Here is a 116099-nt window from a genome sequence, read left to right as displayed (position 1 = left end):
TTAGCAAGTTTTCAGTATGTGCTGTGATGTAAAGTAGAATTTAAAAGCATATTTCTTGGGGCGCCTGGGTGGCTCAGTCGGTTAAGCGTCCGACTTCAGCTCAGGTCACGATCTCGCGGTCCGTGAGTTGGAGCCCCGCGTCGGGCTCTGGGCGGATGGCCCAGAGCCCGGAGCCTGCTTCCGATTCTGTGTCTCCCTCTCTCTCTGCTCCTCCCCCGTTCATGCTCTGTCTCTCTCTGTCTCAAAAATAAATAAACTTAAAAAAAAACAACATTTTTTTTAACGCTTATTTTGAGAGTGTGTACTTGCACACGTGCGTGCAGTGGACAGGAAGAGAGAGTGGGAGAGAGAGCGTCCCAAGCAGAGCCTCTAACAGCGCAGAGCCTGAAACGGGGCTCGATCCCACGATCCATGAGATCATGACCTGCGCTGAAGTCGAGAGTTGGACGCTTAACCAACTGAGCCACCCAGGCGCCCCCAAAAGCCTCTTTTTTTTTTTTCAACGTTTTTATTTTTTTTTATTTTTGGGACAGAGAGAGTCAGAGCATGAACGGGGGAGGGGCAGAGAGAGAGGGAGACACAGAATCGGAAACAGGCTCCAGGCTCCGAGCCATCAGTCCGGAGCCTGACGCGGGGCTCGAACTCACGGACCGCGAGATTGTGACCTGGCTGAAGTCGGACACTTAACCGACTGCGCCACCCAGGCGCCCCCAAAAGCCTCTTTCTTTAAAGGAAAAGAATGTGTGCCAAAGGAAAGTGTGAAGAAGATAATAGTTCAGGAGACTGCAAAATTCCTGGGGGCAGTGTTGGGTTAAGTCAACCAGCCCCCAGCCCGTAGGAGCTTGGCGTGGAAGAATTTGTCTCTTCAACCAGGGCCTGGCTTATCCCTGATTTCCGGTCACACTGCAGGAGAAGGGACTGGAGAGCCAGGTGGCTTCTTGTCCCTGTTGCTTTGCATTTGGTTCGGACTTTGCTCCCTCTTTCTCTTAGACTGTTCTGGTCTCCTCCACCCTGTCTGAGCCGCGCTGAACAAGGGGATTCAGAGGTTTGTGAGGCTCCTTCTGCCCCCTACAGTCTAGGGAGAGGATAGTAAAGCTTAGATTCCAGTGGGGCCACAGAAGAAGGGGGTGTGCCCAGGAGATTTTAGTAGAGTAGAGGGGGTGTGGGAGGAGGAGGTCCTTGAAGATGGGTGATAGGAGGAAATTTTGTGAGACACAGGAGTTTGGGAACTATGTGGGAGGGGGGCCTACCCTCTGTCAGGCTGGGCTACTGGATTTCTTCTCTGGGCCTGGAATTCTCAGCCTGAGTCAGAATCACCAGGAAGATTTAAGCAGCTAGGAGGGTGTGGCAGATGAGATATTCCCCCAGAGCTTGATGACCTGTAGAGAAGGGGTAAAGAGAACTTTCCCTTTGTAAGCCCAGAGAGAGCTTGATGGCTGGATGGAAACTTCTGCGAGATCCAGCAAAGCACTTCAAAGTTCCAGAGACACTGGGGAGGGAGGTGCTGTGGGGAAAGGGAGCCTGAGGCCTCTAAATACTCTCCTGGGCTCTGGCCTCTTCCCAAGCCAATGTGGTTTCCTCATGACACATCCTCTAACAGCCCTTGAAAACCTGTTTCTGGACAGAGTCAAGCCTTCAGGACAAAGGAATACAGGGGTAGGCCGAAAGGGGCCCCAGTTAAGGGACTCTCCTGGCCTGTGACTAATTTCTTCCATCATGTTTGGATTCTTGCTTTTTCATTCACTCAAGAAACATCCGTGATTCGGGCCCCTGGGTGGTTCAGTCGGTTGAGCATCTGATTCTTGATTTCGGCCTGTCATGATCTCTCCGTCCAATGGGATCCAGCCCCTCGTCGGGCTCCGAGCTGACAGCACAGAGCCTGCTTGGGCTTCTCTCTCTGTCCCTCCCTCTCTCTTTCTCTCTCAAAATAAATAAATAAACTCAAAAATTAAAAAAAAAAAGAAACATCTGTGAGCACATGCTAAGTCCTCAGCCACATGTTTTGGGTTTTGGTTAATGGGTTCAGTGAGAGGAACGTAGGCCACGAGCTCTGCACCCAGGAGCTCCCAGTGTGGTAGGGAGACAGGCCAGACAGAGGCCACAGATATTCTTGGTGCAGGATGATACTTGCTTAGGGAGACAGCATTTTGCACAGCAGTTCTGCCTGGCCTGACCAGTATCCTGGCCCTCCTAGCCTAGCTAATTCCTCTATATTCTAGGAAACAGAACTTTCTCGCTGCCTCTGCGCCAGCTCTGATTACAGAAAGCTGGGAATGAGTAGGTCCAGGTGGGGAGGTGGGGAGATACTCTCCTGCTAGACTTGGAGAGCTGGTGGAGTATCCAATAGGTGCCTAAAGCAAATTCGTCGCGGTAATGAATGAATAACAGCTGCGCGTGTGCGCTTGCGCGCGGCGGGGGCGTGGCCCGGGGCAGGGGCGTGGCCCGTGGCGGGAGGGGACGAGGCGGGAGCCGGTCCCTGCGCGCGCAGGCGTTACTGGTCGCGCCGAGTCACGTGAGCGCGCAGGCGCAGCGCCGCGCAGCCCGTACCCTCACACAAAGCCCAGACGCGGAGAAAATGGCGGCAGGGGTCGAAGCGGCGGCCGAGGTGGCGGCGACGGAACCTAAAATGGAGGAGGAGAGCGGCACGCCCGGCGTGCCAAGTGGCAACGGGGCCCCGGGCCCGAAGGGGTGAGTATTCCACGGCTCCTTGTCCCGGGCCGGTCATCTTCGCGGCGGCCGGCGGCGGCTCCGTTAGGTCTGTTGGCGGCCTCCCACCGGCGCGGCCTCGGCCCGGGCCTTCCGAGGGTGGGGGCGGCCGAGGCCGTGAGGAGTGAAGCCGGGCGACCCCGTGGACGCCTCAAGGGTCGCACCCTCCTCGCAGGCCTCGGTCCTCCACTCCGCGGGTCCCTCTAGGCCGGGCCCGACGCCGAGGCCTGCGGCCGGGGCCCTGCGCACGGGGATGATGGCGCGGCCCGGGGAGTCGCAGAGTCCGCGGCCCGCTCGCCTGTCGGGTGACCTTGGGTTGAGTGGTTTCCCAACCCGCCCTCCCCCACCGTCCGTGGTCTCAGTTTCCCGATCCGTGAAGTGGGGGGAGGGGAGGGAGTGCGCGCGCAGGGTTTCGCGCGCGGCGAGCCTCGGTAAACGGCAGCCGAGGCGGGTAGATTTCATTCGGCCGGGACCGCGAGGCCGGTTCGGGGCGCCTCCTCTTCCTTTTCCCCTTCCCCCGCCCCGCGGGAAGTGCCTCGGCCAGAACCGCGCTAGCCCTGCGCTGTGGCTCCGGCCCGAGTCCCTCGTCGCGTCCTTCGCTCCTCCCCAGGTGCGCAGTACGTATTTGTAGAGAGTTCGGACCTTGCTGCTCGGTGTTCACCCTTAGAGACAAGAAAGGGTAGCGGAAAAGAAAGAAACTTCTTCCGTGTTCCAGGGGAAGCTTTTCCATCATCAGGCGGGCTCACCACTTGCAAACTTCGTCACCTTTTAAACCCAGCGTGGGGCTCTGTGCCGGGTCCTTGGTTTTTCAAGTTTAATTAAAGCTTCGAAGTGTTATCCTGTGTCCCCCCTGAAACCCACCCATTCTGATTACAGTCACCTGAAAGACGTCGTGGCTATGACCAACAGCTGTCCGGCCAGGAGGGGGGAAGTCTGGGCACACTTTTGATTTTAACACAAGTTAAAAAAACAAAAAATGTGGTAACGTGCATAACATAAAATTTACAGTTCTAGCCATTTTTGAATGTGCGATTCAGTGGCATTAAGCGCATTCACCGTGTTGTGCAGCTATCAGCCCTTGTCCATGTGCAGAACGTTCATCTTCCCAAACAAACTGGAGCCTTTATACAGTAACTTATTCTCTATTCTCTCCCTTTCCCCAGGTTCTGGTTACTTGTATATACTTTTCTCTCTATGAATTTGCCTTCCCAGAAATTTTTAATATGCGTAACTAGAGTTTGATAGTGAATGTAGTGAAATTGCTTTGTTAATGAGCATTCAGTCAACACTAGCTTTGTTAAACTTTCTCTTCTTAGGTGGAGAGGAACAAAATACCATGGTTACTGGTCCTGAGAAATCACAACAGAAAAGGCATCCTGGAAGTTTTTCCAATACTTTACTGTTGAAAACTGGAAAGAGAGATGTTCACTTGGACTTTTTTCATCATCTATTTAGGGAGCTTTGTAGGATTTTTGAGGGCCATAGTTGGGGGCATTTAAGATACATATTTTTCCCGTATTTTATCTTCTAAAGCATTTATCACAGGGTGAAGTGTTGCTGGAACCATGTTAGGTGAGAAGTTGGATAAATTATAAATTAGTTTTCAAATTTCCCATTTTCCTGTGCATTTTCAAGTGGTCATTTTGTGATTGATTCATTTAAGATGTGGACTATTAGGAAGAACCTGAAGGCTTTTAGAGAGAAAATACCCCTCGTTGGAAAGAATCCAGAGTTTAGGACTGCTTAATAGAGGATATATTAATTAGCAACATTTAGATCGGTTTCGTGTGGCTGGTGGAAAACTTTTTTTTTTTTTTTTTTGGTGGTGTGAGGAAGCTTAGGAAACCGAGCTCTTTGGAATAAAGTCTTTGCCCAGAAGAGGAGGCAATTTACATTTCTGTAGTAGGGTAATTACGTTGTGAGAAGTAAAAGGAATTTTCCGGCTGGGAGCTTGGAGGGGCCACCCTCCCTCCAACCTAACCTGCCCCCAGGGAGCTGTTGGAGGTGGATGTGAGAAGATGAATGGGGAGGGGCTGGGAGGAGAGTGTCTAAAGACTAGGGATTTTAGGTGTTTGCTTTGCTATTTGTAAGGAACTGAAGCTGCTTTAGCATTTTATGCTAAAATATTGGGGGCCAGCTGGTGGGCAATGAGTTCCAGGCTAAGGAATCCAGATTTTTATCTTGAAAGCCTTTTTAGGGATGGGAATTGAGTGAAGCGGTTCTTCTGACCTGTCTGTAGCAGGAGTGGAGTGTGCTGGACAGCAAAAAAGCAATGAGCAAGCAAGCTTGGTTGAGGACCCCGGATAGGAAAGCTTGTTTTCCAGTTCCTTTTCTCCTGGGTGTGGGAGGACTTGTTTTATTTTGATGAGAAATTTTCATCTAAAGGCAATCAAGATTCAGAGTTAGAGTATATTTAGTATGTTTTGTTGGGGAAAAAGCATTCATTTTAGAGGACTACGTGTGGGTTTAGGTGTCCCGCCCCCAGTTAAGTAAAGGTTGCACCATATATTTAAAATCAGTGACTTAACCTATTCTTTTTCTAGATTAATCTTGTGGCTGAATCAGAAAATTGAGAGATGGACTGGTCATTTCAAAAATAAGAAACTGTATTTAGTATAGCTTCCCAGGGAGGTAACGTTAACTCTGTTGTAGAACTGAGAAAAAGATTTTTTTTTTTTTTTTAAACAATTGAGAAAACTCATTAAGGAACTTGACCCAGAGACCAGGGTGGCCATCTTGATTCCAAGGGCCTTGTTGCTTCCACAGTGCTACCCCGGTAACCTCTCTAAACATAGTCAGTGGAAGTGTTTTATTTAAACCAAATTCTCTGCTTTGCAATGATTTGACTGTTTGCTGTACTTTAAAAAGTGTATACTTGATAAAAAGGATTTTTGAGGCACATTACATTGTGAGCTCAACTTTAGAATGGGGGCCCCAGATGATTTGAATGCATGCTGCCAGCTCCTTGCTTTTACTTTTTTCTTTGATTTTATTCATGGCTAGGCAAAGAGATCCTCTGCAAAGATTAGGTTGTTTCTTTTTGGGGTTCTCAGATGGGCTCTTCCATTACCATGTTTTACAGTCAGAGTTGAAAGCTGAATTGCTCCTCCCGTAGACTGTAGCGGCTGTGCCTAGGTGGCCTCAGCATCACTATGTAACAGCAGAAGGCTAGGACTGAATCCATCCCCGTCAAAATTGTTACAGAAATCTGTCAGTGCCACTGTTACTGTGTGCTGAGTCTCCTTCAGACCTGTAAGTGTGGCTAGTAAGGAACTGAAGCCTAGCAAGGAGATGGTGACGTTGGGGTTCAGACCTGGATATGTGATGCTTAGTTACCTGTCCTGCTCCTTTGCATATTGTGCTTAACATTTACCAAGCTGCTTTTTGTTCGATTGTTTGTTGATTCTCACGGCATCCCCGTGAGCTACCTTGGGTACAGGTTATGCTGGTTTTGTGACTAAAAAACCAGCCAGGTAGAGAGCTGGAGTCATGAGTAGTGCTGTGAACAGTAAATACATTAGAGGAGCTGAGGACCTAATGTGAGCAGGGATTGGGGGAGGAGGGAATCTTTCCCTCAGGAGATATGATCAGGTTTTCAGGGTGTTGGGGTTGCCATTCAAACTACACTCTTTGTTGAAAAACTAAAAGCAATGAGAGCATTGAATAAGAGAAAGAGAGGGTAGGGATTCAGCAAATGTAGCAGTTTTTTGTGGCGCAGGCACTGTCTTTTTAGTTGTGGTCTTTAGGTACAGTATAATTCTAGCACGGTAGGGCAGTGACATGAAAAATGATGAGCTCAAAGAATGCAGTCAGTGAAACAATTCCATAAGCCATAGGAAACATACTTCATCTTAATGACTTGGAAGGTATTTAACAGGTATCTTACGCTTGGTTTTTGTTGTATCATGAAATAGATTGATGGAATGTTAGAAAAAAATTTTATGTTGCATCTGTTTAGAACTTAGGGTGAGTGATCGGGTGCCAGAGTAGACAATGTTCATTGGGAGTTGAGAGCCAGTTAGCAAGCAGAGTATGGGTAAGACGTTTAGCTGGTCTAGGTATATCTCTTATTGTGGCTTCAGTCTCTGAAAGATTACTTTAAAGTCTACTTTATGTTGGGGCACCTGCGTGGCTCAGTGGGTTAAGTGTCCAACTTCAGCTCAGGTCATGATCTTGTGGTTCGTGGGTTCGAGCCCCGCGTCGGGCTCTGTGCTGACAGCTCGGAGCCTGGAGCCTGTTTCGGATTCTGTGTCTCCCTCTCTCTGCTCCTCCCCTGCTTGCACTCTGTCTGTCTGTCTGTCTCTCTCTCAAAAGTAAATAAACATTAAAAAAATTAAAATCTACTTTAGGTTGGACTTACAAATCAAGTTATTAGAGTTAGTTTGAAATTCCACAAGCAGAAGTAGAAACTTTATAAAAAATCTGTATTGCTGAGGTGCGTGGGTGGCTCAGTTAAGCGTCTGACTCTTGTTTGACTCTTGATTTCGGCTCAGGTCATGATCTCACAGCTTGTGGGATCAAGCCTCGAAATGGGCTCTGTGCGGAGCCTGCTTGGGATTCTCTCTTTCCCTCTCTCACTGCCCTTCCCGTTTGTGCACACGTGCTCTCTCTCAAAATAAATAAAAATAAACCTCAGAAACTGTATTGGCGTTATTGGCACAATAAGCACACGTATTGGAAACGTGCAGCTTGGTGTCAGTATTATGAATCCCTCACTGAATCGGTGTAATAAATATGTCTATGACGCCCACAAGTTTTTTCTCTCCTCTGTAATCTTTGGAGTTCTCTCCCCCTACCCCCAACCATAGATCTGCTTTCCTTCAGTATGCATCAGTGGTTCTCAACATAGTTGACTTTTTTCCTCTCCGGGGTACATTTAGAAGTGTCTTGGAGACATTTTTGTTTTTCACCTGTAAGACTGAGGGATGGGGTTGCTACTGGAACCTCTTGGGTAGAGGTCAGGGATGCCCGTAGTGCTGAGGCTGAGAAACCTTGGTGTGGATTAGCTTGCCAGATTAGATTTTCTCAAATACAGACTTTTATATGATGGAATCCTATGTTATACTCCTTGTTTTGGTCTGGTTTGTTCGAGTAGGATTGTGTTGAGATTCCCTTTTGTTGTGTATAGTTTTTTACTTTTTGTTGCTGAGTAGCATTTCAGCTTATGGTTCTACTACAATTTGGTTTTTCATTTACCTGTTTAGTAGACAGATTTCCAGTTTTAGGGTATTATAAATGTTGCTGTGAATATTTAGGTACAAGTTTTTGTATGAATATATGCTTTATTTTCTCTTGGATAAGTAGCTGTGAATGATTGGGTCATATGGTAGGTGTGTGTTTAATATTTTTAAGGTCTGTAATCTAAATTTGGGGTATCTGGGAGTAAGCAGTTTATCAATTTCAAAATATAATCCACTTATAAAAATTTACTTTTTTTTCTTTAAAATTTTTTAATGTTTATTTTTTGAGAGAGAGATAGTGTGAGTTGGGTAAGGGCAAAGAGAGAGGGAGGCAGCGACTCTGAAGCAGGCTCCAGGTTCTGAGCTGTCCTGATGCTGGGCTCAAACTCCTCAACTGCGAGATCATGACCTGGGACGAAGTTGGCCGCTTGACGGACTGAACCACCCAGGTGCCCCTAAAAACTTATTTCTAAAAGGTTTTCGGAATTAAATGTTATAAATATCTTAGGGCTATAGAAGAATATTCCCCCAATTTTATCCTGAAGATAAGTGAGAAAATCAAATTGGGCATTCAGGATACCACTTTTTTTTTTAAGTTTATTTATTTTGAGAGCACAGTCGAGGGAGGAACAGGGAGAGAGAGAATCCCACTTAGGCTCTGCACTGTCAGCACAGAGTGTGATGCAGGCTTGAACTCATGAACCACGAGATCGTGACCTGAACCGAAATCAAGAGTTGGGATGCTGAACCGAATGAACCACCCAGGCACCCCGAGGATACCACTCTTAAAACCCTCACATTCTCAATAGTTGAATGTGTATTTTGAGTGGGATTTCTTTGAGGGTGGTCTGCAATTCTGTCAAGAGGGGTTGGTCGTGTAGATATTACTTAAGACAAAAGAAAAGTTTACGAAGGGGCAGGCACCTGGCTGTTTCAGTCCGTAGAACATGTGACTTTTGATCTCGGGGTTGTGAGTGCAAGCCTCATGTTGGAGGTAGAGATTATGAAAAGCATTTTTTAAAAAGAAGAATTGGTAGTGATCTTTGGGTTTACGAAAAGGTCAGTTTTTTGGGAAGCTGGAAGTGATGATAGTTCTGACCCCTTTTACTTAGGATGAAACTTCTCCGTGGAAATGATGAGCCAGAGAAGGATTGGGGTACAGAGTGCTGTGCTCGCATCTTGGGCATAATCCATATGAGCTGCTTGCTTGATGGTGAGCCGTGTGATAGGGATTAACCCCAAACCAAATACCCAGCTTCTGTGGTTAGATTGGGTAGCTAGTTTATTCTCAGCCATAATGATCTGCAGAATGTAGGCTAGACACTTTGTTACCTGCTTTGGCTGTAATTAGTTGTTTATACATTTTGTAACTAGTAGATGAACTGAGCAGGTCTGTGAAAACACAGATGCAACTATTACTGTGTCATGGACTTTGTGTCAGGATGATGTTTTTTAACATAAATCATAGAGTATTTAGGTTTTAAAAGAAACTAGATATTGAAATACTTTTTTATGCACAGACCCTCCCTGTAGGTCTATGAAGGTAGGTTGATCTACATTTTATTGATTTTTACTAACACTTTCCTCCTATCTGCCAGGAACAAGAGACACTTTGGCAGATGCGCTCTTCGGCAGACTTTGGCGTGGGACTTTCGTATGGCATAGACAGGTGGTCTCTGGTGGTTGAGGGATTCCTTTGAGATCTGCTTGTGGTGTGCAGTCAGCCTGAGAAGGCTCTCGTGTGAACCTGGGTAGACCGTAGAATTCTAGGAATTTAGAGACTAGAGTGGCCATACCCCTCCACATCTGCCAGCCTCTGTGAAGGAAGTCTATTTATTGCATGTTGGTGTAGTTAAAATCATGGAGGAAGCTGCTTTCCTTACTTTTGCCTAGGAGGATACTTTCACTGGGTTACCACTTGGCACCCTTGTGTTTGGATATGAGGGACCAGCAGAAGAAACTCTGGGGTTTATAAAAAAGTTGCTAAGTTGATAACATTAAAATTTTCCAAGTGGGGTGGCTGGGTGGCTCAGTTGGTACGGCTTGTGACTCTTGATCTCAGGGTCATGAGTTAAAGCCTCATGGGGGGCATATAGATTACTTGAAAAATTTTTTGGGGGGTGCCTGGGTGGCTCGGTCAGTTAATCGTCCGACTTCGGCTCAGGTCATGATCTCATGGTCCGTGAGTTCGAGCCCCGCATCAGGCTCTGTGCCAACAGCTCAGAACCTGGAACCTGCTTCTGATTCTGTGTCTCCCTCTCTCTCTGACCCTCCCCCGTCTATGCGCTGTTTCTCTCTGTCTCAAAAATAAATAAACATTTAAAACCCCCCCCCCCAAGTAAATACTTCTCTAAGCTATCATCTGGTATTTGAACACTACTTTTCCTATGCAAGGAAGACGTATCCTAGAGTAAAGGTCAGCCCTTTAATTAAACGAAGGTGGGTTTGTAAATCAGTAATAGACAATCTTGGCTTTTTGTTTTTTCCGTTTTAGTCATGGATCACAAAGTCTGCTAAAATCTGTGGTTTGGGAGTTTTCTGCATTTTCACTGGGGGAAAGCATAGGGCTTGGTAAGCAGAAAGTGCAGGACCCAGTGTAGGAAGCGAGAGAACTTCCTGTGTCTGTTGGATCCCCATTTGTTCCTGATCACCTCTTACCGGTGTCTGCCTGTAGTCACAGGGGGCTGAACAAGAGTGGGCAGGCAGCTCACGGAGTAGCTTCACTTGGCCTGTGTGTGGGCCCTGCCCTGGCCGCACACACTGGCCTGTTTCTCTGTGCTGTCGCCTAAGTTTCCAGCCTAATGTCTGATTCTGTGCTTTGGAGGTTTGCTTGTGAAACCTTCTAAGCTGAATTTGTATCTGTAGAGCTTAGAAACGAAGTGTTATGGCATGGAGACTCCTGACACAGAAAGGTAAAGAGTATTATAGGAAAAGCCTCGCCAGAAGAACATTCACCCTTTGCTGAAGGTGGGATCGTTGGCTGCATATTGTCTTTTACCTACCTGGGTTGCTCAGACTTTGGTTTTCCTAGGGTTGTATAGAGAATGACTTCTTTACTGTTAAAAAAAAAATTGTGGTAAAATGTACGTAAAATATGCCGTTTTAACCATGTTAAGTGTATAGTTCAGGGGGATTAAATACAATGTTGAGCATATACCACTGTCCATTTTCAGAACTTTCTTTCTCATCCCAAACAGAAACTCTCATCCATTAAACAATAACCCCTTTCCCAACTCCCTCCAGCTTCGGGAAACCTCTATTCTGTCTTCCTTATCTGTCTGACTTATTTTGCGTAGTATAATGTTTTCAAACTTCATCTGTGTTGCAGCATGTATCAGCATTCCGTGCCTTTTTATGGCTGAAGAATCTCTTTATGGCTGTACCACATTTCTTTATTCCATTCATCTGTTGGTGGACCCTTGGGTTGTTTCCACCTCTTGGCTATTACGAATAATGCTATTTGGTGTACAAGTATTTCCTCCTTCCTGTCACTTCTTTTGGATCTGTACCCAGGAGTAGAATTGTTGGGTCATATGGTAATTACGTGTTTTAACTTTTTGAGTGACTGCCAAGCTTTTCTGTAGTGGCTGTACCATTTTATATTCCAGCTTAAAAAACATTTTCCCCCCCTCAAAATAAAAAGGTAGTTTTATTTGTGAAGTTAAAGTTGATTGGGCCTATGTGCACCAGCTCATTTCTGTTCCATGAAATCTTGCAAATCTTCCCTTCTTTTTTCCTGTTTCTGGCATGAAATGAAAACACCTTGGGCAGGGAGTTGGCTCCTGGCTCCTATCTCTATTATATCCCCTAGGAATGTGTGAAGGCAGAGGAGAGCACAGTTTATTGGGAATGGCTTCTTGATATGTGGGTTTTAAGGAGTGTGCTACTTTACCTTTCTGCTCTAGGAGCACTGAAGTTTGAATGTCTCAGAACAAAGTCAAGATTAGTCTTGTGATGGATGTAACTATGTGGAATTCTAAATCTGGCAAATCGAATACTGTCTTTCATGTTGTGCTAACATATGGACCCTTTTTTTTCCCTTCGAATTCAGTGAAGGAGAGCGACCTACTCAGAATGAGAAGAGGAAGGAGAAAAACATAAAAAGAGGAGGCAATCGCTTTGAGCCATATGCCAATCCAACTAAAAGATACAGAGCCTTCATTACAAACATACCTTTTGATGTGAAATGGCAGTCACTTAAAGACCTGGTTAAAGAAAAAGGTAATGGTACTGGTGGTCGAGTAGGGTAAGAAGGTTGATGTGTCATCTTTTCTGTGGCTAATTCCTTGGTTATTTTTTGTCAGTGGAAGTTGATCTGGGTAGAGCATTGTGTTCTGTCCAGGCTTGAGAGTTAAGCCGCTTTACCCACCCTACTTTTTTGTGTGGTCATGCACCTGTGTGTCAAACAGGGTGGTTTGTATGGTCCTTTGGCCTACAAATGATTTCACTGGCTTAATATGGTTAATAGGACTTTGATTAAGCTTGAGGGGAACCTCTTTGTGTTAAGGAAATTTTTTGATTTCTTCATATTAGGTGGGAGAGGTTTTTCCTTTAAAAATTTTTTTTAGCTTTTTAATTCTGGAGGGAAGGTAGTTTGTTTAAATTTTGTGGATGTCTTCCTGGGATCAAAATTTGGTAGTTGGAACTTGCGCTGCTCAGCTTCTAAATTCTAAAACATGAGCTTGTATTTAAACTTGGGCTTTTTCCACCCTGGGAAGAAACACGGGTTAGATTGGCAATTGGAGAGCTCAAAATAAGGCATCTGCCGGGCAATGCCGTTCTTGCCGGCAAACATCAGTAGCGGCCTGGTGTCCCGGGCCAGGGCAGGGGGAGCAGCCGAAGCTCTGCTGCCACCAGGAGGTCCTAGGAGGCCGGTTGTCCCTGTGGTCCTCTGCCTCACCCCCTGTGCACACCATACGGATCCTCTTCCTTTTCACATTCTTGTTCTGCTTTTGTCTTCTTTCTTTCCTGATTCTTGGCCCTGCTGGTGGCACTCAGGGCTGAAGAGATTGCTCAGCCCTGGTTGAGACAAAACTATTGATAGAGAACAATTTGTCTGATGCCTTGAGGTCTCCCCCAAGGGAAACTAGAATCAAATTACCCTTAAATGGAGTCTTTTTGAAGGACTGAAAGTTACTGGTTTTCTGGAGCATTCATAACGAAAAGAGATGCAAGTTTGAATTGTCCAATGATTAACATTTCAGTGGCAGAGATGCCACTTGGATAGGCCATTCTGGTATGTGTACTGGTGCTCCCAGCATCGGGTTTTGAAATTATGACTGGCCCACTGCCGTCATTGTCCCATCCATGACGCCAGAAGCACTAGGCACCGTGAACTTCTCTGTACAGTCACGTAGGCTGCTCCCGTGTAGTAGTTCTCCAGAGAACACGGATGGAGAAATGTTTCGGTGTGAGATTTGTTTTCCTGCCTCGATCAGCCAAATCATTCCTGCCAATGCTCCTAGGGCAAGAGTGAAGTTTCTTCTTTTTGTCTGAAGGGCGTGTCCTGTGGCATCCCAGATGCAGTGTTCTTGGTTTTTGGGACTGCTGCTTCAATACAAGCTTAGAATTTCTGTACAGTACAGTTGGGTCTCATTCGAATTAGTTTTTGGAATAACTCCCAAATTTGTGTTTTTGTGATTTGGTTGAACCGCTGAATTGCTACTTCCATTGATAATAAGGTATAGTAGTTCCAAGAACCAGGAATGTGGCTTTGAAAACGCAATTGTTAGAATTTTGTAAGAGATTGCAGGCCAAATTATTTTTTATTTTTAGGAGTGTGTGAACCAGTTTTGGGACATGATGGATAAAGTAGGTGACATTTTTACTGCTTTACCATTCAGTAATTCAGTTTTGGAAGCCTTAAAGCTGGTAGCAGCAGCAGCCATGACGTTTCTGGATGTAGAAGCAGTTCACCTCAATTTCCTATTTTGCACTGTATTAAGTGTGGGGCCAGCCTGGTGGTTTATTCGGATACTTCCAAACTGGTTCTCATATTCCCCTGGCATACTGCTATGAATGCCCTGGCTCAGCCCTTTCAGTGTATTTTTTTGGTGGTGTAACTTAGAATTACAGGTGTGCAGTAAATCAGTTATTTTAAACAAATCTTAAAATGTTCTTGTTTAGAGCTCCCCTGTATAGGTTAAATTAATTATTTTTCTGTTTCAGTTATTTGCAGTATTGTATTGTGGGTAAAGGGAATTCATAAGAGAAAGGTAATTTTTTATGGTAATGCTTCTGTTCAGCATGGGAAGTCTGAAGTTTACTGTTCACGTACATAGGCCTCCTTAAAAATGTTCTTATTTTCATTATGAGATTTAAAATTACAGTTTTATTCGTTTCTTGGTATGCTGAAAACATGTGTAGGTGGTTATTTGAAATCTGTAGTATTTACTTGAAACCTGTTGCAAGTAAGTTTTTATTTTTTGAAGGCCTGTTGCCGCAGCTAGGGACAGTTAGCACCCTAAAAGCGTCAGTCTCCAGGTAATCTCCAGAGTGGACCAGCTGCAGAGACCTGGCTTGTTATAACCCAGACGCTTTTTATTGGTCTGCCTCTTAAGAGTTTTGCTGTTTCAGGAAACCAGTGGAATAAGCTTCATGAGTTGTCTTCAACTGAAAGGTCTGGGAAATGTCCTGTCACTGCAACACTGTCTAATTGCCGCCTCTCAGAACTAAACTAGATGCTTTAAAGTGGCATGACCAGAGCTTTTCTAAGGCTAATCATGCCTGAGATTGCCTCTTGTACCCCTCCGTGATTCCTGATCTTTACCCCCTTACATGGCCACCGGGCGTATGTTGTCCGTCTTAAGTTTTAGCATTTGGCAACATTCTAGGACATCCTATGAATGACACGTGTATTCTGTGAATTGGTCACTTTGCCTTTTTCCCCTGGATGGGGTCACAAAGCTTGTTTGGTGCCCAGCTGTTTGGTGACACGATCATGAAATCAGCATCACTGAGTTTAAAGAGAAAATGCTGCATGGAAAGCTTGTTTTGTCCTGAGTCGGGCTGCCTTTTTGCTCACTACCCACCCATCCCCATCCCCATCCCCATCCCCATCCCCCTATATTGGTCAGGGATGTGGCTTCAACAGTTTTCACAGCCCATAGAATTGAACGCTGAACTTTCCTCTTCCTGTTCTAAGTGTCCTGATGGAACAAAGGAAAGGTTTCTATTGTCCTTTCTCTTGACCGTGTTTATTTTTAACAGAGATATTACATGGAACAAATAAATGGCTGCTGTGAACACCAAAGAGTTGCTGGATTGAAACCAAATTGAGAGTCAGGGTAATAGGAAATTTGAATTGGCGATTGTCACACCAGGTCCCAGTCACCCAGTTTTCACCCCTTGACAGATTGGAATCACATTGCAGGTGTTTGACCTTAAGGACTGGGTGAAAAACGGTGCTCTTGGGAATTTACACTTGGTGTTGTGCTACGTTACTGGGAAGTCCTGTGTGGATGAATAAAGCTCCTTATTGGTTATTGGGCTGCTTGTTCTTGTTCTCCTGGCCTGACCAGGTAGTTGGCACAACGAGGTGGGGCGGTTGTAACCAGACAGGCCTGAGTTGGACCTGCCCTGAGTAAACAGCACAGTTGGAGGAATAAAGGAAAGTCCATGATGGAGTTTACTCTCAATCAATCCCAAGTTTATCAGCAGTCAGGTTGACCTGTGTAAGCAAGGATTTCTTTAAGCACTTAATCCTGTCCTCATTTAATGTATCACTCTGAGTAAATTTCAGATTCCAGCTGACAGAAAACTGAGGCCCAGAGGGCAAGGGTAGTCCAGAAGAAAGTCTCCCTTGGCCCTTGAAGACAACCTGTGTTGTGGATTTATGGAGCCGAACTTTATTTTCACTTTAAGTAAAAATCCATATCCAGTCCTTTTGTTCCTTTGTGTTTTCCTGTTTTGGAAATTCAGCCTGCATTTTTTAAAGAATTATGCTAAAGCATCTCTATCTGGGGGTACTCGGGTTGAACCTGGACAGTGTAGCCTGCCTTAGCTTACTTGGTAGGTTTTGGTTTAGTTAGAGAAGTAGTGGTCTTCAGCTTTTGCTATGAAAGTAGCAAGAACGGGCTCCATAAGTATCCAGTTTGTCCATTAAATTAAGTAGACATTGTGTAGAATAATTAGTTTGCCACGTTGCATGTTGTCTGTGTATTAAAGATACAAGCTTTCCAGTTAAAATACTCATTTGTTCCGTGCACCCCTCTGTGAGAGCAGCCCGCTGAGAGTTGAATGTGTTGAGGGGAATGCGTTTGATAACATGCCCTACTTTTGAGCCTTCCCCCTCCAACCCCATCTTTTAAATTATAGGCCTTTTCACATGTGAATTCTCTTCAGTGAAGTTTTGGCCTCCATACGTCATCTTTTTTTGGAGGGGGGGGGTCAGTTTCAGAGTAAATGAGAACACAGAAACAAATACTCCTGGTGATAAAAATATGTGCGGGAGTGTTAAATCACAGTAGCTCCTAGGGACTTCCTGACTTCATTTTGGGTTGCGTGTTCACTCTTCTTATCTTCATGATGTGTTTTATTCTTGAGGCAATGTTTTTAATAATCCGTGTAAATGTTGGTTAAAGGTGACTTGGAGCATTTTAAACTAAAGGTAGGTGATAACGTTTGTCAGATTTTTCGAAGTCTTAGTTTTTTCATATAGATGTTTTGATGTTTAAAGCTCAGAAGGATTTCCTAGCACCTCCTCTTGAGATTCCATGGATTCCATCCATGTTCAGGAAGGGAGAGCAACAACTGTATTTTTCATCAGTACCTGCGAGTTCCATTTCAGAGAGACTTGCTACTTACTGCCAATTTGTTACCTCTGCCTCTCAGTCCTAGCTCCTCTGCTGTGGTGGATTTGCTTTCTTAAACGTAGTTTCATTGGCTGCGAGCAGACTATGCATGGTTGGCAGATTTTACCTTCAGAGTTTTGTTGCTAGTTGTTCTGACTGAACAGGTTTTTGTTTTAATCCTGTAGAACTGAAAAGGGAGGTGGTCTTCGTTAGATCTTCCTCTAGGGAAGTACGAACTAGCACCTGTTGCATATCTTGTATACTGATTTGCTTACATCTCTGAATTAAGGCAGTCTCTCAGGGGAGACATTGGGAATTGACGAGGGACACGGTTATTATTAACGGTCCTCAGGAACAGCACTACTCGTGCTAGAGCCACAATGACTTCCTAATCTATGGCTAAACGGATAGAGTGGAGGGTTTTTTTAATGTAATTTTTTGTTTTTACTGAACAACTATACCATTTGGGGGGAAAAATAAGAAAGGACATTTTAAACAAAGTTTTGGTGCTAAGGATTGAAGTTGGATGTGTGCCATCACTAGAATGTGAAGTGGGCAAAGCCCTAATTTCTGAACCTGGCTTTTTGGAAAAAAGTTTGGTTTGGACTTGGTTTCTAGGATGCAGTGACAGTTTTGATAAAGTGTCTTTATGGACACGGACTAGAAACTTATCAAACGCAACAGTATTTGGATTCTGACAACATAGTTGTCTTGAGTTAGAGATTGTGATTATTTATTTTTAAGGTCACTAGGTGGTAGTCCCCGCTTGTAGAAAATAAATTTGAGGTCTCTTCACCGTCTTGACACTATTTGGCATTTTCATCAAAGTGGAGATAAAGGCTGTTGGTCCTCAAATGGCTGCTGCTGTTGAAATGAATGGCTGTTTAAAAACATGGCCTCAGGAATATGGCCACAATTTTTTTGTAATTGCTTTCCTTTGTAAGGGTGAAATAAAGCCAATTTGTATGACTGTCCCTTGGCTGATCATTTTCAGTTTGCCCCACAGGAGTACATACTCCAAAAGTTAAATTACACCAGCCCCTATTTCCACTCTTCGTTCTTTGCACTGATTCTCCTTCCTGTTTTGTGCACAGTGCTGGTCTGGTTCTGTAACGTACCAAAAAAAGACAAGGGGAGGTGACTTTGAACACTTGGCCTTCTTGTTGTCAACTGCCATGCAAGTATATTGCTAATAAATACTCCCTTCAAATTGTTAATTTTTAGAAGTAATTTTATCCTACTTTACATTCACATCATTCCTTGATGTATTTTAAATTCCTTATAATTTTAATTTCCTTTGGACAAATGAATTAGAATAGGCAGGACTTGTCAAGGCCATTAAGAGGCTTACGTTTACCCTTGTACTGTTAAACCAAACTTGAACACTGAATTGGAGAAGGCTTTACTATCATAAAGATAATCCTTTTTCAAAAAGGATATTCCTGAGTACAGAACCGCTTGCTTGACTTTGGAGAGCCTGCTGAGAGGTGTTTTCTCCAAGTTAACACTTCAAATTTCTGTTGTTCTTGTGCCATCTTCAAGTTCAGCAGCCATTTTGGTGGTTGTCGTCTTGATGGGTTCTAACATCTGGTCATGGTGGTCATGAATTGGCAATCCAAACCTTGAGGAAAATCTGTGGAACCTTTTGAAATGCTTCATTTTTAACCCCTTCCCCACCTTTGTGTAGATTAGAATCCTGTGTCTTAACTGTCAGTTGCAAACTGAGCTCTGGATTCGCATTTATCTTTGTCTTTCAATGGGAAGGTTGAAAAAGCAGGAGGAATAAAAGCCTGCCTTAACTCACCGAAGAGAATCCAGATGCTGCTCTGGTTTTGCGGTCGGATACTCGAACATCCTCCTTCTGACCATTATGGAGCCTAGTGCTGTGCGCAGGACCAGCTACAGATTTTGTGGGGCCCCGTGCAAAATGAAAACGCGAGGTGCCTCGTTAAAAAACTAAGAATTTTGTGATAACAGCAGCATTAAACTATGCACGTGGCCCTCTTGAACGCAGGGCTTTGTGCACTCCTGTAGCCGCCCCTTTGGGCATGTGTGCGTGCACATCCTTGGATTTAGCAGTTGAGCTCAGTTCAGTGGCATTGCGGCCTGTGTGCTGTTTACCTGCTTTCACCAGTAAGAGTGTACGTGCAAAACTGTTTTCCTCCTTTCCCCAAAAAAGTGAATCACGCAGACTCCTTTCCTATAGATTTGGATTGCCTCTAGTCATGAATGAGTATTTCAGACAGGGAAATTGATACGGAAATCTGTGGAAATAGCTTGTTTGTGGTGGGAGGAAAATCAAGGACATAATTGTTAACGAGTCTCACCTACTTTTACTGCACACCTGTAATGCCTAGTTTGGTGGTTTAGAGAATATGGAGTGTTTCTGGGCTTTCTTATAAGGCAGAGGCTCCATACAAGGTTGCTGATGATTGTTCTAAATTCCCATTGTTTTCTTGGCTTTTCTCCCTTGGTTTATGTGTCGTCTGGAAACTGATTTGTAGTTGGTGAGGTAACATACGTGGAGCTCTTAATGGACGCTGAAGGAAAGTCAAGGGTAAGTGTCTGAGAGAATTTCTTCTGTGGATTTACTACTTGAAAAATGTAACTGTATGGTGGCGTGGAATCGAATGAAATCAGGAAGGCAGTGAGTGCTCATGTTATAGTAGCTATGTTTGATTTTTGCCAAACATTTGAGTGGGGTGGGAGGGGATTTGCAAACGGGAGTCCCGCTTTTCCAAATGGCTGGCCAAAGAGCTTTTTGGTATTCTGTTTGGATGCCCAATTTGGATAACTGGGGACCAATAGCAGCATTGTCTCTTTGTTAACAGAGGAATTGGCTGTGTGTGAATTATGCATGGAATTTTAGCGGTGGTATATTAATGTAAAACGTGTGTTCTTGTCTAGAAAATGTTACTCTTGGTCGTTTGCTGAATTTGAAAGTTGTGTGAACCAAAGATTCCGAAAAGTTGCCTTTGTGCCAGTAAATTGTAAAACAATTATTAAAACCTGAATGTTTAAAATTGGCCTAGTTTAAAGAGAAAATTAAATTATTTTGTCGCGCAATAGAATGGCTTAGAATAATCAAAAGGATGAGCTTTAATTTACGGAAGGGATGGATTTAGGAGGAGTATGATAAGGAATTGATTTGAGTACAGAGAGAAGCAGATCTAAAGTTTGTGTGATTTCTTGGAGAACCTGAATTTAGGTCTGCTTATTACAACTTCAGCAGCTATAGTGCAATGCTGGTAATGTGCAGGCAGAGGAGGTAACAAGGAGCACAGCTTTTAATAAGGAAGGCTAGGCGAGTCATTCCTGTGAGCTTCCCCTTAGAAGGGTTGATATAAAAACTAACCTTGTTATATAAATCGTATTTTTAATTTATATAACTGTCACTGGTATTTACTATGTTTTTCTTTTTTTCTCCTCTTTCCTTGCTCTTCTGACTGGTCTGTGGCTTCCTCCAAAGGGATGTGCGTAAGTATTGTCTAGTTACTTATTGGCAATTGAGCCTTCTCAGTCGTAGGACCGGTTTCACTCATCTCCTTTTGGCTCTTCATAGCGTTGTTGAATTCAAGATGGAAGAAAGCATGAAAAAAGCTGCGGAAGTTCTAAACAAGCATAGTCTGAGTGGAAGACCACTGAAAGTCAAAGAAGTAAGCTCTTGAAACAATGTGGATATCATTTATAATTGTCGAGTTGTCCCCGTTTGGAGTTAGGAAAAGACAAAAATAATCCTTGACTACATTTTACGGAGCAGACCAACCTGTTGTTTTTAATGAAGAGGGCCAGTCACAGGCTTCAGCAGTCAACTCCTGTAGGAACTTGGAATAATGATGGAGCACGTCCTGAGCAACTGCTGTCTTCCCGATGTCTGTGATTTGTCTTAGACCAGCCTACCTTGTTTTATTGATCAGGGGCACTTGGACTGAGCCCCTGGTTGGTGTATGTGTTTGTGGGTGTGTATGTGTGTGTGTTAAGGGATTCTACACCTGAAGTTTTACCCAGCCTGAACCCTATTTCTTAGCCCACCTTTTTTCTTTTTAAAAATTTTTTTTTTTTCAACGTTTATTTATTTTTGGGACAGAGAGAAACAGAGCATGAACGGGGGAGGGGCAGAGAGAGAGGGAGACACAGAATGGGAAACAGGCTCCAGGCTCTGAGCCATCAGCCCAGAGCCTGACGCGGGGCTCGAACTCACGGACCGCGAGATCGTGACCTGGCTGAAGTCGGACGCTCAACCGACTGCGCCACCCAGGCGCCCCCTTTTTTCTTTTTTAAAGCAAGTTTATCATTACTCAGATCCACTTTGGTATTTAATCCAAACCAGATACCTTCTCTCCCTTGAGAAAGCGGGAAGTTTTTATGATTAAATCCCTCCCTTATTTTTACCTTTCCTTCTTAGAGGAAGATTAATATATTCAGAGCTCAGAGAGTAGAGCACAGTAGGGGCTAAGGTTTCTTTGGGCTGAAGAGACACATGAAAGGGCAAAGAGTTCAAGACTAGTGTCAATGCCAGAGTCATACACCTGTCCAGACCTTACACGAGTCAGACGCCTGCATAACATGAAGGATGGAGTACCTCGGTGATCTAGAACTGCGTTTTCAAACTTTTGGAACAATCACTGATGGGGTTAACAGAAATTAACAGAACCCCATTGGAAATTAGTGAGATTCAACTATACCAAGCCTGTGAAGATCTTATTTCAGTCTGGAAGTGTTCTGTGTTCTATCAACTAATCTTGTCATCTGCCACTCAGTTCAATTGATAGCTAAATTTGACACCTTTCCTTTTGGCCTCGTTCCTTTGGCTGGAATTCTTCTAACCTGATGGTTGAGTTCGTTTGAATTTCTTGTTATAGATTTCAAGAAATACTTTTCCAAACAACCTCTCAATCTCTGGAGTTTTGGGAATATCACTTTTTGTGAGATCATGGTCTTAGTTGTCACTGGGTCAGTTAAATGTAACACTTTTGTGCTTGTTTTAGGATCCTGATGGTGAACATGCCAGGAGAGCAATGCAAAAGGTGATGGCTACGACTGGTGGGATGGGTATGGGACCAGGTGGCCCAGGAATGATTAATATCCCACCCAGTATCCTAAATAATCCTAACATCCCAAATGAGATTATCCATGCATTACAGGCTGGAAGACTTGGAAGCACAGTATTTGTAGCAAATGTAAGTAAACGGAAACATTGTCTAAGGTGGAAAAGTCAGAACTTTATGATAGTTTTGTTAATATGTTATAAAAGTAGTTCTGATATTTGAGAAGAACAATTGAAAAGAGGGTTATGCTGTCTTCTTCTTCTTCTGTTTAAAAAACAAACAACTTTGAAGTTGGGCTTTGTCCCACAGTGACCCTGTAGTGATCAGTCACAGGCTTGACCATGGTCCCACTGGGGTCATGTTCACTGGCTTTTGCTGATTATAAAAGTGGCAGCTGAGTCTGCATTCCCTGCGGGTGCAGGCCAAAAAAGTATATGAACCAAGCTGACATTCCATCCCTCCTCTTGTGTTTGGGATGAAAGATAATGCCTTTGCCATTGGCAAAGGGAAATATTTTTAAAGAAAAATGCATTGGGAAGGATGATGGTAAACTTTAGCTGGGGAACAAAAAATTTTTTTTTTTTTTTTGGGGGGGGGTTCAGAGTAAGCATTAATTTGAAAGGCATGAGGTGACTTAACCTGTTCTTCCGGAGAAAAGAGACAGTGACTAGCAGTTAAGGCCAGGCTTCATAATTGTATCTGAAAAATTCTACTGTGGTGGGATAAGTCCTTGTGACATTATATTTATTTATTTATTTATTGTATTTAATTAATTATTTATTTTTGAGAGAGAGAGAGAGAGAGAGAGAGAGAGTGTGAGCGAGCACGAGCAGGGGAGAGGGGCAGAAGGACAGAGAATCTCAAACAGGCTCCATGCTCAGCAAAGGGGCTCGATCCCATGATCGTGGGGATCATGACCTGAGCCGATATCAAGAGTCGACCCTCAACTGACTGAGCCACCCAGGCGCTCCTGTGACATTATTTAAAATAAAATAATAAAATAAAATAATTTTTTTTAGATGTTTTTACTTTCGAAGGAGAGAGGGAGACAGAGCATGAGGGGGGGGAGGAGCGGAGAGAGAGGGAGACACAGAATTTGAAGCAGGCTCCAGGCTCTAAGCTGTCAGCACAGAGTCCGATGTGGGGCTCGAACTCACAAACTATGAGATCATGACCTGAGCTGAAGTTGGACGCTTAACTGACTGAGCCACCCAGGCACCCCTGTGACGTTATTTTTAAATGTTTGTTTCCAACCAGAGCATATTGTGCTCAATATGTTAGTGTTCAAAATGTTTTTTCTTGAGATGTCTACATTGAGATTTTTCTCTCCTTTCTCTTGATTAGCTGGATTATAAAGTTGGCTGGAAGAAGCTGAAGGAAGTTTTTAGTATGGCTGGTGTGGTGGTCCGAGCAGACATTCTTGAGGATAAAGATGGAAAAAGTCGTGGAATAGGCACTGTTACTTTTGAACAGTCCATTGAAGCTGTGCAAGCTATATGTATCCTTTTATCAGAATTCAACTCTTGGTGAACAGTTTGGCCTTAAATATTGCATGAATAACACAGGTTTTTGGGGAGAAAGTGGTAACTGTGTGTGTATTTCCCAAATGACCATAGGGATTGCATTACTGTGGAATGTAAAAGTTGTCTGTGATGGAATTGATTCAGTACTGCATAAATAGAAAATAGGCACATGCCCGTGAGTGGTCTTTTCCAGTGTTCTCTTTTTAGAGTCTGGTTTGAAGGGAGAAGTCTAAAGAATACGCCACTGGAGAGAAATTCGGTTGTTATTTCACGTATAAGTCCTTGGCTGTATTTCTCCAATGGATTGACATCATTCTAGAAATACTTCTCTCTCTGATCCTAAGCTGGTTACCCTGGAGTTTTATCTTTGTAGTCACAGCGGAGAATGCCACACATGAACACAGTCATTAAACTTGGACAAGACTTTTACTGTGTATCTTACCCAGAAAACGTGGTACTTAAAAAAATATATGGTACTTGGCCCATTGGACTCATACAAAAAACTGATGCCAGGACCGAAGAGGATGGTTTAGTGAGAAGTGTGGGGTTATGTGAGTGGAGCTCTACACCTAAGGAGTAAGCTGACACTTACTTCCCCGTCCCTTGAGCTTTATTTATTGTTGCTTTTATGGTTAATGTAGAAACAAAGATTTTAAAAGTTTAATGAAGAACCAAAATTGCTCATAAATTCACTACTTAGAGGGGCTGGTAGCAGTTGGAGCATTTTTCTCTTCTGTATTTCTCTCCTGTGCATGTTTTTAGAATTGCGAGAAATAGCCTTAATTGGAATATCAGCTATGTTTAATGGTCAACTGCTATTTGATAGACCAATGCACGTGAAAATGGTAAGTTAATAGGATCTCTTTCTCCATGATATATTCAAATAAGTCTAGCAATAACATGGGAATATTAAGAGTGTATATAGCTATTATACTATATTTATGGATCAGTCTAAGTTAAAAAAGTTGCAGTATGTTGAGCAAATTTATGGCAGAAACATAGCTCTTCAGATATATTTCCCTTTTGCACAGTTGCCTGTTAACTGACATGGTCAGGAGATCAGTTGAGTATCCTGCTCAAGCAAGTGATCAAGTTCAAAGATCGGTTATGTACATGGGGTTCTACTCTTCAGGGTGTCTCATTATAATGTTTAGCATTTTATCTGTTGTGACTGTAAGTCTTTGATTCACACAGCCTTTCAGGTTCTGTTGAAGCGCTTCATTATAAACATTATCCCTGCTTTGGCCGTGCCAGGATAATAGTGAATTAATACAAGCACGACTAGAATATGCTGAGGGCAATCTGGTGAGGGCTCAGATTCAAGAAGAAAATAAAGGGAACTGTAAAGGGATATTTTAGCTACTTTAAGCATTCACTTTAGTTTTTTGAATAGATTATTGCTTTACATGGCTTAAAAAGCATGAAGATACAGCGTGAGAGTCTTTCCCTTACTTTGTGCCCAGGTCCCTTTCATCCCCCCTAGTAACGTGGATGCATATTTTTGTCCTTCTTTTTACATAAGGGTGCAAGTACTCTGTGTATTTCTTTTTGTACTTGTATGTTATTTCGTGGCATGGGTGGATCATAATTTAGCTAGTCCTCTGTCATTGGGAGTTGTTTCCATCTGTTGTTGTTGTAAGCTGTGCTTTAATACTGAGATTTACTCACTTTCTCTTTCAGGATGAGAGGGCCTTACCAAAGGGAGATTTTTTCCCTCCTGAGCGTCCACAGCAACTTCCCCGTAAGTGTCTCCGTATGGCTTAGTTTTTGAATTTGATCAGTACTGACCGGAGAACTACACTTACCCTTGAGCTTGCGCCATGTGATTCTGCAGTGCTCTTCATCATTCTTGAGGGAAAGGTTCAAAAAGGGGTTTGTGGTAATTTTTTTTCCCCCTGTAGATTCTTCAGGGTGAAATACGAGCAGAGAGATTCACAACTTAGGAAGGGTGGTTAGGATTACTCTGTGGTGAGGCAGACTACATCCTCTAGGATGTAGTTGGGTGTTTTTGAAAGTGTCCTGTGGAAGGAAGAACCAGAAACTGGAAAGGAATTAAAATCAGGTTGCCCGTGGGATCAGAAGAGATTGGTTAGCACGGTATGGCTCAGTGTGGTTCCACCCTTAGGTATACATCGAAGAACTGAAAACTGTGTCTCCATAAACATTCACGTGGGTGTTCCTAGCACCGTGATTTCAGTTGGTAAATGGATAGAAGTGGTAAATTTATATGATGGAGCATTACTCAGCCCTAAAAAGGAACCAAGTACTGATACCTGCCACGGCGTGGATGCACCTTGATTCCATCTGTAGGAAATGTCCAAAAAAAGACAAATCCACCTACAGAAAGTAGATTAGTGGTTGCCAGGGGAGAGGGGTAAGTGGAGAGTTGTTTTTGGGGTGATGACAGTGTTTTGGAATTAGATGATGGTGATAGTTGTATGTACGAAAAATCACTGAACTGTACACTTTGAATGGGGGCATCTTATGCGAAGTACGGTGATCCATATTTTTATATGGGGTCACGTGAAACATCCAGGTGAAAGTCTTTCCCGTGACAGGGAAGACTAGGTGACCAGTCACCTCGAAGATGGAAGTGGTGCATATTAGTGAAGCCTTAGGCCCTCTTTCTGACAAGCCCACAGGGCTGTGTGGAGCCTGGGCATAGGCAGCAGTGAGAGTGCTGGCCTCCAGCAGCAAGAAGGGCTGGGGAGTCCGTAGGAAGCATGGGAGTTAGGTGGCCGTGGGAGGGGAGGGGCTTGCTTGTGCTATGTTGGGAGAACTTCCTAGCAGATGAGGCAGTTGGGGTGGGTGTCTGTTTGGAGGGCCAGGGAGTGTCTCTGGTCTGGAGTGGGGACTCAGGCCTAAGGCCCAGCATCAGATGGATTGAATGAGAGCCTAGACAAGAACACTAGCAGGAGTGCCTTTGTGGTTTAACATTATTGGAAGCATAAATGAGGCAGATTTCGAGGGGAGGTCAGAGGCTTCAAGAATAGATGGCTTAGTTGAAAATTTAATATATATATTTTTTTAAACGTTTATTTATTTTTGAGACAGAGAGCATGAATGGGGGACGGTCAGAGAGAGAGGGAGACACAGAATCTGAAACAGGCTCCAGGCTCCGAGCTGTCAGCACAGAGCCCGACGCGGGGCTCGAACTCACGGACCGCGAGATCATGACCTGAGCCGAAGTCAGCCGCTTAACCGACTGAGCCACCCAGGCGCCCCCAAAATTTAATATTTTTTAGAGAAGTACCACATATCCTTGCCCTAATCAATGTGGTCACTTGCCATGATCACTCAGGATCAGAGTGATGGCTCTTACTGACGTTTGTGCCTAGAGGAAGTGGGATGAGGGCTGTTTGAGAGCCTTGGCTGGCACACATTGGGCCCCAGGGAGCCCATTATCCATGACTCTTGGTCTCCCAGCACACTTCAGAGGGTTGACTTCAAAATCTTCAGTGCCTTAGGGAGTAAGTAACCTTGGTGATCTCTCGCTTGCTGTTTCTATGCAATTTAAAAACACTAGTCTGTTAAAACAGATTAAATATCTGGGAACTGGCATCAAGGTTCTTTTTAAGGTATTATTATTACTTTTAATGAACTTGGTTACCATTTAAAACCTGGTCTTGGTTTAAGCGTCAGGCCAGGGTCGCTCAGAGCATCGCAGGTGTCTTGCACTGTCTGGTCTTGTTCGCTCTTTTGAGACCAGTCTGTATTCTTACGTCCCTGCTTGTGTGTGTGGGCATGGAGTTGAGAGCGGACTGGGTATTGATCCACAGGTTAGGAAGCTTTCTGGGCAGAAGAGAACAGTAGTTTCATTGTTGCTACAACCACCTGTAGAGTCAGAATAGTGTATGCCCAGTGTATTAACTGGCTGGTTTGTTCCATGGTTTTTTCTTGGGGAAAGTCCTTTGGGCTACCAGGTTGTGAGGTGGTGATTGGGCACATTTGTACTGCTGGCCACCCGATGTCCTTAATTGCCTTATTTATTTGTTTAAGTTTATTCATTTTGGGAGAGAGCAAGCAGGGGACAGGCAGAGAGGGAGGGAGAGAATCCCAAGCAGGCTCTGCACTGTCAGCACGGAGCCTGATGCAGGGCTCGAACCCATGAAATGTTGAGACCAAGACCTGAGCTGAAACCAAGAGTCGGATGCTTAACCGGCTGAGCCACCCAGGTGCCCCTCCTTTTTAACCTTTTAAAAAATGTTTATTTGAGAGAGAGCATGAGAGGGGGAGGGACAGAGAGAAGGGGAGACAGAGGATCTGAAGCGGGCTCCATGCTGACAGCAGAGAGCCTGATTTGGGGCTCAAACTCAAAAACCGTGGGATTATGACCTGAGCTAAAAGTCAGACGCTTAACTGACTGAGCCACCCAGGTGTCCCCTTAATTGCCTGTTTTAATTAAACATTTCTCAATTTGAGATTTGGGGAAATGAATAAGTGTCTGTGATTCTTACATTTGAGTTGTTCATAATTCTCTGTAATTTCCAGTTGCTTTTGTTTTATACATAGCACAAACTCTAATCTGCAATTGCATATGAAAAGTTACGCCTTGAAAGGGATAGCTCCCAAAAGCCCTGGGTTTGCTCTTGGAGGTGGGTGGATTGGAATGGAGTGTGACATTTACAACACAGTATAAACAAAGACTCTTTTTGCTTTGGAAGGTCATGGTTTTCTAAGTGGAATCTACACTTCCGACTTTCTCTTTTCCTTTCAGATGGGCTTGGTGGTATTGGCATGGGGTTGGGCCCAGGAGGACAGCCGATCGATGCCAATCACCTGAATAAAGGCATTGGCATGGGAAACATAGGACCCGCAGGTGAGAACTACAGTGTGCTTTGGAGATTTCTGGGGAAGTTAGTTTTTCAAATTATTGGGATAATTGGATGTTGAGTGCTTCAAATGGAATAAAGATTTAATTGGGGCAGAATTTCTTCCTTACTCCTCTCTCATTCATTTTGATAAAAGCAGTATTTTGTGTTTTTACTGAATTGAATCCTCTTTTCTAAAGTTATACTTTTGCATTTTGTCCTTGCATGACCTTCTGAGCTGAGGTAGTTACGCTGTTCGCTATTCGATTAAAAGGAGGCAGGCCAGAGAGTTGGTCTTGCTCAAGGTCACATTATCAGTTAGTGACACACTGTAGATCCCCTGACCGTGGGACTACAGCACTGCCGCAGTCTGTTACCCAGACACCCTTAGGCTCTTGCCTGATGGTGATAATGGCTTGTAGAGGTGGGGGCATTGGCGGATACAAAAAAGCACAGGAGGGTCTCATTGCATGACAGCATAGCTGTCACAGGCCACAAAGACATAGTGTTGAGTGTTGTCTTTGTTCAAGATGATAAATAGCTAATGAATAAAAACTTTGTGGAGAATATACTTTAAATTTTGCTGTTCAGCATTCTCATTCTGTGCAATGAGGTGTTTATATACTATTTAGAACGATTTCATTTTTATGACCACAGACTTAACGGCTGTCTTTCTTGAAATCCTTTGAATTGCAGCCTGGATGCCCCTTCACTCCACTTCTGTCAGTTCTGCATATCCCTTGTCTCCCTCCCAGATTAAACTCTGGGCTGACCTCAGCACCCTCAGCCATCACCTCAGCTGGCCCTACTAGTCTGATGGCCACTCCCCTAACACCTAAGAAGAAAGTCTGGTGTTTTTAGGAACTGCTTTTTATTTAGAGAATTTTATCTTTGAAAGGGGTTTTTAAATCTACTTATGTTCCCTAAAATAAGCTTATAAAAAAGTGCTCTCCACTTTGTACCTGGTTAGTTATATATCATGTTTAACGTGGTCTGATTTGGGTAGTTGTTAAAACTGTATGTTTTAACAGAATCTTGAGTCACGTGATTATTTTGTTAAAGACTAACGTTTCTTGGAATGTGATAGTGTGACAGGGGAGATGGTAGGACCGCTTTCCCCCTTTTCCTTGACAACTAAAATATACTCCTAATCAGGGATATTTTTTGTTCATTTGATGGTTTGGAATTTCCTGTGCTTTTTAAGTTCAAACGTTACTTACTACTTTGACATAATTTTAGTTTGCATTGACTTTTTCTTTTTAAGGAATGGGAATGGAAGGCATAGGATTTGGCATAAATAAAATGGGAGGTAAGAGATTTAAAATGAAGTACAAATGTAATCACTTTTAGGTATGGTTTTCTCTCACCTTTCCTCTTTCTTTTTCCTTAAGCCTTGCATGAATTCTCACTTTCGGTTTTCTAAAAGCTTGAGTCTAGAAATTAATTTTACCTGTCAGTCTTTCCTAGTGGGTATCTTGGCTTTTGGTCTGGCTTTCTCACTAACTAGCTCTGTGACCTTGGGCAAATCACTCCATCTCTCTGGGCCTCTTTTTACTTGTCTGTTGAGGGGGTGGATCAGATTAGCGTTTTGAAGATGGTGGTTTCCAGGCAAGGGCACTAGCATTTTTTCCCCCAAAGTCCTTACACTTGGTAAGGAAGTTCCTGGCAGAAAACACCCAAAGTGAAACTCACGAAAACATCTTTCTTTTCCTGATGAGTGTAAGCGGTCTCATTGGGATGGTGCTCAAATGTGGATATCTCTTGCAGGAATGGAGGGACCTTTTGGTGGCGGTATGGAAAACATGGGTCGATTTGGCTCTGGGATGAACATGGGCAGAATAAATGGTAAGACTTGGGTTTCCTTCCTGTGTGCACCTGCCCTCTGCTGGTTGTTGTCTCCTGCGCGACTGTGAGGCAGCACACCCATTTTCAATGAATGAGATTTGCCCCTTCCACTTTTCTTGATGAATCCAGTGTCTTTGAATTGCCTTATTTGAAATCATAAGTTTGTATTTCAGAAGCTAGACTTGCTGGTAGGTAAGTGTTAATCCCCTTAGCCACTGAACTGTGTTCTGAATCTCCCCAGTAATTACCCAGAAAATTCTAGAGCTTTTTTATTGCCTCCAGCACTAGCAGGCATCCTGTAGACACATTTGTGGTTATGTTTTGCACACTTTAAAATCATCTTCAAGTGTGAGGGATTAGTTTTAGTTTCTTTGGAGTTTTTGATCAAGTTCATCTCTCTCCTGGAGTGCTGGACTGCGTCAGTTCATGAGCATCTGCTCTGAGAACTTGGAGTTGTGAGCAGAGACAGTGATTTAGCTCAGCATTTCCGTAGTGAGAATTTTGGTGTATTTCAGATCTACTGTCCCTTTCGACCCCTTAACAGAAATTCCGTGGTATTAGTTATCATTGTAACCGTGTGTTTTGTTCAGTCCTTGCAAGAACCACATGATTTGTAGGTACTTTTATCACCATTTCATCAGAAACTGAGGCCCGGAGAGTGACTTGCCTAAGGTCACATGGCTAGTGATATTGGGAGATGGGTCCCGGTATCTGGCGGATCCTGCCCTTCAGAACTGCCTTCCGTGTGGGCGTCAGCCCCTCCTCAGTGGGCCTGCAGAGTGTGCCTTGAGAAGCCCCACAGTCTGTCTTTCTGAAATTCTCTAGGGGTTGGTGGACTCTTTTACCCCCACCTGTGGGGATGATGCTTCCCTTATACACATAAACTTCCCTGAGGAAGGTCATTGAAGATTTGCATGTAAATGTTTCTTTTCTGACCTGCAGTATCATTTAATGTGAAGATCGAATTAGAGCAACTGAGAGTCTTACTAGGATGGACCTTACTAACTATCAAACTGGAAAGAAAGATATTTCTCATGAATAAACTGTCCTTCTCCATGGGGTTGTCTTGTTCTAGATAATGGTAAAAAGATGTAGGGAAGTCCTCACCAGTAGTCAGGAATGAAGGGACAAAGGCCTGAGTTTGCAGGGTGCTTTCAAGCCAGCCTATAGTTCATAATGTGTATGGGAATTTTGATAAAAAGAGTTGGAGGAGTCTGGCTTGGTAAAGTGTTTGCTCAAAACAGATGAGTCCTCAGGAAGGAGGTAACATTGTTGCTCTGAGGAGTGGAGTGATGTGACTTAGAGGCGGACGGACGGACGGAAGTGAGCTGGGGCTGTGCTGAGCTGTGTGGGCAAAGTCCTTGGTAACCTGGCAGGTGGAAGGCAGCAGCCACAGTTCTGAGCCTGGTGATCAAAGGGTTCCGAGTGCAGATTCTCGTGGGGAGCAACAGTGGAGGATGTGTTGAGATGCAGTGCTCTTGGATGTTCTCACATACAGATACTCAGTCCTTCCATGTCATCCTCGACAGCAGAGAACAGGGACTTCTTCCACTTGAGCTGTGTTCTGGGATTTGAGTGAGTCAACGTAATCACAGAGGGAAATTGATAAAGATGTTTTGGGTTTAATATTTAATTGGCGACTATAATCCATCTGTTCTGGTCACAGGTGCTGATATCAGACTGGCCCTGAGATTCTGATTTCTACTCAGTCAGAGTAGAGGTCAAGTCCTAATAGAAGGGATGCTTAGGAATTACAGATTAAAAAACCAAATCCCAAACAATGATTTGATGCAATATTTGACAATGAAAACACTTCCATTTTGGGGGGATTACATTGTAATTCACAGGGAGTTCCCTGAACTGCAGAGACTGCTGACAGGTGGGAAGATGACTTCTGAGGCCATTGTCATATTACTGCCTGCACATGACTTCCTTATCTCCAGGGGGCAGAGTGCTGCCGTCTTCATGCCCTTATCATAGGGATTAAACGAGTGCAGCAGAGCTCTGTTACGGTGCCAGTGTGGGACTTCTGCTATGCCTGCCACATGCAAGCTCCCACAAGTTAGTTACCTTTTCAGCAGATGGCATGCCACCAACCTGTGACCTTCAGTTGGGTCTATTCACACTATGAATAGCACGTCTACCATTGCTGAATGAGGCATTTCTAATTCGTAGTGCTAGCCTGCTTCCACATCTTCAGTAGACTTATTTCATTGAAAGTATAAGGGCTTGAGCTGCATAGAACCAATTTTGGCAATTGCACAATTGAAGGCGATTGTTTGCCTGATTTCTAAGGAGCAAGATTAATTAGGTTTTTTTTTTTTTTTTTTTTTTTTTTTAATTTTTAACATTTATCTATTTGAGAGAGAGAGGAGAATCCTAAGCAGGCACCATGCTGTCAGCACAGAGCTGGGTGCAGGGCTCGATCTCACGAACTGTGGGATCACGACCTGAGCTGAAACCTGGAGTTGGATGCTTAACTGACTGAGCCACCCAGGAGCCCCAAGACCTTTGTTTTATTTTAAATTTAATTTTTTTTTTTTTAACATTTATTCCTTTTTTGAGAGAGAGCGAGCGGGGGAAGGACAGAGAGAGAGGGAGACACAGAATCCGAAGCAGGCTCCAGGCTCTGAGCTGTCAGCACAGAGCCCGATGCGGGCCTTGAACTCATGAACTGTGAGATTATGACCTGAGCCGAAGTCGAATGCTTAACCAACTGAGCCACCCAGGTGCCCCTATTTTTTTTGTTTGTTTTGTTTTGTTTTTTTTAAGGCATTGCAAAACGTAACTCTTGCTATGAATGTAGAAAAAAGTAATGAAGTTACCAGTGTCCTTGTGTAGAGGAGACCAGTTGATCCTGGAGAAGGCATGTTATACTGCAGGGATGTTTCTGGATTCTCCTTGGATGTGCTTGTGTTAGGAGAGTTTGGGTTTTTGCATTGGGCTTATAGGTTCCAGCCTTTGCCTCATCCCATAGCAGGCAGGTGGCCTTGGTCAGGTTACTAAGTCATTTGAGCCTTAGTTTCTTTGTAAAGGGGCCATGATGGTGGAGGGTGATAGAGGTGTGCAGGCTGTTGGGCGGATTCCGTGGACTGCTGGTGCCCCCCGGAACGCTGTGGGTGGGGCGGGGTGCTTGGGAAGTAACCGAGAGCTGTAGCTGCTGCTTCCTGTGACACAGCGTGGATGCAGCCCATTGCTGTAGTGGCTTGGTGTAGCCACCGTGTGACTGTAACGAAAGTCATCAGTTAGTCTTTGGTGGATTGAAGGTAGGTGGTTTGCAGGGACTCACTTGAGGTGAGGGGACCTTTGTAAGGAATAAGGGATGAGTGATAGTTTCTCCTAGAAAAAGTAAGCGTGCTGACTTGGTGCTGGCTGCTGTGTGCCTGTAATTTGTTTTATTCATGTCTAAAGCACAGAGGGATTCCTGGAAAGGCCTAGGGTAATGATTTCTTCCACAGAGATGGAGCGTGGCTTGGGTGGAGGATTTGAGAGAGACTTTGCCAGAAACAAGATGGGAATGTTTCGAAGCTCTGGACAGCCCCATGGCAGAGGCATGGGTAAGAAGGCCCCACGTGAGCGGGGCTCATGCTCAGCTCAGAGGTTCTTTCTTAAGCAGAGTCCGCTATCTTTCCATCGTCTTTTAAAACATTGTTTTCTGGACTTAGGTAAAAGCTTTTGGTCCTTGAATTTTTTATTCGTATCAATAGCACCAGTTTCCTTTATAGTCTTTTCAAATGGCTTCTTTGGCTGCATCGGTATAAGGTGTTTGCTTGCCGAGGGAGTTAAAGCTGCTGCATTTACACAGCACTGGCTATCTAGTGCGGTAGTGGCTTCTGAGGCCCTGCCGAGCGGGATGTGCGTCCCCTTGTCCAGGGTGCCATGGTGCTCTAGTTAGCGGATGGTGTGGTGTGATTGCTGGTGCCTTTACAAGAGGCCTCAGGGAACTAGAGAAGTGTTCTGGTGCTGGAAGGCCTGGAGTATTGGGCCTAAGTGCAGAGAAACTTTGGTTTCGGTTTTGGTTGCATTGCCCGGAGTGTCTCTCCCCTCCCTGCTGTTTTGAGTTTAGATGTTTCTGAGAATCTGTCAGCTTAGTTCTTCGTTAGTATGACGCAAAGAGATTGTCCATTTCTGCACTGTTAAGTTTGTTTCTGTCCAAGCAGAGTTGGAGCATCGGTCCGCACTCTTCCCCCATGTTTACCTGCTTCTCGTTCTGTGCAGATGTGAGGCTGCTAGGTGGCTGCCGCAGAGGGCTCAGCGTCTGTCTTTAGGGGACCCATTGAGTTAGGTGTGAGGTTTTAAGCTCCTTTTTGTTTTGTTTGTGTTAGTTGTATTCTTAGAATTTGTGAAGTCTGTAGGAAGATTCATCATCCAGTTCATCAGTGAGACAAGATTCTTCTGTGGGTTATCTCTGGACTCCCATCCTCTTTGTGTTTGTGTTCTCCATGGAAACCAGGAACTATTAGAAACTGTTTTCCTTTTACTCTGAGTTTGGGGAGACTTCTATTTCTTTTTCCCTCCCCGCATGTGAGGTAGCTGGAAGGACTGACTTTCTTGTGTCTTACCAGGCGGGTAGTGACGATTTACTTTTTTTTTTTTTTTGTATGTTTGATATGACTGTCTATAACTTTATTCTAGATTATTTCAAATTTGTAGAATTTGGGGGATGAATTCATAATCTGTATGCGACTAGGTCAGTTAAAAGTTTCTTACTGTCTGACTGGCTTTGCTTTTTGTGTCATGGAATGGCCGGGTGTTTTGTTTTTACTTATTTTTTTATTAAAAAAAAAATATTTTTTTTGACATTTATTTTTGAGAGAGAGAGAGAGAGAGACAGAGCGTGAGCGGGGGAGGGGCAGAGAGAGAGGGAGACACAGAATCTGAAACAGGCTCCAGGCTCTGAGCTGTCGGCACAGAGCCCGATGCGGGGCTTGAACTCACCAACCACGAGATTATGACCTGAGCTGAAGTTGGACGCTTAACCGACTGAGCCACCCAGGTGCCCCAAGAATGGCTGGGTAGTTTAAAAAACATGTGAAAACTTACAGTCCTTTGGCTGCAAGTAGCGATTTGTGGATCCTGAGGTGAGAAGAACAAGATGGCACATGGCTTTGCTCCCACAGGCACTTGTTCCTGCCCTGAGCCTTTAATCCTTTGCCCCTCTGTGGTGCCTCTCACCTCCGTGATGAGGCTGGCAGCCTTCACCTCGTTTCTCGCAGAGGTGCGGGAGGTGGATCTGGTGAGGTCGTCACTTCTCGTGGCAGCAGGAGAATCTTCTGTCCTGACCTGAATAGAAGTGTCATCTTGTAGGCCTTGCTGTCTCCTGCTACTTTGCCATCCCTCCCTTGTCTCTCTGTGCTGAGGCCTTGCACAGTGACGGGCAGGAGCAGAGGGCTTTGTTCTGGAATTTCTGTTGCTCCTTGTGGTCAGACCCACTTTAGTAAAAGCGTCTTTGTACCAAATAAGTTTAAGTTGGGTTTTCAGACTAGGATTTTTTGTTTTGTTTTTTTTTTTATATATTCAGTTCTTGATCTCCCCCCCCGCAAGTGGAATCATTTTGGTGGTATTTTCTGTAGGGCCTCCCCATTCATTGTCCCTTCTATCAAGGCAGTAGATCTTTGCCCTGGTTTCTGCAGGCCACTGTACTTGGTGGTACAGGGAGATAGTTGTGTGTTTCTTGATCTCGAAGGAGGTGATGGCAGCTGTGGAGGTGATGCCCGGTGGCTCAGGGCAGCACCAGAGGCCCCTCTGGTAGAAGAGGCCTAGTGAGGGTGCCAGTGGAAATGTTGGTTCCTTGGCCCTTGGCAGCCATGTGAGCACCACCCAAAGGTGATCATTTTCTCTCTTGTGTTAAGATTTGAATAAAGCACTGCTCTCGGTGGTTGATAGAAGTGCTCTGTTCAGAGAGCATGGGATCCAAGCAGGAATACAAAAAGATGAGTGCAGGAGATGTGGTTTAAGCTGGAGGGGCTGGGTGTCTGAGAGGGTTCAGCATAGGTAGAGGGTGTGCTGGCAGATAAAGAGGGCTGACAGCATCAGATGCAGAGGTTTGGAGGTGAGGGTCTGCCTGCGGTGGGGAGAACAGGTTCAAGTCATAGGACAGGGAGGTCTTTGCCCATGAAAAGAATTTTTCCTTTCTCTTTAAATCAGTGGTGGGCTGATGGTGAAGGATGTGTGCAGGAATAGTTTGATCTAAGTGCCGTTTTAGGAAGGTGAACCTAGGCCTGGGTATGCTGAGCAGGATCACAGGTGTCACGGAGGAATAAGTGAGCCCTGTGCTTGCAGGCTGGAGGTGTGTGCTTCCCTGTGTCCTTCCTTTAGCAGGTAGCACCAGAAACAGCTGTGGGCTCAGGGTTACTCTCTGCGGTCATGGGCCTAAAATGAGATGTGCAGACAGACTTTAAAGGTTCGGATGAATTGTTGGCAAGCAGGCGACAGTGTTTTCTCCTTTGGACGAGGTGTTGGATGAGTTTTGGATGTGTTGGGGGTTTTATTTTCCTGAAGCTTTGTCACTTTAGTCAGCATCACCCCCAGCTCCTTCCAGGTGGGGTTGGTGGGCTCAGCTTGCTGGAGTCCCTGCACAACTTAATGAGGTCACGCTTCAGTGCTGCGGGCGGTTGCTGCTGCGTTTCAGGGTTTGGGCAGCGAGTGTAAGTAACTACAGCTTTAGTTTGGTCTGAAGGACAACCGTGAGGTGTTGGTTGGATCTGGGAGGATGAGCGCAGGCTTCAGTGTGAGCGCTGAGGGTCTGGACTGCTTGAGAAAACTGCTGCTGGCCCCGTTCTTGCTCTTACTTCCTCCGTTTCAGTTCATTGGTGCACACTGGTCTTCCTTAGCCTGCTGGATGCATTCCCAGATGGTGTTGCCAACTGGGCCTCAGACTCTGGAGCTACATGGGATCCTAATATCATGACCCATCATCAAGGACTTAACAGTTTTCCAGTAAAATGATCTTGTCTCTGTGTGTGTATTTCTTAACCCCTTCCCCTGTCCCTTGTTTTATTTTTAAATTAGTAATATTCTTACTCTGGAATCTGTAATAAACAAGTTTCTGTTACCATAGAGAAATTTGGCTAATTTTTTTTTCTTCCTGATTTCCTTAGAAATCCTAAGTAATGCACTGAAGAGAGGAGAGATCATTGCAAAGCAGGGAGGAGGTAGGAAACGCTTAGTTTTGATGTTTTGATTTTTAGAATAGGCTGTTATTAACGGGGATAGTAGAGTGTAGTGGTGAAAAGCACGGGCTCTAAAATAGACTGCCTGGGTGGGAACCAGCTCTGTCTCTTCCTAGCTGTGTGACATTTGGCAAGTTACTGAACCTCTGTTTTCCATACTGTAAAATGGGAATATAGTGGTACCTACCTCATAGGGTTGTTGTGCAGAGTAAATGAATTAATGCATAGAAAAGTGTACCTACTGAGTGCTATGTAAGCATTGGCCATTGTCGTTATAATGTCTGTGTAATTTGGGGGTTTGTTTTAAATACTATAAAATTACAAATTCCTAAAAGTAAATACTTAATTACAAAAGCCTACTACTTCCATACCTAACAAATAATTACTAAAGTATTTATATGTACTCTTACTAAGATTCAAAAAATTATAAAGAAAGTAAATCTCTGCAATTGCGCTGCCCTGTGATGAGTATTGTAAACATTTTGGAATATATGCTTCCATTAATGTGCTTTTTTTTTAATGGGTAGTTAAAACTAAATGTACTTTTTCAGCTTGATTTCCCCCACCCATGGCTCTGAGTGTTTTGACATTTCCTTGGTTACTCCACTTGCTGGTTATTTCTGTGGTGTGCTGATTCTAGAACTCCACGTGGGCACCGTTTTTTCCTAGTTCTCTGCTACTGTTGGCATCTGGGGAGTCAGCCTGATTTCTGATCCTCTTGAGCATGCTGCCTACCCTTTCCAGTTATGTTACTTTTTAAAAAAAAATAGTTCCTAAGAAATTTCTGCTTTGGAAGTCAATATTTGTAAAACCGTGTTTATGTTTTGCCCCTCGGTGTGCTGTTATTAAGTGCTACTAAGGAAACGGGCATGGAGAAGTGGAGTGACGCGAGGTCACTCTGTCCGTTAGAGACTCACTTACAGAAACTGAGTTTCCTCTTGATTTACATGTTGCACCGGGCTGCTCGGATCAGTAATGGGCTGGCTGTGGGCTCAGCTGCCCTTCATCACAGGCAGGTGGTGCTGGTGGTGGTGAGGCGAGGGGGGATCCTTAGGCTCTGCATGTGGAAAAGTGGTGGGCAGTGGCCTTGGTGGTGGAGCCAGACCCTCCTTGTCCAGAGTTATCAGCCGTCACAGCGTCCTGCTGGCAGGGACCTGCCAGCATGTGTCCAGCTGAACCATGGCACTGAGAACTGATCTGAGGCTGTTTGTAGAATCCACTCTGCGGTGCCATCGACTTCTTTCCTTGAAAGCCAGCAGAGTAGTTACACACAAGTCATTCAGTGGTTTTCCTCACAGAGTAAGGTTCCCCGGAAGTGGCTGTCTGTTCGTCTAGACATAGAGGATCTATACTGGTGTTTGTTTTCTTTATCTCTTAGTAATTATGTGGCCGTATACTAGCTTCTTTATGCCTAGAGGTGCTAAGGAAGTTCAGGCAGACTGGCCACCAGCATGCATCTGAGAGAGGGATGAGCTGGGAGAGGATAAAGGTTGTGAGGGATTTGAATTGTCCCATACAATTCAAGTAAATCCATTACACTGGCTGACTGAGTGGGGGTTTTGGAGCTTCCTCCCTTGAGAGCATTTCTCAGTGTCTGGTGGTAGGAAGAGCTCAGGTTCTCTGAAATTGACCACCGTGGCTCACAGAGCTAGTTTACGAGTTCTAGAACTTCCGAAGTAACGTGGAGAACATTTTTTGACACAGGTGCTCCAGGGTGGATTTTTTTCCCTTTTTAAATTTTATTATGGAAATTTCAGCTGTGGCACAGAAATAGGAAGAATGGTGTCCTCGCTACCCTGCCTTAACAGTTGTCCACATTTGAGGGGTGTCTCATGATAAATTGTCGTGGGATTTAATTCCTGAACTGTGGTTGAGTTTGTGGAGTGCCCCGGTCTCTGTACCCAGGTCACCTTTCTGGTGTGGTGTGTGCACATAGTGTGCAAGTCCCTGATATTTGCCTGTGTTTTGTGTCCTTGTTTCAGGTGGAGGTGGAGGCAGTGTCCCTGGGATCGAGAGGATGGGCCCTGGCATTGACCGCATTGGGGGTGCCGGCATGGAGCGCATGGGCGCAGGCCTGGGCCATGGCATGGATCGCGTGGGCTCCGAAATTGAGCGCATGGGCCTGGTCATGGACCGCATGGGCTCAGTTGAGCGCATGGGCTCGGGCATCGAGCGTATGGGCCCACTGGGCCTCGACCACATGGCCTCCAGCATCGAGCGCATGGGCCAGACCATGGAGCGCATCGGCTCCGGAGTGGAGCGCATGGGTGCCGGCATGGGCTTTGGCCTCGAGCGCATGGCCGCGCCCATCGACCGCGTGGGCCAGACCATTGAGCGCATGGGCTCTGGTGTGGAGCGGATGGGCCCTGCCATCGAGCGCATGGGCCTCAGCATGGAGCGCATGGTGCCCGCAGGCATGGGGGCTGGCCTGGAGCGCATGGGCCCTGTGATGGATCGCATGGCCACCGGCCTGGAGCGCATGGGCGCCAACAACCTGGAGCGCATGGGCCTGGAGCGAATGGGCGCCAACAGTCTCGAGCGCATGGGCCTGGAGCGCATGGGCGCCAACAGCCTGGAGCGCATGGGTCCTGCCATGGGTCCGGCCCTGGGCGCTGGCATTGAGCGCATGGGCCTGGCCATGGGTGGCGGTGGCGGTGCCAGCTTTGACCGCGCCATCGAGATGGAGCGAGGCAACTTTGGAGGAAGCTTCGCAGGTTCCTTTGGCGGAGCTGGAGGCCATGCTCCTGGGGTGGCCAGGAAGGCCTGCCAGATATTTGTGAGAAACGTAAGTGGCTCTTGGGCAGATTCTTGGTGGTGGTACGCACAGAGGGGGAGGGGGCGGGTCGAAGTCAGGGGGGTGCCCCCAGGAGGGGAGCGGAGTAGCAGCGCAGAAGGCCACCTTGCCACTGTCCCCAGAGTTTGGTGCTGGTAGGATCAGGGCAGAACGTAAGAGCACGCGGTATGTGTGCAGCTGGAGCCGGGGCTTCTCGGACTGCTGGGTGGAACCGATCGTGAGCTCAGGAACCCTAGCTTCTTGATTCCCTTGGCTTGAAGGGCCGCTGTACCTGGGCGTGGCAGACCGAGGGATAAAGGGCTGTATCTAAATTCTCTTTCTACCAGATTGACCACCTTCAGCTACTGTCGAGTGGTCTGTGGGCCGCTCACCATAGGCGACTGCATTTTCTGCACGTTGAACAAGGAAGTGTACTTGGTGTGCTGGTTTAGAACCTCATTCCAGGCAGGCTTGTTTTGTTCTCTGCTGATCATCGCAGTTTGAGATGTTTCTTGGTGCAACAAGAACCACTCCCCCGCCCCCAAGAGACCCTGAGGTTTATGCATTTAGGGTGTTAGGATTTGGTTGTGTCACTCATCAGTTTCTCCTTTTCCCTTTAGCTCCCATTTGATTTTACATGGAAGATGCTAAAAGACAAATTCAACGAATGTGGTAAGTGTTTGAGAAAAGGCTTTCTAGGTGCTTCCGTGTGTTGTGGCCTCCGAAGTCTTAGCTTGTTAGTGACGCATTTGAGGGGTGAAGCAAAGCTCCCATCCTGGTCTTCACTGCCACTTGCCATGACTCGCGACTGATGGGACTTGCCATTTTTCTGCCCGTGCAGATAGTCAAGCCAGCTGTTGGGTTTCCTTTTATGTGTCAGACACTTCTCACCTGTGTTCTCATTTCAACCTCATTCTTCTATGGTTTTTGAAAGGAGGTGATGTCCCCATTTTACAGATGAGTCAGGCAGTCACGTTCCCAAAGTCACATGGCTTCTAAGTGACAAAGCTGAATAAAACATACTGATCTGAGATGAGGTTGCTTTCTACCACAGCACTGTTGGTTCATGCCTCAGAGAGCACTTGCCCAGGAGTTCCCAGGGGTGAGTGTGTGTGTGTGTGTGTGTGTGTGTGTGTGTGTGTGTGTGTGTGTGTGTGTGTGTGTGAATGAGGCCTAGGGGCTCTGGTTTCCCGGCACACCAGGCCACCCATTTGGTTCGCTTTGTGGCCAAAAGGAAGTGAAGTTGTCACTGGGTGAACCCCTGCCCCTCACTCACATCACCTCTGTTTTTTTAACCCTGTCAAGTGGGAGCCCCAGGCCTAAGCCAGGAGTCTGGGCGGTTTGCTGGGTCAAGGCTTCCTCAGCGTCTTTACTCATTTCCTGTTTCGGTGTTGGCTCAGATTGCACCACTTTGCTGCTTCTCCTGGTTCTTCTCTTGGGGCAGCTGTTGAGCCATAGCACGCCCTCGTGCCCTCTCCCCACTCCTCAGTTTCTACATTGTACAGTAGGCAGTCTGAAAAGTCAGATTGGATCATGCTGCTCTCCGGCCTGAGAGGCCCGGAGGTACCCGGCTGCCAAAAGAGAAACTCACCAGCCCCTTTGCAACTTAGTCCCTCCTCTTTCATCTCCTTTCTCCTTCCTGTCCCTGAACCCTGAATTGCAAGTGCCATTTTTCAGAAGTGCTTTATTTCGAGCTGTGATGGCAAGAGTCTTCCTTCTGGTGAAGGTCTTTGAGAACTTTTGCTGAGAAGCCCTGGAGATGTTGACCTTCCCTCAGGCTGAGTTAATGGCTCTAGAAACGTGGGTCCCTTAGCACAGGCTGCATGGTCCTGTCCTTTGCTCTTCCCCCTTACAGACTTGTTTCATGGTGCTTGACACATACCTGGATGCTTAATCAGTGCTTGAATAAATATGTGAAACCCACTTCCTAATTAGGATGCAGCTTATATCTGAACAGTACAGAGTGTCCATGGTATCATGATGGCCTTGCAAATGTGGTGTGGGGTCTTGAAGCCCAAGCCTCTGCAAAATTCACCTATAAAGTTGGCTGCACACGGCGCCCCTTTTAACTCTCTCGAGCGTAAGGGTATGCGCGTGTGAAGCTGCCAGGAGGTCTTGTCACGGGCCGGTCCGATTATTGTCCTTTGGCAGAAGAATGGCAACGTGGCTTGAGGGCCATCGTCTCTGGGTTCCGGCTGCTGCGTTCTGAGCATTCATGTGCCAGGGCCGCTCTCCCTTTTGACTCTGTCCACCGAAATCCAACAGGTGATCTGGACTGAGTGGAGCCCAGACTGAGGCTGAGCTCTGGGTTTGCCTGATGAGTTGTGGTCTCTTCTTCCCTCCCTGTGCCCAGGCCACGTGCTGTATGCCGACATCAAGATGGAGAACGGGAAGTCCAAGGGGTGCGGTGTGGTTAAGTTTGAGTCGCCAGAGGTGGCTGAGAGAGCCTGCCGGATGATGAATGGGATGAAGCTGAGTGGCCGAGAGATTGATGTTCGAATTGATAGAAATGCTTAAGCAGTTGCCTTTTTTAAACATCGATACCAGACCTCTGAATTTGTATTTTTTCTTGTTAACCATTTTAATTTGTTGGCTGGATGTATAAAGATGTTTAAAAAATTCAGTTGCTTTTTGGGGTAATTTGAATTACTTTTTTAATGACTGGGGTTCCATTTGACTGTTTGCATTGAGATTGCAATGTGCGCAATTTTTTTTGTAGTTGTGGCATCTTGTTGACATCGAATATGACTTTGATAATAAATACCAGTTCCTGAAAAGACGCTTGCTTTTTGCGTGTGTGTTGTGGGGCATCCACCTGAGGTTTGGGGAGCTAGAACCAGTCTTCCTTCTACCCTTGGAGCTCTGGCCACTGGGGGTCGCATCCCCATCCTTGCTTTGTGTGTGGACGCCGATGGGGGGAGACATGGGCCTCGGCCACTTCAGAACTCTCTGGAAACTGAGCGGACTTGGATTCTCCAGTGCTGGCATGCACTTGGATGTTAGTGGTTCTGAAAGCCGCCATCCCCCCTCCTTGCTTACAGTTCCTCTTTGGGGCGTAGACATCGTGTCAGGCTCATTTCCAGTTTGGCTTTTGTCGTAGTCTACTTCGGGCGCTATAACAAAGGTACCATAAACTGGGCGGCTTAAACACAGACGTTTATTTCCCACAGTCCTGGAGACTGGGAAGTCCAAGATCAAAACACTAGCAGATTCCATGTCTGGCAAGGGTACCTGATTGTGGTTCATAGACGACACTTTGTAGCTATAATCTCAACATGGTGGGAAGGGACAGAAGGCTTCTCATTCCTCTTTTATAAAGACACCAATTCCACTCACCCCCCAAATACCATCACATTGGGCATTAGGCTTTCAACGTGGAAACTTGTGTGTGTTGGGGGGGGTATATACGTTCAGTCCAAGGCAGCGTTTCTTAGCTACCACAGACCAGGCAGGGTGTGAGTTTCTGAGCATGTTTAGTCCTGTAGCAGCTCAGGCGGAGCGTGATACCCGGGCTCTGTCAGAACTGGGTCACCCCTCCCCCGTCCACCAGGATGTGACCTCATACATAGGTCCACTTGGGCTAGACAGCTGTTGGCAGCCCGCGTGGAGCTGCAGCCACTGCTTGTCGTGTTTGGATGTGGCGTCCTACCCTTGCTGTCACCTCCTCGTCACACTTCTGGTGTTTATCCCTGATGGGTGAGACGGTGGGGGTACAGGGTCGACTTCACAGACCCCCAAGGAGATCATGTCTCCATTGGGTGCCAGTCAGGGGAGAAAGAAAAGACAAGAAGCAGGGATCACTTTAAATAGGAGCTTTATGTGGTTCATGTATGCAGTCAGGCACCAGTCTGGATGGTTCTGTGACTGCCAAGCTGGGATCCAAGGCTCCTGGTTTAGCAGGTGGCTGGGCGGGCAGGTTGTCCTGGGTACCCACACCTGTGGGCCTTACTGTCCCCTGGGGAATGGATGGCTCTCCAGAGGGTCTGCCAAGGAAGGGAGGGTGACTTCCATTGCCCACCCGCCCCCCCCCCCCCCAAGTAGATAGCAGCCCCTTGGGGAAACGGGGTGTGGGAGGGGTTACCTCCTTCCAGGCACCGTGATCCCTTCCAGCCCACCTAGAGCATCTACATACCCTAGAAGCCAACATCGTCATACACCTCCGTTTCCCTGGCGGAAAGTATGGTTTGGTCAGTAAGGGTCACCTCGGCCTGTTGACCAGCCCCCTACCCCCCACCCCCAGCCAAGGCCAGTCAGTACTCACAGGGGCAGTAGAGCTGTTCTGGGCACGTAGCCATCTGCAAAAAAAGTGGAATAGGTGAGCTCCCGGCGCTGGTGGCCCGTTTCCCTAGGACTTTCTGGCCTGACTTACATTTGCCCTTGGTGTCCCGGCACAGCATCTCATCCTTGTTGGTGAACTCGATCACCTCTAGGATCTCCCCACGCCGGATCCCCAGGTACTTGCCACCCCCGCGACGCGTCTTGGCGTTGGGATCGATCATCATCCTTGTCTGAATCACTATCTCCCCCTCAAACTGGGGAGGGAGAAGTTAGAGCTTTTGTTTTGTGCTGTCACCCCAGGGCTTTGGTCACCTAGGGCTGTGCCAGATCTCCCAGGGCTCCTGTTCACAGAGTTGTGGTGTTCACACCTTGAACTTCTTCCGGAACTCCCTCTCGGCTTTCTCTGCCTTCCGGATCTGCTTCAGAGACTTAAGGTCTGCAGGTGGCAACTGCTGTGGCTGGGGGGCCTTCTCCTTCCTGAGGAATTGGAGGGTCCTGAGCAAGATGTGCCCCCCACCCCACCCCCGTCCCCTTCCTGACCTCCCAGACCTCGGCCCCACCCCGTTCTACACACACCCTTTGCCCTGTGGTACCTGAGCTCTGGGTCTTGTGGCGGCCTGGGGGTTTGCTGGGTAGATGGCACCCCATCTGGGAGCGGGGAGAACACTGAGTTAGGGCAGGGACTCTTGGGCTAGGCCTCCCTTTCAACCCTGGTGGCTTGATCGGGAACGGAGCCTTCCCTGTGTCAGTTCTCAGGACGTCAGTCCCCTCCCAACCCTCCCCCTGCCCACCGGCCCATCTTCTCCCCAGGCCTTTTTCCTGGGTTGTGAGTTCTAGTTCATTGCCTTTCATTTTCGTAACTGTTACTGCATGATCGGCAAGGCTGAAATCGTTCACCACAGTAACTCCTTCCAACCCTCATGACAACCTTCCTCGTAGCGGGCAATACAGTCATTCCCAGCTTGCTGAGGAGGGAAATCAGGGCTCAGAGAGGGGCAAAGCGGTCTGCTCCCAGGTCATCCAGCTGGTAAATGGTAGAGGGAGGATTTGTCTGTGGGCTTTTGAGGCTATTTCATGTCTGTCTCCTAGGGTAGGCTGGCTTCTGGGAATTGTCATGGGATTTGGGTCAAACATAAGGTGAAAGCATATCCTTGAGCAAGTGAAGTGGGCATCTGCGAAGGGGCTGGTGGGGTGGGGTTCTTGGACTGGCCTGGCTGCTGCTGAGACTGTACCGTGAGTCTCCCAGGTCAGGGTTGACTTCCTGGCAAACTACCAGCCTTCCAGGCAGGAGCCTGCTGACTGAGGGTTTGGCTTCTAGCGAGAGCCTCGTGAGTACCAGTTGAGTGAAGGATCCCGAACCTGAAGCCCCCGCCTTTTCACTTCAGACTCCAGCCTCCTCGGCCTGGTGCTCGGATGGTGCCATCCATAGTCTTACCCAGGACACTCCCTCCCGCTGCTCCCACTCCTCCCGGAGGCACTCCGGGGCCCCTACCCCCCTGGCACACCCGTGGCCCAAGCTCCCTGGCAGTGGGACCCAAATCAGGCCACACAAGTAAGGCGGGCTCTGAGGATGGCCCCTTCAGGTCCTGGGACCACCTAGGTCTGGCCCCAGCACCTTCCAGGGAAGCCCCCTGCTGTGCGAGGAACCTCTGGAGGAGGGCCGCCACCGCTCCAGAATGAGGCAGAGTGGGAGGCTAGACTTGGAAAGGCCAAGTAGCCTTTGGAACAATCGGTACTAACAGTGAGTCGTCGTTTCCCCCCCCCCCCCCCCCGACGGTGTCTGAGAAGGGAAAGATTTGGGAAGTGTATTTGATTGGAATCGCAAAGAACGACTGACCCGGAATGGGGAGAGACAGTTGTCCACTGGCAGGGATGGTGAGCAGAGGTGGGGATGTGCCTGGCCGGTTTGGGGCTGGGGACGGGGGCGGGCCATGCCTGCAAGGCTGCCGGACCGTTACCAGAGTCACCCCCTCTCTCCCCATGTCCCTGTCCCGAAGAGCGGCCCCCAAACCCCAGCCACGGGAGGCTCACTGGAGCGGAAGCAGGAGGGGCCCTGCCAGGAAGCTCTGCTAACAGAGGGGTGTTGCAAGCGGCCCCTGAGGAAAGCCCAGGAGAAGCAGGAGGGGCTCGGGAAGGAGGAGTGCAGGCAGCAGACCCGGTGCGGGGGCTGGTGGGGAGGAAGCGGGCGCATCCCAGAGGCACCCCCAATACAAAGTTGCCCTGTAGGAAGCCCTTCCAAAGCGGGGGCGGGGGAACCGGGACCACGGGACCTGGGCTCCTGTGTACTGACAACGAGCTGGGGCAAGTTACTCGGGTCAGGCTTCCACATCTGTAAAACGGGCATGATGTGGCCTTGGGGGTGGGTGGGAGGTCGTGCAGGGTCAGTGACATGCACGTAGAGTGCCTGCACGGAAGCCGCTTTTTTTCCCCCCACTCAAAATTGGTGAAGGCATTGACCCTGCAGTGGACTGGACGCGTCGGGTCGGCTCCACCGTCCTCCTGCTGTCTCGGAGCAGAGACTTGGGAGAAGGGAGAAAAGGGGACCTTTGGGACCCCGGAGCACAGAGTATCGAGGACCACAGGCTCAGGGTCTCCGTCTCCAGCCCGTGCCCGAGTTCAGGCCCGAGTCCCGCAAGCACCTCCGACACAACAGGTCTGTGTGGAACCTGACCCCTTGTCCCCAGCTCAGGGTGCCTTGGCTCTGCACCCAGGCGTTGGGCTCGAAACGCGGGCCTCATCCGCGTCGTGGGCTCGCTCTCACCCGCCTGCTGGCTCACACACCACCAAGTCCTTGTTCGCAGTCTTCCGCGGCTCTTTGGCCCCTTCTGCCACCGCCCCGGGCCGCACTCCTGGCCACACCGTACCCACTGACTGCTCCGCCCACCAGAGGCTGGTCCGACCTTTCCCGAGGGCCTTTCCCGCTCTCTGCTTTCTCCCTCAGTGTTGCCGGGGAGACGGGTGGTCACTTGGCTTCACGCCAGCAGCGCGGCAGAATACGCCCTGGCGATGGATGGCCCCCAGGTGCCTGGGCGGAGGGTCTGGCTGAGGGCTCGGCCCCACCACCCACAAACCTCTGCCCTCGCCGCTGGGGCCGGAGTGGTCCGTGGGCCCCACGTCGTCATACAGCTCGTAGATCTCATCCTGGGCCCTGCAGAGATACCTGAGATGAGGGCCTCTTGCGGCCTCGGGCCTGTGCCGGGGCCGCTTGCCCCCCACACTCACCGCGGGATGTCTTTCGTCTGTTGCTCCTGGAAGTGGATGGCAGCAGCGGACCGAGCCCTCCTCAGAGCTGTGGGGGGAGGAGAGCGGGAGGGAGGCGGGCCCTGGCGGGAGCCTCTCCCGGGCTTTCTGCCTGGGCCGCCGCGACCCACCTGTGGACCCACCTGTGGCTGCAGCTGCGGCTCTCCGGAAGCTCTGAACGTCCCTGGGGCCTGGGGGCAGCGGGGGCTTGGCTGGAGGGGGTCCCAGGCTGCTGGCAGGGGGCAGAGGCCTCCGCCGGGGCGGGTGGCCCTGTTTGAGGCCCAGCCTCGACCGTCCACTGTGAGTGAGACTGAGTGGGAGCCTGGGGCCGGGGCCCGCGACAGCAGTGGGGAGCGAGCTCTCCGAAACAGAGCCGGGGAGAGGGGGCTTTCTGGGAAGATCACCAAAGAACTCGGCATGCGGGCGCTTCTTGGGCAGAGCACTGGGCTCGGGCTGTGAGAACTTGCGGGGGGGCCCCTGGCACTCAGGCTGCAGGAACTTGCTGGGGAGTAGGCCAAACTCAGGCTCTGAGGCCACCCTGGGGAGGCCCCCCGGCTCGGGCTGCAGGGGCTTCTTGGAAGGTGCCTTGAATTCGGACTGCCGTGGCCTCTTGGGAACCACACTGACTTCCGGCTCTGAGGACCTCCTGGTGAGGTCTCCAAAATCAGGGTGCAGGAGCTTCTTGGGGAGGTCACTCAGCTGAGGGGCTGGGCTCTTCTTGGGAAATGTACTGAAGTCAGGCTGTGATGGGTGGGGGTGGGGCTCACTGGACTCAGCCTTCCAGGGGGGTGTCTGAGGGACCTCACTGAACTCAGGCTGCGACAGGCACTTCTTAGGGAGCTCACCGACCTGAGGCTGCGGGGGCTTTCTGGGGTGCCCACCGAACTCAGGCTGTGGGGGCTTCTTGGGGAGCGTACTGAAGTCAGGCTTTGAGGGGTGGGGGTGGGGCTCACTAGTCTCCACCTTCCAAGGGGGTTTCTGAGGGACCTCACTGAACTCAGGCTGCGGCAGGCCCTTCTTAGGGAGCTCACCGACCTGAGGCTGCGGGGGCTTTCTGGGGTGCCCACCGAACTCAGGCTGTGGGGGCTTCTTCGGGAGGGTACTGAAGTCAGGCTTTGAGGGGTGGGGGTGGGGCTCACCAGTCTCCACCTTCCAGGGGGGTGTCCGAGGGACCTCACTGGACTCAGGCTGCGGCAGGCCCTTCTTAGGGAGCTCACCGACCTGAGGCTGCGGGGGCTTCTTGGGGAGGGTACTGAAGTTGGGCTGTGAGGGGTCTGGGGTGGCCTCGTTGGGCTCAGGCTGCTGTAGCTTTTTGGGGAAGGCGCTGGATTTGGGCTCTGGGGGGGGCAAGGCCTTTTGAGGGGCCCCGAGCTGCGGGAACTTCTTGGAGGGTTCACTGAACTCGGGTTTGGAGGGCTTCCTGGGCAGATCAGCGAAACTGGGCTGCGAAGGCTTCCTGGGCACTGCATTGAACTCGGGCTGCGGGGGCTTTTTGGGGTGCTCGCTTAGCTCAGCTGTTGGAAGCTTCTTTAGGGGTTTGTGGAACTCAGGCTTCAGGGGTTTTTTGGGGAGTTCACTGGTCTCGAGCTGAGAGGCCTGGAACTTTGCTTGAAGGCTCCGGAAGTCCTGATGGCTCCCCTAAGGAACGTGGAGCCAGAGTCAGGCAGGGACTCTCTGCCGACCTCTCTTCCCCTGACTGTGTCCTTGGCTCTCTCCAGTGTTGGCTGAGGACTCCCACATTTGTCTCCACGCTCCCCGGAGCCCTGACCCCTTAGGCCCTGCATATGTGCCCCCAGGCTCACCCCCATCAGGACCCAGGCTCCTGCAGCTCCCCCAGTCCCCCCTCAGTTGGTGGTGCCTTGCAGGTGTCCTTGAGAGACCCCGTTCCTAGTACCTTCTGTTTTGATTTCAGAATACATCCAGAATGCAGCCACTTGTCACTGCCTGTACCACTGTCGTGCGGGCTGGAGGAACCCAGGCCCTCCTCCTGGGTCGCCTGCCCCCCCCCCCACCGCCCCCCAGTCTCATCTCTGGCCAGGCCCTGCCCCCACAGCAACCAGAGGAATCCCCTCTGCTCAAAATCCAGCAATGTTCCTTTATTTCCCCACGGTAAAAGTCAAAGACCTCATGAAGGCCCTGAACCGTCCATTGGCCTCCCCTACCTGGATCCTTCCTCGCCTGGCCACCTCCTCGTCCCCCTCGCCCTCCCCCCTCCCGTCCCCCAGTGTCTTGGGCCTTTGTCCTGCCCCCTTGCCCGTGACACTTCTCCCCATGGCCTGCTTCTCGCCTCTTCCACCTCCAGGTCTCTGCTCGTGATAATTTCTCTTCTTTCTTTAAAAAATGTTTATTTTTGAGAGAGAAAGGCAGAGAGAGAGAGAGGGACAGAGGATCTGAAGCAGGCTGTGTGCCGACAGCAGAGAGCCCGACGCGCGGCTCAAACTCACGAACCAGACGAGGTTGGATGCTCAGCCGACTGAGCCACCCGGGCACCACATCTCTGATATTTCCTTATTAGAGAGGCCTTCCTCCTAGACCACCCATATTAAAAAAAAAATCGATTCCCCCCTTCCCCTCCCGGTCCTCCCCATCCCCCTGACCTGCATTTTACTTTTAGTACTTGCTGCAAAGTATCACAGAGTTTATTTGCCACTGTTTCATAAATGTGCCCTGACTGTTCTGTTTTTTTGTTCGCTCTACCCTCCCCAGACCCCGTGGCAGGTCAGGGACTTGGCTCATTCGTTGCTCTCCTTCCAGTGCCTGGCACACCGTGGGGGCTCAGCAGAAATAAATATACACAAAGGCGTATACTCAGCCACGTCCAGTCTGTCACAAGCCTCGTGAAGAGACACAGAGGCCCGGCGGCAGATGTGGGCCGAGGGTCACGGTCCCACACACCCTTTGCTGACGGTCAGGGCACTCACAGTTGACTGGCAGGCAGGCCCAAGCGGCAGCACAGGCACGTGCACCTTGGCACGCCTAGTCTGACCGGCCCTGTACCCTCTGTCACAGACACAGGCGGACAGGCCAGGCCGGCTCTGACCAGACGTGGCCCTGCTGCGGGGCCCCCACTCCTGGCTTCACCCGGGGCCTAGGAGATTGGGGAGTGGGGGTGGGGGCAGGGCAGAACCCTGTGGACTTTGCTCTCTTGTCTGTGCCTCGCTTTCCCTATCCCGAGAACGAGGAAAGGTAGTGACTCCTGCCCGGGGCCTGAAGTACCTCTATTAAAGCCCCCCTCCGGGAGGGTGGGGCCAAGGATTCCCTGGGTGACCCACAGGACCAGAGAAATCAGGATCAGCGGGTCATGACTTGGGTGACTGCTGGGGTGCAGGGTGGGCAGTGGGTACGTGACCCACTTTGTCACCCGTAGGAAGCCCCTGTGTTCACGCTGGTCTCCTGTTACCAGGCTGCTTTTCATGCTGACCTGTTCCTCCTGTTAAAGTCGAAACCTCAGCCTGGGCCATAGGCCCCTTGGAGCCCCGGCTGTCCCAGCAGTGAGTCCCGGCTGCTTCCCGCCTCTGGGCCTCTGCGGTGGTCATTGCTGTTTACCTGGGTGGCTTTCCTAGCCCCTCTACCACTCACCTCTTGGAATATGCCCTCCAGTCTCCAACCACAGCACCCCTTGCCTGTGGCCAGTGGCGGCGGCGGGGGGGGAGGGCTCTCCTAGGGTTGGGGGTTCACTCACCATGGCTACAGGCGGGTGATGGGCCACAGGGCGAGTGGGACCTGAGCTGGGCCGCTGCCTTCAGGAAGTGACTGTGGCTTCTGCTCCACGGGCCCCACGGGGGTGGGGGCTGATGGCGGGGTGGGGAGGACAGAGGAGGAAGGAAAGGAGGCGGAGACAGCCTCTGCCTGCCCCCAGATCCTGCCTGGCATTTGAGTTCCCGTCCCGCCTGCTGCTGTCTCTCCATGGCTTTGGGCATCGGCCGTCAGCACATGCCCAACACGGTCACTGGTTTCTTGACTCTCTGTCGTTCTGGGGGCTGGCTGACTTCTGGTCTCCAGGGAGGACTCCTCGGGAGGGCGAGTTCTCTGTGGGTAAGGGGCATGGTCAGCTCTGGGCCAGGAGACCAAGGAGCTGGGGGAGCGTGATGAGGGAGGTCCTTCTGCCGGCTCTTGTTGCCTCATCCGCCTGCCTCATTTCCACACTTCCCCACGGATTCTCAGCTCTGAGCAGGACTTCCCTATTGTAGGGGCAGCTGTCTGTCACATGGGCCATGGACACCGTGGTGGACAGGGGGCCCAGCCCAGATGGCAGATTTGGGGGGGGGGTGGCTAGTACATAGGGCCTTGCCTGCTGGGGAGGGAGGGAGTCTGAGGACACCCTAGGTGTCCAGAAGAGGGTGGGAAGAAAATGGAGACAGCGGGGAGACCAGTGAAGAGGGGGTGAAGGGAGGGGCAAAGCCAGCGCTTGTTAGGGTCAGGCGCGCAGACCAGGGGAGAAGATCCCTCCTGGGAGAGTGCAGAGCCCTGATTCTGTTTGGCAATACACGGGAATGGCTTTTACAGAAAGATGGAAGGAAGCTCCTGGAGATTCTGACTTAATTGGCCTGCGCCTGGGGGTTTCTTAAACACTCCGAGGGGGATTCTAATGTGCCCACGGGTCACCCTGAGACCCCATTAAAGTGCAGGTTCTGCCCCAGGTCTGTGGTGGAGCCTCAGATTCCTAGACAACCCTAGGTGATGTCCCAGAGTAGCGAGGGTGTAGGAGGACGCGGGAGGTTTGTCTTGAGGGGGCTGCATCCCCAGCTGGAGCCGTTCAGTGGCCGCCCTGCCGTGGAGGCCACCGGCCGCATGGTCGGAAATGACTCCGTTCGCGCCTAAGATGCACAGCTTGAGGATTCTGGAGCCTCTGTGCCCGCCCATCCTCACCACTGCACGGGCAGACATGCACCCTAGGTCACATTCCCAGAATGTGGGTCCCCTCAGGAGTCCTGGGGGATCAGGGGTGATGAGATGTGGGTCCTCCCTGGGTCTCCGGGTGACCGACACTCCCAGTGTTTGGTGAGAGAGGGAAACGAATGAAAGAAAAAGCGATTATTGGCCAGAAACACACAGTAGGTGCCCAATCCAGGGCAAAGCCAAAGCACTGGGCACTGGTGACAATCTGGTGACTCCCCAGGCTCCAGGGCCAGCCACTCCGTGGGGACTCGGGATTTTGCAGTTGGGAGGGCTCCACCCTGGAGAGCCCTATTTTCCCACAGCCCCGCTTATGGGCATTCCCCCAACTACCCTTGGTGTTTGGAGCCTTTCCAGTGGCCGTAGGCTGGTCTGCACAGCGAAGCCATGAACTTGGACAGGCGGGTCCACAAATGGAGCTGCGGGGACCAACCCCCGAAGTGAACACGCGGGCCTCAGTCCGCCTTGGGGAGTTGTGGGGGTGGGGAGGTGTCTGCTGGGACCAGCGTCTGGAACCCTGGTTTAGGGAAGCGTACCGGTTCCGAGCACACGGCGGGGGGGGGGGGGGGGGGGGGGGCAGGGACAGGGGCGGAGTGGGCACGTTCAGCCGTGCACCTGGCTGCCCTGGTCGGAGGTGGGGGTGGAGTAGGGGATGGACACGGCGGTGGAGGCCAGGCTGAGCCGTGCACGTGGTCCCAGTGCACGCAGTGGAAGAGGACTGAGCACGTGGGCGGCCCATCCTGGGGCCACGGGGCGCTCGGAGGAGCCAGGGGCCCGGGATGGGGGTGCTCGGATCCGTGTCAGAGGCAGGGCTCCAGGACGAGTGCCCAGGAGCCTCCATTTCCCCTCTCAGTCTGGTGACGGAGCATGGTCGACAACTGCCGGGCGGTGGGCGGGTACCTGGCCGGCCTCACGGCTGACGTAAGCCGCCTGCAGAGGCTCAGTGTTTCCACGTGACCCGCAGTCTCTTACCAACCTGTCCCCGCGGCGGGGGCAGCCAGGCCAAGTGGACGCCTGCAGGGACGTGCTTGCTGTCTTTCCCTGTCCCTTCAGATGGACACTCCTGGGCGCCCTCTGCTGGGCAGAGCCGGGGCCCCACGAGGACTCAGCTGTCAGGCATTTTGTGGTTGGGGGAGGGGGGACCATCTGTGGAATCAGTTTGGCCGCATGGGCTTGGTGGGCAGAGGGACGTGAATCACTCAGAAACATTTCCCAAGTGTCCCCCCTCACCTGGTCCCTCTGAATCTTCACAAGGATTCCAGGGAGTGAGCAAGCATCGTGACACCCATCTTAAGGACTAACAAACTAAGAGGTGGGGAGGTTGAATCTTCTCCAGGATCAGAGTCCTGGTTCCGAGGCTCATGGCAGAGAAGAGGAGAGCTCCGAGGGGGCCTGGAGCCCCAGGGTCCCCCGATGGCCCACCTGGCCCCACAGCTGGCGCTCGGCGATACCTGCCTCAGCCTGGGCCTGGAGGTGCTGGTGGACAGACACCTGGCCTAAGCCAGCTGAGTCTCAGCTACAACCCCATTAAGGGCATCACAGCCCTGAAGCCCTCCGTGAGATCTCGGGTGGCCACAAAGGCAGGCAGGTAGGTGGGCAGGCGGGCCCCTGGGTGCAGGTGGGCCGATCCTAAGGGCACTCAGACCACCCCCCACACCTGCCTTCAGGAGAGGATGAAGGGCCTCTCTGGAGTTTGGGGCTGTTCACCTGCAAGGAGGCTGGGGCGGTCTTGTTCACCGAAGGGCTATGCTCCCCGGAAGGAGAGGATGAGGGGGAAGAGGAGGGTGGTGAGGGAGGGCATGGGGAGGTTCAAGATGGGCCTTGTGGGCTGTTAGGAGAACACGGTCTCCATCCAGAGAGCCGCGGGGAGCCACGGAAGGGTACCGGGAGGGCATCAGAAGAAACCCCCGTTTCCAGAGGTGACCAGATTGTTGGGGGGGGTTGGGGAGGGCAGGAGGGTTGTTGCTTCAGGTGCCTGAGGAAGGGAAAGGGTTGAGGCCTGGGCTAGGGGACCGTGAAGCCGGGAGGGAGGCAAGACGCAGGAGGGAAAACTAGCCTCTGAAGGGTGGCTGTCAACAACGCAGAAGGCTTTCACATCCAGGAGGCTCGGCCCGCTGGGTTTTGGTGACTACAGGGCTGGGACAGCAGTGTGGCCCCAGAGTTTGAACGCGGACCCAGGACTGACTTCCCAGGAAGGAAGGGAAAATCCTTGTGGTTGGAAGACTGAAAGGGAAGTGGTGAAGAGGGAGGAGCCAGGCCCCCTGGGGCTGGCTCTGACCCACCTTCCTCTTCAGAGCTGGCCTAGGGGGGGAGGTGAAAGCAGGGAGCCAAAGAGGAGGGTCCCCAGGACAGTGACCAAAACAAAACCTGAGCCTAGCCTGCCTGAGTGCCCAGCCCTGGGGGCCCTGTCACCTGTGAGTCTACACCAGCCTCAGGATTGGCGAGTGGCTCCAGCTGGGCCAGGCCCTGCCTCCCAGCCTGTCCTACCCCACTGATTCCTGGGACCTTTAAATAAACGTGGGATTTCCATCCCATCTGGTTTCTGGAAATGGTGGGACAAGACAGGACACTGGCAGTCCTAACTGCTGCCGGACAGGGTAGCACTGACCCGGGTCCCGGTGTTAAGGTGAGGTTGAGGGGAAGCTTGTCCCCTCCCAAGGTATGAGCATCCCAGGGCTGCCAGACTGTGCATTGGGAGGGGCAAGGGACCCAGACACGGCACAGGCTGGCTCATCGCGTCTCCTTTATTGTCCCCCCACCCTCTCCATCTTAGGCCCCGCGAAAACGACAGAACTACCCACACCCACAGTTGAGCGCCCCCCTCCCCCCGCCCGCGGCCGGATTCAGAACGGCGAGAAAACCGGACACTCCCCCTCTGCCAGCAGCGGAGACACCTTGGGTGCAAGCGGGGCCGGGTCTGGGTGGGGCAGAGGAGGGGGCGCCTGAGCCTCGGCCCCGCCCCTCGCCTCGGGGCCCCCGCCCTCCCCACCCGCGCGCTCCTCGGCCTTACCCGGCGGCGCGTCGGGGCGCGGCTGCCCGGGCGCCGGGGCCGCGGGGGCGATGGGGCGGTGGTCCTCCAGGTGCAGTGTCATGGCGGGCCGCGAGGCCGTGGAGAAGGCGCACTGCATGCACGAGTAGCGGCCGCGCGTGTGCTCCCACACGATGCGGCTCGGGGCCGCGTGCCCTGCGGGCAGGCGGGGCCCCCGTCAGTCCCGGAAGACCCTTCCACCCCCAAGGATGGCGGACGAGGACGAGTGCGGGTCAGATCTTTCCCCGCCTCCCCATCGGTTCCCGTGCACGGGCGGGTTTGGTCTGGCCGATCCACTTCCCCGGATCGCGTCCCACCCCTCCGTAACTGGGGACACTAAACTTGTATCCGAATCCCCCGCTCCTACCCCTTGGAGCCACCGCAGGGGGAAGGACTCGTGAACCGGGCGCGGGTTTTACACGGAAACGCCGGCGCAGACGAAGGCTCGGGGGCCAATAATTTTTAAGGCAAAATCTTGTATTTCGTGGGTAGCAGTTGTGGCCACCTGGGAAGGGGTGGGCAACGCTGCCTCCCAGCATCCCCTGGGCCTGGCAGGGCGCAGGACAGAAATTCCCCTCCACCCGTCCCTGCTGGTCACCTGCACGCACCTGAGGGTGCGTCGGAGCCGCCCTGGGGTCTTCGCGGGCTGCCGCCGGCACCTGAGGTAAACGGGCGGATCAAGGTCAGAAGTCTGCGCGAGCTCAGTCCACCCTTCAGGCGGCCCTGTTCCCACACTCACCTTGGCTCTTTTTCCAGACTGCGGCGCTGGAAGCGGGCGGCCCGGGCGCCGCAGCCAGGAAGGGGCGCAGGCGCGGGGGGGTTAGGCCAAAGGGCGCGGGGTTCAAGTAGGGCAGGAAGGGCCCGGTGGGGGCGGGGGCGGGGGTCGTGAAGGGCTCGAGCAGCGGGAACGGCAGGCCCGGCGCGGACGCAGCGTCTGACTCCTGGGGACGTTCGGGCGCCGGGGGCTCCTTGTCGAGGGCGGGGGGTGGCGGCGGGGCTGGGCTCTGCGCATGCTCGGCGCAAACATGCAGATGCTTGAAGAGCGAGCGGTGCGTGCGGAAGCGCAGGAGGCAGTTCTCACACCTGGGGGCAGGCACAAGGCTGGGCTGGGTCTCCTGGGGGACAAGGGTAGGGCCTATCCGATACTACCTGGGGGGCCGCCGCGCGAGGTCGGGAAGTAAGGAAGGGAGCATAAAGCCCAAATCACATATCCCCCACTTGCGGGGGAGAAGCTTGCTCTAAGGGCCCCCCAGTGTGGCCGCGACCCTTCCAGACCCCTCCGAGTCCTTGCCCTGGGAAAACGAGATAGGAGGTCTCAATTTTGACTTAGGTGGCCGGTTTTCCTCCAGGCAGGGAAGGAGGGACTGGGCGGAGACACGGCACGTATGCTCCGCCCCTTTCCGAGCTCGGGCCTCCGCGTCTCTGGGACTCGCTCCAGCAACCAGTCCCTTCAGGGCAGGTAAGGGCAGGCCTTGCTCGAGGCTGCGCCCGCTGCGCCCACTGCCGGGACCAACCCCCTTGACTAGAAAGGGACAAAGGCTGGACCCCAGCTGGTGGCAATCAAACCAGGGGTGGGAGAAGCTGCCTGGGGCCTGGTCACGGAGCACAGGTGGAAGTCGAGATGCTCAGGGTCTCACTTGAAGTAGCGATTGGGTTTGTAGTGCAGCTTGCCATGTGCCACCAGTTCCTGCATGGTGGGGAAGGTCTCGGTGCAGCTCAGGGCGGAACAGCGGAAGAGCTTGCCTGGCGGGGCACGGATGAAGGACACAGGAGTGGAGACCGGTGGCCAAGGCTGGCCTGGAGGCTCTGCCTGCCTCCCACCCCAGCTGCCTCCCCACCACCTGCTCTGGCCCTACCTTCCAGGGACTGTGTGGGTGGGCAGTGGGTACGCAGATGCTGTGCCAGGTCTCGAACACTGGGGAAACTGAGGCAGCATCCAGGGCTGGAGCAGGGTATCTGCTTCCCTGAAGGATGCACAGAAATGGAGGGGGTGTCACTCACCCTTCCCCCATCCACGCTGTCTGGAGTTCTGCCCCAGAGAGGCTGGAATGACAATGACGCTACTGGTTTCCTATCAAGGCCTTTACCCTCTGCTTCCCCCACCAGACTGAGCTACCGGAGGGCAGGGGCTGAGCTGGCGTGGCTCATCACTGTAGCCACAGCCTGGCGCGCACTTGGTGCTCAATGGTGATTCCCTCTAGATGAGCCCCAAGTCTGGAGATACTCTGTACTCCTCTCCATTATTCCAAGGCCTGTAACCCTCCCCGCCCCCCGCAGAAGGTTCCATCACAGATCACCTGGTTGTTGGCGTCGTCTGGGAGGCCTCAGGTCCTCGCTGGTCCCCGAGACTGTGCTGGTTGGGCCAAGGCCAGATCCAGGGGCAGGCTGGCCACTGTCTGGGGCTGAAGGAGCACCCTGCTGGGACCCTCCAGGCCCTCCGCGGTCCCACACTGGGGGTGTGGCTGCCCGGTCAGGGCCTGGGTCCTCCCCCATGGAAGAGGGGGGGGCTGCGGCAGCCGCGACTGGGGACAACACCTCCTTGTCAGTCTCACTGAAGCTGGACTCTGCAGTGGCCGGCATGTCCGGGCTGGGCCCCGAGGGTTCCTCCTCCTAGTGGAAGGAAAAAGCAGGGAGAACCCCTCTGGGCCCACGTCGGCCTGGATCAGCCAGGGTCACCCCTCCCGCCCCGCCAAGACGGCTGGACATTTGTGAAGTAGCGAATGCCCTGGAGGCATCACCTGGATGGTCAGCCCCCATCCTAGGGAATCATCATCAAGGGAGGGCAGGAGGGAAAGAGTGGATTGAGCCTTCTGCGTTCCACCCTCTGAGAGGGAACTGGAAGGTGACCCAATCGCAGAAAGGGGTATGTCAACAATTACTCATGTGAAAGAAGTCCCTCGACCCAAACTAGGGCCGGTGGGATGTCCCTTACACAGCAGAGGCGTGGCCTACAGGGAGCGGGCGGGACGAAGATTACACAGACGGGGCTCTGAATAGGGCGCCGCTAGGAACATGCTGGAGGAGCCAGGAGTGGTCCAGTGGATCGTGTGAGGACGGAAATATACACCCTCCCGGCTCCAGCTGTGCAGTCGAACCTGGGGGTGCTAAGACCCGGATGTAAAAGGACCAGGGGCGGAGCCCAACCGCTGTAGGCGTGGCCCAGTCGAAGCCAGGCCAGGAAGCAGGGGTGGGGTGCTTCCCCAAGTGACAGCCAGCGGCGGGAGAGTGCCCGGATGTGGGGGCGGGGTCGGCCGGACGGTGCGCATGCGACAGGGCCGCGCCCCGCCAGTACCCGCTCGTTCGTCGCGCCCGAACCCCCGGCGCCGCGCTCACCATCCTCGACCCGGCTCAGCCTCTTGTTCCTGCGACTCCGGCGGCTCCGGCTGAGGCTGTGGCGACTCCCTGGACGGCCGCGGGCTCGCGCTCACGTCGGCGCCATTTTCCGCCTGCCAGCTCTCGCGAGAGCGGGGCAGGCCCTGCGCAAGACGCCCCCCCGAGGGGGCGGAGCCTGGGATCTGGGTGCTCCTGGAGAGCCGTATAGGCGGCGCTCGCTAGGGGTTTGCAAGCCCGGGCCTATCAAAGAGTTCCCCTTTAAAAGTCTGTGCCCAGGGATCCTGGCTTAAAATCCTTCGGAACCTCTGTTCTCCTTTGCAAAATGGGTATCTTTATCCCCTCCCTTCCCGTCACCAGCTCTCGAAAGGGGGCACACAGCCGTTCTTCTGTTTGAAGAGGTCGTGATGATTGGGCTGCCTCTTTAGAGGGAAATTGCCAGTGATCGTCAAAATTGTCAATGAACTTATTTCTGAAGTTGAAATGGGCCCCTTGTGATAGCCAAGGGCAAGAAACCTGACCTCAGGACAGGTGTAGTTTAAGGATGGAGAGCCCTGGGTGGAATGAGTCACCTATCCATCCTACATTCCTTGAGCGCCAACTGTGTGCTAGGCATTGGGTACCGGAGAACAAACATCCTTGCCCTCAGGGCAAGGGACTGTGCCTCAGGGGCCTGCTCACATTTTAAAATAGGGAGACAGACAATGAATCAACAAATACAAAAAACCATCTTAGATTATATTAAGTGCTACAAAGAAAAAAAACACACACACACACATGGAAGAGAAACCTCTCTGGGAGTTGACTTTTGAGCTGTTATCTGATGGTCAGGAAGGAGTGAACAAATGGAAGGTCAGGGGACTCTGGGAAGTGGATAGTGGGTGCAAATGTCCTGAGGTGGAGAAAGACAAGCTTGTCTTTTTCAAGGATTAGTGAGGAGATCGGCTTACTGCTGAAACAGAGTGGAAGCAGGGTATGGAGGTCAGAAAGTAAACTTGGTGCAGGGAAGGTCGGTCACACAGCGCCTTGTGAACCATGGAGAGAGAGCGAGGAGTGTGGTTTCTGTTCTCACCATTGATGAATTTTTAGCAGGGGGAGGTCCACCATTTGATTCCTGGGTGTTTGGAGGGTGGGCAATTGGGGGGATGGTAAAGTGGATCTTTGATCTCAGATCTCTATAATACATTGTGTAATATTCAAGAGGTGTCTCTTGAGTTCTGGGCAAGTATAGACTTTATGTGCAGTGTATTTTCATCTGTGTACATAAGATGTACCTATGTGCCTTTATATGCAGAGATACTATTGGAAGGAGACATTAAAAAACTGGGGAGGGGAACAGATTTTCAAGTGAGGGTGAGACAGACTTTTCACACGTGCTGTTTGAATTTAAAAAAAATGTTTTTTTATTTGTCATTAATACAGTTAAAAACTCATTAAAAAAAAAAACCCCAACAGATAATTTGGGGCACCTGGGTGGCTCAGTTGGTTAAGCATCCAACTTTTGATTTTGGCTCAGGTCATGATCTCGTGGTTCGCGAGATCAAGACCCGTGTCGGGCTCTACACTGGGTATGGAGCCTGCTTGGGATTCTCTCTCTCTCCCTCTCTCTCTCTCTGCCCTTCCCCTGGTTGCTCTCTCTGTCTCTCTCTCTCCCTCTCTCAAAATAAATAAACTTAACACAAAACCCAAACAGATCATTTGGTGCTGGGTGGAGGTGTCTTTGTGTGTGGAGGGGGGTTGGTGCAATCTGGGGAAGGGTGGGGTGAGGCCTCAGAAGGACAGGCCACCCAAGGAAGGGAGAGGAGGGGCCAGGCTTAAGAAATTCTAGAAGTCAACAGGATGTGGGGCTGTGGAGTGGGCAGGGCCAAGGTGATTCTGAGGTTTGCAGTCTGAAGATGCTGTAACCTAGATGTGAGGCCCAGAATGCGCTACTTCCTGCAAATGGGTGACTGCCATGGCAATGGGGCCCCAGGGCTGTACCCCAAAATATCAAGGGGCAGGCAACCTGCATGGTGAGTTCAGGGACAGAGAAGGGAGGCGGAAGCCCCGAGTCCTCTCCAGGAAATGCCCAGCTGATGAGGTTGGTGGCTTATGCAGTTCCTCCCCAGCCTGTCCTAGCATTTAAGTGTCATAGAGAGCTACACAGTGGTGGTTGGGCAGTGGAGGGGCAAACGCCAGAGATAGAGGAAACCAGGGACATTCAAGCGACCAGTTAAATGCTTTTGTATAATTGTTGGCTAATAAAAGAGTTGGTGAGGACCAGCTGCAACCTTGTGATTTGTTTGTTTGTTTGTTTCCAGCCCGCTCAGCTTCCCATGATAGGTACAGAAGAGAGAGGGTTCAGACCTGCAGAAGGTTCTGCTGGACAGTCTTTCACTGATACCTCATCTCCCATGGGTAGGTGTCCTCTGCCCGGACTTCTGTCACAGTGGAGATCGGTGTATGTGGTGTTTGCCATCAAGAGCTGCTCACGCCAACCCTTTTCTTCCATCTCTTGGCTCCTCCAGCAACGCCCGCTCCTTCTCTGCATTCCCCCCCCCCTGCCCCTGGCCCTTCTCTGGCCCAGTCCTGACACCAGGAGTCTGGCTCTGTCTCTCCTGGACTGGCCGCTCTTTGAGGGCTGAGCACAGAGTGGGTGTCCATCTGGAAAGTCAGGATCCTTACGCTCAGACCATGGCAGGACCCCCAGCAGTTTCCAGCTGTATCTGCAGAGAGTTCTGAAGGGCTCAGACTCCATCACTGATTTGGAAACATCTGGGGAGACCAGTAGCCAGGCTGATGCCCTAAATTCATAACAATAAGTGCAGAAAGCCAGGGCCACGGAATATCAGAACCAGTCCTGACCCCAAGTGAGTGAGAGCTAAGAGGGCACAGACATGGGGTGGGGGGCAGGGGCCGGGGGTGGCCCAGGGTGCATTGTGAGGGGTTGTGTGGGACCTGCCTCCCTCCTCAGGGTCCAGGCAGGTCCCAGATGGGTCTGGGGGCTGCAGATTCAAAGCTGACAGGACCCACCAGACCATTTTCTGCGGGAAAGCAGGGATGCACATGGCCAACAGTGGGTGAGGCAGTGAGTGAGCAAACTCCAGCTTTGGGAGAGGCCAGGTGGGGGCATACATGAGTTCAAGGCTTGGCTCCCTGGAATCTTGGGCACATGATGAAACTTCTCCCAGCCTCCATTTTTTTTCACCTGCAATTGGGGTATATTTGGGGCACCTCCCTCATGGGGTTGTGAGATGGCAGTTCTTGTTAACGCTCAGTAAATTAATCCACGCTTTCACCTGGCCAATGTTTATTGCCTCAGTGGTGAGAGAAAGAGGGGGGCGGATCTCACCTGTCAAGGTGTGCCCCCAACTGTGCTTGGCACCTGGCCCACGGGACACAACTCACGTATATGCACAAGGCAGCTGGGAGGTAGATTCTGATGTTAGCCCTGTTTGACCCAGGAAGCAATGCGTGTGACCTGGGGGAGGCCAGGGCCCTGCGGTGGCTGCAGGGGTGAGCCCCAGCCCCAAAGGTGACCCAGAGCCTGGGCCGGGCTGGACGCCACAGGACTGGACCTTCTGGCCAATGCGGCCAAGGAAAACGAGGCCCCCGCCGGCAGGGCCTGGCAGGCCGTCAGGCAGGAGGCAGAACCCGGGGCCGTCTCTCAGATCTTCTCCACGTAGTTTCCTGGGAAGAGGCCCTCCTGGCCATGCAGCCGGCCTTTCCACCAGCCGGAGGAATCTGTGGGTGCGAAGGGAGTGTGAGGCGGCACCCCGCTTGCCCGGGGGACAGCTTTCATGCTGGCTCTGCGCCTGTCTTATTCATTTCCACTGGCATGGCAGAAGGCAGACGCTGACCACAGATGGAAGGGAGGGAGGGATGGACACATGGTTTTCCTGCCACTGCCTCACACTCTGTCACATTCTAGACCATTCTCTTGTGCTCTTCCCTCATCGTCTCTTCCTACAGGCGCCTCCCCACACTCCCCATGATGGACCAGTTAATAACCCCCTTGGGGCTCCCCATTTACCCACAGGGGGTGCTGTTGAGTCCCAAGCCCCTCTGGGGGCAGCCCAGGGGACTAAGGTAGGAGGTGGCCTGGGTCATCTGGGCATGACCCAGTTTGTACTCACGAGGGGTCTCTTGAGGTAGGTTCTGCTATTAGCCCTGTGCTTGACAGGAGAGAAAAATGAGGCCCAGGGATTGGGTGTGCTGCTGTGAGGCCAGGTCCCCAGAGTGGCTTAGGAGGGAACCTCCAGACCCAAGGCCTTCGGGCGTATGCAGCCACTAGCCCGGAAGAGAATATCTCCAGATGGGTCTGGTTGCTTCTGTTCTCCTCGGGAGAAGGGGGGGGGGGTTGCAGGAGAGCAGGAATGGGGGGTTTCACACACACACCTTCCATGAGGATCTCGATGACCTCGTTCACGTTGAAGCTCAGCTCATCCACGTCTTGGCCCACGTACTGGTACAGGGCCCGGCACCGTGGGCCATGCGTCCGAGGCTGGGGCTTGGGTCGGCCCACGCCCGGCACAGGTCGCTGCCCCACACTGCGCTTCCTCTGCATGCTGTGGGCACAGGGAGCGCCCATCAGAGTCCAGACACTCCCCTGCCCCCTGTGCACATCCTGGGGCAGCCCTCTTTCCTCACCTACCCTGCCACACCCTGGTCAGGCACGTTAAGGAATTCTGTGTTGTGCTCCGAGGGGGGCCGTGCCCGGGGGCGTCTGCTGGCCCTCAGGGCTGACGACGGAGGGCCCCGGGGAGGCTGCTGGAAGCCCCCTCCAGATGGGATCTCTAGGGGCAGGTCCCCCCTTCTGGCCAAGGGGGGCACCCCATTGCGGTCCAGGCCTGCGGCAGGAGCAAGAGTGGGGGCATTTATCAGGGTGATGGTAGGAGGATTTGGGGAGGATTTGGCTCCAAGTTCCTCATCTGAGGGAGAAGGCAGCCAGCCACATGCTCGACTCAGCATGGTAAGTGCTGGCCCAGAGGGAGGCCCTTCAGGGGTTAAGATTTCCTCCATCCTGTTCTGTAGGAGGGCTTTTGTGGGTGGGTCTTGGAGGATGAATAGGAGGTCAAGCTGAGAGAGAATTTGGGAGACCAGAGGAGCAAAGAGCCCTAGCAAAGGCTTGGAGATAAGAACAAATTGGTTAAATCGGCCAAATAAGATGTAGCTTGCATGACAGGAGTCGAAGATGAGAGGAGAGAAGAGGTCGGTGGTTAGCTAGGGTTGGGTTCTGAAGGGTTTTGAATATCAAACTAAGTAAGCTTAGTCTGTATTTTGTGGAAGATGGGGAGCTATGGAGAGCTCTGGGCAGAGAACAGAGTGGCCCACTCTGCTGACAGCAGGTCTGGCTTAAGTCATGGAGCACACAAAAGACAAGGGAAGACACGTCTTCTCACCTCTGGGAGGCCCAGGGGCTGCCCGGGTGGGGGCCTGGGCTGCCCTTCGAGGTCTTCCCTGGGCCATTCCCTTCCGTGTAGGCTCTGAAAGGGGAAAGGACATGGGAATTTGAACCGTGGCCAGACCGCAGCAGGCTCTTGGCCCCGCCCACAAGTCCAGTCTACCCTGTGGCTCCGCCCCGGGCCCCGCCCCCTCAGACTCACTGGCTGTCCCATCAGCACCGACCCTGGAACCCTGGCTCTGCCCAGTAATTGGCTCCTCCCCCCAGGACTCACCTCTCATTGGCCTGGCTCTCTGGTCCCGCCCGTAGTGGGGGGGAATCGCTTCCGTGGCCCCGCCTCCTCCACATTTCTCTCCCACTCATTGGTTACCTCGCTGACCCAGCCCACTCCGTGGCTGCGACCTCCCTATCAAATATCTCCAGACTCGCCCCTCCACGGCCCTCACCTGCTCTCGACCCGGCCCCACGGCCTTGATTTGTCCCCCTCGCTGGCCCCGCCCCCACAGGTCCCGCCTCTTTGGCTCCGCCCCCCAGTTCTGCGCAGACTCACTGGAGCTTTTGGGCAGCCCGTCACCCACGCTGACAGTGAGGGACCGGCCGCTAGCCTTGAGCACAGCCACGTCGCCGGAGCCACGGGAGAAAGTGACACTGCGGGTGCCACCTCCGCCCCAGCCCTCCTTCTTCACTCGGAACTGTAGTCTGTGGGGAGAGGAGGCAGCTGCGGGGAGGCCCACTCCCCAAGCGCGGTGGGAGAGGGGGCGCCGTGCTCAGCCCAGCCTGGGGACGCGGGCGAGGAGGGGGGGGGCGTACGTGTCGCTGAAGGTGAGGGGCAGGGCCCTCCGCGCCGCCTCCTCGAAGCGCTTGCTCAGGAGGCTGACGAATTCGGTCTTGAAGACGCTCTCCAGGAAGCTGTCGGCCGCGTCTTCTTGGAGGATGAAGAAGTCGTCCTGCCGCGTGCTGGGGGCGGGGCGGGGTGGGAGGAAAGGCCGGTGAGAGGGGTAGTGATGGTGGCAGGACTGACCTGTGAGATGCGACGGGGAGGGTCGGGTGAAGGCAAGTGAGGGGTGACGCAGGCCGGGGGAAAAGGCGGGGGGCGGGGAATGGCAAGGAGCTGGGGAAGATGGTCAGAGAGAAGCGGCAGGTGAGGGGACAGGTGCTGTTGGCAAACAGGGATCGTGAGTGTGGGGGCAGGGGCAGGTGACAGGTAGGGCCTAGAGGGTCACAGGTATAGGGGTAGGTAGCATGGTCGGAGTGACAGATGGGGTAACCAGTGTGAAGGCACCTGAGGATGACAAGGGGGCAGATGAGGGTGAGTGGGGCAGGCGAGGGCCTGGCCTCACCTGAGGGAAACTCCCCGAACGGCCTGGATCTCCACCTTCTTCTTCAGGATCTCACGCACCTGGCCCTTCTCTGGTCCTTTCTTCACCTTCTCCCGCCCGATCATATACACACACTTGGGCGTCAGGATCAAGTCCCTCTTGATGGGCTGTGAGGATGCAGGACCAGAGCTGGTGGCTGGAGCCCTGGACATGGGCCGCCTGGCTCTAGGGGATCAGCCTCGGGGAGGGGGGTGGTGAAGGACAGGCCAGCTGAGGGCTTCCCTCCATGTGAAGATATAGGAGTGGTTACGTTATGTAAGAAATAGGAGGCTAAGTAAGGGTATATTGGCTAGAGAGAGGTTTCTGGGCCATTGAGCAGGTACAGGATAGGTGAGGGTGTACCTGCTGGACGTGGGTGCCCAGGCCAGGTGAGAGTGCACCCGTGCACAGGTGTATCTGGGCCAGATGAAGATATGGCTAACTGACCGATCCATCTAGACTGTCTGAGGGTATACTTAATGGATAGTTGTGTCCAGGATAAGTGAGGGTGGTCCCATGGTCAGGGCTTCTGGGTGAGGTCAGGGTGCAATTGTGGACAGCTGTGTCTGGCCAGGTGCGGCTATATGTGATGGGCAGGTGTGTCTGGGCTGTATGAGGGCATATTTAATAGACAGGTGTATCTACGCTACTTGAGTGTATACCTGTGGACAGGTGTATCTGGGCCGGATGAAGGTGTACCTGTGATGGGACAGGTGTATCTAGGCAGGGTGGATGTATACCTCAGGACGGGTGTGTCTGGGCCGGGTGAGGGTGTACCTCTGGTGGGGATGCCAGCCTGAGGCCAGGGCCCCAGACACGTCCCCCCTGCTAGTGCCTCACCTTGAAGCGGCGGTCGTACTTGGTGACCGAGTCAGCGAAGTCCACGCGCTCCCTCTTGCCCAGGAACTGACGCAGCTCCGGCCGCTCCTCTAGCCCCAGGTAGTCCCCGACGAAGTTCCGGTTGATGCTGTTCCGTCTCCGCTCCTTCTTGTTCAGCAGGATGTTGGACGCTGTGGAGATACAGGGTGGGGGGCAGAGGTTGTGGCCTGGCTCCTCCGAGTCGGTCTGTCCCCTCCCTGAGCCCCCCACCTGCAGGCTCTCACCTTCCTCCCGCATCTCTTCGTACTTCCGGACTGCCACATGGCGTCGCCAGGCCTTCTGGATGGTGCGGGCAAAGCCATCGAACTTCCGCTCTCGCATCTCCTCCAGAAGGAAGAGCTGGGCAAAAGAGGGGCGGTGGGTCTTTCCCGATTCCACCCCACCCACTTGCTTTTGCTTATGGGCACCTGCACACGTGCACAGATGCTGTGGTCAAAACATTTTTTTCTTTCTCCAAATGACCGGACCCAGGGTTCCCTCCCGATATGGGGCACAAGCCCCCGTGCAAAGTTGTAACCGTGGGCTGGTCTTGTGGGCTTCAAATCCCAACTCTGCCTCTGACTAGCTGTGCAGGCTCACCAGACATGGCATAACATCACAGCTTCTGACTCTGCTAATAAAGGGGATGGCATGTCGCCCATGTGTGGTGCACCCCAGTTTCACAGATGGTAGGAATGTGAACCAATGTGCATCTTAGAAGACCAACACGATACTGTAAATATGAAAACCTGATGTACAGGACTGTGCTGTACCCAGAGACCATCTGGTTGTTCAGTGTACAACCTGCACAGCCATACATGCCAGCCCTGGAAAAGAAGCTTTTTGCAGAAAGCAGACTTCTGACTTTTAAGAGTCTCTGTCCAGAGGGGATTTAGGGTATAAACTATCTTAGTGCGAGTCAGAGTTGAAATGCCGTGAAGGACATCTATTCACTTAGAATAACAGCAGCGAACTTATCAAGGAGAGGAACTCACTGGATATGAAGTTATAAATCTACAGTAATAAGAACAATGGGGGTGCTGGTCAGAGAATAGGACAACCTATTGCAGTAGGACAGATGGCTCGGGAACATTGTCATTCAAACAGAAATTTAGCAATAAAAGGGACAGCATTGTCAGGGAAATACTGAAATGGAAACTATCGAAAATAAAATTAGGCATTCTTGAGAAAAATAATTAGCACGTCACCCAGAGGGATTTGTCAAATACACTGACATCACATCACTGCTTAAAGCCTGGCTGCCTGCTTTGGTGACCAAGATGGTTGACGGTTGATGAAACCCCAGGGGTCCCTGCAGGGACTAAAATAATTCTGCAGATACTTGGCTCAAATGCACTTAAAAAAACATACCTTGGAGGACTTTTAAAGCTGTGGGTGTTTATAAATGTTCATGGAAGGTGGGGAATCTTCACCAGGAAGAAAAAAAAAAAAAAACCCACCACGACCGCAGCTTTACATCCTGCAGGGAATCGAGTGGCGTTTCTGTATCGTTTTGTTTCTCAGGCTGATATCCTGTGGGTCAGTGGGTCTGTGTACAAGCGTGTCCAACTACTGCCTGGGGGGCGGTCGGTGCATTTTGCAGTTCGCTGAGGGGATGACAGGTAGGAATAAAGGGAGACCAGCCTTACAGAAGCAGGGTGGGCCAGTCAGCCAGGAGTCCTCCTTCCCTTAGCTGTTTAGGGCAGATGAGACAAGTGTCCTCCAACCTCGTTATTTCTGCTCAGGGAAGGGGATTTGTGTTCGTTGTTGGGAGAGGAATCTTCCTGTCCACAGAGTTTGAAATTCGTCTCCTTCATATGCAGAGGGCAGATCAGGGTGTGCTTAAGGCGGGTGAGACAGGCCCCCAGTCTGAGCTTATCCTGGTGTGCTGGGTTGAATAGTGTTTCCCCGAAATTCATGTCCACCCAGAACCTGTGAATGTGACCTTACCTGGAAAGAGGGTCTTTGCAGATGTAATCAAGTTAAAATGAAGTCATGCTACAGTGGGGTGGGGGTGGGGGTGGGGGTGGGCCCTCCCTCAATCCAGTATGATTTGGTTTCTTTAGAAGAAGAGGGAAATTTGGACCCAGACACAGAGGAGAAGGTCGTGTGATGACAGAGGTAGAGACTGGAGTGATCAAGAATGGCAAGGATGGCTGGCACCCACCGAAAGTTAGGGAGAGTCAAGGAAGGCTCCTCCCTGCAGACTTGAGAGGGACCGTGGCCCCGCAGACACATTGATTTTGGATTTCCAGCTTCCAGAAACGTGAGAAAATTAATTTCTGTTGGGTTAAGCCATCCAGTCGGTGGTACTTCACTACAGCAGCCACAGGAAAGGAACACACGCAGCGTGACGGGCAGGGAAGGCCAGCAGGTGTGTGAAACAGCCAAGGATAGTTTGAATTCATGTGTACAAGGAGCCAAATTCAAATCAGAATCATCCCAATGTGGGCTGGCTGGCAGAGTCCCCACCTCCGTTAGGGTAACTTCATTCTTTGATCAATTGTGATACAGCATAGTTATAAACAGTTACAAAACTGTATCCAGTTTTTTTCCTGTGCAAATTTTCAGTCTTGTTTTTCCTTACAACATTTTTCCACCAAACTTTTCCCTGTGTGAATTTCATTGTTTCCGGCCGTGGAAATAATTTTTGTCAGAATTTGATTTTACCTTAGATAGCCTTAGCCAGTGCTAGCCTTGTTGACTCTGTTTTTTGTTTTTTTGTTGTTTGTTTGTTTTGTTTTTTCCCAGTGTCAATTTTTACATGTTTCTTTCCGAGTCAGATTTTGCAAACTGCCTGTAACCAGCAGGATGGATTCTCTTTCTCTGTCTCTCCCATCCTCTTTTTCTGACCCTCCCTCCCTTTCTTTCTCAACTGCTACAATTTGAATTGTTCCCGATTAGTTCCAGTCATGGGCAATTTTGGTTTGTGATGCTAGTTTCTGTCAGTAAAAAGATCTACTCTGGATGCAATTCCAGACTGTTCTCATTTCTTGGAGCAGAGCACATCCATAGGGAAAGCTCTAGAGATCGGTACAGACAAGTTTGGGGGACAGAGAACCCGACCTCCCGAAACAGACTATTTTCTTCTTTCTCTTTTTTTTTCTTTTCTTTTCTTTTCTTTTCTTTTCTTTTCTTTTCTTTTCTTTTCTTTTCTTTTCTTTTCCTTTTGTTTTCTTTTGTTTTCTTTCTTTTTTTTAAAGTAAGTTTTGGGGCGCCTGGGTGGCGCAGTCGGTTAAGCGTCCGACTTCAGCCAGGTCACGATCTCACAGTCCGTGAGTTCGAGCCCCGCGTCAGGCTCTGGGCTGATGGCTCAGAGCCTGGAGCCTGTTTCCGATTCTGTGTCTCCCTCTCTCTCTGCCCCTCCCCCGTTCATGCTCTGTCTCTCTCTGTCCCAAAAAAAATAAACGTTGATAAAGTAAGTTTTATGCCCAATGTGGGGCTTGAACACACTTGAACACTGAGATCAAGTGCCGCGTGCCAATAATCCAGCTTGGTCCAGGCAGGGGAACATAAGATCTGCGTGGGAGTGTAGTGAGCCAGCACAACACATCCAGAAGGCCGACTCCCCATTTGCCATCCAATCCTCACATAGCAGAAGGTGGCCAGGCAGGCCCTAGGGGATTCTTTGCACTGCCTTATTTATTTAAAAAAATTTTTTTTAATGTTTGTTTATTTTTGAGAGAGAAACAGAGACAGAGTGCAGACAGGGGAGGGCCCGAGAGAGAGGGAGACACAGAATCCGAAGCACGCTCCAGGCTCTGAACTGTCAGCACAGAGCCCGATGCGGGGCTCGAGTTCACGGACTGCGAGATCATGACCTGAGCTGAAGTTGGACGCTCGACCTACTGGGCCACCCAGGTTTTTATCTATCTATGTATCTATGTATCTATTTATTTATTTATTTTTAATTTTTTTAAGATTTTATTTTACTTCTTTTTTTTTTTTTTTTGGTTTTATTTATTTGTTTTGAGAGAGAAAACACATGGAAAGGGGTGAGACAGAGAGAGAGAATCCCCAGCAGGCTCTGCACTGTCAGCGCAGAGCCCAACGCGGGGCTCCATCGCACGAACAGTGAGGTCCTGACCTGCACCAGAATCGAGACTCTCATGCTTAACCAGCTGAGCCACCCAGCTGCCCCTTTACACTTATATCTTTAAGTAATCTCTACACCCGACGCGGGGCTCGAACTCACGAACCGCGAGATCATGACCCGAGCCGACGTCAAGATGCCTAACTGAGCCACCCGGGCGCCCTGTCATTGTTGCTTTTTAAAAAAAACTACCCCCGGGGCGCCTGGGTGGCGCAGTCGGTTAAGCGTCCGACTTCAGCCAGGTCACGATCTCGCGGTCCGGGAGTTCGAGCCCCGCGTCGGGCTCTGTGCTGATGGCTCAGAGCCTGGAGCCTGTTTCCGATTCTGTGTCTCCCTCTCTCTCTGCCCCTCCCCCGTTCATGCTCTGTCTCTCTCTGTCCCAAAAATAAATAAACGTTGAAAAAAAAAATTAAAAAAAAAAAAACTACCCCTGTCCAGCTTTGCTGAGAAATAACTGATGCGTGACATTGTGTAAATTTCAGGCGTACAGGAGTTGACTGGATACATGTATATATTGCAGAATGGTGACGCTGTAGATCAGCTGGCACCTCCACGCATAACATAGTTACCATTTCTTTTGTGGTGAGAACCCTGAAGATCTACCTGCCAGTATATAATACAGCGCTGTTCACTAGAGTCGCAATGCTATCCGGTAGGTCCCCAAGACAGATTTATCGTCGTCACTTTGTTTCTCCCCTGAAGGCAGAGGCCCCGTACGCTAGGTGGTGTTCCCGACCTTTTGAGAAAAGGCTGAGAGCGGCCGATAAGGTGCTGGAGGGGTTATTTCTGCACTGGAGGGTACAGAACGAGGGTTTTCTTTGACAGATCGGGGCCTGGGGCAGGTCTTGGGATAAGCCAACCGCCACTTTGACACGAGTCTCCAGCCCAGGGACTCCATGTGTCCATGAAGCAATGAAGGAAGAGGACAGAGAAGGCAGGCTAGGAGAAGGTACAGAAAGAAATTAGTTAAGGGGCGCCTGGGTGGCTCAGCCGGTTAAGCGTCCGACTCTTGGTTTCGGCTCAGGTCATGATCTCACGGTTGGTGGGTTCGAGCCCCGCATCGGGCTCTGGGCTGACTGTGCGGAGGCCGCTTGGGATTCTCCCTCTCCCTCTGCCCCTCCCCCCTCGCGCTCTCTCTCTCAAAAGTAAATAAATAAACGTTAAAGAAATAGAAGTTAGTTAAAAAGGAAGAAAGCAGAAAGAGAAGAAGGATAGAAAGTTCTTCTCCCTCACAAGGGGCTTGTCACCACAGGTGGCCACGCGTGTCCCTACCTGCCTCCTGGCCACCAGGGGACCGTCCAGCTAATTCCGGTTTTTCTGAGCACCTGCTATGTGCCACACACTGGGCAGGAGACTTCCCGTTTTGTCTAATCCTCACCCCAGTCCTGCACGGGGGTCTTCTCCTCCCCTCGCTTTCCAGACGGAGAAGTCTGTCTGCCTCTCGCACTCACCGACTCAGGGTTCTTGACAAAGACCTTGGTGCTCCCCATCTGGTACTGGTCCGGATCCATATTGACTGCCCGAAGCAGGTGCTGGACCCCCTGACGTTCATCCCCACGCCACTGTGGCCACGTCTCCGGGGTCAGGATGGCGTACCTGGAGGCAGAGGACCCGCTGGTGGATATTCTGCGGGGTGGCAGTTCGGGCCGGGGGTGGGCGGGGGCACCTCACCTCTGCAGGAATTTGGAGAATTGGCGACGGTAGGCAAAGCCAGCCCGGCGTACTCTGATGTTCTCCTTCAGGCCCAGGTACTCCACCTGGTGCTTGACCCTAAAGGGGAAGGCACTTTGAGTCCCCTGCGGGGTACTCCTGGTCCTGGGAGTGGGTGGGTGCTGCTGGGCAGGGCTGGAAGGAGCAGACGTGGGGCTCAGTGGGTCTGGCTTCGCGCCGGGGGCAGTGTGGGGGGGGGGTGACTTCAGTGCCGGTGCCAGGGGTCAGCCTGGGAGTCAGTCCTGTGGGGGTGGGGACCCAGCTTCTGGGGAGGGAGGGGTCTGTGACAGTTCTGTGGCCAGTTCCAGAGTTCATCCTAGGGGTGCGTCCTAGGTTTTGGGGACTGAGGGGACTGTGCTAGTTCCTGGGTCATCCTGGACTCAGTCTGGGGTCATCCCTGCAGTCTGGATGGTCGTAGTCAGTAGTAGGTATAAACCCGGGGCCCTGAGGAGGTTTGCACTGGTCCTAGGGGTCAGCCCTGGTTAGTCTTGGGATGAGTCCCATGACCCTGGGCGGCTTCTGGAGGGAGGGGTCCGTCTGGGGGCACAGGAAGTGTGGATGGGTCCAGCTGGTAGTCACCTGCTCTCCTCCCAGTCGCGGGGCTTCTTGGTCTCATTGGGCTTGATGCAGCGGATGTAGTGGGGTGTACATCTTTTTAGCGTGGCCACCAGGTCATTGGCTTGTTTCTGAGGTGGAGGAGAAGGTGGGGGCGGTGGAGCGATGGGACCCTCGGACCCTCCCTCCTCCCAGCCTGGATACAGACCCAAGAGGCAGAGACGCACTAAGTGGGGGCTGGCTCCCAGTGCACCACGGGGTCAGGTGTCCCTGGTCTGTGCATACCTCCATTAGCACACCCCGTGCAGGGTTGACACCCTCAGACGAGGAGCTCTCGTGTTCACAGCACTCAACGCTCAATGTGGCACATCACAAGTGCTCAGCAAACATTTGCGGGTGGCTAGCTGAGCACTCAGAACATGTGCACAGAACATTTCTGCCTGTCCTTCGGGGAGCCGGTCCTCCGGGAGTAGGGAATCACGTGTGTGTGCCTGAGAGGCCAGCCTTGTGCATTTTAGTCCCTTGGAGGAGACTAGAAAGGAAATCGTCCCAGGTGGGGGGACTGGAGGGAGCGGCATGAGAGTCCTCTGCTGTGTGATTGGGGCCAGTGACGGTGCTTCTCTGAGCCTTGGTCCGCCCGTCCCCCGGGTGGGGTTCGTCCCATGCACGGAAAGCGTCCCCGCATTTGCTGCCAGTACAAGTGCTCAAGGCATGGTCATTAAAATGTTTTCAGGATGGGCCACCCAGTTGATCGTAGCACCATTCACTAGGTAAAAGGTGAAAGCAACCGAGTGTCCATCCACGGAGGAGTGGATAGGAAGAATGTGGCCCGTTTGTACACTGGAAGATTCTTCAGCCTTAAAAAGGAAGGCTGTCCTGACCCCAGCTACAACAGGGACGAACCTGGAGGACGTTACGCTGAGTGAGGTAAGCCAGACACAGAAGGACACGTCCTGCCTGATTCCACTCACGGGAGGTCCCTAGAGGAGTCCCGTCCACAGGACAGAAAAGATAGTGGGCGTCGGGGGTGAGGCAGGGGGCGGGGAGTCAGTGCTCCAAGGGGACAGAGTCTCAGTTTGGGAAGATGAAAAAGTCCTGGGGACGGATGGTAGGTAGGTATGGTGGCCCAGTGTGAGTGTGCTCGATGTCCCTGAGCTACGCACTTAGCAGTGGTTAAGATGGTCCATTTTACGTATTTTCCCCCACAATCCAAGTGGCACACAGCCAAAAGGCCAAAACATTTTTAAGATGATGGACGGTTCAGTTTGGATTTAGGGAGTCAGGGGGACATCAAGGAAGCTGGTAGAACCCCCCCTACCCCCAGAGTTGGAAGAAGACCCTGCTGGACAGAGGGTGCCTGAGAGAGGGGCAGAGGCCCCAGGACGCAGGAGAGACAGAGGCTGGGATGAGTGGAGGACTGTCCCCAGCCCTCCCCGGGCCCAGCTCCTCCTCTCCTGCCCCAGGACCCACCTTGATCTTGGAGCCGGCGGTGCTGGGGCGGCCCTTCTTGTCTACATCCAGCTTCTCAGGAAACAGCATGCGGAGGAAGGCCCTGGGCAGGGGGCACAGGAGAATTAGAGGTGCCCTCTCCCAGAGGGGAGGCTACCTAGACGCCCGTGACCTAGAGGACGCGCTGCGAAGCGTAGTTCTCCCTGAGTGTGGGGGGTGTAATGCTGAGAACCGGGGAGTTGCTTTTGTCCTTTCGGTTTGATTTGTTTGCACCTGTTCCTTCTGCCTCGGTGACCACGCTTGGCCTGGGTAGCAACTAAAATAGAACAAAGTTAAATTAAGTACGAACACCTATCAAGGGATGCGGCATCTCCGGCAACAGGGGCAGGTCCCCTTTCAGGAACGATCCTACACGCACAGGCTCACGTGCATGTGCAAAGCCACAGACAGGGGAGCCTGCTGCTGTGACCCTGCCTGTGGTCACCATGATGGGCACAGTCACATCGCCCCTCAGCAGGGGATTGGTTAGGCGCCCTGGCACATTCACAATTCTCTCCCTCATCTCCGGGGGACCTTCCCTGACCATCACAGCCCGGGATGAGTGGACTGCTCGATCGGTACATATTTGGGAAGATGAAAACGCCCTGGAATTAGAGAGTAGGGATGGTTGGTTGCCCGACGTTGTGAACGTGCCTTAAGGCCACCGAACTGTTCAGTTCCGGACGGTGAAAAGGTAAATTTTATATTGTGTGTATTTTCTCACGATTAGAAAGTAAAAGAAAGTGAGGGGCGCCGGTTGAGCGTCTGACTCTTGACTTCAGCTCAGGTCATGATCTCAAGGTTCGTGCGTTCGAGCCCCGCATGGGGCTCAGCGCTGACAGTGCAGAGCCTGCTTGGGATTCTCTCTCTCCCTCTCTCTGTCCTTCCACTGCTCACTCTTTCTCTCAAGATAAATAAATAAACTTAAAAAAAAAAAGGAAATAAAAGAAGGTAAAAAAAGAAAAAAAAGAGTGATGCCTACCATAATCTCCAGCCCTTTATCACCTTAGTTTTCCTTTTCAATGCTTGCTCCAGTGGATACCGGAATGACCAGGAGAGCTTGTTAAAACACGGATGGCTGGGCCCCACCTCATCCCTCTTGAGTTTCTCATTCACACATCTGGGCTGGGGCCCGATAATTTCTAGCGAGTTCCCAGCTGATACTGCTGCTGCTGGCCCAGGAACCCTACTTTGAGAACGACCGCTCTGTCCTTTCCAATATGGTGGCCCCTGGTCACCTGTGGTTCTCGAGGCCCTTGAGACCCGGCCTGTCTAAATCACGATGCGCTGTGAGTGTTAAATCCATAAAAGATTTCACAGAGTGCCACAATATGGGGAAAGAGGGTGTAGTTCATCCATTCATAATTAATTCATACTCATTCATGGATAATTTTTATATGGATTATATGTTGAAATGATATTTGGGGTATGTTGGGCTTAAGAAAATATTTTTTTTTAATTTTTTTTAATGTTTATTTTTGAGACTGAGAGAGACAGAGCACGAATGGGGGAGGGGCAGAGAGAGAGGGAGACACAGAATCTGAAGCAGGCTCCAGGCTCTGAGCCATCAGCCCAGAGCCTGACGCGGGGCTCGAACTCACGGACCGTGAGATCGTGACCTGAGCTGAAGTCGGCCGCTTAACCGACTGAGCCACCCAGGTGCCCCAAGAAAATATTTTTTAATGTCACCTGTTCACCTTTTTTACTTTCCGTATTTATTTGATTTTTACTTTAATTAATTTATTTTAAGTTTATTTATTTTGAGAGAGAGAGAGAGAGAGAGAGAGCGCCAGGGAGGAGTAGAGACAGAATCCCAAGCAGGCTCCAGGCTCTGAGCCATCAGCACAGAGCCTGACATGGGGCTCGAACTCACGAACCTCGAGATCATGACCTGAGCCGAAATCAAGAGTCAGACGCTTCACCGACTGAGCCACCCAGGCACCCCCACCTTTCTACTTTTTCAGTGTGCACTAGGGAATTTAAAATTGCACACATACTGGGAATAAGGTTTGGGTGCAGTTTGGCACGAGGGATCTTTCTGGTGTGATGCAGATGTTCCCAGACGGGTAGGGGTCATGGTTGTACAATCCTACGCGCTGGCTAAAAATCCCTTCTCGAGGCGAGCGCATTTAATGGCATGCAAGTTGTACCTGGACACAGCTGTCTGAAAGTCATGATGCGTGTAGCTCGGATTCTGCGTGGATGTGGGGTACGAGGGACAGTGCCGGTCTAGATCATTGGATCTCAAGTTCAAATGTGCACGTGGCTCTCGAGGAGGCATCAGGGGCGTCACGTTGAAACGCAGATTCTGATTTAGTGGGTGTGGGGTGGGGTCTGAGGTGCCGCATTTGTAGGCAGCTCCAAGGGTGTTCAGGAGCCATAATTTCAGCCTTTTACGGACCGCTGTCTTACGACTCTCATGCGACACTATATTCTATTTGCCTTTTTTTTCCCTAGTTCAACACCTGTCTCCTCGCGTGGCTCTCCACTCAGTGAGAGCAGCCGTGTTCTCCGACCTGTCCGGTCCTCCGTCCCCACAGGTTCAAATCGTGCCTGGCACACAGCAGAGCCTGGACAAATTTTTGAGGTTAAAAAGGCAAAAAATGGACGCCGGCATGCAGCTTCGGTCAGGGAGATGGGAGCCATGGGTCCATATGTGTTAACACGGAAAAATGCGGGGCGTGCTGTGTTCTCACGGTGTAACCGGGGAAACCGTCCACACCCCACATGGATTGGGTTGGCGCAGGGGAGCACTGGATGGGCCAGAAGGAGCTCTGAGGGCTTTCCTCACTTCTTCCTGTGGGCCTCGGGGGGCTAACCAGTCACTAGAAACACCGTCCCTGTGGACAGCCACACTCACAAAGTCTGCGGCGTGATGGGAGCTCTGGGGAAGACAGAGTGGTCCCCAGCCTCCCCACAATCCCTAGGAGGATGTGTCCCCGGAGGTCACTCACTGCTCACTGGTCTGCATCAGCTCTATGAGGTCAGAGAACAGGACGTCCCGGTTCCTCTCGCAGAAGCCGTTAACATCGTAGGAGACCTGGAGGGAGACAGGGTTGGGGGGAATGCGGGGCTGAGACCCGAGGGGTGCTGCTTACAGCCCAGGCGGTCAGGGGTCCTGTGGGGGCCTGCTCTGGGCTGACAGGATCGGGGGGTACCTATAGTTCACAATAAGGGGCAGGGGGCTCCAGCCTGGGCAGGGGGTCCCTGGGGGTGTCCGCTGACCACCGAAGGTCAGTGGGAGAGTCTGTAGTCCTGTCAATTGCGGGGTGGAAGACCGTGGCCAGGGTCAGAGGCCAGCGGATTTCTAGAGTCTTGGGTAGGGGTCCGGAGGGGGCTCCAGCCCATTTTGGAGGGTAGCGGCTTGCCGCGTAGGCCTTAAGAGTTTGAGTTGGAAGGCCGTGTCCTGGGTCAGGGGTTAGTGGGGTTTGCAGCTCAGATTGGGGGGGAGGGTCTGGCGCACAACGTGGGGTCAATGGGAGGGAGTTTCCGCCCTGTTAGTGGGAGCTGCGCTGGGAGTAAGGAGAGCTGTGACCTTGGTCGGGGTGGGGGGGGCAGTGGGTTTCTGCAGGTCTGGCTGAAGGAACGCGGTGGGGGACCCAGGCCAGTTCCTGGGGGTGCGTGGGAGGGGTGGAGAAGGGGGTCGCTGGAGTTCTGCAGCTCTGACCGGGGGTTCCCTGCAGGCTCCTTTCACCAGGGGGCTGGGAGGCTGCGGCCGGCCGGGGCGGGGCACCGCGCACCTTGCCCGCGTAGTGGTGGATGACGAAGCCCGAGCTCCAGCTGTTGAAGTGCTCGTGGGTGCCCACTGCCGCCTGCAGCTTCTGGAGCAGGGTCTGGTCGGCGCCGCCGCCCGTGGCGTGCATGGTGGCGCACACGTCGTCCAGGACGCTCATGATGCCCGGGGGGCTCTGCGGGTGGGGGAGGCGGGCGGGTGGCTCAGCCTGGCGGGGCCCTGCCCCCATCCGGCTCCCCTGATCGCGGAGGGAGTGGAGGAGGCGGGGCTTCCACATACAAGAGCAAAAGTGGGGGGTGGGGAGTGGCTGTGGAGGTTAGCTGGGGGGGGGGGCAGGACGGGGTGAGGAACCCCACCGGGGATCCTCGCCCCTTCTCCCAGACTGGGATGACCTGGTGGGGGACCTGTCAGCCTGACCCCTTCCTCTGTCTCTGAGCAGGTTGCCATGGGGAAGGCGTTTTGTTTTGTTTTTAAAGTTTATTTATTTTGAGAGAGAGAGAGAAGAGAAGGGAAGGGAGAGATAATCCCAAGCAGGCTCCACACCGTCAGCACAGAGCACATGCGGCTCAAACTCATGAACTGTGACATCATGACCTGAGCTGAAATCAAGAGTCAGATGCTTAACCGACTGAGCCCCCCAGGGCCCCTGGGGCGGAAGGTTCGTTGAGTGAACAAGTGAAATGCAAGCAGGTGGGCAGAGTGAGTGGATGAGGTGGCTGATGGGATATTTCAGTGTGCTCCTCCATCTGTCCCCCAGCGGGGAACAGGGGGCCCGAATCCCCCCTCCCCTCTCCCAGGCCTGGCTCCAGGCCCGGCAAGACCCGGACCCGCAAAGCTGACCCAGTCCTCACCAGCTTGTTTTCAATGAGGTCGCAGACGATTTTGTTGTTGAAATACTGGATGGGGGTCCAGCGGATGCCCTCCTGTACGTACTCCTCCTGGGGGAGGCACAGGGGGCGGGGGTGGGGATGGGTGTCTGGGCAGAGGGTGTGTATGTTTCTAGAACGCATGCTTTCACAAGGTGGGTGAAGGAGGTGTGGTGGGTGTTCCCATATCTCCCCATCTCACCACGTAGGGCCGTCTCCAGTAACAAAGTCTGTGGCCCTGTGTGAGGCAGGCTGGAACTTCTCCCCCTGGCAGCCCTTAGCCGCAGACAGATAGGAGCCGGTTCATAAATATCCTGGCTCCGTGGCTCCTGGGGTGGACCACCTCTGAGGTCTGCGCTACAGTGTCCCCCAGGGCTCAGCAGAAATTGGCCCCAACTGCCTGCAGCATAACCCACTCATCATCATATCCTATTCTGTCCCCCCCCCCCTTTTCTTTTTTAAGTGAGTCTTTCACTTCCTCTCTCCTCGCCTGATATTTGCCCTGAATCCTTGTCTCAGGCTCTGCTTCTGCAGGATGGGCAGGATGAAAACAGCAGGGATTTTTGTTCATCTCCTGCACGGCAGTCTTCCCAGCACTGCAAACAGTGTCTGGCACACAGCAGGGTCTCAATAGATAATCGTTGGAGGAACGGACGAGGAGGGTGTTCCCCAGCCCTTGTGAACGTTAAAGAGGCAGAAAACCTCTTCCAAAGGAGATTTCATGGGGGGGGGGGCTGGAGAGCTCAGCAGAGAGAGAGGTGGGAATGGGGGCTGGAGGGGGGAGGGTCCCCTGGTTCCTCGGCAACCTTCATGGTCCCGCCCCCACCCCCAGTGTCCCCTGGCCACCTGGCTGTCCCCGCCCCCACCCCCAGTGTCCCCTGGCCCCTGGCCACCTGCTCGGCTTTCAGGGTGAGTTCGATAAAGATTTGCTGCAGCTTCTCGTTGACAAAGTTGATGCAGAACTGCTCGAAGCCATTTTTCTGCCAAGGGAGGCAAAGGGTGCTGCCTTCAGGGACCTGATGCTGGAGGCTCCTGGGACCACTGGGCCAGCCAAGGCGTGGGGGGGGGGGTAGGGGGGTGGGGAGCAGAGGCCGAACCTGGAAGATCTCGAAGCCATAGATGTCAAGCACACCAATACTGTATTCCTCCTGGGGCTTCTGCATAGCACGGTTGATGGCCTGTAATGTGGGTGGGGACAGCAGGTGAGTGCCAGCGTGCCGCTCTCTTGCGCTCCTAGCCACGTTCACAGGCTATGTCCCCTCATACCTGTTCCTCTCCCGCCTTCTCCAGCTCTGTGTGCGGCACCCCCCCCCCCCAACATGAGAAACCCAGGTGTCAGAACATCCGGGTTCCTACCTTGCGAACTGGCTTTGGCCCTTGACCATTCTGCACCTCTATTTTCTCATCGTTAAAATGGGTTAATAATGGCAACTACCCTGCAGGGCTTTATACAGGAATTAAATTGGTGCGTGTAGGAACACTGAGAACCGTACCTGGCATAGACTAAGTGTCATAATGTTGGCTACTACAGTATTGTCACCATTCCTGGCCTTGACACGTCCTGTTCCTGTCGCTCCCATCCAGTCCATCACTTTGTCCCTCTGATAGCCCCCTCGTGCCTCTCAGATGCCCCCACCCGTCTCCACCCCCACTGTGCAGGCCTGGATGGTTCCAGCAGCCCCCTCCCTCCTGGGCTCGGCCAGGAGGAGCCTCTGCCCACGCCATCCATCCGACTGGCTCCTGCCCCTGCTTGATGACTCTGATGGCTGGTGACAGTCAAACCTGCCTTCCCCACTTGGTCGGTCCAAGCCCAGGTTGCTCTGGGGCAGCACCTCTCCCCCTGCCTGGCCCCGGCGCCTCTTACCTCCACGAGAAAGTCGAAGAGCCGGGCGTAGAGCCCCTTGGCCAGGGCGTCGCGGGTGTAGACCGCCTGCTCCACGTTGAGGGTCACATCGATGGACTCGCTGCGCCCGCCCCAGCGGCTGTCCATCTTGCGGCTGGTCAGCTTCTCCTGCAGCCGCCCGCTGTCGATGCCCAGCAGGTAGGCGGGAAAGGCCAGCACTGCCGGGCGGAGGGGGCGGCCAGTTAAGCCCTTGGGCCTCCTGCGATGCTTCTGGCACTCCCCATTTGGCCCAGTGACTCAGATACTGTCCTCGTGGGCTCTGACCCTCCTGGGGTCGAACTAGGAGGAAGCGGTTCACGCCTCGGCCCCACCGTCCCCGGAACCCACACTCACGGTCCACACTCTCCACCCGGGCGTAATTCCCGTCTTCACAGAAGCTGATGTTTCCCAGGTGCAGGATCCCGGCCACAAGCTGTAGGACCAGCTGCTGGACGTTGGGTGGGATCCCAATGACCTGCATGGCATTCTGCGGGCACAACAGGGACAGGGCCTGTGCCACGGATCCCCACCTCCGCCCTGCCCTCCTGGGTTAGGCTGCTGGGGCCACAGCACGGAGTCAGGACACCGGGATCCCTGTCCTGCCTGTTTCACCCGCTTGCTGTGTGACTTGAGGCAAGTCCCTGCCCCGCTCTGGGCCTCGGTTTCCTAGTGTGGTGGTCACTGCTCACCAGAGTCTCACTGAAGTCACTCCGGTCATCGGTGCCATCCACCTTGTAGGTGTCCGACTGGAGGTAGTAATAGTACTCGGGGGTCATGAGCCCCAGGTTCTGCCGCTGCTCCTGGGAGGCTCCTTCCAGCAGCTGGGGGGTGAGCAATGCTCATGCATCTGACGTGGGACTGCGCAGCCCCCGTGCCCCCCCAGTCCTCACTGTCACGGGCTCCTGGGCACCGACCTTCCCCCCCCCCATCTCCCCTTGGGCTCTCCCCCTGCCCCGATCTCACGGCCCCTTTCCCAGCACCTGGTAATAGATGTGGAAGTTCCTCTCGTTTTCGTTCTGCATGACCACACGGGATTTCTCTAGCAGGAAGTTGGAGATCTTGCCCCCATCTGGCTCCCCGCCTCGGCTGAACTGGATCTCAAAGTACTTGCCCTGAAGCCGAGAGAGACACGTTAGACCCCCAGGGTCCCGGTGGTGCCGGTGGGGGAGGGGTGGGGGAGGAGTTGAGGATGGGCCTTAGGAGCCTGGCCTCTTGAACCCTCTTGCCCATGTGACCTCAACTCTGCTCTCCACTCCCACTTACTGACTTTGCATCAGCTCCTTCCCTCCCGCCTTTGTTTAAGCTGCTCCTTCTCGGCTGACTCAAGTCCACACCTGGGCATCCAGCCCTGTGCCAGGCACATAGAAGTACCTCACTTTATTGACCAGTTTCCCAGGTCTTCTATCACAACACAGAGGCCTCCACGTTCCTGGGGGATGTTGCTAGTTTCAGTGATCCTGGGTGTCTCTCCCGTGTTGTCCCTGAGCCCAGAGCAAAGCCTCCACAGCCCCTTCTTTGGCCTCTGCCAACCTCTGGGTTCTACTCTGGGCAAAGGTTGGAGGGCAGAGAAGCCCCCTTACTTCTCCTTTCTGTCGCTTCCATGCAATGATGATACACATTACATCATAGCGCTACCCAGACACCTGTAATACGTGACATATACCCATTCTGTTCTGTTGTATACTAAATAATATTGTAATATATGTAACATATGATGTAATATATCTACACATATGTATAATATATAACATATGTAATATATGACATATATAACACATAACCTATATTACATAATATGCAACATAAAACATGATTGCATTCTTATATATGTAATATATGTATTATGTATCTATAACACATAATATATAACATATATAACATATACATAATATAATATGCCATATAAAACATAATTGTGTTCTTATGTATCTATAACATATAATATATAACATATATATTACATAATATTATATGCAAAATAAAACATGATTGTGTTCTTGAGGTTCAGCCATGTTTTTGTGTGTATCAGTACTTTGAAAACACATACGGTGCGATTTCCAGTTATATAAAGTTCTAGAACAGTCGAAACTAATCTCTTGTTAAAAAAAAATAAAAAGGGGCGCCTGGGTGGCGCAGTCGGTTAGGCGTCCGACTTCGGCCAGGTCACGATCTCGCGGTCCGTGAGTTGGAGCCCCGCGTCAGGCTCTGGGCTGATGGCTCGGAGCCTGGAGCCTGTTTCCGATTCTGTGTCTCCCTCTCTCTCTGCCCCTCCCCCGTTCATGCTCTGTCTCTCTCTGTCCCAAAAATAAATAAACATTGAAAAAAAAAATAAATAAAATAAAAAATAAAAAATAAAAAAATAAAAAGACCCAGAGAAGTGGTTGCTTCTGGGGTGAGGTGGGAACAGAGACTGACCGAAAAAGGGAGGGAACTTTCTGGAGTGATGGTGATGTTCTGTATGTTGATAGGGCTGTGGTTGTACAGATGCACACATTTTTCCAAACTCTGTGCATGATCCGCTTTAATGTGTTCTGCTATATGCAAATTTTACTTTGAAAGAAATCAAAGAAAAAAAAAATAAAAGAAATCGGGGCGCCTGTATGGCTCAGTCGGTTAAGCGTCAGACTCTTGGTTTCAGCTGAGGTCATGAGCTCGTGGTTTGTGAGTTTGAGGCCTGTATCGGGCTCCACACTGACAGTGCGGAGCCTGCTTGGGATTCTCTCTCTGTCCTTCCCATGCTTGTTCTCTCTTTCTCTCTCCCCCACCCCTTCTAAATAGATAAATAAATGAAATGGAAGAGCACTGGAAATTTATATTGGATTATCATTAATGATCTGCGTGCTGACGTGTGGAGGGGGGAGCAGAAAGTATGGTGTCTGCAGTTTACTTTGTAGCTCATCAAAAAAAAAAAAAAAAAGATGAACAGGGGCGCCTGGCAGGCTCAGTCGATGGAGCACGCGACTCTTAATCTCAGGTCATGAGTTCAAGCCCCGCATTGAGTGCGGAGCTTACTTAAAAAAAAAAAAATGAATGGATGGAGACATGATAAAGTAAGTATAGCAAAATGTTAACAACAGAACCTGGGAGGTGGGCAGCAGGTATTCGCTATGCAATTCTCCCCATTTTTCTGTGTATTTGAGATTTTTAATAATAAACGTTGAGGAAAATACTTCAAATATAATTACATGATAAAAATGTTAGAAAATAGGGGCGCTTGGCTGGCTCATTTGGTAGAGCGTGCAACTCTTGATCTTGGGGTTGTGAGATCGAGCCCCATGTTGGACGTAGAGATTGCTTAAAATAAAAAAAAAAATCTTCATTTAAAAAAATCCTAAGCCATAAGATTTATATTTTATTTTATTTTTATTAAAAAAAATGTTTTCATGTTCATTTACTTTTGAGAGAGAGAGAGCACAAGCAGGGGAGGGGCAGGGAGAGGGGGAGACACAGAATCCGAAACAGGCTCCAGGCTCTGAGCTGTTAGCACAGAACCTGACTCAGGGCTTGAACTCGTGAACTGCGAGATCATGACCTGAGCTGAAGTCGGATGCTCAACTGACTGAGCCACCCAGGTGCCCCAGCCATACGATTTTTAAAAAAATATTTATTTTGAGAGAGAGATGAGAGGGGTGGACAGAGAGAGACAACACAAGTGAGCTCTGAGCTGTCAGCACAGAGTCTGATGCAGGGCTCGAACTCACGAACTATGAGATCATGACCTGGGCCGAAATCCAGAGTCAGACGCTTAACCGAGCCACCCAGGCACCCTCTCCCCAAATTAAAAAATCTTAAAAAAGAATGTTAGAAAAAATATAGTTAATAATATTTAGGGGAATAAAATAAATTGTATTACCATATGGAATTTATTAAATCATTTTCATATGAAGGAATTATTGAGATCTGTGAGATGGATATTAACACCATCTCCATTTTATGGATGAGAAAACAGGAGCTTCAGGAAGTTACACTGTTTTTTTGTTTTTTTGTTTTTTTTTGGTCCAGCCCACAAATCTAAATAGTGATAGAATCAGACCATAACTCCAGATCCGTTGACCTATTCTGTCTTCTGTTAGGCTCAGCGTAACACCTGACAGAAGGAAGAAGCCCAAGAACGATTTGTTAAAAGAAACAACGGATGAGAGAATAAATCGGGAACTGAAATGTGAATAGGAACGGACGTAGCATGATTGCAGCCAAGGAAATATGGAAGAATGTTACACAGACAAGTCAAGGAAGTCAAGGCCACTACAGTTCAGCTGACGGGGGAATCTTTTTCAGATGGACCATAGGCAGGAAGTGAGTCTCCCATCCAGGAGCAGGTAGTTCCTCTATTGCTGGGAATACGCGTGTGCGTGTGCGTGTGCGTGTGCGTGTGCGTGTGCGTGTGCGTGTGCGTGTGCGTGTGCGTGTGCGTGTGCGTGTGCGTGTGCGTGTGCGGAGGGAGCCCTTGCTCCAAAGCAGGGCTGCGGACTCACAAAGCGGCTGGAATTGTTGTTGCGCACGGTCTTGGCATTGCCGAAGGCCTCTAGCAGTGGGTTTGACTGCAGGATTATATCCTTCACGTGCTGCGGGCAGAGGCGGGTGGAGGTGGAAGAGGTCAGGATGAGGTAGGCGGTCCTGGGGGTTCATTACTGTGCGCGAGGGGAGACCCGGCCCATCCTTCCACTCTCCCCTCACCTGGACCTTCTGGCCCCCGCCGGAGACCTTGGAGATGTAGCCCATGATGTATTTGGCTGCCACGGTCTTCCCTGCTCCACTCTCTCCACTGGGGGGGGGGGGGGGGTGAGGGAGAGAATGATTAGCAGCCAGCAGGAAGGGGGGGTTGGGGGGGGAATAAGTACCCTTTCTGGTGCCTGCTCATTCATTCATTCATTCATTCCCTACCGTGTGCCAGGCACCATATCAGATTCCGGGGAAGCAATAGTGAAAAAACAGAGAAACATCCCTGCCGTCTCAGAGCTGACATTTAGAATGCGCCGACAGACAATAACATAATGAATAAATAAATATATCCTGGGTCCGCTGGTGACAAAGTGAAGCGGGACCAGGGGCAAGGGGGGACGGCAAGGTCCCGTTTGGATCAGGAGCTCTGAGCAAACCTCCTCGGGGCTGGCGAGGCTGTTGTGGGGCCTGGGCAGGAAGTTTATGGGCACCGCGGTCCCACCCCCCCACCCCCATACCTGATGATGACACACTGGTTCTCACAGTCAATGAGCATGTTCCGGTACATGTTGTCCGTGAGGGCATAGATGTGCGGGGGATTCTCGTACTGAGCCTGGGGGAGAAGGTCAGGCCTGAGCGAGGCGCTGGGGGCCAGGGGTCCTGGGGCTGCGCCTCCCCCACCGGCCCCAGCCTCACCGCGCCCTGGTAGAGGTCGATCTCGCGGTCGGTGAAGTAAGGCATCTGCTTGAAGGGGTTTACGGAGATGAGCACAGAGCCGATGTAGGTCTGGGGTGTGGTGTGGTTAAGGGCGGTGCAGTGGCCGGGCTGGCTTGGCTCCCCCTGCGCCCCTGTCCCTTAATCCTAAGCCCCTGCGGCCTCCAGAGCCCCCTTGCTCAGAGGAAGAGATGGGGCTACGGAGACGTGCTCTGGGACCCGGGGGAAGACAGGCCTGGGTCCGGAAAGGGGAGACGCGCTGCGGCTGAGCTACCCAGGGCAGAGGGGGTAGTGGGGGCCAGAGCCCCGCTGTCGCGGCCTGTGTCCCCTCCCCCGACCCGGCGCGCTCCCAGCCCATCCCCCCGCTCTGATCGTTTGCCCTGGCGTCTGTCGGTCCCCTCTGTGCTCCCGTCCCCCTGCCACTCTTCCCACCCCTCCTCCGTCCGTCCGGTCCGCCCGCCCGTCGGTCACCCTCCCGCCCCTGTCGCCGTCTTCTGCCCGCCCCCGCCCGGGGCCCAGGGTACAAAGATGTAGTCGTCCATGAAGCGCTTGCGGAGGTTGCCCACGATGGCGTCCTCGGTGATCTGTGGCAACAGCACCATGTCGTCCACGCCGCTCTGCTTCACGTTGTGGCTCTGCCAGTGGAAGCGCTCCTTGCTGCCCTGGGGTGGGGGGTGGCCAGGCGGGGGTGAGCCCCTGCAGAGGGGACGCGGCGGGGGGGGGCAGGGGGGTGGGCAGGGGGGTGTGACGCCTCCGTGCCCCCCGCCCGGCTGGCCTCCGTCACCAGCTTCTGACTCTGCACCTCGGCCACCTGCCTGCGTCCTTCCCCACTTAGGGGACACCAGGAGAGGCAGGCGAGGTCGAGAGCAGGCTCCTGCCCCCAAGGAGGGGGGCTCTGTTCTCGGTCCCTCCACCTGGTGTGGCACTGTCATGGAGGGGACCCTGGTGCCAGGCAGCTGTTGCAGGGGGGAAGTCGGGAGTGGGGGGAGGCTTGCTGGGCAGGGGGGCGGGGGCCTCGCCCTCCTTCTCACTTCTTCAGACTTCCTGCCCCTCGCTTCTCCAGCCCCCTCTCCCGGCCCAGGCCCAGGCTGAGTCCCTGACTTCTCCAGGGCATTTGACCCGCTGCCCACCCCTTCCACCCCTAGGTGGCCTCCTTCCTCCCACTCTCCTCCTCCTCTCTCATGGTCATGCACGCTAGCCTGTCACATCCGTGACCTCTGCCCTCTGTGCCCAGCCACGAGCCTGTTCCTCTGCCCCCACAGCTTTCCCTTCTCATTTCCTTCCTCAGTTTTTTTTTTTTTTTTCAATCAGGTGAGACTTTCTTTCAGCCCCAGGGAGAGGACTCAGATAGAGTCTCCCCCAAAAGACCCCTCCTCCAGGAAGCTTGCCTGGAACGTTTTCCCTTTTCAGCCTGACTGAACTCATCCGGTGCCTTGGACACTTCAACATACTGGCTGTCTCAGGTGCACTCGAGGCTCAGCGTACCCCTGCCGTGGAGGAGTCTGGCAGACCGGTGAGTGATGGCGGCCTGGAGCTTCCCCGGCAGGTGCGCTCATGCCTGGATAAGATGCCCCCTTCCTCCAGGAAGCCCCTCATGCCCCGACCAGGAGCTCTTGGAGGGCAGGGCCTGGGACTGAGCCCTTTCTCAGCTCTGGCAGGAATGACCCGATGGAGGAGCAAGGAACGAGGGCAGAGAAAGAAATCCAGATTTGGCGGCGGGGGGAGGCGGGGGAACCCCAAGAGCAAAGGATGCTGGGAATCAAAATCAAGTCTTCAAAGAGGACCCGTGTTTTGCCAGGCAGGTTCCAGGGAAGGGAGAGGGGAGACGCAGGAAGGGATCAAGCAGGAGGGTCACTGTCGTGTGGCCGCTGTAGGGCAGAGGTGGGTGAGGGGCCACAGTCTCTCCCGGGGACACTGGGGGGTTCCTGCGCAGGGGAAGTGCGAGGTCAGATCCTGGACATGCCATCAGCCAGAGCGGGGTTCACCGATGGATGCCACAGGCAGTAAAGGAGCCCGGTTCTTGGTGGGGGGTAGATCTGGGCTCTAATCCCGGCTGGGTGATCCAACACCGCTCTGAGCCTCAGTGGCCCCATCCCTAAAATGGCAGCAGCATGCCCACTTTCAAGGCTGATGTGACGGAGGAACTGCTCTGGGGTTCCAAAACCGGCGTGGCGCGAGGGGCCCCGTGCTCCTCTGCAACGCACGCGGTTGTGAGGATGGGCCCCGGGGGCAGAACTGACATTCCACAAGCACCTAGGACGGGCCCGAAGCTGGGAGGCCAGGGGCAAAGCCCGCCACCCTCACGGCAGCTCAGGGGGCTCTAGGCCCGGAGGCTTGGCAAGTGCCTGAGGCTTGACTACGGACATAGCTACATTGTTTCCAGGGGTGTGGGATTGCACCCACCGTGGGCTCCGCCTGAGAGCAAAGGCCAGGCGCTTGCATCCACACGCACGAGTGGCTCGGCCCCAGGGGCTGTTTGGGTGGGACTTGAGTTCGGGAAGGGCTTTGCTCAGGAGCTGGGAGAAAAGCTGCAGCAGGCAGGGCGAAGTAGCCAGGCCAAGGTGCAGAGAAGCAGGAGCTGAGAGCGGAGGAGGGAGTGCGGGGGGGGGGGGGGGGGGGCTTTGGGCTTGAACTCCCCTCGCTGCTTCCAGTCTGAGGTCAGTGGTCAGAGTGGGAGTTTCATATGGCACGTCTGGTCTCCCCGCTCTGCTCTGCGGCTGAAAACCTGTCTGTGGCTTCCCGTCACTCTCCCATCCATCTGGTCCACGAAGGATTCTGGCGCGCCTACTGCGTGCTGGTGACCTGCCCCCCCCCCCCCCGGGTGAACCTCCTTTGGTCCCTAACCTCAGTGCCTCTAAGCTGTGCTGTTGCCCAGGCCTCTGCTCAGAGCATCCTTCCTGCCTGGTGGGTGCCTTTACACTTGGCTCAGGTGACATTTCCTGTGAGAAGGCCTCCCTGACCCCAGGCCACGCTGAGGATCCCCGCAGCTCCCCGGGTGTCCCTCACCACAGCCCTGTCCCCGCTCTGGACATCCTGCACACTGGCCACATCTTCGGGTGTGGAAGCTCCCGAGGGCAGGGGCTCGGGCAAATGCCGGGCTGAACCCGGCCTCGGGGCTCTTTTGAAAGAACGAGTGGATGAATGGAGGGGAAGTCAACCAGGGCCAGGTGCTGAAGGGCCTTGAATGCCAAGCCAAGGAACTCAGACTTCATCGTCAGCAGCTTGGAGCGTTCTCAGCAGGGCCCTGCTGCTCTTGGGGACACTTTAAGAGTTGTGGGAGCAAATGGGGCGGCCTGGGTGGCTCAGTCGGTTAAGCGTCCGACTTTGGCTCAGGTCATGATCTCACGGTTTGTGAGACTGAGTCCCGTATCGGGCTCTGTGCTGACAGCTCAGAGCCTGCTTCACATCCTCTATCTCCCTCTCTCTCGGCCCCTGCTGTGCTCACGTGTGCTGTCTCTGTCTCTCAAAAATAAATGAACCTTAAAAAATGAAAAAAGAATTGGGGAGCATTTTTGATTGTCCTGGGGATGGAGACTGGCTGGCATTATAAGCGGGCTGCAGCTACCAATGTGCACACAAATAATCGCCCTGATCAGAGCCCCCACTGCTCCCCACCAGACGCTCATGCACGCGATGTAACTGTTAGTAACCACTGGGATGTAGAGCCAACTTCTATCTTATGCGTAGACAGAAAATAGATGTATTTTTTTTGCCTCGGCATCTTCCAGCAATGCAACTACCCTGTGTCAAGGGGGATTTTAGTTTCATTCAGATTTCACTAAGACTTGTTCAGCAGTAAGAAAAAAAAAAAACCTTGATGTTTATTTTTGAGAGAGAGAGAGACAGAGTGTGAGCAGGGGAGGGGCAGAGAGAGAGGGAGACCCAGAATCCCAAGCAGGCTCCAGGCTCTGAGCTGTCAGCACAGAGCCCGACGCGGGGCTCGAACTCTTGTGGTGTTAGTGTGGCCGATACGTCCCTTGACATCAGCCTGTGAGTGGGGCCGTCCGCTCACTGAGATAGACCTGGGTCCCCGTGTGAATCCCTGGTGGCTCCGGGTGCTCGGCTGTGGGCCACTGGCCTGAGCGCTTTTCCTCTCTATGTGCATCTAGAGAGTGCAAATGACTTCGCATTCTAGGAGATCGCATTGATTATTATGATTTGTTTACTTTTGATTAAGTAGGCTCCACACCCAACGTGGGGCTTGAACTCATGACGCTGAGATCAAGAGTCACATGCTCTACTGCCTGAACCAGCCAGGCGTCCCTCACGTGAACTATTTTTGGAAGGATGGGAGTCAGTGTGTTTCACTGCCTGTGAATTTCTTTTCTTTACTTTTTAAACTTTATTTATTTATTTTGACAGAGAGCCAGCACAAGCAGGGGAGGGGCAGAGAGAGAGGGGGAGAGAGGATCCCAAGCAGGCTCGGCACGGTCAGTGCAGAACCCAATGCGGGGCTCGAACCCACGAGCTGTGAGATCGTGACCTGAGCCAAAATCAAGAGTCGGACGCCTAACTGGCTGAGCCACCCAGGCGCTCCTGTCTGTGGATTTCATTTCAGGGCTTCAAGGGGGGGGGCCTGCCATGATGTTTGTTAAAATATATTTATATATATATTATATATATAATATATATATATATAATATATATATTAATTAATATATAATATAATATATAATAATGTTTGTTGTATATAATATATATAATATATAATATAATATAATAATATATAATAATGTTTGTTATAATATATATAATATATATAATATATATTATATTATTATATATATTATATTATATATTATATTATATTATATTATATATTATATATTATAACAAACATTATATATTATTATATTATATTATATATTAATTAATATATATAATAATATTATATATATATATAATATTATATATATATAATAATATTATATATATATATATAATATAAGAAGGGGGTGCTGGCCGTGATGCACTAGGAACCCCGGGGTGCTGTGGGCGGGGCGGTGGGGAGGACAGAGTTGTGCCAGCTGCATTGTGCGGGGGTCAGAGAGGGTGCCTAAGACAGGGGCTGAGCAGGGCCTTAGCTGGGAGGTTGGAGGCACCCGGGGCAGGTGAGACCCGGAGATGACAAGGGCGAGTTGGCAGAAACAGGGAGTCATGCTACCAAAGAGTGCCCGAGCTCACCGGAGACAGAGGGGCCCCCTGGAGAGTGCCGGTGACCTCATTCAGCAGTCAGATCGCGAGGTCAGGAGGTGTAGACGGGGGAGCGAGGACGGCTCTCAGACAGTCTGGCTGAGAAGGGGAAGAGGGCAAGAGGCCGTGGGGAGCCGTGGGGCCAGCGGGCATGTTTCCCGTTTTGAAGATGGGAGACCCGAGTGCATTGGCGAGGAGAGAGGATGAAATCGGGGAGCAAAGGGGTATTATTCACGGACTGGTGTCATTCAGGGGCCACAGGCGGAGCTGGGGGGAGGCCTACTCTTTCTCTGAGCCAGCAGTGGGTGGGGAAGTGAGTGGGTGGGGATGTACGGGGGGTACAGGAAGTGGATCCTCTCTCTGAAGACCTCCGAGGAGTGGGGTTTTGGGTGGTAACTATGGAAACAATAGCGAACACCCCACTGGGGTTTACCGTGTGCCGCACTGTGGGCTAGGCTTTTTCCGTGAACGATCTCACTGAACCGTCCTGCACATGCTGAGGTCAGTACTATGACCGGGCCCGCTTTGTGGAAGAGGAAACTACAGCACAGAAAGGTTAGCTGTCCTCCCCAGGGCCACACAGCAGGAAGGGAGGAGCTTGAAGAGGACTGGAGAGGCTGTCTGCTACCCTTAGCCCAGTCCGGGTCAGAGGCGGCCGGGGTCGGTGTTTTCAGATCAGAGACAAGGTTGGTCCTGACCAGGGTTTCCCCAGTGGGTTAACCTGGTCTCTGGGCCCCTGGGCCCCTCAAGCTGGGCCGAGCGAGACCCGAGACCATTTCCTTGCTCTGAGGTCAGAGGCCCTGATGCTGGCTGTGTCTGGCTCTCTTGGCCCCAAGGACTCGGTTCCTCTTCCTGTCCCTTCCGTCTTCCCCCATCCAGCTGAGTGGTCCTCTGCCTCTTGCAGCCACTGACATTTTCCCCCTCTGTGTCCTGCCCTGGGCACTGGAAACCCCCAGATCCACTCCTACCCGCCTCCCCCTCCGCCCCCCGCGGTGACAAATCTGTGGGTTGTTTGTAGTGGAGGAAGAGAGAGTTTTGCTCAGGTGAGTACAGCGTGTGGAAGGACGGTCAAGAATTTTGGCGTGGGACCAGGTGGGTGTGAGGCCTGGGGAGCCCACTTCACGGCTCCAAGCCTCAGTTTTCCCCTCCGTAATATGGGTTCCATAACAAACCTCCTCCGTGGGTTGTCTGAGGGGAGTAAATGAGCCAGTGCAGAGAAGAAATACACTAGATGCCTCGGAAAATGGCAGGTGGCGACCCCAGGAGCATGTAGAGGAAGTGATCAGTGATTGACACAGGATACGGGAGCTGGCCCATAGATGCTTGTTGAGTCAGTGAATGAATGGGTGAAACACCACTGGGATGAGACTGTCGCTTGCCCTGTGTCACGGGTGCCCGTCTCTCTGTGGCTCCCAAGTCTCCGTGGACCAAGTGTGTTTCTAAGTCCCTTCTTTGGGGGTGGGGGTGCAATGAAGAGGTTGCGGTCACAGTTGACCACAAGCTAAGTATGACTCAACCCGATGGGGCTCTTGTGAAAGAGAGTCCGGGCTGGGGGGGAGGTGGGAGGTTCTTCAGAGAGACTCCCCCCCAGTCTAAGGTGGACGAGCATGGCTTCCAGCTTCTTTGGGATGGATGTTTTAGGCCCAAATGAGGCTGGAGGGATGGGCAGCCTGGGGCACGTGGGGGGAAGGCACCCCCAGACCCTCGCAGCCCCTCATCGGGTAGGGGGGAGCAAGAGATCGCAGGTCAAGGGGGCTGTTAAAAGCGTGACCTTAGGAGTCACGGGGTTGAAATCCCCTGCCGCTTTTGGGTCGTGCGGCAATTCACCTAATCTCCCTGCCTCCGTTGTCTCATCTGGACAATGGGAACACTGACCTCACGGGGCGGCTAGCTGCACGGATTCAGCGAGGCCAAGGGTGTGAAGCGGACCCACTAGCCTTTCTCACCACTGCCAGGGGCAGGGGCAGGCTCGAGCTGGCCAGTCCCCCGGGCTCAGGGCACAAGGCCAGGAGGAAGGGCTAGATGAGGGAGCTTTTGCAACTCGCCCTAACTGCTCTGGCCTCCCCGCTCCTGGGCGGTGATGAGAAGAGCCTCAGACAGGAGAGAACAACGAAACAGCCATTTCCTTCCTCGTTGGGGTCCTGTGAGCTGTGGTCGCCAGCAGGGAGGAGGTATGACATTGCCATGCAGCACAGCCCCCCAGCCACAGCCCCTGGTGTGTCCCTGGAGCCTTGGTCCTGTCCTCCCCCAAACTCGGTGGGGTTCTGGGGTCACACCCTGCATCCCTGCACCGTGCAAACAGCATGCTCGCCTCCAAAGGCTCTTGAGGTCCCCCTTCCCTTGGGGGGAGGGCTCTCGGTGTCCATTTGGCCTAGCTGGAGGCCCTTCTCCTCTGGGGACAGGTGGGGACTCTTGTCCTTCTGCAGTCTTCCACCCGAACTCTCTCTTGGGCCCCTGGCCATTTCTGTCCATCCCCGCGGCTGCTGCCTGTGGACTCGGCAGCCACATAACGTACAGCTTTATGTCTGCACTTTATTTTTTTAAATTTTTTTTTTTCAACGTTTATTTATTTTTGGGACAGAGAGAGACAGAGCATGAACGGGGGAGGGGCAGAGAGAGAGGGAGACACAGAATCGGAAACAGGCTCCAGGCTCCGAGCCATCAGCCCAGAGCCCGACGCGGGGCTCGAACTCACGGACCGCGAGATCGTGACCTGGCTGAAGTCGGACGCTTAACCGACTGCGCCACCCAGGCGCCCCTATGTCTGCACTTTAGAAACAACCACCGTCACCCTCACCGAATCACCATCCCCGAGAATAACCTGCTCCTGCCTTCACCCCCTTTGCCCTCACAGTCAAACAAAAACTGCCGATAACCTCAATCATGGCACCCACCGTCAACGTCACACAGAACAGGGAACGGGTCCCGCCGCCAAGTTCCCTACCGTCGCCACCGCCACGGCCACCGCCGCTGCCACGCTCACAGCACTGGCCGTCCACGGCCACACACGACCAACCTCCACTAGGGCCGCCGTTCCCACACCACCATCGCCAGGGCGGTCGTCAAAAATCAGCAACGGACGGCCAACAGCCAAAAGTGCTGCCATCACCGCCCCACTCGGGGCAAGAGCGGCCACCGACTACCGTCACTCCACGGATCAGCCCTGAAGACGACCAGCCACCAACCACAGATCAACACCGGCTGGCAGGCGGCAACCATCGCCCCTGCCGACCCGCGCCTACAGGACTCACAGTTACCGCCAACTTGCGACGACCGTGGGCGATGACCACCATCACCCTCCCCGGGCACCCACCACCCATCATTCAACGGCAACCGAGAGTCGCCTCCCCCGGCTGCCATCACTAACGACAGCAATGAATGGGCATCGCCCACGGGGACTGCATCGAGGGCACAGCGCGTGGCTTGGGGAAGCACTTGAAGAACGCTGCTCCGTTGACTCCTTCCACACTCTTCCTGGCACTCGTCGCCCCCGCCAGGAAGCAGTCGGCACCCTGGATGGAAGTTTTGGCCTCGTGGATGGGGTCTGCCCTCCGTTTTCCCCTCCGTGGTCCTCTTGGGTTGAGCTTCTCCCTTCCCGCAACCCGCCAGGAGAGCAAACCATTGACTAAGCATTTTGTACAGCTTCCTTGCGAGGGGGTGGATTTGTTTCAAGTAGCAAATCATTTCCTGTGTTCTTTTGATCTCCGTCTCCCCATCCGAGCGCCCGAGCCTTCCTGGCTTGGCTCCTTCTTCGAGGAATTCCCATCCCAAGCCCGGGGCTCTAAGCTGCCACTTTGGTGGGTGAGCCACCCAGAGGGGTCCTCGGCCAGTGACCCCCGGTTCGTCTCGGGCTTTCTGAAACGAGGAGGGGCTCTCTCCCAGATGGACGCAGTCCCTGCCGTCTGGCCCACCACCCTGCCTCCACCTTGGTCAGGTGCCCGCAGCGGCTGGCTGGGTGACTGTCCCAGCCACATGCTGTCGTTGACAGAGTGACAAAAAATGAAAGTCGAAGTGGCTTGCAGATGCGTGGAGCGGTGGGGGCACACCTTAGAGCCAGCCTGGGCTCTCTCTTTACGTGTGTGTTAGGAGGCTGCTGGGTCTAGACCCACGATAGTGACGGTCTCCTGAACCCTGTCACCGCAGTCATCGCCAGACCTCAGCCTCACCAGGTGGTGACGCGGCTGGCGGCAGGGTGTCCCCTGCCATACTTGCTTGGAAGGCTTCCGGGAGTGGTGTGGCCCTGCCGGGCCTCACCGCCTCCTGTTTCTGTGATCGCCACAGCCAGACATGCAGGGACACTGCCACGACACCATCACTGCCCCCCATCGCCCACTGGACACAGCTTCTGGCCGCAGCTGTGGACTCAGAGTGGCCGAGCCCGCAGACCCTCTGAGGTTCGGAGAGTTTCCCGGAACACCTTCCCTATCACCACTGACTTCCAAATATGACATGTGTGGGAACTGAGGCCCAGAGAGGGGAAGTGGCTTGCCCAAGGCCACACAGGAAGATGAGGGACCAAGATGAGCTGGAAACTGGCTCTCTAAGCCCTGACAAAGGGGTATGTCCTTGTCCCCTGCAGATACTGTGTGGTCCCTCAGGGTCATCCTCTGTCCTTTGTTACTGCTCCCTCCTTGGTCCCCTATCACCATCCTGGCATCCTGGCACCACCCGATGTGAACTTGGACCCTGGTGAAGGATGCTGGGGCATCTGAGCTGCAGAGAGGGACCCCCCAAAGGGTCCTCTGTGCCCCTCCCCCTGGCCCCACCTTCTGATGGTGGCCCTGGGGCACCTCCACCTGGGTGGTTGCTCCCCACCCCTGCACTCGAGGGCCCGGCCTTGAAGGACTTACCATGGTGAAGGTGTGCCACCCCTGGGGAGCGCCCGAATGGGTCGTGGCGGGGGTCCAGGCTCAGGGCGTTCTGGGGGGCGGCTCGGGCATGGCCCTGCTCCTGCTCCTGCACCGGACTCCTAGCCTAGTTCCTCTTACAACAGCCCCCCCTCCCACTTCCTTTGGCGGGAGGGGCCTCTGCTACAGGGGAGGAGGGACGCTGGGCCCCAGGGCGGGGAGAAAGCTCCAGCAGCAGAGGCAGGGCTGCTTGGGGCTCAGCCTGGAGGGAGAGGTCAAGGGTGGCCGCAGCTGGCGGGCCCCAGAAGGCCCCTTCTCCAACTGCGGGGACAGGGGCTGCGGCTGACAGCACGCAGGCCAGCTGGCTGCAGGACTGACTGTTCTTCCAGGGGGGCGTCAGGGACCTTTTGGGAGGCCCCGGCCTCTTTAGAACCACTTCAGAGGTGTGTCCGTTCGGGCATCTCCGAGCAAACTCCCGCTTCCAGGGCCGCCCCTGCCGCTCCCTCCTCCAGAAAGGCCTTGGGGGGCCACGTGTGTCCGTGTCACGAGGAGTGCAGGAGTACCAGGAGCCGCGGGCAGCTCTTAGGGTCCCAGACTTTGGATGTCAGCTCCGGATTTAACAACCCATCGGGTGGTGCCAGATTTAACAACCTGCTACTTCAGGGGCGCCCCACTTTCTTATAAAATGGGGGGCGCTGGCTCTCACCCCAGGGCCTGGCACACACAGGGTCCCATCAGGTGTTGGCTCACCTCCTGGTCTCCCCTTGACATTTAGGACATGGCAGTTCGGAGAGGTCGGCGCCTCCCGGCCAGGAGGAGGAGGAGGTGGAGGCCGAGGCGGGCGACCCTGGGAGCCTGCGCTCCTGGCGGTAACACAGCATCGTGCTTCGAGGCCGGCAAGCCGCAGCGTCCCCTAGTGGCCACACCTGGGCAGGAGCGAGTTTCTCCCGGAATCGCCCGCACAGGCGGGGGGCGCTGGGTAATCTCAGCGGTGCCTCCAGGCACCTGCGGACAAGCAGGCAGGTGGACCTTCTCCTTGCCGGAGGCTTCAGAGGGGGGTTCTGCAAGGAGGTGACGCTTGGGCCGACGCCGAAGGGTGAGTCGGAGTTAACCGGCTGAAAAGGGAAGGGGAGGGACCACCTGGCGGAGGAAGCAGGTCTAGCAAAGGCCCGGAGATGGGAAGCCGGCGGGAGATTGAGGAACTTCGGGGAGGCCTGGGAGGCCGCGTGCGGCTGGGCGGGAGCGAGCCCCGGGCCTGGGGACGTGGTGGCCGGGATGGCAGGTGCCTGACCGGGTAGCTCTGAGCGCCTCCTTGAGAAGCTGTAAAATCACTGGGCTCTGGTCTGTGCTGGTAAAAGGCCCCTTTGGACTGATGGGGGCCACCTGCGAGGGGCCGCGGCCGCATCCATTCGGTGGCGGGGACGGAATGTGAACAGACATATTGACGCTCGGAAGTCTACACAAGACAGAACTTTATTGATGGAGGGCTTCCTGGCGAGGGGTGTGTGGGCCCCAGGGCAGGGCCTGTAGCACCATGATGGGGGCGCCTGGATGTCGGGGTCCCCCTGGGGCAGGCAGGACAGAGGTTGGGGTGGATCTTGCCAGCTCTGCCTCACCCCTGTAGCTGGTCTGGTCAGGGGGAGGGGGTCAGGGAGGCGCTGCTAATCCCCCTCCCCCATGGCAGACATAGACCCCCCCCCCCTCCCCCCAGCTCAGAGCGGAGGGATAGGGCAGTGCTGGGGGCAGGACACCGGCAGACCCCCTCCCCACCCCCACTCTTCACAGTACATATTCCGGTCAAAGGGGGGGCAGTATTGGGGGCTCCCTAGGGGTGGGTGAAAAGGGCGCTAGGGCGAACAGTTGTTCCCTCCTCAAACCCACCCTGGAGGGGGTCTCACTATGAACTGGGAGAGGGGATGAGGAGGGGCCCTGGGGGTGGCCAGCCCCTCTCCACCCCCCAGCCAGGGGCCCTGCAGGGGTTCCCAATAAATAACTTCCGGCTTCGTCTCACCCAGCTCCCGCCCCCTCGGGCTCCTTCAGGCTGGCCAGCTGCAGGCATGGTCCCCTCCAGCCGGCGCCCAGCTGTGGCTCCGGGGCCCGCGCGCCCCCTAGCGGCCCTGGCAGGTTTTGCAGCACATCTGGCGGAAGTAGGCTCTGCTGCAGAACTGAAATTTGAGCACCAGGGGGCAGTAGGCGACCTTGTTCACATCCTTGCACTCTGGAGGGGGCGGGAGAACGGGGTCGGGGTGGGGAGGGGGGAAGGGAGGGATCAGATCTCAGCGCCCCTTCCCTGAGGGGCGCGTCCGCAGCCCGCACAGGGCTTCCTGGCTTCCCTGTGCCTCAGTTTCGACCCCTCTCGGAGGGAGCTTGTAACTATGAAACTCAAGGCGGGGCTTCTAACTATGTGATTAGGCTTTTGGAGGATTTTGAGAGAGTGCGCCGGGTCTGGGAGTATTCCCTTTCAGTTATCCTTTTGGTCCAACCGGGGCTGCCATCCTTCCACGTTTCCCTTTGTGACAGACTGAGGGTTTTGAACTCCAGAGGAGTCACTTCTTTTCTGGGTGTTGGTGTATTTTGTGTTCACGGCAATCCGCCGTCTGATCGGGACTGATGCGGGCTCCCACTTGGGCAGTGATGTACGGTGGGGCCTGGTGCTTAACAAAGGGCTTCGCGGGGCTTGTTTTATTCCATCTCCCTCGCGCAGCCCTCCCCCCCCCAAGTGAATCTAGTATTGACCCCCCTTGACAGATTAGAAAACCAAGGCACAGAGAAGGAAGCTCAATCCAGTTTGGTTCTAGTGCCCGGAGGAAGTGATCTATTGCTCTGTATGGAAAATACTTAGGTAGAAAAAAAAATGGACGTATTTAAAGCAGTGGTTCTCAAGGGAATGCTATTTTGCCCCCCAGAGGACATTTGGCCGAATCTGGAGACATTTCTGGTTGTCACTACGGGGAGTGGGGGAGGGGGGGCGGCGGCGGCGGCGGGTGCAGGAGCGCTATTGGCATCCCGCAGATACAAGTCAGGAACGTTGCTGAATATCCTGCAATGCATAGGGCGCCCCCTCGAATTATCTGGCCCCAAACATCAATCGTGCCCGAGGTTGAGAAATTCTGACTTAAAAAAAAAAAAAAAAAAGGCAGCTAATGGGACAAGTGGAGATGAACAGGGTGAAGGCCATGGAGGTGGGCTGGGGGAATGGCCCGAGTCTGGGGGCCCAGAAGGATCAGGTGCCTAAAAAGCTAGGCACGCAGTGGCAGTTCGTACATGTTTGCAGGGAGGGGTGGTGCAGGACGGCCTGGAGGGGACAGAGAAAGGCACTTCGGTGGTTGCAGAAGCTCCGGGCCAAAGGTCAGGACCCCTACGCTCTCCTGTGGCTTCCTCCGCACCGGGCCCTCCCGCCGCCCCTCGGCCTCCCGCCCCACATACCTTCGGGGCCGTCCCCGGGGGGCGCGCTGTCGCACTTGGCTTCGCACTGCTGCGTGGCGGGGGGCCGCAGGGCCTCGGCGCACTCGCGTGACGGCTGCCCCGTGTGGCTGGAGCAGCGCACCGCCCTCTGTTGCTGCCCGAGGCCGCACTGTGCGGAGCACTGCGGGGAGTCGCCGCTGAGCCTGGGCAGGCCGGGCCCCCCGGCGGCCCCCGCCCCCGCCCCCCAGGGCGCAGACCTACCTCGCCCCACTCGCCCGCCACCCAGCGAGCTGGGGGGCAGCGGCGCAAGTTGCAGCGCATGGTGGCCGGCGGCTTGGCCGCGGGCGGGCAGTGCCCGGGGGGCAGCGTGGCGCGGTGGTCTGAGCTCTTGCAAAGGACGACGCGGTGGCGGAGGCCTGGCCCGCAGCTGGGGGTGCACTGCAGTTGGAGAGGGGGTTTCGTGCTCACGGGCGCTCCAGTCCCCGCACGCACCGGGGTGGGGAGGATGGTCGTCCGGAGGGAGGCGAGGAGGGGTCCGGCTAACCTCGGGCCAGTCTGGAGGGGGCGCTCTGGGCCCAGCAGGAGGGGCTCGTGACCGCGCAGCGGTGCCTCGGTGGGCACCCCGATGTGGGCCCCCCGGTCCCTACCCCCCGCTGCGCAGCTAGCGGGAAGGGGCGGCTGACCTCTGACCAGTCCAGGGCCGCCCACTCCGGCGGGCAAGCGGGGCCCTGGCAGGCCTCCAGCACTGGCGGGCGCGGCTGCGGGCACGCGCTGTCGTCCAGCGCCTTCTCCTCGGCGGCCGACACGCGGCGCTGGCACACGACGGAGCGGCTGCGCACGCCCGCATCACAGCTGCGGCTGCAGCGCGACCAGTTCCCCACCACCCAGCTGTGGGGAGGGGGCGGGTCTGAGAGAGCGTGCGGGGCGGGGCTCCCCGAGGGCGGGGTGCCGGCCTATCCCCCTCCTCCCCCATAACCGGCATCTTAACTGGCACGGGGGGGGGTGCCTGCTGCTTGAAATATTATCCCGCGCTGGGGGGATCGTCGCCCTGGACCCGCGCTGCGCCTGGGGACGTGCATCACCCCGGCGGACGTGATCACCTGGACCCGGCTAAGGGGCATCAGGGGTCCGACCCCACCCTGGGGAGCACTGCCACCCCCACCCCCCTCCAGTCCTGGGAGCACACGCTCCTCTGCTCTGAGGAGCACTGCCCGCCCCGCTCTTGTCGCCCTGCGCCCTGGCGGGCACTCACTCGGGTGGGCAGGGCTCTGTGTTGCAGGCGCGCTGCCTCTTGGGCAGTTTGCTGTGGGCGCTGCAGTGGTGGGGGGCCACGGCCGAGCTGTCCAGCTGATTGCGGCACTCCACGGCCTGCACCTGGCTGCCTGGGGGTGGGCGAGAGACCCGCTCAGCCCTGCCACGACCAGAAGGTCAGCCCAGGTGACCCGGGCCCGCCCCTGAGCCCACCCCGACCTCACCGCCGGCACACTGGGCGGAGCACTTGGTCCAGGGTGCATAGTGCCAGGAGTAGGGGGGCAGTGCATCCCGGGCGATGGGCGCGTTGAAACGGTAGCGGAGGGCCGCCAGCTCTGTCCGGGCCAGCACCTGAGGCGGGGGAGGGGGCCATCACGTGGAAGCCAAGCTCTAGTCCCCACAGGGAGGCTAAGGTCTTCCTGCACCTGGCTCCCACTGTCGTTACCATGACGATGAGAGACGCATTTATAGGTCCCAGGGCTTCCAGGCTCTGTGTCTGATCTGGCCCCTGTCGCAGCTGAAAGGTGGTCCCAGCCAGGGGCAGGCGGTGCGGCTGGGGGGTCCCGGGCAGCCCCTCCAGCAGCAGGGACTCCTGGTCCCCCTTCAGGGCTAGGGGGACAGCACAGGGGTCAGACCCCCAGCCACGCTGACCCCCTCCTGACCCCCCAGTCCGCGTCCCTCCACCTCCAGCTCACCCAGGTGACTGAGGGAAAGGTTCAGGTCCTGGATGAAGATGTGGACGGAGCCTTTGGGGATCCAGACGACTTCCTCATACCCTGCACGGTGGAGCTGAGAGGTCGCCCACTTGGCCCTTCCCCCACACCTGCCTACCTCCCCCGTTCCTGGCCCCTGATGACAACAGCTAACCACTGCTGCGCTAAGTGCTCACAGGGACCTTCCAGGGCATCCCCGGCTCCGGGCCTGTGAAGCGGATGTGTTGTCACACCCATTTTACAGATGACGAGACTGAGAGGCTCAGAGAAGCTAGGCAACGCACCCAGGTTTGACCGCTAGGAACTGGCTGGGCTGGGGTTTGAACCCAGACTTTCCTGCCTCTCTGACCACCACAGTGGCCTGGTCCACCCCCTCCCCCTCAAGCATGCAGCAGGGCTGGCTATGGGCACAGGGAAGGGGGCACCTTGGAGGCCCCGACCCACACGGCGACACGGCGATTTTAACAGCTGGAGTTAGGTTCGCAGTGGGCCCCACCACCTACGCCCCGGGCCCCTCCCTGTCCCCTGGACCCTACACTTGGGCCTCACTGTGTGTTTGCTTCCAGAAGCCCCTGCTCCCATCCCCCCACCTCCTCCCTGGGGTCTCTCTTCTGCCCAAGGTCGGGAAGCATAGTCAAGTTCACCACAGCCTGCAGATGTCCCTCCCCTAGTTAGCCTTTTCCTCTAGCACGGTGTCCCTCAGCCCCCTGGCTCAGACCATGGAGAGGGGTCAACCCCCCACTGCCCCAGACCCGGCGCCAGGCCCCCAGGGTGGGGGGAGGGGAAAGGTTTAGGTCGCTGACCTTCTCCTCACGTTAACTGCCAAGGCTTAGGCACCAGAGCCCAAGCTGGTCCCCGACCCTGATGTGAGGCATTGCTCTGCCCCCGGGACTTTTTGGGGTCCCCACGGGGCCCCTGGCTGCTGTGACGGGGCCGGTGCTGCCCCCCTGGCCCCCCTGCGTCGCCAAGTGGGGAGAAGGAGGGGGAACGGAGATCTCTCACCGGCTGCAGGCGAAGCTGGGCTGAAGACCCCCTCAATGGTTTCGCAGGCACTGCCGTCACCACCACAGACCCTGCACTTGTCCTCCCTCAGGTCGGAGCCCAGGACTCGGTCACAGCCCACGTGCTGGGGAGGGGGGTGGGGCGGGGGTGGGAGTGTCAGCGAGCCCCGCCTCCCTGCCTCCACCCCTCCGTTCCCTTGCCCTCTCTCCACCTCTGGGAGTCCCCTCCACCTTGCACTCGCCGCTGACGCAAATGTCCACCGTGTCTGGGCGGCAGGGCGTCCCGTCCACCACGGCTGCCGCCCTCTCGGTGTAGAAGTTGAAGCCTTCGGCCAGGCACGTGAGTGAGCAGGCCTTCACGCCCCCTGGGGGGGCACAGCCCCGTCAGACCCCGAGGGCCTGACCCCCTCGCTCCCTGGGGGAGCTCCACAGGGGACTCCCCGCTTGCTCCCTGGGGGCGGCGAGGCATAGGTGGACCCCAGACCCGACAAGGACGGGCAGGTTGGGCAGAGAGTTGGGGTTCCCTGCGTCCAGCTGAGGAACTACTGAGCCACATCCTGGGCTCTGGGGCCCCTTGGGTGAAGGGGGTGCTCTGGGCAGCCCCCCCACCCCACCCCAATGCTGTATCCACCTGCTGCTGTCCTCCACTGCCCCACGGCCTCCTGAGGTCCTCACTCACCTCCTCGGTATGTCTTCCATGTGTAGAATTTTCCACGGAAGGGGACACTGTCAAATTCAGAACACTGCATTTCCCTGAAGTCCTGAGAGCCTGGGGGACAGTCCTGGGGGCGAGAGAGGAGAGAGGGAGGGAGGCCAGCTGTGGGGGGGATGCAGTTAGGGCACAGGCTCAAGGCCAGAGGCCTGATGCTCAGAGCAGGGATGGGTTGGAGGGGTGAGGCTGAAGGCAGAGAGGCCAGGGAGGAGGCTGTGGAGGGCCAGGTGAGACTGGTCAGTGGCCTGGGCTAGGCCTGGAGCTGGAGGGATGGGGACGTCTGAGATGGAGCAGGTGACTTATTAGAGCACGGGGCCAGCTGGGGACGATGGCTGGGTTTCTGGTTTCAGACCATGAGGCCTTTCTTGAGACAGCAGGCCTAGAAAGGAGCAAGGGGCACTCCTTATGAGGTGTGTGTGTGTGTGTGTGTGTGTGTGTGTATGTGTGTGTGCATGCGCGCGCGTGGACTCCCTGGAGACACGAGCCCCTCCAGGTGGAACTGGGAAGGCCACCCACCCCTCACTCCAAAGCTTTCCCTGACCTCTGAGCCCTCCTCTCCCCCCACCACCCTGCAGTGAGTCCTGTGCTTACTGGGTGTGTACATAGAAGACTCATTTACAGCCAGGAGGCCCAACCAGCCATGGGGACCGCCCCAGCGTTTAACAAAGGGGCAGCAGTGGAGAAAAGGAGACAGAAGGTGTAGCCCGAGAGGCGGGGGGTACAGGGCACGGGTGATGCGGGCAAGGCAGGAGTTTTGGACCGGGACCGAGGCACCTGGTTAGAAGGGTGTGCAAGCAGAGGACCCCAGTGTGGCCACTGGGTTTGGTGACAGGGGTGGGTTGGCTTGGGGAATTTGGGCTTTGAAGGGAGGGGGCGAGGCTCGCCATAGCTGGTGGAGGTTGTGGGGGTCAAGCAACTTCAAGGTGGGAGACTCATCTGCTGAGAAATGGAAGGAGCTAGACGCTTGCAGGGCGTGCTGGGCCGGGTGGGCACCGGGGCCCAGGGGCAGGTGTAGGGAGGGCAGGACAGGGCGCGGCTAGCCGCCGCAGGGTCCCGAAGAGACGGCAGGTGCCCGGCTGAGGCTCGTCCGAAGCTGATTCATGCCCCTTTTCCAAGCGTAAGAGGGGCCGCGGATACCCGGCCTGGGGTCCTGGGGAAACTCACGTCGGTGTTGCAGGAGCGGTGCCGCCGTCTCTCACCCAGGCAGTACTTGCCCCCGATCGTTGGCCTGGAAGGGGGAGGGGGACAGAGGGGATACCGGGCAGGGGGAGACAGACGGCGGGGCCCGCCCCAATCTCCCTTTCCGAAAGGTCCTAAGGTCTGACCTGGGGCTGTCGCAATGACGGCTGGAGGAGGACACGCCGCCGCCGCACGTCCGGCTGCAGTCGCCCCACGGGGTCCACGGGCCCCAAGCCCCGTCCACGCCCTCCGGCCGCGACCCGAAGGGGACGCACACTCTCTTGTAGCACCACTGAGGAGAGGAGGGGGAGGCGGAGGGGGTGAGTCCGGATCCCGAGATCCCGGCGCTCCTTCCTGCCCCGCCCCTCCCCCCAGCCGGGGGTCTCAGCACCCCTGGGAGGGGACGGAAGGAGGAGGGTGGAAGTCTGAGGACCCCGACGCAGGCAGCGCAGGGGCGTCGCCTCCGCAGACGGCCACCGTCAGGAGGTGAAACTAGCTTGGGACCCAAGCGGCGGGAGACGGGGCGGGGCCTGCGGGCAGTGGGCGGGGCCAGAGCGAAGGAAAACTGGAACCGCGGCGCGGCGGGCGTGGCTCGGGGCAGGGGGCGGGGCCGGCGGGCGGCCTCGGCCGCGCTCACCCCCTTGTCGATGGTGTGCGTCTGGCACAGCGTGCCCTCGGCGGCTGGAATGCTGTTGGTGATGCATCGGTTGCTCTTGCTCAGACACCACAGCTCGCTGCAGACCTCCTGCGGGCCAAGGCGCCCGCTCAGGCTCGCCCCCCGCCCTCCTCCCTCTGGCAGCCCGCCCGCCAGGCGGCGACCCGCTCTCTGCCGCCTAGCAGTGGGGCCCCGGCGCTCCTTTGCTGGGTCTCAAGGAGCCTTCTTGAATCCTCCTGTGGGGCATGGCCTGAGACCGCCTCTCTGCCTCGTGGGCCGCACTTATCCAACGTCCGTGTGTGCCATCAACTCCCTTACGCATTATCACCCCTGTTTCACTGAGAAAACCAAGGCTCAGACAGGTAAAGTCACTTGCTAGGGATCACACAGCCCCTGAGGGGCAGCCTGGGTTCTAACCCAGACCTTTGATGGACGGGTCTGTGATCCATTCACCCTGGTGCCTCCTGAGTTTCCAGAAGGAAACTTGGGACCTGCTGATGAAGCAGCCCCTGGGAAAACAGCAATTCTGAAAACTCAGGCCTGGGAGACGGCTCAGGTCAAAGGCCTCGTTTCTGAGTTTTTCTAGCTGGTGGTCCTCCTCGTTGCCCCCACCCACACTGGGGAAGCTCCCAAAGCCTTTAATCTGTGGGAGGCTGGGGGGGGGGCGGGCAGGGCAGGGCAGGGCAGGGGGAAAGGCCAGGCTGGATCTGGGTGGGACGTTCCTTTACCTCCCTCACTGAAAAATCTGCCCACCTTCTTGTCTGAGTCCTGCTGGGGCTGGGCCAGTCCCAGGAAGTCACTCTGACCCTTTAGGTTAATATCCTTGGACAAACCCCAACGGGTTCAAGTGTGGCCAAATCTCTGACCCTCTAGCCTATGTCCTGCCCCACCTCCCAGGGTCTTCCCTCCCAACACCCAAGAAGTGAAGATCCTTTGGTCTCCTTTTTACTAATTATGTGTCATTTCCTCTCTGAACCGAACGCTTTCAAGTTTTGAAGGTTTGGGATTGGACCAATCACTGGCTACAGCAGGGTCCCTTGTCTGGGTCAGCCTCTGGGAGACACCTGCACACATATGAGAAGTTCAGAAGGTTTTTCTCAAATCTGCTCCCTCAAACGTCCTCCAGAGTCCCTGCCTTCTGCCCCTTCAGGGCACACATCTCAGCTAAAAACTCAGCCTGGATTTCTGGCTTCACTTGGCTTGCGTCCTCCTGGCCATTTGTAAAAAAAAAGATCACATGCCCCAGGGCCCCTCGGGACACCTCTTAAAGAGAGCAGGCTGTTCCAGCCCTGCTTTTCCTCCTGTCCACAAGGAGGCGCTGTGGTGCACATGCATGAGCGGGGGTAGGGGTGGGGGGGCACTCTGGGAGACAGCGGCTCCGCCCCCCACTTGCAGCACATGCCCCTCTTTGGGCCTCAGTTTCCTCATCTACAACAGAGGCCTTGCCTACCTAAAAGGGAGAGGCATGTGGCAGGGTAGATATGAAAGGGATTGCATAAATTCCCTGATGTTGTGTAACAAGGACCACAGCTATCTCTAGACTAGGCTCAAGGCCCAGCCCTTTACACGTTAGCCAAGTTACATGTAGTCAATACTTTCCCCCTTTGCCAGGGGCGCCGGGAAGATGATCCTTGGAAAAATAAAAGGAAGAATCAATTCAACATACAGCCAGCACCCATCCACGCTCCATATTCTGGCACCTCCTCCCCTCCCCTACCTCCTTGTGACATTTGGAGTCACAGAGAGACCTGGATTCGAATCCTGACTCTGACGTGTTCTCGAACTGTGACTTTGGGCAAGGCACCCTCCCTACTCCCCAGTCCCTTCATCTGTCACGTGGGATCGTCAAGAGTTTCAACGAGATGATACGTATCACACGCTTAGCACATAGCGAGTGCTCAGTAAGCGGCAGGCATTGTCATCATTGTTAGGACACCTGGGATAGGCAGATGCCCTAGGGTAGCTTCCAGATTCTTTAGAAATTCATTAAGGGTGCTGTCCTTAACAGCCAAGTTGGGGGTGGGGGTGGGCAAGAGTCACTTTACCAGCTGCCTGTTCTTGTGTTGAGTGAACATGACCTTAGCTTGGCCATGTCAACTCTCACCTCTGGAGTCTTGAGGAAGCCAGCAGGCCTCCAGTTTCTTGGGGGCAGCTGGGAGCGGGACCCCCAGCTTGCTCGTCCATGACAGGACGGGGCTCTGGAAGTCGATCTAAACCTCACAAAGAGTGAGGGGGTTGGTCAGGAGGCTCAGGCTCGTCCAGCCAAGGGTCAGGGCCAGGCGATCGTGTGAACCAGTTGTTGGGGGGGATGTGGGGAGTGCAGACAGGGTGGTGTCCTTGGAAGGCTCTGTCTGGTTCTTTGCCGAGTGGGGAAGATGGTCCATCCCCAAGGAACTGTTTCCACCCAGTTTGGATGTCTGGTTAAAAATGGCCCAGGGAGGGGGCTTGGGGCGTTAGTTCTGCTAAAGCCACAGGTGGCCTGATATGCTGGACAGAAGGTAATGCCCAGGCTCTCCCTGGCCCCGCCCCCCCAAAATCAGGGGGTCTGGAGGACCAGGAGATCCCATTCTCCACCCCAGTCATTGCTGGAGAGCATGTGACCTTCGCACACCCGTGCACCTCTTCTCCCCCAGCCCCCAAGGGGGCTCACCCCCTTCCCGGCTCTCCCACCCCCTGCGGCCCCTCCCTTCCCAGGAAGGAAAGCAGGAAGGCTCTCTCTACCCCGTATTTACACTGACGCGATTTGACTCCATGTTGGAAGCGGCACTGTTCATCCGCGTCGTAGGCCTGGCCGGGTGCTACGGTCGGGTACACGAAGTCCTGTCTGGGGGGCCGGTTGTTCAGGCACAGCCCCAGGCCTGAGCTGTGGTGAGAAGAAAGCAGCTGTCACGTTAGGGGGCTGCAGCCGAAGAGCTCAGGGAACCCACCCAGCTGGGGGCGCGGGTCCCGGGGAGCAGCCCTGCAGGGAACGGCCCCCCCACCCCTCGGAGGCACTCTGGTTTCCAGACCCTTCCCCCGCCCCCGCGAGCCTGAGTATGGACAGGCGGGCGGGCACGTCCTCACTCCAGAAAGCTGGTGATGTAGTCGCGGCTGCAGGACGACCACACGAAAGGGTTGGTCTTCATGGTGATGTGGGCGGCCATGAGCTTTGCTGGGTCCTGGCCACGGGCCCCGCAGCTGTTCCCCACGCCGTCGTGGTTCATGCCAAACCTGGGGAGAGCAGGGTCGGCTCTGCGGGCGCCCCGGGAGCCCGCCCCGCAGTCCCCGTGCTCCCCCTGCCGCGTCCCCCGGCCTCACGTGTGTCCGATCTCGTGGGCGATGGTGAAGGCCGTGGCCAGGCCAATGTCCTCGTTGATACTGCAGCTCCTCTCCCGCTCGCACATCCCGCCCACGGGTGCCAGGCCTGCGCAACGGGCACGCGGGGCGGGGCTGGGCTCAGGCTGCGGTGACGGGCCCGGCCACCCTGCCGGCTGCCCTCTCCCCCCTCCCCCCACCGGGGCCGGGGTCAGCCGGTCCCCTGCCTTCACGGGCGCCTGCCAGCCCAGGGGGCGTAAGTACCTAGCGTGCCGCACGGTTTGTTCTTGTAGATGCAGATGTCGTGGCTGTGGAGGGAGAGCGGGGCGGTGAGGGGCTGGGCTGCCTCCCTGAGCCCTGCTGGTGCCACCATGACCATCTGGGGCGGCTCACTTCTGCCTGCCTCTCGCCCCGAGCCTCGTGCTCTGCCCCCAGCCGACCTTGGGGATGCCGGGGGTGCGCGAGCGACTGGCTGACCGCAGGAATGAGACGGCGAGTGAATGGGTGCACCTGTGCCCACCTGGCCCACTGGCCCTGCGCCTCCCCCCACCCCCCCCCCCCCCCCGCTCTCAGGTCCCCAGCAGCCCCTCCCCGCCCCTGGCGCCCCACTGGAGTGGCCGAAGCTTCCCAGCCTCTCCCGTCTCCCGGCAGGCGTGCCCCCTGCTTGGACCTGGACGGTCCCCGGGACCGCTTGCTCCCCCGGCCCACGTCCTGGAGCCCTCCCCGCCCCCCTCACCGCGTGATGAGCACCGCTGTGTCATGGTTGGCCACACCGTTCTCCGGAATGGCGTTGCCATGGCCGCTGCGGTTCACGATGGATTTCTGCCACTTACAGAAGCTGTCCAGGGACTTCCCGGCGTGGTGGGTGATCTCCAGGGTGGGCTGCGGGCAGACAGAGTGAGGTGCATGGGCGCCAGCCGCGCTGGGGGGGGGGCAGGCAGCGCTGGTGTGCAGGGGTGGGGGTGGGGGGGTGCGGGGCCCGCGCACCTGGTCCTCCGTGAGCAGGATGAGGCGTGTCACCAGGATATTAACGATGTTTCCCAGACTCGAGTCCTGGAAAAGTTTGGCAACCTGACCTCCAAGAAACAAGAGAGACCGAGTCTTAAGAGGGGCTCAGAGCAGAAGACAAAAGGCAAGACAGTGACGGTAGCTGTCTTTTGTCACTGTGTGCCGGGCGTCAGGCTAAGCCTCCCGCGTACGTCTTCGCACGGGTAGGTACTGCGCTCCTTCCCGTTTTACAGAGGGGCAGACTGACACGCAGAGAGCTGGCAGGTGCCCCAGGTGGGATTCGGGTCTGGGTAAGCCCGCCTACACAGCACGGTTGCTTATCGGTACATTTCTTCCTGACCCACCCCCATTCAGCTCATCCCTGCCCACCCCGCAGCAGCCCTGCACATCTGGCCTCATTCCACCGCCGTCTAAAGGTACCAATCTGAGCATCACCACAAGCAGGGGGCAGGAAGCGTTGGAGACAGTGACCAGGGAGGGGGAGGGAGTGCCCGGGGGTGAGTGGGCCACACGGCGCAGTGATCTTGGAGCCTGGGGCATGCCTGTCCCACGTGGAAACCTCCAGAAACCCTGGCAGGCTTTAGGTAACTTTGACAGCCCAAGGGGGGTGCGGCAGGGCGAGGGCAAAACGTGGCAGCATCATACACGGTGTCGGGTCAACACGCTGGGCCCTCTGTCTGTCTGCTGAACCTTCTCTCCTCCCTTTTTGCTTCAGGGAAACAACAGTGCCACGTGTCAGGCTCTTACCGCGTGCCAAATGCTCCGTCTGGCTTCTCTCCCCACCCCCACCCCCCGCCCCCGCCTCTTACCCTCTGTGGTAGATGCCATTATAACAGTATTTTACAAAGGCGGAAACGGAGGCTCAGGGAGATCCGGGGGCCCGACCGAGATCTGGTATGGGCAGCGGGTATACCTGAGTGTGGGTCAGTGAGGTGACCTGTATGGAGTTACAGGCAGGTGCTTGTAGGAGAGTTCCGCACGCGTACAGGTGCGGGCCCGTGTGTGTGTGCTGCTAACCTCGACAGGTATGGGCAAGCCGTGTCCTTATTTTATTTTACTTTTGAGAGAGAGGGTGCAAGTGGGTGAGGGGCAGAGAGAGAGAGAAAGAGACAGAAGAGGGGGAGAGAGAGAAGCGGGGCTCGTGTTTTACCCAAAGCGCGGCTTGAGCTCACCCTATGTGGGACTCAAACTCACAAACTGTGAGATCGTGACCTGAGCCGGTCAGATGCTTAACCGACTGAGCCACCCAGGCGCCCTGTGTCCTTATTTTGTATAGGAGACGCTTATACAGCACCTACCGCGTGCCAAGCGCTGTTCTAAATACGTTTATCGATTCACTGCGAGCACCTTAGCCTCGTGAAGTAGGTACTATTACCAGCCCCATTTTACAGATGGGTAAACCAAGGCACAGAAGTGAAGTAACTTGTCCAAGCTAAAAAGGAGCGGAGTTGAGATTTCGGCCCCGGCCCGCAGGCTTTCGAGTCCACGCTCCCGGCCGCAGAGCTTGGCTGTTTCCCCCCATTCCTTGCCACACGTGCGTGGGCCTCCTTTCCCACTCTGCCCCCCTCCATTCCGGTTCCCTGGCCTCAGGTCGGGGCTAGTGGGTGGAATGGCGAGACCCCTTTTCCTGCCCCCCCCGCGGGCTGGCTCCAGGTCTCGGGGCCCCACGCCCAGGGAGGGGGAGGCACTTACAATGTTCATGATGGCCAGCACGTACTGTTCCACGTCTCGGCGCCCGTGGTAGGCCACCATCATCTTGTCAGCCACCACCAGGGTCTCCACGTAGCGCTCTCGGCTGACCGAGCGCTTCAGGCCTGGCTGGCCACGCTCTGTTTCATTCCCCAGGGGCCTGGCAGGTGGCGGCTTCAGGGTGCGCAGCCACCATGGCCGCCCCTTCCACGGCTTCTCGTCTGGATGGACAACTTCTGGTCAATCCGCTGCCTGCCCTTACTGGCCAGCCACCTGTCTGATGGCTCATCTGCCCAACTGGCCGCCAGACCCCTCATTCTTCGGCTACTGGGTGTTCTGGTTGTACAAGGTCTGGTTCTACAGTGTGTCTGTTGCCCAGACGTCTGGTTGTACAAGGAAGGGACTGCCCCACTGCCCACTGGCTGGCCAAAGAGCTGTCCCCTAACAGCCAGCATGACCGTATGACTTCCTGACAATTCTGTTGCCCAAACGTGTGTGTGTGTGTGTGTGTGTGTGTGTGTAGACGCCTGCCTCAGCAGCGGAACTGTGTGCTTGCAGGACTTTGTGACCTTCCAACCGTGCCCCATTCTCAGCATCGCACAGCCCAAGCGCCCCATGGTCTTACTGCCCAACCGGATCCAGTGCAACCGTCTCACGGGCCGCCCGGCTGTGAAACCACCCGCTTTTCTGTTTGTACAACTGACTGCGGTTGTACGTCTGCCACAGTGTCCTACTCCCAGACTGTCAGATGGTGTACCTCATTTAATGTCCCCGGGCTCTGCCTTTGTCCCCACGGCAACCTGTTTTTCTAGCTGTACAATTGCCCTGGTTGATATCTGTCTCATCCAGTTTTCTTGCCTTCCCATTCCCTGACCCTCTGATCTAGAACTGCCCTCCTGAAAGTCTGGCTGTACATCGGACCTTCTGAACGGTGTTTTTGCTGTGCAATGGCTCAAGTATCTGCAACCACCCGGCCGCTGAACTGTCTGATTGCACAGGAATCCCGGAGGTGGAGGGTTTTACACCTGAGCACCTGTCTGGCTGTCCAGCTGCCTGTGTCACTCACTCACTGCTGGACCATCAGACTATGGCAGTGATAGATGGGCTGTTTCACCACCCTACCGTCCTGCGGTCTGGCTGTCTGCCATTTCTCCCCGCATGTAGCTACCTGCTGACCTTCTGCAGGGAGAGACACTCCTGCCTACCTCTGCCTTCAGGCAAAGATGTGCAGCCCCTCTGCCCACCCCCAGAAAGACAGGTGTACCTCTCACTCCACAGGCTGTGTCCAGGTGGGGGTGACGCAGAGAGGAGCGCTTGTATACCACATGGGGGCCACTCTCCTCTGGGCCCTGGGTTCCTTTGGGCCCAACTTGCAGGGGCTCGATCAAGTATTCTTCTTCATCTGCCACAATGAGGCCATGCTAGGGGTTGGGGAGTGGGCAGAGGGCTTGGATCAGATTTTGCTCCCAGGACCCATGGGGCCCTATCTCTGTCTTTATGATTTCATTCCTTCCATCTTACTGGGGTTCTGTTGCTTCTCGTTTTTCAGCTTCTTGAGGTGGATGTTCAGTTTATTAATTTTCAGCTTGACCCCCAAGGCTATACATTCTCCTCTAAGTTCAGCTTTGGCTGCGTCCTAAAAAAATAACTAATCCTTTTGATGAGCTCAAAATGCTTTCAAAATATCCACCGTGATTCCTTCTCTGACCTCTACACGGGAATGTTTTTCTGAACTCCCAAACTTGTGGGCATTTCTCCCTGCTTCCCAGAACCCTCCGCTCACCAGGCCCCCACAGGTGCTGATGGCCACACGGGAGCTGCCGGCCTGGCCCTGCAAGTGGCCGGCGTAGAGGCAGTGGGGCCGGGCAGCCCTCTGCCAGGCCAGGCCCTCCCGTGTCCAGTACTCCACGGAGACGTGCCCTGCTAGAAGGCGGGGGCTGCGGGTCAGGTTCAGCAGGAAGTGGGTGCTGGGTGCAGCCACCTTGTAGAAGAGGCGGGACTCTGCGGCTGGCCCTGTGCCCCGACGCTGCCTCCGGGGGGGCGGGGGCGAGAAGGCCAGCAGTGCCCCATTATGGTCCACTCGAGTGGGGAATGCGATCTCATAGCTCTCCAGACTGGACAGGAACTCATCTGTGGGCGAGGGTCAGAGGCTTGGGGTGAGCCTTGGGAATGACCCGTGTCTTGGCTGCTTGGCTACAGGGCCTTCCCCGCATTGACTGCCATCCCAGCCCCACTGACCCTTCCTCAGCTCCTTTTTCCCTCCCCACTGTCGCCCCTGGACCACCCCTACCTTGAGACCGGAAGGCATGTAGGACTTCGAATGTGAGGCCCAGCCCCAGGGTGAGGACCCAGCGGAGGATATGGCAGGCGGGAGCCATAGAGGCCACGTGTCCACATGTCTCTCTCCAGCCCCGGCTGCCGGCAGCCCCCACAGCACCGCCTCCCCTGTTCACAGCCTGGGCAGCATCACTGGGCTCCTGGGAGGGAGGAGTTGGGTCGGGGGGGCGGGTGCCTGGTCCCACTGCCCAGTGTAGCCAGTGCCAGGGCCCCTCACTCCCAGCCCCAAGGATGCCCAAGACATCTTCTCATTCAGAAGTCCCCCTGTCCCCACCCTCCTCTTCCTCCCTGTACTATTAGGATTCACAGGGATTTCGACTTTGTGAGCATCTACGAGGTGCCAGCTATTGGCCTGAACGTTTTTGCACCATTTCACTTCATTTCCACAATAATCCTGAGGATTCCTTCCCTGGGTAAGGACTACGTATGATATGGAGGCTGTCCTTGCCCACCGTGGGGCTCGGTCTCCTGGGAGTGACCGAATAGGGAGAGTTCAGATTGTGACAAGTTCTCTAGGAGAAAGAACGAGGAGGCTCAGAAGCAGGGGTGTGGAGGATGAGCAGAAACTCATCCAGTGAAGGGACAGGAGAAGGCGCCCCAGACGGAGGAACAGCAGGGGCAAAGGCCCCGAGGCAGGGAGGAGCTGGGTGTGGACCCAGGACCACAATGGCTAGCCCGGCTGGGGTGTCTGGGCAGAGTGCCCGAAGGGGAGGGTGCAGGAAGGCAGTGAGGAGAGGCTGGCGTGGGACTCGCTTGAAGGCTGTGTAGGTCAGTGGGCATTTTCAGCCCAGATTAAAGCGGAGGCCAGTGCTTGGCTCCCCCTACTAATCCTGTCCGAGCTCAGCCCTACCATTAGATCCCCTGCCATGGGTAGCACTTTCCACCCCACCAGCAGGGCTGGGTACTGCTACAGGTGGCCTCTGTTCCTGTGACCTCTCTTCTAACCCTGTATTTCCAGCCTGGCCCCTGGTTCTGCTCCTTCGCCTTTCAGATTCTTCTTTCTGGAAGCTCTAGGCCTGCCCGGCAGGTCTCAGTTTCTCTGGCATCGGCCCCGGGCCAGCTTGCTGCACACAGACACCACCAGGGGCCACTACCCTGTGCCAAACCGTCCTCCCCACTCCCGCCTCCACCCTCCTCCTCCTCCTCTCTGCAGTTTCCCCCTTAATCACACACTGTCTTGTTTTCTTTGCAGCCTGGCCAAGTCTGAGAGTCGGTCCCCAAACAGGGCAGTTCAGCACGCGAGGGAGGGAGCCAGGTTTATCAACAAGATGCAGACTCAGAAGGTGACATTACCCGCTTTTGCTTGTACCCCTCCAGCAATGGGGAGTTCACGCCAAGATACTCTGGGACCCTCCTGCTCCCTTCGGCTGGGCAGGTGATTACCCCTTGTTCGTTTGTTTGTTTTTACCTTTTGGGGGCTTCGGTTGATGGCGTGGTATCAGACACCTGTGCGTGAGCCTCTCTGGGCCTCAGTGCCTCTTCTTCGGTGCCTGGACAGGGAGGGGGCAGTGAGGGGGGGGCCGCTGGGCTCGGTGGGAAGTTCAGGGGGGGCCGAGAACACTCTGCCCTTCTCCCTGACCCTGGTGAACCTCCCCTGGGAGGATGTGATCATCCTTCAGGTCCTGGTCCCCCACCAAAGCTCCCTCCTCCCCCCTGTCCCTACCTCCTCTAGCTTTCTGTCCCCTAGTCCATCCTGGAGACCCTAACCAGCTCTGATTAAATCCCTTCCTGGGTCGAGTTGCCCTGACCTCCTCCTGTTTTAACCCCCCCCACCCCACCCCCCACCCCCATCATGCCAAGGTGGCAGCGTTTTGATTGCAAGTGAGGCTGGAAGCCCCTTCCCCCAATCCTGTCCCTCTCCTCCTTTCCTGCACCGCCACGCCTGCTGTGGAATCTTCTCCCGCAGCGGCTCGGTGGCTCTGGTCTTGGCTGCAGTGCCTTTGAGTCTCTCCTGCTACCCATCCCTGAAGTCCTCACCGCTGTCCTCTGGGGCTGGGCCCCTCCTCCCAAAGACCTCACAGCCTCCCTCACGCTCTGCTGGGGCATGGGGGACGGTGTGGAAGGACCCATGGGTGAGGATGGGGGGTGTGGAGGGGCGGGGTCTGACGGGGAGGGCTCACAGGCGTCTGCCAGGGCAGGGCAGGGCAGGGCAGAGCATCCGGGCCAGTGGCCCAGCCTGCAGGGTGGTGTAGGGAGGTGTGACCTGCCCGGGGCACTGGGGGTGTCAGGAACAGGTCAGTGGGTCTGGGGGAGAGAATGACGCCGGTGCCCCAGAGGTTAGGGCGTTCCAGGGCCCGTGCCTGGCTGGGGGCAGCAGCGGGGGGATCTACACTGTGATGTGTGCATGACTGTGTGTGTGTGTGTGTGTGTGTGTGTGTGTGTAACCGTGTAAGTGGACCGTACGTACGTATGTGGCTTGGTGTGCGGTGGTGTGTGTGCCCATGTGACCCCGTGTGTGGCCGTGTGTGTACCCGTGTGCGCGCGCACGCACACGGGCGCGTGCCCAGGCCTGGCCATTCCTCCCAGCCCCTCCTTCCAGAAGGCAGGAGGGAGGCGGCCAGCGCGGGCCGGTGCCAGCGCCGGAGGAGGAAAGGCCGCGCGGAAGCGGCCGGGAGACAGCGGAGGCTCCATCCCATCCCATCCCAGCGATGCGGGATGGACCCGCCGCTCCGCACCCAGAGCTCCGGGGGCCGCGCCGGGCAGACCCGGCCGCTCCGTGGGGGCCAAGGCCGAGGCCGCCCGGGCAGAGGCCTCCTCCGGGCGCTGCACATCTGGCTGGGCGGGAGGCAGACCCTGCCGGGAGAGCAGACAAAGGCCCGCCCGCGGCCTGCGGGAGGAGGGGGCCGGCGCCCCGGCGGGTGCCCCTCACCCAGCCACTAATTAAAGGCCCT

General features: G+C 53.8%; 5 protein-coding genes across 29 annotated transcripts; 1 reads left to right on the top strand and 4 right to left on the bottom strand.

The window, feature by feature from the left end:
• The first annotated feature begins 2536 nt into the window (after positions 1-2536).
• Positions 2537-42627, top strand: HNRNPM (heterogeneous nuclear ribonucleoprotein M). 8 transcript variants are annotated; one of them, XM_047096420.1, is made up of 18 exons: positions 2537-2688; positions 11938-12107; positions 19183-19235; positions 20148-20155; positions 20241-20334; positions 21667-21705; positions 21823-21858; positions 23071-23224; positions 24045-24094; positions 24930-24990; positions 27967-28068; positions 29325-29369; positions 29828-29905; positions 33364-33462; positions 37006-37059; positions 39060-39862; positions 40471-40522; positions 42204-42627. In XM_047096420.1, the coding sequence occupies exons 1-18, from the start codon at positions 2576-2578 to the stop codon at positions 42365-42367; spliced, it is 2175 nt and encodes a 724-aa protein (XP_046952376.1). In that variant the 5' UTR covers positions 2537-2575; the 3' UTR covers positions 42368-42627. The 8 variants fall into 8 exon arrangements, with proteins under 8 accessions (XP_046952376.1, XP_046952379.1, XP_046952373.1 ...); XM_047096423.1 differs by lacking the exon at positions 33364-33462; XM_047096417.1 differs by having other exon boundaries at positions 21667-21858.
• A 1020-nt stretch (positions 42628-43647) lies between these two features.
• Positions 43648-51139, bottom strand: PRAM1 (PML-RARA regulated adaptor molecule 1). The gene is made up of 10 exons (XM_047096425.1): positions 51051-51139; positions 47512-49006; positions 47351-47417; positions 47200-47276; positions 44722-44776; positions 44497-44605; positions 44220-44382; positions 44112-44145; positions 43983-44017; positions 43648-43833 (listed from the first exon to the last, which is right to left on the bottom strand). The coding sequence occupies exons 1-9, from the start codon at positions 51051-51053 to the stop codon at positions 43984-43986; spliced, it is 2037 nt and encodes a 678-aa protein (XP_046952381.1). The 5' UTR covers positions 51054-51139; the 3' UTR covers positions 43648-43833; position 43983.
• Positions 51140-51294: 155 nt separating this feature from the next.
• Positions 51295-58762, bottom strand: ZNF414 (zinc finger protein 414). 6 transcript variants are annotated; one of them, XM_047096427.1, is made up of 8 exons: positions 58626-58762; positions 57590-57902; positions 57149-57256; positions 56930-57035; positions 56032-56375; positions 55891-55951; positions 55275-55448; positions 51295-51397 (listed from the first exon to the last, which is right to left on the bottom strand). In XM_047096427.1, the coding sequence occupies exons 1-8, from the start codon at positions 58626-58628 to the stop codon at positions 51295-51297; spliced, it is 1212 nt and encodes a 403-aa protein (XP_046952383.1). In that variant the 5' UTR covers positions 58629-58762. The 6 variants fall into 6 exon arrangements, with proteins under 6 accessions (XP_046952383.1, XP_046952387.1, XP_046952382.1 ...); XM_047096431.1 differs by having other exon boundaries at positions 55901-55951; XM_047096426.1 differs by lacking the exon at positions 51295-51397 and adding an exon at positions 54991-55181.
• Positions 58763-61894: 3132 nt separating this feature from the next.
• Positions 61895-96096, bottom strand: MYO1F (myosin IF). 4 transcript variants are annotated; one of them, XM_047094509.1, is made up of 28 exons: positions 95968-96096; positions 86449-86586; positions 85907-85996; positions 85729-85823; positions 85226-85313; positions 85024-85113; positions 81529-81660; positions 81238-81369; positions 80903-81035; positions 80531-80727; positions 79764-79844; positions 79560-79646; positions 78652-78738; positions 77808-77975; positions 77022-77107; positions 74050-74131; positions 72604-72710; positions 71986-72084; positions 71766-71910; positions 66467-66581; positions 66204-66373; positions 65346-65491; positions 64816-64962; positions 64556-64704; positions 64004-64087; positions 63256-63451; positions 63000-63169; positions 61895-62345 (listed from the first exon to the last, which is right to left on the bottom strand). In XM_047094509.1, the coding sequence occupies exons 1-28, from the start codon at positions 95968-95970 to the stop codon at positions 62269-62271; spliced, it is 3294 nt and encodes a 1097-aa protein (XP_046950465.1). In that variant the 5' UTR covers positions 95971-96096; the 3' UTR covers positions 61895-62268. The 4 variants fall into 4 exon arrangements, 3 of the variants coding, with proteins under 3 accessions (XP_046950465.1, XP_046950463.1, XP_046950464.1); XM_047094507.1 differs by lacking the exon at positions 95968-96096 and adding an exon at positions 87410-89279; XM_047094508.1 differs by lacking the exon at positions 95968-96096 and adding an exon at positions 87410-89279 and having other exon boundaries at positions 64004-64015.
• Positions 96097-97419: 1323 nt separating this feature from the next.
• On the bottom strand, positions 97420-113256 carry ADAMTS10 (ADAM metallopeptidase with thrombospondin type 1 motif 10). Of its 10 annotated transcripts, none has more exons than XM_047094510.1 (24): positions 113162-113256; positions 112655-113001; positions 112136-112292; positions 110875-111092; positions 109162-109245; positions 108911-109056; positions 108439-108482; positions 108178-108283; positions 107944-108090; positions 107602-107743; positions 104863-104970; positions 104372-104517; positions 104211-104274; positions 103014-103116; positions 102566-102699; positions 102336-102459; positions 101316-101396; positions 101066-101229; positions 100845-100971; positions 100622-100751; positions 100053-100257; positions 99631-99807; positions 99391-99550; positions 97875-98129 (listed from the first exon to the last, which is right to left on the bottom strand). In XM_047094510.1, the coding sequence occupies exons 1-24, from the start codon at positions 113247-113249 to the stop codon at positions 97972-97974; spliced, it is 3360 nt and encodes a 1119-aa protein (XP_046950466.1). In that variant the 5' UTR covers positions 113250-113256; the 3' UTR covers positions 97875-97971. The 10 variants fall into 10 exon arrangements, with proteins under 10 accessions (XP_046950468.1, XP_046950470.1, XP_046950466.1 ...); XM_047094513.1 differs by having other exon boundaries at positions 97974-98129; positions 100840-100971; XM_047094511.1 differs by having other exon boundaries at positions 97974-98182.
• Between the last annotated feature and the right edge of the window lie 2843 nt (positions 113257-116099).

Source organism: Lynx rufus, unplaced genomic scaffold (assembly GCF_022079265.1).
Source record: "Lynx rufus isolate CCGP_SWC_20201006 ecotype Redwood Valley unplaced genomic scaffold, mLynRuf1.p SCAF_4, whole genome shotgun sequence".
NCBI lineage: Eukaryota > Metazoa > Chordata > Mammalia > Carnivora > Felidae > Lynx > Lynx rufus.
Note: the sequence above shows the minus strand (reverse complement) of the source record. Positions and strands in the feature narration are given on the sequence as shown.

Coding starts and splice junctions, on each gene's coding strand:
- PRAM1 (XM_047096425.1), bottom strand. Junction 47,277..47,350: donor CAGACGAAAGACATCCCGCG/GTGAGTGTGGGG, acceptor GTATCTCTGCAG/GGCCCAGGATGAGATCTACG. Junction 44,606..44,721: donor CCACAAGACCCAGAGCTCAG/GTACCACAGGGC, acceptor CCAATTCCTCAG/GAAGGAGAAGGCCCCCCAGC.
- ZNF414 (XM_047096426.1), bottom strand. Junction 57,036..57,148: donor ACCCACACAGTCCCTGGAAG/GTAGGGCCAGAG, acceptor GTGCCCCGCCAG/GCAAGCTCTTCCGCTGTTCC. Junction 55,952..56,031: donor AGTCTGGAAAAAGAGCCAAG/GTGAGTGTGGGA, acceptor CGTTTACCTCAG/GTGCCGGCGGCAGCCCGCGA.
- MYO1F (XM_047094507.1), bottom strand. CDS start 87,520: ATGAGGGGCTTCCTGGAGGAAGGGGGCATCTTATCCAGGCATGAGCGC. Junction 81,661..85,023: donor ACAACAATTCCAGCCGCTTT/GTGAGTCCGCAG, acceptor TCTCGGCTTCAG/GGCAAGTACTTTGAGATCCA. Junction 79,647..79,763: donor ATGGCTTCGAGATCTTCCAG/GTTCGGCCTCTG, acceptor CTCCCTTGGCAG/AAAAATGGCTTCGAGCAGTT.
- HNRNPM (XM_047096417.1), top strand. CDS start 2,576: ATGGCGGCAGGGGTCGAAGCGGCGGCCGAGGTGGCGGCGACGGAACCT. Junction 20,335..21,666: donor GACCACTGAAAGTCAAAGAA/GTAAGCTCTTGA, acceptor TGCTTGTTTTAG/GATCCTGATGGTGAACATGC. Junction 24,095..24,929: donor GACCAATGCACGTGAAAATG/GTAAGTTAATAG, acceptor TTTCTCTTTCAG/GATGAGAGGGCCTTACCAAA.
- ADAMTS10 (XM_047094510.1), bottom strand. CDS start 113,249: ATGGCTCCCGCCTGCCATATCCTCCGCTGGGTCCTCACCCTGGGGCTG. Junction 109,246..110,874: donor TGCTGGCCATCATGAACATT/GTAAGTGCCTCC, acceptor CTTGGAGGTCAG/GTTGCCAAACTTTTCCAGGA. Junction 104,275..104,371: donor CGTCATTGCGACAGCCCCAG/GTCAGACCTTAG, acceptor TCCCCCTTCCAG/GCCAACGATCGGGGGCAAGT.